The 144,179-nt window shown below is 39.8% G+C and overlaps 3 protein-coding genes, 1 long non-coding RNA gene and 1 pseudogene across 9 annotated transcripts; 2 read left to right on the top strand and 3 right to left on the bottom strand.

The window, feature by feature from the left end:
- Positions 1-33,447: 33,447 nt before the first annotated feature.
- Positions 33,448-45,380, bottom strand: CRYAA (crystallin alpha A). Its single transcript, XM_026674022.2, has 3 exons — positions 45,116-45,380; positions 43,524-43,646; positions 33,448-34,652 (listed from the first exon to the last, which is right to left on the bottom strand). The coding sequence occupies exons 1-3, from the start codon at positions 45,302-45,304 to the stop codon at positions 34,443-34,445; spliced, it is 522 nt and encodes a 173-aa protein (XP_026529807.2). The 5' UTR covers positions 45,305-45,380; the 3' UTR covers positions 33,448-34,442.
- Positions 45,381-59,054: 13,674 nt separating this feature from the next.
- Positions 59,055-62,730, bottom strand: LOC113416252 (uncharacterized). The gene is made up of 2 exons (XR_003371422.2): positions 62,595-62,730; positions 59,055-59,224 (listed from the first exon to the last, which is right to left on the bottom strand). It is a non-coding gene; the product is annotated as an uncharacterized LOC113416252 (long non-coding RNA).
- On the top strand, positions 62,609-85,104 carry U2AF1 (U2 small nuclear RNA auxiliary factor 1). 3 transcript variants are annotated; one of them, XM_087967569.1, is made up of 9 exons: positions 62,686-62,776; positions 66,567-66,654; positions 73,008-73,074; positions 73,759-73,825; positions 76,219-76,268; positions 76,782-76,880; positions 80,721-80,854; positions 80,988-81,080; positions 84,809-85,104. In XM_087967569.1, exons 5-9 carry the CDS (start codon positions 76,239-76,241, stop codon positions 84,981-84,983), a joined length of 531 nt encoding a protein of 176 aa, XP_087823695.1. In that variant the 5' UTR covers positions 62,686-62,776; positions 66,567-66,654; positions 73,008-73,074; positions 73,759-73,825; positions 76,219-76,238; the 3' UTR covers positions 84,984-85,104. The 3 variants fall into 3 exon arrangements, with proteins under 3 accessions (XP_026529805.1, XP_026529803.1, XP_087823695.1); XM_026674020.2 differs by lacking the exon at positions 73,759-73,825 and having other exon boundaries at positions 62,609-62,776; XM_026674018.2 differs by lacking the exon at positions 73,008-73,074 and having other exon boundaries at positions 62,614-62,776.
- Positions 85,105-87,837: 2,733 nt separating this feature from the next.
- LOC113416249 (cystathionine beta-synthase-like protein) lies at positions 87,838-135,338 on the top strand. 4 transcript variants are annotated; one of them, XM_087967553.1, is made up of 17 exons: positions 87,919-87,976; positions 103,203-103,413; positions 103,580-103,686; positions 105,120-105,254; positions 106,086-106,165; positions 106,452-106,586; positions 107,651-107,720; positions 116,166-116,257; positions 121,558-121,683; positions 123,740-123,824; positions 125,465-125,570; positions 128,974-129,051; positions 130,321-130,455; positions 131,695-131,803; positions 132,644-132,728; positions 134,295-134,339; positions 135,162-135,338. In XM_087967553.1, the coding sequence occupies exons 2-17, from the start codon at positions 103,208-103,210 to the stop codon at positions 135,269-135,271; spliced, it is 1,704 nt and encodes a 567-aa protein (XP_087823679.1). In that variant the 5' UTR covers positions 87,919-87,976; positions 103,203-103,207; the 3' UTR covers positions 135,272-135,338. The 4 variants fall into 4 exon arrangements, with proteins under 4 accessions (XP_026529802.1, XP_087823679.1, XP_026529801.1 ...); XM_087967552.1 differs by lacking the exon at positions 87,919-87,976 and adding an exon at positions 89,315-89,404; XM_026674017.2 differs by lacking the exon at positions 134,295-134,339 and having other exon boundaries at positions 87,838-87,976.
- Positions 135,339-138,694: 3,356 nt separating this feature from the next.
- LOC113416219 (protein FAM200A-like) lies at positions 138,695-139,984 on the bottom strand (annotated as a pseudogene).
- Positions 139,985-144,179: the final 4,195 nt, after the last annotated feature.

Here is a 144,179-nt window from a genome sequence, read left to right as displayed (position 1 = left end):
AGTAATTGTTTGTAGTTTATCTTTGACTGCTTGTTCTTTGACTATTGATGGATGATTCCAAAAGGTAGAAGCTGTCTACCACTTCAATATTTCCATTGTTCATTCTAAGACTGGTTATTGTTCTTATCATAAGTTTGATTTGATTTATATTCAATGTTAGTCCCTTTTTCACTATGTGACTTATATTATTAGAACTTGCAGATCAGTGGTGGGATTCAAATTTTTTTACTACTGGTTCTGTGGGTGTGGCTTGGTGGGTGTGGCAGGGGAAGAATATTGTACGTAAAATCTCCAGACAGAGGTGGTATTTGCCGGTTCTCCAAACTACTCAAAATTTCTGCTACCAGTTCTCCAGAACTGGTCAGAACCTGCTGAATACCCCTCTGTTGCAGATGCTTTGCACTTTCAGCTATCAGGCTAATGTCATCTGCACAGGTTAAAAGATCTTGGATTAATAGGTGCTTGCAAGTTAAATATGTATCTCCTGTTGATGTAGGTGCAAAGGGGGCAAATACAAGTTTAGATTACAATCAAGAAAACTCACTTTATCTTGCTTTGGTTAAACCTCATCTTAAATTACTGTAACTTGTTATAGCCACTGTACATTAAGAAACATTTGGATACACCAAATGTTCAGAGAACAATGTAGATGATAAGAAAGTCCCATGAACAGCATTGAAGGAACTGAGCATGTTTAACCTTCAAGAGACTGGGGGGAACTATAATAAAACTCTTCTAATATCTGAAACTATGTCATAAAGACACAAAGAGTTTATGAAACAAAATAATAGATTTAAGTCAATTAACTATAAGAGAGGGTTATTTTTCCGAACAGTAAAAACTGTTCAATAGTGAAACCAATTACCTGGCAAGATTGTGAATTCTCTTTCACTTGATGTATCCAGGAAGAAGGTAGACAGCTACCATCAGGTATAATTGAATTTGAATTTCTATATTGAGCAGATGGTTAAACTTGATAGACTAACCATAAGATTCTATGATATTCCCAGAATTCAACACAATCTGGTTTGCCATATCTTATTTTTAGTACTAGGAAGGACAGACCTTTTCAGTCAGTTTCTGAAACATGGGTCATCTCTAAAATATTCAAAGACATTTCAGTAGGAATCAGCATCAAGGTATATTGACCTCAGTTATACCAATGGATAAATGTAGGCTGTAGTTCACACACCATGCTAACCAGATTTGCTTTGAATATGGTGTGTTAAATAAATCAATTCACACAGCACGTAATAAACTATAGAGCACAAGCCACAATATTTGAGTTCAGATTACATGTTACATATTTGGTTGGAGGCAACTATGAACCCAACTCCTAATCTAATAGTAGAGAAACTATATCTTCTGTCCAGCTGTTTTTCATTGGCTAAACTGAAAATTGGAGATACGTTTTTAATCCACTACCATTCTTCAAAGTTTTCTCTATAGGATGGTATATTTTGTTTAGCTTTTCTAAAAGCTGTTAGAAAAAGGTAGAGGCTTAGTAGATCGAGATATCTTCTAAAATAATTTCAATACATGTACACACCTGCTTGAAGACTTACCACCTGCAACCCCAAAGCAAGCTTTATGGGACAGCACTACAAAATATTTGAATAATGTATCTTACCGTTCCTTTGCTTTTTTCATCTACTCTTCCAGTACCTTCTCCAAAAACCTATGAGTGCTTCCTTAAGCACACAATGAACTTGATTGATTTCTTTAATTTATTTTTACAACTTACATTCCTCAATTACTCCAGGCTGACTAACCAGAACAGTATTTTTAAAAGTTTAGAGATACCTTTGAATATAATAAAGCAGCAATAATGAGCAGAAATACAGGAAAAAATGATAATGTATACTGAATATAAAGTATAAAACTACTCACATGTTGTTATTTAATGACAACATTTAAAACTATTTATATCCCATGAGTCTTCATTTTAAAAAAAGTTTATTTTGTAACTGTTCTACTGGGGATTATTAGAAGGAGTATGATATATATCAATGGATTATCTAACCTCATGAAAGGTTTCCAAATTAATAAGAAATCATTATTGTTGCTCAAATATAGTAACTATACTTCTTGAAGTCTTTTTTATCTTGCGGTGAAGAAATGGAGGCCTCTAGTGCAGTTAAGAAGGGGTGATTTTATATTTTTCTACAAGTAGATTGAGCTGAATGTGTCTATATTTAGGTCATTAAAAATGTTATGGCCTCTCCTGTGGCTATCTTACTGCAAAGATCCCATGAGGTCCAGTCATACTAAATAAGTCATAGCATCCATGACTCATAACACCTGTGGGCTTAGAGAAATGATTCAGATACTAAACATTGTTTGAACTCTGTTCTAATTTGAATCCATAGTAAATGGAAAAATAATATTGTTTTAAAAATACTACTTTTGAGTCTTATTTATTAGAATACCTTTTAACTTGATTGAATATTCTAGATGCATGTCTAACTCCAGGTCCAGGAATGGGACACGGATCATAAAATACCTGAAATAATGGACTTTTGGTGTGTACCTGGAAGGCAGAGTTCAGGACTGATCTGTCCACTTGATCTTTTCATTACTATAGTACGTTGTCCAAGATCTCTCTTCTACATGTTTTATCTGAATGAGGTGGATATATTAAAGGAAATACCATAATAATATCTCATTTGGGCTTGGCAAATAAGGAAATTGATTAATCATTCTTATTAATTTTTAAAATGTCTCAAGTTTATTTTTTTTATTAAAATAATTATTTAACAAACAATACACTACTATATATCACTACTAAGCAGTCTAAAAATGTAAATGTAATATTTGAAACCACACTTAGTCAGTTCACTAGGACTACTTGCATGGAAATTTGCCATCTGGAGAGGATTGGGCCTGCCCATGAATTGGGCTGGGCCTACAATAAAGATAGTAGCATAATGATTAAAAAAAAATTCCAAGTGAGTATAATAATGAAGTTGGGTGAAGTTGCCTATGTTGATTGTAAATAATTTTTAATCTAAGCATTCTTCCCATGAGCAAATATGATTGATTTCAGTGCTAACCTTGTTCAGTTTAACTGTGCTTGCCGGTTACTGTACTAGGAACAATAAAAAGAAAAAGAAAAAAGAATACAATCTGTTTGCAATTTCTTACCTAGGATTCACAGAGCCATGTAGGTCATCTAGTCCAACCCCACCCCAAGCAGGAGACCCTACATCATAGATAGAAATATAGATATATGAAAGATAGATAGGTAGGTAGGTAGGTAGGTAGGTAGGTAGATGATAGATAGATAGATAGATAGATAGATAGATAGATAGATAGATAGATAGATAGATAGATAGATAGATTCATGAATTAATGGAGAGAATGGATGGGATGGATGGATGGATGGATATATAGATGGTAGAAGATAGATAAATGATAGATGATAGATAGATGATAGATAGATAGATAGATAGATAGATAGATAGATAGATAGATAGATAGACAGACAGACAGACAGACAGGGTGGTATTCATCAGGTTCTGACCAGTTCTGGAGAACCTGCAATGGAATCATTTCTGACAAATGGCAGTCCAGTCTCTTCTTGAAAGCTTCCAGTGATGAAGTTCCCCAATTTCTAAAGACAAACTGTTCCATTGGTTGATTGTTTTCAATGTCAGAAAATTTCTCCTTATTTCTAGGTTAAATCTCTCCTTGATCTGTTTCCATTCATTATTCTTTTGTCTGCCCTTCATATATTGTAGATATAGACTGTATTTTTAAAAAATTAATAATCATTAGAGTAAATATGGTACCGCATGAGAAGTTATCCTAATGATGTCTCAATTTAAAACACTAAGTTTATCTACAGTGTTTAACTTTAGATTAACCATGGCTATCAAATTAGATATAAGACTCCCGAGATACTGGAGTTTGAAATGCAAAAGGTAGATTTCTTGGAGATTATGTATGATATATTATAACATAGGAGCCTAGTGAACAAAGCCTAGTGACTCTTACTCAATACAGCCTAATAACATTGCCTCATGTCTCTGATGGACATGAGAATGAATGGAAGAAACATCAGAAATTTGCACTGAGACAAGTGAAAAATAGCCTAGCTCTTGTTTATCCACAAAAATGTATGCCTTCTCCTGACTAATTCAGGAAAGGTAAGAAGAATACCTTTGTCAAGCAAATTATCAGCTCCGCTGTTCATTTGAGATTAAGGTCAGGTAAACTCAGCTCAGTAGCAGAACACAGATTTTATAGGCAGACCTGGTTTTTAAGTCATGGCATCTCCATATAATTCTAAATAGCCTTGTAGATGTGCCAGAAAAAAAAAATGCTGAGCCAAATTGGCGTGTTATAAGACAGCTTCTTCTGATCCTACATTTGAACCAAGATTGTTAGCAGAGAAAAAGATCATGTACAGCATGACTTAAGATAACCAAAGCCTTTCTCCACTACAGAATTGAAATCTTATCTAAACATCCTTCTGTTTGTAGAAAGCTATTGACTGTTATGTGTCATCAAAACAGCATTAACTTTTCAGGATCATTAGCTAGACCTTTTTAAGATGATACTAATATGAAATTTGATGATCTCTACTTGCCTTTATTGTTTTATTCTCAGTCACTGCTGATCCCTTCACTTTCCTCCAAAATGTAACATCTTCAAAAAGGGAGACCCCAGCCTAGTTGAAAATTACAGACCAATCTCCTTATGCTGCGTCACCTGTAAAGTCATGGAATCAATTATTAACCAATCCATTATCCTCCACTTAGAGACAAACAACCTTCTCTCTAATAAACAATTTGGTTTCAGAAAAAAACTATCCTGTAATCTGCAACTCTTACACTGCAAAAAAAAAAAAGGACTACACAACTCGATCAGGGCAAAGCAATAGATGCAATCCACATAGACTTCTGTAAAGCCTTTGATTCAGTGGTACATGACAAACTACTCCTAAAACTAAAATCTTTATGTTATCTCTGGACACCTACATAACTGGATAGAAGCATTCCTGTCAAACAGACAACAAATGGTCAAAATTGGGAGCATCCTATCAAATTCTGTACCTGTCAACAGTGGTGTCCCCCAAGGCAGTGTTTTAGGACCAACTCTCTTCATACTCTACATAAATGATCTCTGTGATCATATTAAGAGCAACTGCGTTCTCTTCACCGATGATGTAAAGCTATTCAACACCACAGACAATACTACTACCCTCCAAAAAGACCTTGACTATGTATCAGAATGGTCAAACAAATAAATGCTCTGTCTTACATATTGGCAAATATCACAAAATAAAATACAAGCTAAATAGTCAAGACCTTGTTGATGATCCAAACTCTGTCAAGGACCTTGGAGTACTCATCTCTAATGATCCAAGTACTAGAGTCCACTGTAACTACATAGACAAAAAGGCATTAAGAGTTGTTAACCTAATTCTACATAGCTTCTTCTCTGGTAATATCACACTACTAACTAGAGCATACAAAACATTTGCAAGACCAATACTTGTATACAGCTCATCAGTCTGGAACCCATATCATGTATCTGATATTAACACACTTGAAAAAGTCCAGAAATATTTCACAAGAAGAGTCCTCCACTCCTCTACTTGTTGCAGAATACCTTATGCCACCAGACTTGAAACTCTAGACCTAGAAAACCTAGAACCACGCCGCCTTCGGTCCGATCTAAATATAGCATATAAAATCATACATTGCAATGTCGTACCTGCAAATGAATACTTCAGCTTCAGTCATAACAATACAAGAGCACACAATAGATACAAACTCAAGGTTAACTGCACCAAACTTGACTGCAGAAAATACAACTTCAGCAACAGAGTGGTCAATGTCTGGAATACTCTACCTGACTCTGTGGTTTCTTCCCCAAACCCCAAAAACTTTAACCTTAGACTGTCTACTATTGACCTCGCCCCTTTCCTAAGAGGCCTGTAGGGGGCGTGCATAAGCGCACCAATCATGCCTACCGTCCCTGTCCTATTGTTTCTTTTTATTTTTCTTATAAGTATCTATCCCATGTATTCAAAACTATATTTATTCTGTATCTTGTAAGCGATTGACAAATCAAACAAATACAAATACATACAAATATAGTTTTAACACCTTGAGAATGCTTTTTTATCAAATTGGAAAAAGTCATAAATACTAACCCTGGTATAGCTAAAAACAACTTAAGCCTATCAACTCATCTGAGGATGAATTGAAAGCAATATCATGTGGATATAGGAAAAAAAGAAAGTTCTAAGGAATGTTTTACTGTAGTTGCCTGCAAATAAGCAAAGGACTTGTAATTATTCTATACTTTTTAATATAGCATCATTTAGACAGTGGTCTTTTCAATAGATCTCTAGATATCATTGATAACTGTGCTTATCAGTGGGTTTATATGGAGCTCCTATTTATAGCAAGAAGCGTACCCCTAGACTGTCTGTTTTCTGCCTTATTTCATAAGTTTCTTTTTTAACTTATAAATAGATCTATAAAATCTATTGATGTTCATTATATAAAGATACAAAAAGAAGATGAAAAGACATTATTTAATATTATGCACTCAGACTACAATGAACGCACCTGTGTTTTGACAAGGAAACTCAGTTTGTGTGACATGAAAATTGCACAAAACAAGCAATGGATCAAAACAAGCAGGATTAGATGCAGCACATTTAACTGAAGCTGTGATATAATAGGCAATGGTCAACTTTTCAGTGCTGTTATGTCATGCTGTTTTCCTTCACAGATAGTGTTTGATAAAAGTGGAGATGGCATAATTTATCCCAGGTGCACCTACGAATAGGATTAAATGAACATTAGTGAACATTACCCTTAAAGCTCATTAATTCTTGAATAAGTGTTCTCATAACAACGGTCTTTAAAGGACTCTGAAAACTTATTGAAAATGAGAAATATGAGTTGTGAACTATAGTCTTCTACTACAGCTATAAATTGGATACATGGTTTAAATTTTCTTGTTTTATAGGAGACAAGGACAATGGTTCATGCAATGAGTTTAATCTGGATCCAATCTAAAGGGCTTAAATTGGTGGGTGCAGTAATTTAGTCCAATATTTCTCAACCTTGGCAACATTGAGGCATGTGGACTTCAACTCCCAGAATTCCCCAGCCAGCTTTCTAGGGGGTTGAAATCCACACAACATAAAGTTACCAAGATTGAGAAACACTGATTTAGTCCACAAAGAGAGAGAATTCCAAACTGGTGAAAGTTTATCTGTAATATAACTGCGACTATTTCGCTCTAAGGTAGGAATGGGATGAGTAACAGTTTCTGTTTAAATATATTTTTGGCTCCTCATTTTCTCTCCCACCCATCTTTAAAGCAGCGGCAAATATGGGTTTTCATAGGATCTTATTTTGAAAAGGTAGCCCTAATTGTCTGCTTTTCAAATCTCTATGCATTAAATTATATGATGTGAAAGTACTCTTTTGACATCTGTCAGTGTTATTAGCTTCTTATTAATATTTACCTACTCTGTTTCTCCAGATTATTCAGTTTCATATGCACATTAAAGTCTATTCTCAAGAAAAGAAATTGAAATTATGTTTATGTCTATTAGCAATGTACTTGAGTAAAATGAACCAAAACCAGAGGTAAAAATTTAATCTAATATATTTTCACTACTTAATCGGCAAGATAATATATATATATAATTAAACTTTTCAGGTACAAAATCAACTGAAGAGACACAAAAAATAAAATATACAAAGTTATCTCTTAATTCTGTAAGATAAAAAATATTTTTCTTTGTAAAGTTTAGAAGGCATTGTCATTTTTAAAACCTTCAATTATTTGTTTTAGTTATCTATTCTTACCCACTTTTCTACCATGAATAGAATTGAGGAAACCCCTTCCATAACCAGAAATTTCCCTACATTTTGTAGCTGATCTACAAGCCATGCTAAAGACATCTGACTCATAGAAGTAGCTCTTATAGGAATGCTGGTAATGACCTGCTACATCAACAAAACTCTGCTGATTGTTCTTAGCTTTATTTTATTTCCCACCACTGATAGATATGGGTCAGATTGACACTTTTTATCAAAACATCTTAACAGATACTGCATTTCTGTGATGAATGGAAAAGCTACATGTAAATGTGTTCAACCATGGAAAAATATACTAATGGAGACTTACATGGCTGCTTTATGGTTGATAAATATTTTCAACTCTCCAGATCATGTCCATATTTTACATGTTTATGAAAACAAAAGTGTAAAGAAGCCTCAAATGTATTATTGTAAGATTCTCCTTATAATGTTCAGCAAAGGTCCTTTAAAGCATTCATCAGATGTAGTCTATTTTAGTTCTCCTTGCAGGGCTCAGATAATAATGTATAATAGTAAAATAGTGTCATTCCATTAAACTGTTATCATTAAGTGGTAAGTACAGTAAAGCTTACCCTCTTTGAAACCATCTCTCATGAAACTACTCATCACAGGACTAAAATTATCTGGTCATGACATTATTTAAATAAAAATAACTAGAAATGATAATTTTAGAGTAACAGCAGTTCACAATTCTTTACAGTGTCCTCCCTTGTTGCAGTAAGGTGCTTTCATATCCCGTACCTATTATTCTCAAGAAACTGATAAAGCAAAATGATTTCTATGTGATTATCCTGGGTTATTTAATGTTACCACAAAACTTTTTTTTAATCTGATGAAAAACTCATTATTCTAGAGCCAAGTGATAGACTTTGCTAAGCATAAGAATTGTTGTATGGTACGGGAGCAGCTCTGTAGCGGACAAAAATGCTCTACAGAAAATCATTAAAACTGCCCAGAATATCATTGGACTCCAGCTACCAGCCCTGGACAACATCTTTGCATCTCGCTGTCTGAGGAAGTCACACAACATTCTCAGAGACTCTTCCCATCCTGCTCACAATCTTTATGAACTGTTGCCTTCTGGAAGAAGATACAGAACAATTAAAACTCGGACCACAGATTTTCTGAATAGTTTTTATCCCAGAGCTATAACTGCACTTAACAATGAACTTAAGGACCACTATCAGTGAGCTGTTGGACAGTATTACTTGGTCTGTTGTGTGGATTCTTGTGTAATTTTAGGAGGTGGGGAATTTTGGTGGGTGAGGAGGTGTTTGGGGATTATCATGTGTGTGTGCGTGTTGAGTCTGGTTTCTGGGTGTTATGTGAATTTCGTTGTATGTATACTGTGTATATACGTACAATGACAATAAAGAATTCAATTCAATATCCTGAAGTGTGTCTAGCAGAGCAAAAGACATGTTAGAACAAGCTAAGGTATGCAGAAGTTTAGGTATTCTGGTGAGCTCAGCTCAAATATGTTATGGAATCTGCCCCATGTGTCTGTATGGTTCTCATTCTTAAAATTCCCCCCTTCTCCAAACAGGAAGTTCTATGTTCCCTCTATATTTTTCATTTTCTAGGACAAAGCAATAGCCAAGGTGTCACTTAGTACACAAACTTGCATACCAGAATGTCCCTCTCCTGGAGGCAATTCAATCCAAGTTCTTGAGGTTATTCTTGGGGTTTCTTGGTAGATTGCCATTGCTGCTTTTCACTTTGAGGCCACAGTTTTTTCAGTAAAGGCACAAATTTTGAAAATTAGGATCTGGCTAACTTTTATATGTGGGAATAAGAGACAAGTTTGGAGCCAAAATAAATAGCTTTAATCTTTAGGTTTTCCCCAAAGTAAACAAAAATATTGCTAACAGGAAATAAGGGACATTGCCTTGCTAGGAGAAAATTATTTTACTTTGAGAAGAGACTCCAAAACAAAGTGTTCACTCCAACTAATTGTCTAGATATTGCAAAATATTACAGGGTTTCATTTTAGCACTCTGCCTTCAGCCTTACTCAAGGAAAATACTGTATTGATCTATTCCTTTGACCTGTCATGCAGAAGCAGTTAAAACAAGGGGTATCAGCTGTTCTCCTGCCAATTTGCCATTGAATTGTGTTGCTTATGTTAATTCCAATTTTAAGTAAATTCCTAGCAGATCAATAGTGATGATGCTACTTTGAAAGTTGCCAAATTCTATTTTATATAGAATTTTATATATTACAAAACAAACAGTGAAACTGTTTTAATCATGTCTGTTTATATGTGTATCTGAGTCCTTTTTATGGTGAAGGACCATAATATAATGTAGCTTATTTTAAGGAAATAACTATTCTGAATAGTTCTGATACTAAAATGCAAGTCATAATTGTCTTAATTTATCATGACTAATAAATAAAATGCAGATTATTGTCCGCCGACTGATGAACTGATGAAACCGAAGATATAGAGTAAATTGACATTTTACTAAAATTCCCCCCTCCCCATTTTTTTTCACTACCTTGCATCAATAATTATGTATATTATATCATTGTATCTCTGCCAAGCTATTTTTTACCTTTATGCCATTTGCATGGTAATTTCCCCAAAAGCTAGGAATGCATTTTGCATGTTTTTCCATCTGATTTGGCATCAGTATCATTTAACACAAATACAACCCTAACAAGGCAACTCAAGTAATCAGGCATAAAAATGGTTGATAGTTTTTCAGTTGCAAGCTCTGAGTAGTAATTTTACTTTGGAGATGATGAAGAGGAAAAAGCTGGGGTATATGGAAATGACAACTTTGAGAGTCAGCATGATATCAAAATGAATCATAAAGCATTTCTTTTTATGTTATCAGCCACAACCTTGTTCTCAATTCACCAATTAAATCTTGTTCGCTGCAGTGAAATGTAGAAGATAATACTAAGTTTATAGTTACTGCCTGTAACCTTTCAAAAATGAAAAAATATATACAGGCACAAGAATCTTTCAAGTACAAAACTACATAACTTTCAGAAAGAAAGTGTTATATATTTGCATACTTACCTATGATAGGTTGGTCCATGGTGGCGGGAGATTTGAAGAGCCACCATTGGCCACGAGCCACGAGCAGCCGACTATAAAAAAGGCTGCCACGGTTTCTCCGCATGCGATTACTAGAAAGAAAATAAAAAGGAAAAAGTCAACTGGGTCTTGAGTCTCTTTTCCCACAACGCAACACTGGTGACAAGGGTGGGATAGTGAGACAAAGGAGCCCAGTTGTGCACATGGCAACGAGGACCGAGCGAGACGAAATGGCTGCGAACAACTCACCACCTGCACCATTCAACCCAACAACCGAAGCCTGGGAATCCTACATCGACCAATTCCTCATGTTTCTACAAGGGAGCAATCTCCATGGAGTATCCGAAAATAGGAAGAGAGCCATCTTCCTCACCCACTGCGGTCCCACAGTATTCAAAATGGCAAAGGGATTGGCAGCACCCAACAATGTAAAGACGATGGTGTGGACGGACCTAGAGAAATTACTGCGAGCCCACTATGCACCAACCGTTTCATGCCTCATCAAAAGACACGAATTTTTTCGGTGCGACCAAAAGGAAGATGAGAGCATCGGAGATTTTGTTGCAGCACTAAGGGACATTGGTGGAGCATGTGAATTTCTAAACATGGATGAGGCCATGAGGGACTGCGTGGTCCTCAGATTAAAGGACCTTACACTACATGGTCGACTACTAACAAGACCTTAGATAACATTGAAGGAGGCAATAGAAGAAGCCACCGCAGCAGAAGCCACACAGAAATCGGCAGCGACCATGCGACAAATGAATAAATTACCAAAAGAAACCCAAGAAGACACTAATCAAACATGCAATAAGACACCAGATGAAACAAAAAAACCCACCACCACAACACACCACGAGGACATTGAATCCCTATCAGAAGACAAAGAGGAAGAAGAAGATGTAAATCAACTCCGGTCGGAAAAAGGTAGACGGGAGCGGAATGAAAGAAAGTCAGAATTCCATTGTGCTGGGTGTGGAGGAAACCATCCACGTTCTGAATGCCATTTCTTCGATGCTATTTGCAGGTATTGTTAATGGCGGGGACACATAGCAAGGGCATGCCAAACTAGAAATAACTATGGCCCTAAACAAAGATGGAATACCCCCCCCCCCCAGAGGGAGGGTAAAGCAAATAGGGAGCTGTTGGAGTCAAGAAAACAGAAACAAGCGATGGAAAGAAGCAAACAGAAAAGAGGAAACACATCAAACAATAACCATTGGGCACTCAAACTCAATCAATGCAAAAAAGGTACATGTGCAAGTCACCATAGAAGGCCAGCCATGCAAGATGGAGGTGGACTCAGGCTCATATTTATCAATGGTATCGTGGAATACCCTAAAAAGACTAATACCTGATATAAACAAGGGAGAGCTCGAAATACAAAAACTCACACTAAAGGACTACCAGGGAAACAGAATTCCTGTAGTAGGTACTGGACATTTCAAAGTTGAATTAAAAAAACACACTAAAGTCCTTCCATTAACAATAGTCGACCGGGATCGACCCAGCCTACTGGGACTCGAATGGTTTGCACTATTAGGAATCGGAGTAACCAGAATAAACAGCATTACTGAGACAGACTGGGAAGCGAACCTGATGAAAGAATTCCAGGACGTCTTCAACGGAGAACTGGGCAAGTACCAAGGGTCCCCTATCTCATTTAATTTAAATCCAAATATAGCCCCTATAAGACTAAAGGCGAGGCAAGTTTCTTTCACGTTAAAACCCAAAATTGATGAACAATTAGATAAACTTATCGCACAAGGGGTATTACAACCAATAGACCACACAAGGTGGGAAACCCCAATTGTTACCCCTATTAAACCAGATGGGTCAGTACGTATCTGCGGGGACTACAAAGCAACCCTTAACCATGCGCTACAGCAAAGCGCATACCCAGTTCCGGTGGTACAGCACCTATTACATTCTTTAGGGGGAGGTAAAATCTTTGCGAAATTGGACCTTGCGCAAGCCTACCAACAATTACCAGTTGACCCAGAAACAGCGGAAGCACAAACAATTGTGACACACAGGGGGGCATTCAACTGCAACAGACTGCAATTCGGAGTTAGCGTGGCCCCAGGAGTATTCCAGAGTTTAATGGAATGCCTATTGCAAGGAATAAAGGGGGTGGTACCATACTTTGATGATGTATTAGTATCAGCCAAGGACAAAGAACAACTGAAAGACCACCTAAGAGAGGTCTTAAAATTTTTTAAAGAGGCGGGACTTAAAGTAAAAAAAGAGAAGTGCCAATTAGCCACCGACAAAGTCGAATTCCTGGGATACCTCATAGACAAAGAAGGGATCCACCCCACTGAAAACAAAATCAGAGCAATAAAGGAAGCTTCCAGACCCAAAAATAAAACAGACTTGCAAGCCTTCTTGGGACTTATTAATTTTTACAATGTATTCTTACCACAGAAAGCAACGATAGTGGAACCACTGCACAGGTTGCTTGATAAGAAAGCTGCCTGGACCTGGGGGCGACGAGAAGAAACAGCATTCCAGGAAATAAAAAACTTACTTGCATCAGACTGTGTGCTAATACAATACAGCGAGACTCTTCCAATAACATTAACATGCGATGCATCACCATTCGGCATTGGTGCCATACTCAGCCATGTATTACCTGATGGAAGAGAAGCACCTATCGCATTCTATTCAAAAACTCTATCTAATCTGGAGAGGAATTACAGCCAACTAGATAGGGAGGCATTGGCCGCAATAACAGAAATAAAACGTTTCCACGAGTATATCTATGGCAGACCCTTTTCACTTGTCACAGACCATAAACCTCTCCTAGGAATCCTCGCAGGAAACAAAGCTACACCTAACATACTGTCACCGTGGATGACGAGGTGGTCTGAATTCCTAGCTGCCTATAACTATAACTTGATCTACCAACCAGGAAAGAACATAACACACACTGACTCCCTGAGCCGTTCCCCCCTACCCGACTTAGATGATGATCCTGCATCAACCACATCAACCCTTCAAATCGAGACGTTGGCAAACCTACCCATAACAGCAACAGACATTGCTATGGAAACCTGGCATGGATTTTAAATTGGGTAGGTAAAGGGTGGCCAGAAACTGCAAGTGACGAGACTGTTAAATCATTTCGGAATAGACAAACGGAACTATCAATCTTCAAGGGATGTATACTATGGGGGGGATAGGGTGGTCATACTGAACATATTAAGGAAACAAATACTTGAATTATTGCATGAGGGTCACCTGGGTATTGTCAGAATGAAGTCCCTGGCTAGGAGTTATGTATGGTGGCCAGGGATGGATAAAGACATAGAAGAATGGATAGCAACTTGCAAACGATGCCAGGAATCTAGACCTACATCCCCTTCTGCACCTATACATGAATGGGAAACACCTAGGGGACCATGGTCTAGAATACACATTGATTTCGCAGGACCAACTAAAGGACACACATTCTTAATAGTGATAGACGCTTACTCAAATTGGCTTACCATCATGCACTCAACCACAACAGAAGCTGTTATTAGACAACTAAGGAAACTTTTTACAACACATGGATTGCCGGATTTAGTTGTATCCGACAACGGACCACAATTCACGGCAATAACATTCGAAAGGTTCCTGGCAGAACAAGGAATAAGGCATGCACTAACAGCGCCGGGACATCCGGCTACAAACGGATGGGTGGAACGCATGGTCTGTTACACTAAGGAAGCACTACACAAATTGGGACCGGGGGATATACAGGAAAAAATAGACAAACTACTAAGTATACAACACATTACACCAAACACCACAACAAATAAAAGCCCAGCAGAATTATTAATGGGAAGGAAACTAAAATCAAACCTAGACAGGCTACACCCCACATATAGCCCAGAAAAGCCAGCAGACTCCTCCAGTAAGTGCCGCACATTCAAAACAGGGGGCCTAGTCTATGCAAAAAGCTCACGGGGGAACCATTGTGGATACCGGCAACAATAACCCAAATAACAGGACCCCGGTCATATAGGGTAGACACAGAGGATGGAAAGAGCTGGAGGAGACACATAGACCAAATCAGATCGAGGATCACACTGAGAAACACTAACAATCAGGATGAGGAAGGGGGAGAACCTACACAAATAAAGGAATTGCCGCAAACATTAAACAAAAATAGCCAAACCAGAGAGGGGGGAGACCCCTCAAACACAAACAAAAAGGGAGGGGGAGACCCCCCACAAGTAAAAGAAGTGACAAAACAAACCCTAACAACGACACAACAACCAATACTAACATTAGTCCCAATCGGAAATCGCAAACACGTACCTGAAACGATAGAAGAAGAAAACAACTTGGGGACGCTGGAGCAGACTTCGAAGAACCATCAGGAAGCCACTCCTGGTGGGAGTGGCCCAGCCGATTCAACCAGCCAGGAAAGGCCTGGTGGGAGCGGCATGACTGAATCTACCTTCCAGTAGGCTCCACGGAAAAGAACGGGAAAAACAGCAACCTCGTCCGAACAGTCCAGAGGCGAACTCACGACTGAATTGCGCAGGTCCAGTCGGAACCATAAGAGCCCCACCTACTTACGTGACTACGTAAGATAGGTGAGGCCCGGATTGGTTAGACTGGACCACATGGGGAGGGGTGTTATATGTTTGCATACTTACCTATGATACGTTGGTCCGTGGTGGCGGGAGATTTGAAGAGCCATCCTTGGCCACGAGCCGTGAGCAGCCAGCTATAAAAAAGGCTGCCGCGGTTTCTCTGCATGCGATTACTAGAAAGAAAATAAAAAGGAAAAAGTAAACTAGGTCTCGAGTCTCTTTTCCCACAACGTAACAGAAAGTATATTTGGAGAAAGAGGAAGTTGGGTTATACACATTTAAAACCCAAGGGTTTTTTAAAATGAAATAGTCAAAATTATGTCTGCTTTTGTGGGCACTTAGCATAAAAGTGAAATATAAGATTGAAATGCTCCTATTTTTTTCTGGAAGGATTTAGAAAATTAATTGCAGTTAGAAAGCTCACTTTTAAAAAACAATTGCGCTTTCTCTGGAATCATATGAAGAATTTGCCAAGTTGGATAGACTGATAGCTTCTAACGTTTCAGGTTGATCCATCTTGTTCTTTAGTTCTGGAGCATAAGAACGCAGTTCTTGGCTGTGATTTTATTACAATGCAGAGAGAAATGAAGGCAGCAGAGATGGTGAGGGAAATCCCTTACCATACTGGCTACATAGCTTAACATGTTGTGTTAACCAAGCCTATACGGTTAGTGGTTAGGTTGCACTTTTTGTTTTTGTTTTATGTTGTTTCCTTATTCAATTTTTAATATTTTGTAAACCATTCTGGGAGTTGGGCAGCATATAAATTCAATAAAAAAATATTAATGCAATAAATAAATTATGGAAGATTAAAACAATATTTCAAATTGGCTAGAAAAAGAATTAAAAGTACATTTCTATTGTTTTAAGTTACTTTCCAAACTTTTGATATGTAATTAAAATGAGCATCTGCCAAAGCCAATGAACATTTCAAAACAAATCTTCTTCATCCTAGTGTTTTCCCACAGGTGCAGGGTCTGCTTTTTGAACTAACAAGTGCAGTTTTATGTGTTCATCTTCCAGAATAAATAAATAGGTGAAATAACTTCCTCCCATAGGGAGTTAGTATAGTGCACAATCACATTTATTTATTTACTATTTTTATTTATTTATCAAATTCCTAATACTGCTTGTATGACTCTGGGCAATTTAAAAATAAAACAATAAAATCATATAAGTCATAATTAAAAAAAAATTAAAAATCAGAATTAAAACAGAGTTTAAAAGAACAATTCAAAAATTAAGTCAGAGAGAAGGGCTTCAATCCACCAACCACCCCCAGGTTTGCATGACACTCTTAGATCCCCTCACTGGTTAGTACTGTAGATCCAAGTGTTGATATTCTTCTTAAAGGCTATATGTTGCATTTTAATCATAATGTCTCCTACTATTAGCTGAACTATCTGTTTCTCCCTAAAAAGTAGCAGAGGTGCAAAATAACAGCTTTTGGGGGAGAATTCATCATAATTCTAGAGTTATACAAATGTAGCATGTCAATGTCAACATGGATTTTCAGATGGATATGCTAGTTCTTTTTTTTTTTTATGCTACTCTATACTTTTGACTATCAAATTTAATATCTTCTAACAACCATTTATAAATCAATATCTGTAAAGAGTTGCCTCATTGGTAAGTTGCCTCATTGTATAAATTTAATAAATATTATAGGCTTTTTAATTTATGAATTATTTAATTATGAGATTCTCAATTATCCCAAATTCTGTCTGTTGAATATTCTAATGAGGAGCGAAACCAAGGAGCAAAGGTTTCCCTTCAGTCTGTCTCTCCGGTGGAAAAAGAATAAGTTTAAACTGATTGCTCTGCCTGTTGGTGGGAAGTTTGAATAGCTGTCATTGGTTGAGCTATCCAACAGCACTCCTTAAAAAGAGAGAGCTTCTGGCAAAGACTCGACTTGATTTTTCCGATCTCCTAATAAAAGAGCTGCAGTCACTATCTAGTGTGTCCTGCCTCTTCAGCCAGCCCCAACATAACATTGTCCTTGCACAATACAAATACATGCAGTCCTAAACAATTACCTGGCTAGTAGCCTGTAGTTCATTGTTAGTGCCTGTAATGGACAAGAGGTAGAAAGGATTTGGAGAAAGATGTATGCATGATCCAACAACGTTAAATAGAGGCCAGCTATCTAGACAAGTTGACATGTTGTCTTGTTTTCTGCATCTGCATTCAAGGCTGAAACCCTAACAGATACTAAGGTAGCTTAAGCTGGTGAAAAGCAAAAATTATTTACTATAAAAATAGCCCGACAACTGCTTTTTTCTTACCTCTCATTCCATTAAAATTCAGGGTAGAATGCTTGTTTATAGCTATGGCCACAATCTGACACTAAGAAAGATAAAGTACGCTGGGGTGAAAGTTGTGCTGTAGGAATTTCCTCTTCATAAATTTGTGGTAGGATCACATTGTAGCAGCAGCATATGCTTATAAAATTCTTGAAAATAGACATTTTGTTTATTTTAACAATTCTCTGAATAATGGAGATGGAATTTAAGGGAATGCTGGACATCTATTACTGCTTGTAAAATGGATGTATATGTATGTTTGGGGAATATTTAAACATATGGCAATGAAGAGCTGTTTTTTTGCTATCGTAAATGAAAAGTCCCATTTTTCCATATAGCAATACTGAGGCATCAAAATCTATTAAAATCTGTCCAAAGTTTGCTGTCACATTAGCTTCCAACCATTTCTGTTTTACGTATGTATATGATGAGTATTTAAGCATTCTTTCTGTCAGACTTCTATTTTTGAAAGTCTGACAGATACTGCACAGAACAGTTCTATAAACAAGATTTCATACAAACATTAAACATTTCTCGGATTAAAGTTGGTGCTTTAATTCTACTTTTTTTCCAATTCTCTCCTATGCTATCTAAGAGGCTGAAAGTCAGTAAACTAAGTTTTTTGTTTATGTATTTCATAGCTGGAATTATAAGGAAAGATGAGTTCCTTTTTTCTTTAAAAACATGAAAGAGAAGATCACATGCATTGAAAAAGCTAGTTTGACAGTTTACGTTTAACAATAAGTATAATTTAATAATACATTCTCTGATATTACAGAGTTGGATCCAGATTTAGCATGAATCCACACCAGCACTAAATATTGACCCTGTAATATCTCTCTTGCAATGCTTCCCCAGGGGTAGGATTCTACCAGTTCACACCTATTCACTAGAACCGGTTGTTAAAATTCTAAGCAGTTCGGAGAACCGGTTGTTATAAGAAATGACTGGCCTAATCCTGTAAGGAAGGCAGGAAGGAAACATTCTGGTGTTGCTTACAGAAATTGCCCCTCCGTTAACCCTTATTACATTCTTGGCAGGACTAGACTTCCTGTCTCTGGAACTTCTCTGGAGTTTTTTTTCCCCTCCTTTGCAGGTACTTTGCTTGTGTGGCGTGACCATTGAAAAAAGTAACTTATGACCATTTTTCACACTTACGACTGTTGCAGCATCCCCACAGTCACGAGAGGCCAGGAGAGGAGTTGCGTGCCTCGATGTGAGTGATGTTGAGTTGGACACGCCCAGCCAGTAACATGACCACCAAGCCATGTCCACCCAGTCACATGACCACCAAGCCACACCCACCACCTAAGCTACACCCACAGAACCGGTTGTTAAAAATTTTAAATCCCACCCCTGCAGATAACTGTTAAAAATAATTATAATGGAAATATATTAGATAGCAGAATTAAGCATGGAAAAGTCAGAACTCAGATATTAATTTTAAATGGCAAATGTTTAGCAAGATCAGCAATTACAGAGAGCCACCTCATTTTTGAAGTGGCATTTTGCCTAATTGGGAGTTTTGATTGAAATGCCCTTTTGAAGTGAAAATTCATAGCAAAGCAGTCATGCTTCTAGTATTTTGTTTTGCTTTGTTTATACTTCTTTCGTATTGCTTCATTAAAAAAGTAAGTAGCTTACAAAAGCAGAATACAATAAACTATACAATATGTACAAAATCACTATAAAAATGACAACATACATCCCTTAGGTTTATATTCTCCACCTTGTCCTAGTCAAATACCTGCCTAAATAGCCAGTTTTTCATTAATTTTCTAAACAGTGGGAGGATTCACACTCTGGTCACTTCCTGGTTGGATTACTGCAGTACATTCTACATGGGACTGGTCTTGAACTAAATCCGGAAATTACAAATGATCACAGAGCACAGTTCTGACTTCATGGTTTGCCCATATTATACTCCTGATATGTGATCTTCATTGGCTTTCAGTTTCTTTCCAGATGTTTTATTTAGTTTTTGGCATACAATGTCAGGAAAATCTACATATACTAAGCACACAATGCAGTCCTGACAGTTTAGACTGCTAGTTCATTCTACTCAGTACTTGTATGCCTATCCTTGGTACACTGTAGGGGGAGAACTAGCTTTAGACTAGGTTCCTGACTCTTCCAGGCTCCTTTGCCAGTTTCGCCTCACCTTGTGTTATAATACCTCACATCCAGACAGGTACAGTGCTGTGACTTCCACTGCCCACACATATAAACGCAGCTAGTTTTTCCCACCAATGTGATGCCCATTTATCTACTCGCAATATTGCATGCTTTCAGACTGCTGGGTGGGCAGGAGCTGGGGATCGAGAGATGGGAGCTGGGCTTGAACTGCTGGAGTGCAGACCATTTCTGGCTGGCAATTCCAGCATCATTAAGCCACTGAGACACCACATCCCCATATTCCAGGTATACACATGCAGACCCTTCAGACTTGGTCCAATGGGCAGATATCCTCCAGGAGAGGTGGTCCCACGAAAAACAACCTGGCCGCATGCCATTCACTCCTCTAAAAGTGATAACCAAATTTGATTTCCAAATGCAATTCGAAGTGTTGATTATCACCTTTAAAAGCCTGAATGGCATGGGGTCAAGTTGTTTTTTGTGGGACCGCCTCCCCCGGACGATATCTACTCATTGTACCAAGTCTGAACAGTTTGTACTGTATGTTCCAGGTCCCTTTCAGTACATACTGATTTTTTAATAACATGCAGTTTATGCCAATCTTAAATAATGCTAAAATAGGAAGCAGGGTTATTATATATGCCTTTGTGAATGTGTGTGTGTGTGTGTGTGTGTGTAAAATAAAAAAAAATATACACACATGTATATTCTGTATATATAAAAAATAAATGATTACATATGTATATGTAAATATTTAATATGTGTGTATATGTATATGTGTATACACACACACAAACATTATTATTGATGGACATTTGAGACACTATGCCATAAGTACACCTAAGCCGTGTTTTTAATGCAAGCATGCCCATTTTTTTCCAATGCAAGCCAGAGTTTTTAATCTAGTACTGCTTGTAGGCAACTTTTTTTGTCACATCCATCATCTAGGATAGGGGTGTCAAACTGGCAGCCTATGGGCTGGATGCATCATGTGCAGGCCACATCCACCCCACATCACGTCATGAAATGTCATGTGATGGCAACGTGATGCGGCAAATTTGAAACCTGTGATCTAGGAGGTTGATGCAACATACCATCACACACTCAAGATACAGATCCCGAGTAAAGGTTTATCAAATTCTCCAGGGAACCTGAGTTTTAGACAGAATAATGTTGTCCAATGAAGCATGCTGGTCTCTGCTAAAAGCAGCACTATTGCCATCCCCACATACACTACTTATGTGGGTAACAATGAATATGGTTGGAACTGCTAAAAAAAATAGCCTTTAAACACAGCTAACTATTTGTATTCGAAGTATGCTACTTTTTATGCAATCCAGTAACTGACCTAGATACCATATTGTTGTGAACTAAAGAAATGTAATTAATAAAGATTCATTTGCCTAGCAGGATCGTAATCCTGCACTTCCTATTGGCCCATATAATGGCAAGTTATGATTGGTTCATTCCGAGCAATCTGACTGGCTGTTGGCGGGCCGCGCCAAGATTCAAATGCTACAACACTATCCATTGGTTATCCGGATAGCAGTTTACTCTATAAAAGAGTGACTGCTAGCCGGGGGTTTTTTGTCTCTGTTATGCTTGAGAATAAAGAGCTGAAGTTCAAGGTTTACAGTCTGGTCTCTGTTCATTAACCCATGCCTCAAACTTAACACTGGCGACGAGGATGGGATGTGGAGACAAAAGAGCTGACTAAATCCTACAGAGCACCAACTGAAGCACGTGGCTAAGAGCGCATCTACATCGACAGGATGTCAGGTGGCACTATACCACCCGCTCCTTTTGACCCGGAAAAAGAAGACTGGGAGTCGTATATGGATCGGTTTCAAATGTTTCTAGAAACCAACAATTTGAAAGACGCCACACCCGGAAAGAAGCGGGCGGTGTTCTTGACCCATTGTGGACCAGCCTTGTTTAGGATGGTGAAAGCGCTCGCGAAACCGGCTGAGGTGAAATCAATGGATTGGGACAACCTCGAACCTATTCTACGGGCTCACTATGTCCCTGCCGTACCAACGTTGGTCCGGAGACACGAATTTTATCAACGGGATCAGCGGAAGGGTGAAAGTATTGCAGACTTCATCGCTGACCTAAGAAACCTGGGAGGCCTCTGTGGTTTTTCAGACCTAGAAGAAGCTATGCGAGACCGCATAGTTCTGAGATTAGATGACCACACAGTACAGAGCAAGATCATGGCAAAAGGGGACATCGATCTTGCAGATGCCATTGCAGACGCTACTGCAGCAGAGGCAACCAAGAAGTCGGCTGCTCGAATGCGCCGCACCAACGCACCGCTCCGTCAATTCGCCTGTGAAGCCTCGCTCAACTAGAAAGACACTCAGCAACAGCGCACCATGAGGACCTCGAGTTCCAGTCCGAGAGTGATGAAGAAGAGGTTAACAGACTTCGGGCCGAACGAGATCAACAAACTCTAAAATTTCAGCGCCTATGTGCGGGCTGTGGGGGAAACCACCCGCGATCCGGTTGCAAATTCCTCGACGCAATCTGCCGTTCCTGTGGGAAAAGAGGCCACATCGCACGGGTCTGCAGGAGTAAGAGGGAATCCAACACAAACAGAAAGGAGAACAACCTCCGCCAAACCACAGGGAACCTCCCTGCAAATCGGGATCGTTTGAATAACCAATGGAACAACCATGCCTACAGCGGCAAAACATCCGCTCTTCCAGCAAGACGAGAAGAGACACACCAGACTATTATTATCGGCCACGCTTCGTCATTAGACAAACAAAAGATCCGAGTGGAAGTGGCCATCGAAAACCGACCTTGCCTGATGGAAGTCGACTCTGGATCGTCCCTCTCGATGGTTTCCTGGAAGACCCTTAAACAGCTGATCCCTGCCATCCGTCGTCAAGACCTCAGGACACAGAAAATCGTCCTCAGGGATTACCAAGGGAACACGATCCCAGTCGTCGGAGTGAGTCAAGTCCAAGTATCTTTTAAAAATCGTGCCGTGTCACTCCCATTAACTGTCGTCGATGGTGATCGGCCCAGTTTACTAGGCCTACAATGGTTCGCCCCACTCGGGATCGAGGTGGCCGGCATTCACCAGGCCGGAAGCGACGATTGGGAAGAGAGCATCGTCCAGGAATTCCACGACGTGTTTTCGGACAAATTAGGCAAGTACAAGGGAACCCCTATATCATTTAGCCTCAATCCAGAAGTAGCCCCTATCCGCCTTAAGCCTCGTCGGGTGCCGTTCGCCCTTAAACCCAAGATTGACGAGCAACTTGATAAGTTAATAGCCCAAGGGGTGTTGGAGCCTATTGACCATGCCCATTGGGAAACCCCAATCGTAACCCCCATCAAACCGGATGGGTCAATCAGAATTTGTGGAGACTACCGCGCCACTCTGAACCACGCACTCCAACAGAGCGCTTATCCGGTGCCGGTGGTTCAACATCTCCTCCATTCCCTGGGCGGCGGGAAGATCTTTGCAAAGTTAGACTTAGTGCAAGCGTATCAACAACTACCCGTTGATGTGGAAACCGCAAAGGCACAGACTATCGTTACACACCGAGGTGCCTTTAAATGCAACAGACTCCAGTTCAGAGTGAGTGTAGCCCCCGGTATATTTCAGAGTCTAATGGAGAGACTTTTACAGGGAATAAAAGGGGTTGTACCGTACTTCGATGACGTATTAATTGCTGCCCCAAATAGAGAAGAGCTTGAAAGGCATCTCAGATTGGTTTTACATAGATTTATGGACGCCGGTCTCAAGGTTAAAAGAAATAAATGTCAACTATGCACAGAAAGGGTAGAGTTTCTCGGATACCTCCTCGATAAACACGGTATTCACCCTACTGAAAACAAACTCAGGGCAATCAAGAACGCCCCAAGACCTAAAAATAAGACTGATCTCCAGGCTTTCCTGGGACTTATTAACTTTTACAACATATTCTTGTCCCAGAAGGCGACCGTAGCTGAGCCCCTACATAGACTTCTCGACAAGAAAGCCACCTGGGTCTGGGGACATCGAGAAGAACGCTCTTTTCAAAAAGTGAAAGACTTATTAACATCCGATGCTGTTCTAATGCAGTACAACGAGACTTTGCCAATAAATATTACGTCCGACGCATCACCGTTTGGGGTTGGAGCCATTTTGAGCCACGTGTTACCAAACGGGAATGAGGCTCCTATTGCGTACTTTTCCCGCACATTATCAAAGGCTGAACGAAACTATAGCCAACTTGACAAAGAGGCTCTTGCTATTGTATCGGCCGTAAAGCGGTTCCACGAATATGTTTATGGGCGGCCCTTTACTCTAGTTACAGACCACAAGCCTTTACTTGGCATTTTAGCAGGTGATAAACCAACGCCGCATATATTGTCGCCTAGAATGACTCGCTGGTCAGAATTCCTAGCAGCCTACAACTACGTACTGCAGCATCGCCCGGGGAAAGCCATTCCCCACGCTGACGCTTTGAGCCGTTCCCCACTTCCGGAAACCGTCAGCGACCCAGCTCCGACCCTCACTACGTTGCAAATTGAAACCCTCAACTCGCCGCCACTAACGGCAAGGGATATCGCCGCCGACACAAAACGGGACGCTATCCTCGCAAGAGTTGTCAGTTGGGTCGAACGCGGGTGGCCAGTCGAAGAAACCCCCGCCATTTTTGCACCGTTCAAACACCGGCCAACGGAACTATTTTCCCAGAAGGGCTGCATCCTATGGGGAGATAGAGTCGTCGTACCAGAGAGACTACAGCGACTCGTGTTGCAAACCCTGCACGAAGGACATCCGGGCATCGTCCGCATGAAGGCTCTCACTCGAAGCTACGCGTGGTGGCCAGGCATCGATAAACAAATTGAAGCCTGGGTAACCACGTGTAGAAACTGCCAAGAAGTCAGCAACGCCCCACCGAGAGCAATTCCCAACGAATGGGAAACTCCTCGAGGCCCGTGGTCCCGCATCCACATTGATTTCGCGGGACCCACTAAAGGACACACTTTTCTCCTAACCGTGGATGCTTACTCCAACTGGCTCGAAATCCACAAGATGAAAAGCACGACTACTGACTCCGTTATTAAAAAACTAGATAGATTATTTGCAACACACGGTTTCCCGGACGTTCTAGTTTCCGACAACGGACCCCAGTTTACTGCTCTCACCTTCGAACAATACTTGGCGGACTGGGGTATCTGCCATGCCTTGACTTCGCCGGCTCACCCTGCGGCAAACGGTAGAGCAGAAAGGATGGTCCAATTTGTTAAAAAGACACTACAAAAAATGGATCCGGGGGACATCGACGCTAGATTGAACAAAATACTCTTACTACAACACATTACCCCCCACAGTGTCACCAACAAGACCCCAGCCGAACTTTTAATGGGGCGGAAGCTTCGCTCCCACCTCGACCGATTACACCCGTCTTATTCACCAGAGAAACCTTGTGGATCCAGCGGAACGTATCGTCAATTCAAGGTAGGCGACCTGGTCTATGCCAAAAACCTTTCCGGCGAACCGCTGTGGGTCCCAGCCACCGTAGTCTACCTCACTGGCCCTAGATCGTACCGCCTTAAGACGACAGACGGCAAGATCTGGAAACGCCACATAGATCAACTTCGCTCTCGTTTACAACCCAATATCCGTGACCCCCCGGACTTCCAAACTCAAGGGGGAGGGAATACCGAGGGGGACGAAGGCCGTATAGACGATGACGCAATCGAGGACAGACGGCCGCTAAACCGAGTACTCGCGCCACCTGAAGAAGGTCCGGGATCGGGAGCATCCTCCCCGCAGAGGAACACCGTAGTGGAAACATGCCCGCCTGATCCAGGAATGGACTTAAGGGACCCTGATAGTGCCGAAAACAGCACCGCGGAATCAACCCCGTGTGAAGACGAGCCTTGCGTTCCACCGGAACCGAACTTTAAACAAAAGCCGGTGGAACAGCGAAAATCAAATAGGCAGGTAAAACGACCTGCATACCTGCGTGATTACGTCACCACGGCCGTCAAACGGAACCCAGGGGGGAGGGGTGTTGTGAACTAAAGAAATGTAATTAATAAAGATTCATTTGCCTAGCAGGATCGTAATCCTGCACTTCCTATTGGCCCATATAATGGCAAGTTATGATTGGTTCATTCCGAGCAATCTGACTGGCTGTTGGCGGGCCGCGCCAAGATTCAAACACTACAACACTATCCATTGGTTATCCGGATAGCAGCTTACTCTATAAAAGAGTGACTGCTAGCCGGGGTTTTTTTGTCTCTGTTATGCTTGAGAATAAAGAGCTGAAGTTCAAGGTTTACAGTCTGGTCTCCGTTCATTAACCCATGCCTCAAACTTAACACATATCATACAATAAACTGCTGCAATAGATCTCTGTCTGAAAAATAGTTAAATTTTAATCATAGATTTGTGCTCAAGGAGGAATCCTAATTTTGTGGTTGCTGCTTTTCACAGCCCTTGCTTCATGGTAGTGTCACTATATCCTCATGTGTTTGGGTAACATAATTAATTTGATTAATGTGTCAGCAGCTCAGTTCTGTCCAAGACGCACATGTAACTTTTTCCACCGCAGGAAAAAAAAAGTTTGTCATTTTCAAGAACAAAGGCAGGAAATCTCCAAAGCACGAGCAAAACATTGGAACAAGGAAGATGGTGATGGTAAACTGAATGACAGTTAATTGTTTAAATAGACTTGTGTTGTTAAGGAAGAAAGAAACTTCATGACTTTATATGGTATTCTGATGGCTAATCATATCATATAAGCTAGGCTAAAAAAATGACATAGATCAGCCTTCCTCAACTTGTGCCCTCCAGATGTCCTGGACAACTCATCTCATCCCGAGTCAGCATAAGATGTGCTGGCTGGCCAAAATGCCAATATAACTGCAGAATACCATATTGGGAAAGCTTGTATGTGAATTGACTGGAACATCTTTTTTCCCTTTACAAATGCAACTTTAAAGTATGTACCTTATTGTTGAATTTCTCCATTTCTTTACAAAAGGATTGTCCAGATGTTTTTAGCTTTAATAAGGATAAGACTATGTAACAAATTAACCAATCCTGATTTGTTTTTGTTTTTTTAACAGTTAAATTTATGCACTATTCAATCTGTTCAAGGAAAAATGAATAATTCCTCAGGATGGCCTTTTGAGGCTATATTTAAATTGTAAGAAAGCGACATTAAATTATCAGGTGTGTTTTATTTTAAATGAAATAGGTACATTTTTAAACTAATGGGATTTCTGACCTGAAGTACATTACAAGACTTTTTGCATTGCAAGCTTCAGTCTAATATCTAGATAATCCCAGTTTCTTTTCAGGGGTTTCATCAATGCTTAAAATAGGATATGATTAGCTTTGACATTAAAACAGGGTTTGAAACATAGCTTTAAGCAGACTTAATGTATTCCATTCTAAAAAGAGTGATTCTAAAGAAAGTACAGAGAAGAGCAACCAGGATGATTAAGGGTCTGGAGACTAAAACATATGAAGAATGGTTGCAGGAACTGGGCATGGCTAGTCTAATGAAGAGAAGGACCAGGGGAGACATGATAGCAGTGTTCCAATATTTGAGGGGCTGCCACAGAGAGGAAGGGGTCAAGCCATTTTCTGAAGCACCCGAAGGCCAGACAAGGAATAATGGATGGAAACTGATCAAGGAGAGATTCAACCTGGAAATAAGGAGATTTTTTTTGATAGTCAGAGCAATCAACCAATGGAAAGCTTGCCTTCAGAAATTGTTGCAGATTCATCACTGGAAGCTTTCAAGAAGAGACTGGACTGTCACCTGTCAAATGGTGTAGGGCAAGGGTGTCAAACTCACGTTGTCACGGCGGCATCACATATCAGGACATTTCCCCCCCCCTTTGCTAAATTGGGTGTGGGTGTGGCCAGCATGTGACGCATTCGGCCCATGGACCATGAGTTTGACCGCCCTGGTGTAGGGTCTGCTTGGGGAGGGGGTTGGACTAGACGACCTACAAGATCCCTTCCAACTCTGTTAATCTGTATCTATATATATGGCATTCACCAACAAATACAATCTCTTTACACAAATAATGAGCCCTACACCATAATGTGCAAAAAGTGTTCTAGCATTGCCAAACTTGACATCAGTGTTTGGCATAGTGGAGAAATTAATGGGTCACATTGACACCAGTTAGCAGCATCTTTTTCTTGTGTTATTTCCATACTTAAAATAATAATTGAGGTCAGTAGCACTGATCCATACCAACTTATGAAGAGCTGGCCACTGCTACTTTTTAGGTTTAAAATGCCCAAAGAATGCAAGGTCTCTTCAATCCACAGCAGATATGTGTGTGTACATTTGTGTTATAACAGCATTACTGCAATTTCCCCTATGCACGAGAAATAGCTGCATGTGTGCCAATATTGAGCTTTATATTGATGGCAGGGGCTTGACTTGGACGAGATAGAAAGATATAGACACCACTCGCCATGATCTACTGCTGATACATTATTTGCACACTTTTCATTGTCCCCTCCCCACCATTTTTAAGATATAATTTTGTATCCAATGGTCAGTTAAATAATATTAATTGCACATGGTAGCAGAGTAAATTAATTGTTTGCTGCCTTTTCATTTGTCCCCAAATCTGTTGCCTGAGAAGGTTGCCTTCCTTCCTTAGTGGTAAGTGGATCCGGATTAAAGCATTTCCACACTATGCTTAATGCTAGTCATAGGTAATTTCACTAAACTTTGGCCACTGGTGAAGAGAAGACAAAGTTTATTTGTCTCTGTCTTCAGAGTTGAGGGTAAGAGTTCTAATTCAAGCTTATTTCAAATATAGAAGGCAATTCACATTTAGATACCAGAGGACTTCTTCAGATTCTTCCGATGTTGAAATAACATATTACAGTTGTTAACTGATAATGTATTTTAAACTGACCTTTGGAGCTTGCATCTGCATTCTCTGATTTCTTCCCCTCATCCCTCCCCCATCCATATTTAAATTCTACATCAGTCTAGTCCATATTTCTCAACCAGAGGAACTTTATTTGTTTAAAATATGTTTATTGTGCTTTTTTCACCTTTACATATCTCAATCACATCTTCAAGTACTGTGGCATCATTGTTACAAATACAGATCTCTATACATTTCTATTCATTTATATACATTTCTATACATTTTTCTTATCTCTACTATTCTTATTCCTACTATTTACCCATTCATACCATTTATTCCACACCACGTGGCTCTTCTTTGCCTTTTAATTCTAGAGTGAGTTTGTCCATTTCGGCACATTCTAATATCTTTTGAATTACTAATCTTTCTGGAGGTATATTATCTCTCTTCCAACCTTGTGCATATGCAATCTTCGTGGTTGTTGATATGTGTAAAATCATATATTTGATCTCCTTACTGTATTTCCCCTTAATTATCCCTAAAAGGAACAGTTCAGGTTTAAACTCTATTTGACAGTTCATTATTTCTTTTAGTTCTGAATTTTAATCCAATATTTGTTAGCTTCAGGGCAAAGCCACCACATATGGAAGAAGGTACCATGCCTCTGTCCACATTTCCAACAATTTGGTTTCAAATTAGGGTATATTTTTGCCAATCTCATTGGAGCCAAATGCCAACGATAAAGCATCTTATATTGATTCTCCTTATATGCCGCAGATCTTGTTATTTTGTAATTCCTGCTCCAAATTCTTTCCCAATCTTCTAATTCTATATTGTGTCCAAAAATTTTGGCCTATGCTATCATGGGCCCTTTAACTACTTCCTCTTCCAATTCGAATCTTAGCAAGTAGTTATATATTCTTGTTATTAATTTCTCCTCCGGACCTACCAAAATTTTATCTAGTTGTTGTGGCTCATTATCAAATCCATATTCTTCTGCGTCCTTTTAATATCTCATTTAGAGATGCAGGTATGGCCACCAATCTGTAAATATTCCTTGATCTTTCAGCTCCTGGTTAATTTTTAATTTCCACATGGTTATCTAGTAGTTCATTATACCTAGCCATTTTACCTACATCTAATGTATTGGGGTGGATCATTGTCTCCATGTGGATAGCCAGCCGGCTATTTTCATATAGCGTTTTTTCCTAATCTTTTCCTAAATCTGTATCAATGAATCCCTCATTTTGTGTCTATAAAAATATGAATGTTTTATTTTCTTCTATCCCACAAGAAGGCATGCCACACCATCTGCAGGTCATTTCTTTCCAAAGTTAAAATTATTTTATTATTTAAATTCACCCACTCCCTAATCCATATCAATGCAGCTGCCTTATAATAAAGTTCCCAATCTGGAAGTCTGAAGCCACCTCTACTTCTACTATTTGTAACGCTATTAGCTTTATTCATGCTTTTTTGCCTGCCCATACAAATTTTGTGGTTATTCTATTTAATTCTATAAAAAAAAACTTTTTGTCTAATTTTATGGGGATTGTTTGAAATAAATAAAGTAATTTAGATAAGATATTCATTTTAATTGTAGCAATTCTTCCTAATAAAGATAATTGTAGTTTTCCCCAAGATTCCAGATCTTTCTTTATTTGTTGGAACAGTTTTATATAATTGTCTTCCTTTATTAAGTTAACAATATTCCTAAGTATTAGACCTTCTTTGTGACTTGCAATCCCATTTCCTTTTCTAATTCTATAACCAGAGGAACTTTAAGATGTGTAGATTTCAATTCCAGAAATTCCCCATCCAGCATGGCTGTCGCAGAATTCTGTGAGATGAAGTCCACATTTCTTAAAGTTGCTCAGGTTGGAAAACATTGTCTAGCCACTCCACTGCATCTGATGAAGTGGACATAACTTACAAAAGCAGATGCCTATTAATAAAATTAATTAATTTGCAAAGATGGGACCAGGCTCCTTCTGTGATGACTTACACAGTTCCTTTCTTTCAGCACAGGTAGGGCATCTCCCCCTCTCCCAATACATTTTAACTTTTTTCCCCTGATAGGGCATATAGTATTATTGATTAAGCCAGCCTGAAATGATTTTTTGCGCCAAGGTGTGGTTTATAAAGGCATAAAATAAATTCAGGAATAGGTTAAATAGTGTTGAAGAGACAGAATGGACAAGAATTTTGAACTTCCTTGAGGACATTCAAGGCAATCCTGCCCTCCAGTGGTCAGTAGAGCATAATGCAGGGGCTTCATTTTCTCTGGCTGTTTGCTGCATGATTCCTAAATACAGTTGCCTTTGCCTTTCCTATTCACATCTTGTCAATCTTTTTCTGAGTGCTGCAAATAACTAAAGGAGCATTGAATATTTGTTGCCCTAAATTGTATAAAATCCAAATGATATTATATGCTCATTTTGTTTGATAAATGCCTCTGGCACCTTTCTTATTAGCACACCGTCCAGAAAAAAAATACTTCTCATTTTAGGTTTACAACACATTGCTCAATTACTTTGCATTACGGTAATTCCTATGTGGTGGTTTTTTTTTGTTTTTGTTTTGCTGTTTAAACAAAGTTGCTCTCAAATCTGGGATTATTCCTCTTTGAAGTGCTGTCCAGGCCAATTCTGGTTTCAAATTTGAATGCCTCAATGGATCTGTGAAACAACTGTCCCATCAAATAAATACACTTGACTTACAACAGTTCATTTAGTGACTGTTCAAAGTTACAACAGCACTGCAAAAAGTGACAAAGTTACAACCATTTTTCACACTTGTGACCATTGCAGCATCCCTAAGGTCACATCAGTGGTGGTATTCACTGGATTGGGCGAATCAGTAGCAAGGATTTGGTGTGGGTTGCCGAACTGGTAATAAGTTCTGTCTGGCCACGCCCTCGACCTGGTCACTCAGTCACCGCTGGCTCGCTTGCCCCGCCCACCCGATGTTCACTCACCCCGCCCGCCTGACACTGGCCCCTTAAGGTATTTCTTTTTTTCCCCTCCGACAATCAGCTGTTCATATGATCAGCTGTGACGGGATTCCTCTTGTTGAGGCCCAGGAAGGCAAAAAATGGAGGGAGGGGCTCAGCCCCCTCCCTCCATTTTTTGCCTTCCTGAGCCTCAGAGGAGTCTTATGGGAGCAAAAACGCCCCCTCCCCGGAGGCTCTTCTGAGGCCTAGAAGGCCCCAATAATGGGTGTGTGGGGGTAACTGCAAAAAAGAAAAAAGCCACGCCCACCCAGTCACATGGCCATGCCCACCAAGCCATGCCCACAGAACCGGTAGTAAAAAAAATTGAATCCCACCATTGGGTCACATGATTTATATTGGGATGCTTGACAAGTGACTAATTTAACAACTGCAGTGATTCACTTAAGAAGGGTAGCAAGAAAAGACGTAACATGGGGCAAAACATATTTCTCATTTAACTACATAAATTTTGGACTCAGTTGTGGTTGTAAGATGAGGACTACCTGTATCCTGTTTGCATGTGGGTTGGGTAATAGTGAGAGAGAACAGGGCACTAATGGGCGCTAGAAAGTAAAAGGTAGGGTTAGGAGCTGAGGTATCCATGCAGGGAAAAAGTGAAGCAATGCGATTTCTGCCCCTTTTGTTCTTGCATGCAATGTCTGCACACATTACAAAAGATCAAGTTACATTGTGATTGTAATACACGTTTTATCATTTTATAATATTAAAAGATAATTTAGACCATCAATACCTGGAGGTCCTTTTACAGATTTTGATATATTTAGTGTTTTTCTAAAGTAAAAAGCTTCAGAATATTTTTTTCAGTTGTTATTCATTAATATATCATTTGTGTCTTGTGCAGAAACAAACCATCATTTTGATTATTTACTGGTGATTATAATGGAGAAATATTTAGTGGCTGTTAAGAGGATATTCTCTAAAGTTAGTTGCATGCAAGCTTTTAGAAAGCATTAATCTGGAAGAAAAGCCCATGCTTACAAAATTATTCAATGAGCCACTTTGAATAGCAACACCCTCAAATGTCTCTTCACTTTGATGGGCATTGCAGAAGCTCTCTAGTCATTGACATGTCCCTTATGTTTTTAGAAACAGACTGATATATGAGAAAGGAGCCACAAGTTTAATGTTACATTGCCACAAACAGCTCCAAATAGACTGATATAAATCCTATTATAACCATTATTTATTTATTTATGTGTTTATATTTATTTATTTATTTATATTTGTCAATCGCTTACAAGATAATAGGTATAAGTAAAAACATAGTTATGAATACATGAAATGGGTACATATAAGAAAAATAAAAGAATCAATAGGACAGGGACGGTAGGCACGTTGGTGCGCTTATGCACGCCCCCTACAGACCTCTTAGGAAAGGGGTGAGGTCAATAGTAGACAGTCTAAGGCTAAAGTTTTTGGGGGTTATATATTTTTGGGGTTTAATATATTTAAGTTGTAAATATTTCTAAATATATATATCTATGCATGTGCATAATAAATACAGAAAATATGCAAGCAAAATGATGACCTTGCATCATTTTGGTGATGTTGTTTCCTCTTTGAGGCAATGTGTATGTGATTTTTGTCACATTTAGTTCACTGAATTCACTGAACCAAAAGTGAATGCGACATTACTAGATTTAAAAAAATATATATATGCTGATATCTTGCTCCTTTGGCCTAGTAAGATAAATGAATATTCTTGGAGTAAACAGAGGAAGTGTACTGCATTTGTCTCATATTTATTTTTAAAATGAAAGCTTCTTAAGGAGAACGGAAAAGAGAACGGAGGAAAAGGAGTTGCTTATTTCGCATTTTCTTTATTGATTGCCACTGGCTGGAATTTCAGGTTGCATGCTAGATATCAGTAAAACAGATGGAACTATATTAGAATTACAGCAAGATTAAGGAAGGTGGCATATACACTGCTGACCAGGGAGAGCTGAATACAGGTTTGAAGCTTCTGAACTGTGATGAATCCTGAAAGGCCTGCAAAGATGCTAATTCTTGCCTTAGTGGCTCTTGCGATGTCACTGCTATGGATGTCACAGAGGGAAAGTTTTTTTTTAAAACACACTTTTAATGAACAAAATTATAAATCCCTCCAAATAGTATGAACTCAATTTTTTTACTTAAAAGTGGGCAGAGCAAATTTGTTGCTACTGTCAACCACTCCCCACTGGTGCCACCACCTTACTTGGCTAAGCTCACCTCTGCTCCTGCCTCTTCAATTACTTTAGAAGGCAACAAATCTGTATTCTTGCTTTCATTGCATCAGCCTTCATATGACTGATTGATGCTTTGCTTTGACAGCTCATGTTGCCAACCTGGCCCTGTGTTTGGGCTTGACAGATGTTATCAGATACAGCCTGACATTTAGAACCCTTTCAGCAAGAATACAGAAGGCTCTGGAAGATACTTCATCTTCCCTGTCATCCTAACAAGGTGTGTGAAAGTGGGGGAAAGTTTAGGCTAAAGCTTCAAATCCTCTAGCTGCACATCCAGTCCCCATTCCTTCCAAGAGAAGAACAAAAACATAAAGAAAGATGTTCACGGATATCTATGTAAAGGGTGCTGTGAATGAAGCCTGAAAGGTGTGGATAGCCTGGATGCTTTAGCAGTAGGAGGTTCAAACTAAGAGGACTGAGCTGAAATTGGCTTCTCTTCATGGGATACAGGAATAGGTCTCCCACTATGGCCAGGCTCTGTGGCAGACAGAACCTTGGGAGCAGAGAAGGTTAGCATGCCATCGGTAGACAGAGAGCAAGTGATGGCTGATTGGTCAACAGTGGAAGGAAGACGGTATCGACGATGGAATTCACGGGAAATGTATCCATGGTCATCCTGAAGTGAGACACCACAAAAACAAAAGGAAAACAAAACTCATTAAAGGGTGTAGTTAACAGGTAAGTCCTTCAGAGTCAATTGCTCTGCCTGGTGCAAAGCAGAGTTACAGAAGCAGAAACAACCCAACATATATCCCTTCCGTATTGCTTTCCTCTTTTCTTTCCCCTCTTCAAAGAGCTGTCCAGAGCAAATTCAAAATGCTAGGTGTGCTTTATAAAGTCATGCATGATATAGCTGGTCATATATTCCATACAAGGCTGTATCTTCATATTGTAATTGGTGCAAAATGCAGTGACCTGCTTCTTGGCTAGTACCAGTCACCAGAGCATATAACACCCATATTGCAGGCCCAGCATTGACTACCTGTATTTTCCCAGGTGCAATCTGAAGTGCTCCTGGATGACTATAAAGCCTTCAATGGCTTGGAACCCAGGTTTTCGAAGTGCCACTTTCCCCAGCCAGAATCAACCCATCCTTGTATGATCACTCCAGGAGAAGTTGAAGTTTCTCCCTTGGACTAGAAGACCTCCAAGATCCCTTCCAACTCTGTTATTCTATTCTATTCTATTCTATTCTATTCTATTCTATTCTATTCTATTCTATTCTATTCTATTCTATTCAGCATCTTGATTTATGACAGCACTCATTTCATTCACAGGATTTCAAAAACAACGTCATTTTTAATAACCACGTTTGTCCTTTCTTCCAGGGAGCACATAACATCTTCTCCTTTTCCTTCTGTACTGTCAGAACACCCTTGTGAGTCAGACTGTCTCATATCTATGGGCGTCATGTAAGAATCCATCCATTACAATGTAACCTACAGAGCAAACATGAAGATAGTGAATATAAATCAACCCTATAGTTCATGGACTTCAATAATTTTAGGGAAAACTAACAAAAAGATGACCCTGAGGAAAATAAACCAAGGAGAGATGCAAAAGGTCATTTAGGTTGCATCTGAAAAGCATGGTGGCTTTCAAACTTTTTAGTTGTGTTTTGAAAGTGTGCAGTTGTTTAGTTCCTTTTCTAGTGCCTAAACTGGGCTTCTGTATCTTTCTGTACTTCCATGATGTGAAGGCCAAGATCATGTTTGTAGCCCTGCTTCTTCTAAGAAAGCAGACCAATCCCTTCTTTAACATCACTCCTGAAGATACAAAGACTCTTCCTGAAAACATTTGGTGGGGAAAAAAATTGGTATTACTATCATTAAACGTATTATAGTGTTGTTTTTGTTTAATTGGAGAAATTCCATTTAAATTATTGGGATCATGTTTAGATTTAGCTTTTTTATTTTTATTTTACTGTGTATGTTTTAACTATACATTTGTACTGCAACTGTTTTAATTGCTAGTTGTAAATTGCCAGGAATCCCTGACAGATTCAGTGATATACAAGTGCAATAAGTAAGTACATAAAATATCGTGCTGTTTTGGACATGTTCAGTTAATGTTAATAAACATAATTTAAGGCTTTGGGTACTTCCACACAAAGGGACATGCAATACTTTGAAAGCAACTGTAGACCTCTATGTAGATCATCTGTCTACCTCTGTGGACTTTTCCACTTGATACTGGTGTGAAGTCTGTAAGTCACATTGAACTTACAATTCCTTCCCAAAGAGCAGGTGGCAACTATGGCCAACATGACATTTGCACAGCTCCAGCTAATGCGCAAGTTGTGGCCATTCCTTCAGGCAGTTGTTCACACCCTCAGTTACTCATTCCCTAGTCACCTCAAAAATGGACTTTATGCTCTACCTGGCACTTGCCTTGAAGACTACTTGAAACAACAGCTTATCCAGAATATGGCACAATATACCAATGGGATGTTGCTGTTCCATAAGCTATACTGACTACAAGTTGGCATCCAGGTGCAGATTCAAAATGCTAGTTATGCTTTATAAAGTCATTCATAATATAGGACCTGCCTATCTAGGGAGATCAGACAAAAGAGTCTCTGTGATTAATCAGGGTGATCCATTAGGATCTCAGAAATTACTTTTTTGTTGTAATGGATGAACATCCTCCAAAAGATCTGCACAGCTCCTATCTGTATAAATATATATTAGAGTTAGCCATGTAGTATCAGCTTGTAAGTGGTATTAAATAAACAGGTTTTCATGATGTGTTGAAAAGCTAACCAATGTAATACTTTATTAGCCACACTGTAGTTGAAAGCTAGAGATTTGAGGAGGATTTGCCACTGTGGGGGAGCTCTTGTTCTCTCCTCCTCCTTCCAACTTCTAAGCTTCAAGTCCTACAAAACAGATATTAGCTTGAGATGTCTATAGTTCCTTTCCCATTCCCATCACAAACCAGACAAAAGGAAGATGGGAAAAACTGGCAACCTGTTTTCTCTTTCCATCTTCCTTTTGGCAGGGAGTTGACTGTGCTGCAAAATGCCAGAACTTCAAAGCAGGGGGCAGTATTTTGGTTTTTTCTTTTCTTTTCCTTCTTTCCATTTTGAAAGTGAGAAAACTGTCATAGTGAAAGCAGCAGTGACCTACAGTAACTCTGCTTACTGCCAGGAGTTCAATCCTGACCAGCTCAAGGTTGACTCAGCCTTCCATCCTTCTGGGGTTGATAAAATGAAGACCTAGATTATTGGGGGCAATATGCTGACTCTGTAAACTGATTAGAGAGGGCTGTAAAGCACTATGGAAATATATATATAAATATATATATATATATATATATATATATATATATATATATATATATATATATATATATATATATATATATATATATATATATATATATATTGTGTGTGTGTGTGTGTGTGTGTTTTCTTAAGTTTTCGGGTATTACATGTATGGTATTCAGCTTGTTGGGTTTTTCAGTCATTGAGTTGTGCTTAGTTGTAGCAAGCCAGCAGACTCATCTGCCATCATCAGGCTTCGTATTGTGTCCGTCTGGATACATAATACAGACGGACACAATACAGAAGCCTGATGATGGCAGATGAGATTCTGCCGAAACGTTGCTACAACTTTAAAAGCACAACTACAATGATGTGGGAAAATACCCGAACAAAGCTGAATACCATACACACATATATATATGTGTGTGTGTGTGTGTGTGTCTAAGTGCTAATTGCTATTGCTATAGCAGCCTGTGGCAAGACAGTGATTTTCACTATTTGTTCTCAACTGGTAGAGGTGGGGTGGGATCACAGAGCAATTTCAAAGTACTTTGGAAGATCTGGTAAGAGAAAACTTTATTTTTTCTTCATAGCATCTTGCCACAACTGCAGGGTACTTTTTTTTCTGGAATAACTAAATTTGACCCAAGCAACAAGCCTGACATTGTCATGAGCTGAGAGAGAGTGACTGACCCAAAGCCACCCAGCTGACTTTCATGGGTAAGGCAGGACTAGAACATATAGTCTCCTGGTTTCTAGTCTGGTACCTTAACCAGTAGACCAAACTGGCTCAACAATTTATCCAACAGTAGTAATGTAGAAATCCCTGTGGTCAATAGAAGTAGCAAACCAAATGAACTGTCAGATTAATTGATAATGAATTGATATAGTTCTGAGATAATATAATAAACTGTTGGGAATTATCTTTCTGCTCTCTACAAAAAAAAAAAACCACAACTTTTTGCAATTAATAAATCAGCAGCACACTGCAAAAGGTAAAACAGAATTTTTGTACCTCATTTTTCTTTTTTTCTCCATTTTTACTTTATGACATACATCACCTCCATACTGCATAAACCAATAGTGTTTAAGATAGGATGTTTAATTTCATAAAGCCATGATTTCAAAAATTAACATATTCCATTATCCTCTTTGCAGGAACCATTATTCTTGTACTGTTTTTTCCCCATCATACAAGCATCAAACTCACATTATTTCATGATTCTTTTTCACAGTTGCAATCTGTCTGAGAGAGAAGTAATTGTTGATCAGAGTTTTAAGTCTAAAAAATGAGATTCTGTGACTTTCCCAAGATTAATCTTTTAAGTATTGGCTCAAAAAGTATTAAGTTCAAGACTAAAATCTTGGGGTATGCATAAATGAAATATCTATTTTACTTCAAGCTTGAAAAAAACTATTCCTTCTGGAATATTACATCACAATATTTCAAGCTGTCTGTACTTTGACAGAGCAAAACCTGAAGCAAATAAAATGTTTTTTAACCTTTTTTTTCACTACAGTTTCACAATAGGAGGGACATGACTTCATGTTGAGGGTTACCAACACGCCAACTTGAGGATGATGATGATGAAGAAGATGATAATAAAATAACTTTCTGCTAGGGGAAAATTTACCAATAGAAGAGAGTGTAAGTAGTTCAGGGTAGTTCAACTGAGTCTTGGTGCTCTCTGTGCTTGACTGTTTTGTTGCAGACATTTCATTACCCAACTAGGTAACATCTTCTGTGCTAGAAGGGAGTGGAGATTGCTTTCTGTTTACCGTATATACAGTAGCTTGTCCAGGGGCCCAGAGGCCAAAAAGTCATATTTGGATCCAGACTTGGCAGTTTTCAGCCCTCTGGCTAGTGCCTGGCAGACTAGTTGAGAAGGATATTGGACTAGTTGAGAAGTTACTGTATATAAACGAAGAACCAATGCACTCCCTTCTAGCACTGAAGATGTTATCTAGTCAGATAATGAAACATCTGCAAGAAAACAACCAAGTTTAGAGAACACCAAAGATGCCATGTGGAAAGATTTGTTTCATCATCCTATGCTGTCTTTCTTCAAGTACAACTATACACATCTTCATTTGCCTTGGGACGGGGAGCTATGCTATTTTTTAAAAAAACTGGTTATTAGCCTGATCAGTTTAAAAAACAATTAACTGACTGATGGACAGACTGACTGATTGTGTGCCCCCAAAACAATGCATAGATCTTAATCTCTTGCACATCCCTTTCAAATCAATTAGGGAAGGAAGGAAGGAAGGAAGGAAGGAAGGAGCATGCACAACTATTGACATGGAAAGCCACCTAATTCTGGAAATACAGCCTTTCCCCACCTATCTGCCAGCATTTACACCCTACATGTAAATTATATTTACATCCCCAGTAGCAAAAAAAAAAAAAAAGAATCACGCACAGACATACACAGGCTGATACCAAAGGCTGAGCAGAGTACACAAAGGCAAAGTTAATTTGCATAGAGTCTGCTGCATTTTTAAATGCACTTGCATCTCTACAAACAAAAGAACTCAAGAAAACACACTGAGTACAGTGGTAAACACCAAAAACTCAGCAAGCCACCCAAAGTTACTTACTTCCCTTTTCAATAGAATTTCAATCAAAAACTCCCAAAGAGCCATTGCCAAAGAATCTGAAGCAAGCCATCACCTTCAAGCAGTTCAGAAAATAAAAGATAGCTATGTGAAATGATGACTGAGCTTAGGTATGCATACACACTTTGCAAATGTGCATTTGTCCTACTGAGGCTGCCTTTGAAGAGCAAGTCTCCCTGCATTTATACAGGTATTCTGAAATACAAATCAGCATGAACATACACAGAACACACCCACACTTTTAAGCTAAGTAGGCCAGACCAATATTGTATTACTTTTTCTCACTGACATTTCACTTGCTTTTCTTTATATACACAAGCACATTCACAAACTGTACAAATATTTTACAAAACAGCAATGGCAGCCTGGAATGGTGTGAAGGATGGGGGAACAATCAGATCCCAAATGGTTTCTTTAAAATGCCAGCAGCATTGCTCCAAAACTCCATTCCCAGATCATACTACCAACCCTAAGCCAGTCGTATTATATACATCAGGGGTCCCCAACCACCGGGCCGCGGACCGGTACCGGGCCGTGGAGCACTCTTTACCGGGCCGCAAAGAAAAAAAAAAAAAAAATGGCGGCTTTCTTCGCTTCGTGAATGCTGCTGGGATCGGGATCAAGGACACAAATGAAAGAAGGGGAGGGAGGAAGCAACCAAGCCTGTCCTGCTCTCTGGCTCAGCTCTCAGTCGCTTCGCTCCTCCACCAGCCCAGGAAGAAACTGCTTCAAAGAAGCCGGGGCTTTTCCTGTCACAGCTTCAGCGCCCGTTCACCCACCCCACCGCCGCCCGCTGCGCGTTCAATCCACAGTGCTCGTTTGCCTGCCTGCCTGTCTGGTTGTTTGGGAGCAGCTTCGCTGAGAATAATAACTATTCGCCTCTTTTTATCAGCCGGCTGCTCCGAAACGAAGAAGGCAGGCAGGCAGGCAGGTAGAACGAGCACTGTGGATTGAACTGCGAGCGGGCGGGCGGGGTGGTGGGGTGAAACGGGCGTCGGGAAGCTGTGGCGACAGGAAAGCCACCCCACCCCCACCCCGGCTTCTTTGAAGCAGTTTCTTCCTGGGCTGCTGTAGGAGCGATAGAGTGACTGAGAGAGGAACGAGGCAGACACCTGAGGGAGGGAGGGAGGGAGACACCTGAGGGATGGGGCTGAGGGAGGCAGGACCAAGGCGCCCTGATCTCAGGAGTTTGCTGGCAGACGCTTATTACCCGACTAGGTAACAACATCAGATGTTACCTAGTCAGGTAATGAAACGCCTGCAAGCAAACTACCAAAGTCGGATTCTCTCTCCTCCTCCCCCCCGGTCCTTGAAAAATGTTTCTGCTTCAAACCGGTCCCTGGTACAAAAAGGTTGGGGACCACTGATATACATGACTGGTCTATCTTGCTATACTGGCCTAGGAAGGAAAATTCTAACAGCAAGAGGCAAGTCAATTTTTAACTGCATCACATAAAACAGTAGAAAACACTAGAAATGTTTTCCCTTGAAATGATCACATTGTGTTTTATGCTTGAACCAAAACTCATGAAGTATATACATTTTGTTTTGAGCATGAACTGCTCAAAGCAGCTGTTTGAATTTAACATGTTTTCAACAACCCTATTAAAATGTATTCAATGTCAGTCCCTGTGTTGTAAGACTTGAGGTAGATATTTCTAACATTCCTGTACTGTATTTGGAAAAAAAAAAGATCAATTTCTAGATTCTCAACCCTAAGGAACCATGTTAACTTGTAAAAGCAGAGTATTTGCAGTTTATTCAGTAGTATTGCCCATCATGGAGTTCATTTTGGCACCGTTTTTTCATAACATGCCCCCTAAAATAAATGTCCAGGAATAATATTTTAAGGACAAAAAATTCACTTGGCCCCAATTTCATAACTCTTTGTATGAAAAAATGTACCTTTCTTTCATCTTTCTCTATCTCACACACATTCACAGATATGCAGCCCTGATACAGACTAGGATCATACTGTGGGAGTATTTGCTTCTAACAATGATTCATATTTAGAATAAGCCAAAAGTGGGATAAAGATTTATTGATTGATTTATGAGGTATATGTGGCAACATAATGTTTAGGTGGGGAACAATGAACCATTAAAATCACAACAACTAGAAATGACAGGCACTTAGGAACCCACAAAACCCTAGACGGTAATTCCGATCAATCTATTTCCAAATACAAGGAAAAAGGCACATTTTAATGCCTTTCCAAAGACCATTAGGATTGGGCCATTCAGATCAAAAACATAATACATGACAAATTTAATTTTTTCATCTACCTACCAGACAGGACATAAAGCTAAATACTTACATAGTTTGATCTTGTTTCTTTTTTATTTCTTCTCTCTAACACCACCGATCTCTAAAATTACTAGATTTTAAGCCCTCTAAGAAAGGGGCTGTCAATCTCACTTGGCACAGTCTTATAACTTTAAGGAAAATGCTGACTTTATAGGTTCATATTTTCACATAGCAAAGTGTGAAATTTTGGATTTCCACATGCAAAGCAATATATTTCTTGGTTTTTTTTTGTTACCTATTGAGTATTTAGGTTACTTATGACAGACAAAGATGGGTAGTGGTTTTTATTTATTGTTTACTTATTTATGATACATGCCTAGGCCACCTGGCTTGCAAATACTGCTTGTCTTCAGTCTGTAAAGTCTGAAGTTTTGGAAAACAGCCATGAAACATCCTCAAACTGGTTCAGAAGAAATGGAAAATATCCATAGTTCTTAAACTTCCTCCAACTAAGTCACCTTTTTCTTCTCACTATACTTCTACCATTTAGATTTTCTTTAACAATCTAATTAAAATTATAAAAGATAAGACAGACCACAAAGACAAATTATCTTATACATTTTGGTGGATTACAGTCTACTTTATCATATATATTTTGTTACATTGTCATCTACTAAAGTTTATATTTTTATTTCTTCATGCTACGAATGACAAAGATACTGTAGCTACTCCTTTAGAACCTATTTAAAGTTCTGAAAACTTTTTAAATGATACCACCATTTTTTAAACTCTACTATACATTTTGATCATTCCCCAATAGACAATGCAGCTATTTTTCCCTGGCATTATTTGAGCACAAGCTTTTTTCTTAGAACTCTAGGCTACATTTTTATGTAGTCAGATCATTCTCTGATTTTGTCTACTGCCTTCTAAATATGATGAGAAAAATATTTTTTTAAAAAAAAAAACAAAACCTGTAATCAGAGTTGGAATGAGACTTAGAAGTATTGTAGTCCAGATTCAAAATTAGTGGAAATATGGCTTCCTTTCATGACAGTCCAGCTCTGTTTTAACACCTCTAGTGCTAAAGTTACTTCCTTTTAAGTCAGTCTATTGGAAAGCTGTTTCCATAGGAAATGTCTATTTAGCTTATAACAAACATTCCAAAAATTTCTACCCATTGGTATTAGTCCTACAGCAACATTATCATCACCATATCTTATCACATGACCTTTCCTGGAGCAGAGGCACAATCAACCTCCTTTACCTAAACTGCAGGTGTTAATATCAGGTGAATGAAAATAATTTCTCTGCATTTGTAATCTAATACTAATTTTCATTACCACTCTTCCTTACCTGTCTCTCATTGTGTTTGCCATGAATTTCCACAAAGTCCTCGATGACTTTCACACTTAAATCTTCAGGGGAGAAATGCTTTACATCCAAAAAGACAAGAAACTTGTCTCGGTCAGATCTCACCTGGAAATGAAATAAAGACCACACAAACACATCCCCCCAAGAATTAAATTTTAAACTATTAGCATGATTAGGTGATTAAGTTACTTTTATTCTCTTCTCTCAGATTACATGATGATGTCCTCTGCAATACCGTTTATAACTTTACAAGAACAAAATACCTGCGCTTTTAAAAAGTAATCTCGGGGCTAGTTGGAGATGAACTGACTGGGGGTGCTAAATACCTACTACTGCAATAAATATTGAGTTGGGGAGCTTTCGTACTAGCCAGATTTTTAAAATAATTTGTATATTAAAAATACGGTAGAAGACTACTGTAACATATTAAACTAAAATGGATGTAAGTTATAGTATTTTTGCCTTTCCTCAATTTATATGAGTCTAGATGATGTTCTCTCTCTCTCTCTCTCTCTCTCTCTCTCTCTGGAAAACTTCTGAAGGTGAGAAAGAGTAACTACACATTTTAAGTACTATTTTAAGATTGATATGTTAAAATGACACCATTGATTTATTCAAAGCAATTCAAAGCAGGATTAATATGATAGATTTGGATGTAAATTTTGGATTTGTATAAGTTCCTACTGAAAAGCTTCTTGCAATGCACTTTCTGTGAAGTCCTTTCACTTCACATTAGGATCACAGCACTTAGTGGTTTGGGCATTCATCTATTTTGTGAATAGATTTTTTTTCCATTTCCATCAAATCATTTAGTACAAGTTGTAATTCACTGACCTTAAAAATATATACATACATAAACATTTTAGTAATCTTAAATTTCTCACTGATTTTTTAAAAGTAATCACTTTGTCATCTGAGTTCTTGCTAGCTTGTTGACTTGTTTTTTACATAAGTTTGCAGAATATGGAACAGAACAAAGAGTAAACAGGTGGCATTTCAAAACTGACTGTTCTGGATACATGGTCTCAATAACGCTTTATCTTTATAAATGGTTGATAGGCTATTCTTTCATATAGGCCACTATATAGCACTCTGATCATAACATGCATAATGTTTTCTGTAAAGAACATATAAGGTAATAGTTGAAGATGAATTTATTTCTAGCTACGAAGAAACCATTTGATTTGAATACAAATGTCATACCCACAAACATGTGCTTTCAGCTAAGCATTCCAGTCCATATTTAGCAAATATTTAACTATATTAAGAACAAATATACTTCTTCCTTTCAAATTATCATCACAAGGCACCTGCATTACAGTTTAAGTATGTGATAACAAGAACAGTCTGCTATTGTTCTTTGGCCATCTAACTTGCCTATAGTATTGATAAGTTTGATTAAATTCTGGAACAATTTCAGATCATATTGTTTGCATTTTTGCAAACTATTGTAAATCCTATCATATTCTAGTCTCTAGTCAGTGTTGCCAGAAATCAAAATCCTGGTGGTTTAGTGTTGCTTTTAGGAGAGATTTTTAAAATAATTTAAATATATTGAGGTATAGGAGTCTTACCTCCGAAACACCTGAGTCCAGCAAAGTACGGAAGAAAGATTGCCTGTAGTATGGGTTGATGGTAGAAGAAAACAAAGGCAGGAGATCATATTCAAAAAAACCATCTCCAAAAAAATGGTCAAAAAAGCGGCTTGGAATTAAAGGTCCAAGAGCTCGTTTGAACCAGGGATGCTGAATGGTAATATCCATGGTTTTTGCTGTGGCTGCAAGCTTAGAAGTGGGGGGAAAGGCAGTACAGTCACTTTGATGAAAGTGAGGTTTAGCTGAACCACACTGTGGGATTATAGAAAATGTCCCTCTTTTTATACCACTTTGGCAGAATGAAGGCATCAGCGGGATTTCTGGAAAGACATGATCTCATTATGAAGGTCAATCTGGTCAGCAGAAATTGTAGGGACTGACCTGGGAGTGACAGTCTCGTTAAAATCAGTGCCAGCGGGCTGGACAGTCTTCAGCATTCTCTGGAGAGAAGAGCTATTGTATTATTTATCAGCCAGCCATAACATGGTCCTTTTGCCTAAGGGAACATTTTACCCACAATATCTCAGATATTTGTAAATCCTACCTACATCTCTCTAATTCTTTTTGCCTGAGATCAAGGAGGAGAAAGGTGATTTCCCCCCCTGAAATGAATATATCACTCAGGATTACAGATGTTTTATTTTAGACTGAAAGGAATTTAAAGAAAGCAGTTGAAAGAACTTGTGATATAATGCATGGAGGAAAATTTAAAAAATGACAGTTTAACCTGTGGACAGTTTCACCTGTGGACATATTGAGCTGGATATAGGAGCTATAAATCAAGAATCCAAAATCTATATACTTTATTAGTCAGTACGAATGTGTAAGTATTCATTTTAAAAATACCCCAAATGTGCTTAAAATAAAATAATGATGAGTTTTTCCTACTTTTGCGTAACTGCTAGAAAAGGATTCTGATTGGGAACGCGAGACATAAATGTTGTATGGTCAGTATTTGTGCATTTATCCTGGCAGTTTGAAATTGCATCAAAATTGTCAAAATAAATCTCCACAGGTTAAACTGTCATTTTTTATTTTCCTCCATGCATTATATCACAAGTTCTTTCAACTGCTTTCTTTCAATTCTTTTCAGTCTAAAATAAAACATCTGTAATCCTAAGTAATATATTCATTTCAGTGGGGATGGGCAACATAAAAATTTAATTAAACAAAGAAAGAAACAAACAAACAAATAAAATACTTATTTTGCGCATCTTATTATTTGAAATATATATATGACTGCCCATATTGCACCAAATGACCCCAGGAAGCTAACAAACTAATATACAAATAATACAATAATTTTTTTTAAAAAGAAAAATTCGCTGACAGATTATTATATGCCATAACATTATCTGCTGAAAAACACACCAATGCTGTGCTTATTCTGGCCCAATACCTGAGGAAAAGCTTTTGTAACACAAGGAAGGTTAAGCAACCTCTGTATCTTATGCGTGAGACTCTACCGTGGACTAGGCACAGCTACAAGAAAGGCTCACTTGCTCAGTCCTCCCAAATGTCAACATTTAACCAAAGGAACCTAGAGTGACTTCATCTTATCCAATGTATTGACATGAATAGATGTTCTAGGGAGAGATACTTGACCCTGTTCCATACAAGTGTTTCAGAATAATATCCAGCACCTTGAATTACACCCCAAAAGAAACTATAAATCAATGCAGCTTGTGCAACAGAGAAATCCTAGAGCACCCAAACTGTGCCCACTGCTGCATTCTGGACCAGTTGAAGTTTCTGAGTGCTCTTGAAAAGCAGCTCCATATATATATTACAGTGGTCCAAGAGGGAAGTGATTACAACATGAGTAATTATGACTGAGCCTGTTTAGTGCAAGAATAAAGCAGTCTACCTCCTCGAAAAGGTTTGACTTTTGTGTGGTCTGCAAATATCTGGTGGATAAAAAGACCTTGTCACCCACTTGATATGGTTTTTGTGGAGTTCTCTTTTTATCTGCAAATTTTTTATGAGCTTGATGAGCATCATCTAATGCTTTACGGGAAACCGGCCAGGTAAGCTGGAGCTGTGTTATCCATTCATCTAATGACTGAATGTTAGGTTTCTCCCATGGAAGCTCGGGTATGGGTACAAAGTCTTGTCCCGAAGCCACTTTAAATGGAGTAAACCCAGTACTACTATGTACCGAATTATTATATGCCACCTCAGCGAATGGCAATAGGTCAGCCCCATTATCTTGCTGATAATTTATATAACATCGAAGATATTGTTCCAATACTGAGTTAGTCCTCTCACAAGCCCCATTAGTTTGTGGGTGGTGGGCGGAGCTTAAGCCCTGGGTGGAGCCCAATAACTTCAGGAACTCCTTCCAAAAGTTTGAGGTAAACTGGACACCCCTGTCTGAGATTATGCATTCAGGAACCCCATGTAACCTGTAGATATGTAAAATAAACAGTTTAGCCAACGTTTTTGCAGATGGGATTTTCGGACAAGGTATGAAATGTACCTGTTTGGAAAACAAATCAGTTACTACCCAAATAACTGTATTCCCCCCACTTTCAGGTAATTCCACTATAAAATCCATAGAGATTTCCTTTCATGGAGCAGTTGGTCTAGCCACATTTTGTAGCAAGCCTGCTGGTTTACCAGGAGGCCGTTTGGCTGAGGCACAGATAGGATAACTAGCTACATAAGTCTCAATGTCCTTTTTCAAGGTAGGCCACCAAAATTGCCTTTTAACCAAGTGTAAGGTTTTCATGAATCCAAAATGACCAGCGACTTTAGAGTCATGAGCTTGCTGTAATATTTGGTTTCTCAGCTTCACTGGCACATATAATTTGGCCCCCACCCATGCCAATCCATCTCTAACCGTACAGTTATTTGAGTGAGCAAGAAACCAATCATCAAGTTTTAAAGCATCTCTTAATTGTGCAGTCAAATCATTTGATAAATCAACCTCCTTCTTTTTCTGTGCTCTGGTAACCACTGGAGCTGCCAACTATTTGGTTGGGACAATCAGCCGTACCACATCTTGGTGAGCACTATTATATTGAGGTAATCTAGATAAAGCATCCGCCATGAAGTTCTTCTCCCCTGGAATGTACTTCAATGAAAAATTAAAGCGCTTAAAGTACTGCGCCCAGCGAACTTGCTTGGGAGACATCTTCCGAGGCATTTTCAAAGCCTCCAAATTTTTATGATCCGTCCACACCTCAAATGGTTGTTTTTTTTGCCCCTTCCAAGAAATGCCTCTAGGTTAACAGAGCCCAGAGAACTACAAAAGCTTCTTTTTCCCAGATGGCCCATCTTCTTTAGGTTTCAGTTAGTTTATGGGAAGTATATGCACACGGTTGCAGAGTCCCCATCTCGTTTGCTTGTAGTAACACCGCCCCGACTGCTACGTCACTCGCATCGGCTTGGATTACAAAAGGAGCGTCCATGTCCGGGTGCTTGAGTACTGGTTCAGCAGCAAACAGTCGTTTCAGCTTTTCAAAAGCAGCTTGACATTCCATGGACCACTCCAGTGGTTTACTCGGCTTTGGTTTCACCTCCCCTTTGGTTTTTAGGAGATTTGTGATAGGCATTGCAATCTTCGCAAAAGCAGGGATAAATTGACGGTAAAAATTAGCAAATTCCAAGAAACTTTGAAGTTGTTTCCTGGTGCGGGGAGTGGCCCATTCCAAAACGGCACGAACCTTCCCCGGATCCATTTCTATGCCATCATATGAGATGCAATAACCTAAATAGTCAATTTTTTCCTGGTGGAATTCACACTTGGACAACTTTGCATACAGCTCAGCAGCTCGAAGTTTTTCCAGAACTGACCGCACTAATTTCACATGTTCATCACGAGTCTCCGTGTAGATAAGAATATCATCAAGATAAACACCCCTTTGTATAGATGTTCATGCAACACCTGATTGATCATTTGCATGAATACTGCAGTGGCCCCCTGTAGGCCAAATGGAAGAACGTTGAATTGGAAACAACCCATTGGGCAGTTAAAAGCAGTTTTCCATTCATCCCCTTCCTTAATTCAAACCCGGTAGTATGCTTCTCTCAAGTCGAGTTTTGTAAAAAATTTCCCTTTGGCCAAATGGGCCAACATATCCTTCATCAAGGGGAGGGGGTACACGTTCCCCACTGAAATAGCGTTCAGGTTTCTGTAGTCAACACATCAACAAAGGGAACCATCTTTCTTTTCATGGAACAATACTGGGGCTGCTACCCGGGGTCTAGCGGGTTGGATGAAACCATGTTCCAAATTCTTATCGATAAATGACCACAGCTCTTCTAGCTCCCACGGTATCATCGAGTAGTTTCGGTTTTGGGAGTTTCACCCCGGGTAAAATTTCAATACTGTAATCTGTTGAACGGGGGGGAGCTCATCTGAGGCCTTTTCACTGAATACTTCCTTTAAGTCCCAATATTCCTCCGAATTTTCTCCTCCCCCTTCAGGTTCTCGGTGCCAGTGGAGGCCAGTTCAGTGGGATTCTTGAGTTTCGGTTGAGATTGCTCCTCCCCTTCTGGGCGCTGGTCAGTACGTATGCGCAATGACCCTCTCTTCCAATCAACATGGGGGTTCCATTTCCGGAGCCAGGGCAACCCCAGTATTAGGGGCCGCTCCATCCCAGGAGCCACAATAAATCACAAAGTCTCTCTATGCTTCCCCATCATCATTTCTATTGGTTCCGTTATGAAATGTGCAGGGCTGCCCCCAGCTACCGATCCATCCAATTGGCAAAAGGCTATGGGTGTTTTTAAAGTCTTTAGCCTTAAGCCCATTTTCTCCACTACCTCCGAGCTGATTACGCACCTTGTGCACCCAGAGTCTAACAAGGCCAGCATTTCCCCTTTGGTTCCCGATGTGGGTACCCTTAATCTCACTGGAATGGTCATAGGGCCCTTGTTTGGACTTACCAGTGAGTCATCTTCCAATTCGGATTCACTCTCTTCAGAAGAGGTTGGAGTTCCCAGCTCCTCTCCTTTCGGAGGGGCGATCTCTACAACCTCCTCTGCTTTAAGCGCCGCTTTGCGAGGCTTTGCTGGGGTTTTTTCAGGTTTTCTTCCTCCTCCTGGTGCCCCCTTTGGTTCTAGCTTGGCACGGCAATCTGCAACCCGGTGACCTTCCTTCCCACATCAGAAGCAAGCAGTGGTCTTGGGTTTTGCCGCCATTCCTCCCTTTTGAGGTTTTAAGGCTTCTCGAGGGCTGGTGGGGGAGGACTTGCTCCAACCAACCCCCCCCCCGGCATCTGTTTCGGGTCAGATCAATTTCCACCTCTGCTGCCAGCACGTATCACAGCTGCAGCTCACTGGGGTCTCTTCTGGCGATACAGCTTTGATATACATGTTCATTTAACCCATCTTTAAAAGCTTCTATCAGGGCTCCCTGGGACCAGCCTCGAATATGACATGCCAGCTCTCTAAATTCCTGGGTGTAGTCGGCCACTGATCTCCGCCCCTGATTTATGGTCTTCATCCTAATTCTGGCCTTACATTCAACAAGTGGGTCTTCAAACCTGGCCCGCAGCGCAGTCATGAACAGGTCATAATTCATCAGCTGAGGGGCATTATCATTATGTAAAGTCACCATCCACTCTGCAGCTGTTCCCTCCAGAGCCCTGGTAACACATCTAACTTCAGCTGCTTCTGAGGAAAAATCCCCTCCGTATTCCTCCATATGGCTCCAGACTTGTGCCAGGAAGAATCCTAACTCCTTGGGATCCCCCCCATATTTTACTTCCAACGGAGGCACCTTTGGAGTTCTACGTCTTTTGGCAATTACTTCTCCCGCTGGGGGCCCCTGGGCTGCCGCTGCCTGTTGCGCTAGCCCGGGTTGATTTATGGGGGTGGCTGCTCTGATTCTTCTGGCTGGGGCTGCCTCCCCCTCCTCTTCCTCATACCTTTGATCAGTTTGAGGTTCCCCGATAGCTTCATTTAGAAGATGCATGGCTTGAGTTAGTAAAAAATTCTTTCTTTCCTTCTCCTGCCATGGCTCCTCTCTTCCACGCCGACGGGTAGTGGTCACTCCTGGAGGAGGCTTTTCCTCAGGATCCTTCCAACCGACTCCCAGGGACCATTTGGGTTTTACAGCTGGTTTTTCCCCAATATTTAGTTCTGCTAACAAGTCGGCTTCCCCTGCTTCCTCTAGCAGCAGAGAATCTTGTTCTCCAGTTGCTCCCAGGTCTTCTTGGTCACTGTCTGGATTTGACATTGTGTTCAGATCCCCTCGGAAGAAAATTTATTAATTCTCCGGGTGGGCTGGTAATGTGTCAGAATAATTCAGAATAATGTCAGCTGGTGCTCCATTCAAAATCCAAGAAAGAAATACTTAGACTTCTTTAATCAGAGAAAAGCTATCTTTTACTGGAAATCAAGTGGTAGCAACAAAAGAATTCCGAATCTGAGAAAATGGGCACGTAAATCACATATACAAAGTAATGGCAACGTTCCCACCCCCAATAGTTCAATTGGCTCATCCAATTAAAAGTTGTGTATATCATCATGTGGGCATCTCCAGGTGGTGATGAGGCTTCTGTCCGTTGACCTTGACATAGTTTGATAAAGGGTTGCAGCTGCGCATAGCATAGGATAGAAACCTAAGCAAGAATGTACCCCCCCCCCCAGTTTATACAGTTCTGGTTTGTAACACCTCCAGCTCACTTCCCATAACCATTCCCCTCTCCTCCCCTCGTTACTTATGACAGCCGAAAGATGCAAAGCAAAGGGAGAGAGTCTTAAAGGCTGACACACACACTCTCTCTCTCTCTCTCTCTCTCTCACACACACACACACATACACACACACACAGAGGTTCCTCACCCCCCATCCAATCCAAGGCAGCCACATTCATAACCTGCTTTTCAGCTCCGTTCTGGGGGGCGGGGAGAGAGAGGATATCCTGCGATTGGTAGGAAAATGGGGTGGGGAATTTTCCTGCAGTTTTTTGGGGATTTTCCCAGGGTCTCTTTAGAAAAAGCAGAAGTAGCAGAGACCTTGGGAAAATCCAAAAAAAAATCTGCATGAAAATTCCCCACCCCATTTTCCTACCGATCAATCTTCTTTACCATCTTCAGCTCTGTTCTCGGGGGGAGAGTCTTTTGGCTTCATAGAAGGAAAGCAGCAGAAGTCTTTGTGAGTCTTTGTGAGACTTGTCGTGCCAGCGCAGCCTCTTGGAGCAAGATGCCTTGCAGGGTTCCAAAGACTCATTTCTGGTGGAGTTTGGTGGAGAGAAAGAAAGACTTTTGCTGCTTTCCTTCCGTGCAGCCAAAAGCAGAAGCAGAAAGAAGCAGCCCGGTGGCCAGGCCAAGCACGTGGGGCGAGTTGCCCCCTGCCCTTTCCCCCTCCCCTCACTACCTCATGTTGTTCGCAATGCAAGCGATGCAAGCCTTGTGTTCCTGTGGGCCATGTGGGCAGCGTAGCCTTGTGTACCTATGCAGCTTGAATTAATTGCTTTGGTGGGTGCTTTGGGGGTGACATTTCTCTGCGGACCACCAAAAGTTTCTTGCGGACCACCACTTGGTGGCCACTAGTTTAAATGCCCTGGTTGAAAAATCATTAAAAGGGAAATAAAGCTATCTCTCAGATCAGTATACAATACAGATGAAAAATATGTGCTCCACTGATTTTACTGATGAGTTAATATAAGGGCAGAATCTTTGTACAAGCGGAACCTTCCTAACAGGACCTCTAAGATGGAAAGGCATTTAATCACAGCTTTATAAAAGTGATCTGATTACTAGGACTTAGATTGGTTCATTGTTTAGATTAACTGAAAAACAGTGAATTAGCTTTACTTAATCAACTCCTGTGAGTTTATACTATTTACATCCAATCTTGTTATTTTATAAGTAACTCCAGGCTGCAAACATATCCAATATGTTTCTTCCTCCTCCTATTTTCCTCATAACCACCCTGTTAGATGGGTTGGGCTGAGAATGTGTGACTGGCCCAAAATCACCTAGTGTCGAGTTTCAACGATGCTGCCATACCTTCCGACGGAGTGAAGTCCGACACGTAGCCATGGTTGGGGACGAATGTCCTGGCGAGCCCGGGATGGGCCAGTGTTGATGAAGATTGACAGCTCCAGGCATACCATCTCTCCCTTTTTCCAGCACGGCCAGCAGGAGCTTCGGACTGGCTGATCAGCTGTTCGGCGTTTTGCGTTTTGAGCAGAGAGGCTTTCGGCTTTGTTGAACTGGGGCTGGCAGTATGGATGACAGGGTGGGGAAGTGTTGTTTGGGGCTCTGCACAGTGGTTGGGATTAGGGACGGTTAGGATTGCGGGGTGGTGGCGGATGTTGGGTGTTTGCTAGGGGTGAATGTTGGGTGATTGATGGGGTGGAAGGGGATTATAAAACACGCTGAGAGGCAGACGCTCTCAGTGCTTGGCTTTGCTCAGAATTGCCAATTGTTGCTGTTGTTGGAGGAAACGGATTATAATAAACACGTCTTGCCACACTGGAACTGTGAGTAGGGTGGTTTAAAGTTTCATCGCATTCCAACGGAAGCTGACACAAAGCCAGCGCTCAGCAACATCTTCCCCATTTGTAAGACAGCTGTTTGAGGAATCATGGCAGAAGGCAAAGACCCAGAATGGTTGGAGAAAGAGGGGTCTGCGGAGGTTGAAGAGAGTGGTGAGAAGAGACAGGAACACAAGTATATGGGGGAGGAGTCTATACCAGTGGCAATGCAGCCAGCATTGAGAGCAAAAACAACCAGAGAAGTTTGTTTGAGTGAACGGAGTCATGTTCCTAAAGGGGATAAGTCTCAATCAATGGAATGAACATTGGGCTGGAAAGTCAAACGGTGGCCTGGAGCAGAAGAAAGTGGTTCCACAAAGTGATATGATGGAACTTTTACATCATCAATTTGGGGAGATGACGTTGAGGGGGCCGACAGATAATGGCTCTTTGGGTCGTAAACCAGCATTGGCTTCTGACAGTAGTTTTCTAAACACATCTAGCCCACTGGGGTTTTGAGAGTCTGATGTTGGGAGAAGATTGGATCACTTGGATTTACATTCTAGGGGATTGGAAGAGAGAAGTGTAGGGGCCGAAAGTTATTCCATGAGATCTAGTTCTATGGAAAGATGAGATATGGAATATGGGCCTTGTTGGGAAGGAAAAACACAAGGAAGGTGGGGACCACCTCCCCTGGCAGCTACTTTTGATGGTTCTGCACATAAGGTAACTGTTTTTGGATCAAATATTGAACCATTTCAAACTATATGGCCAATGTTATCCATCCAATTGGTCTATGATTATTGCTGTCACTGGAGTATTGGTAGGGGAAGCCTATGAATGGGCAGCTGATTTATTTTGTACTAGAGCAGAAGAGTTAGGGGATATAGGACAATTTTTAGCTGCCCTAAGAACTCAATTTGAGGATACAACTGCAGATAAACAAGCAGAAAAAGGTTTGCTGCCTGTGAAACAAAAAGGAAGAACAGCTAGGGAATATGTCAATGAATTTCGATGGGTGGTCAGTAAAACTTCCTTTATTACCGGAAAGTCTGCTGATACATTTTTTCAAAGAAAGGTTGGACCCTAAATTACATCAAGCTTGCCTTATAGTGGCTCGCATGTTACTCTGACTGATTGGTATCGAGTATCCATAGAATTAGACGATGGACTTTGAAAGTGTTATCCAAGCACGTAAGACTATGGATCTGGTTATCAAACCTCAGACTAGAGGGGTCCCAATTCCAAGTGGTAGGGGCATACTGAAATGTTTCCGATATGATAGGCTGGGACACAGGGCTGTGGAATGTCCGATACCATCCTTGACACTGGAAAGAACACCTCACATTGGTCCTGATCGAACCAGATCAGGTACAAGCGAGCGGCGTGGCGGCCTAGCAGTAAAGCGAAATGTCTTGTGCTGGGGAGGCTCATAAGTCCTGTCACGGTGGGTCTTCAACTGCCATCTCGCTTTAAACGAATCCAACCTTTATTCCATATCAATCTACTAAAACCAGCTGATATGATCAGACAAGAACCTAGATTAATTGCGCCAGAGCCAATCCGCAACGACCATTACAAGATCAATAAGATACTCAATTCACATTGAAGACGGGGCATGTTGCAATATCTAGTGAGCTGGAAAGGTTATCCATTATCAGATGCAGCATGGATACCATGCACAGATGTGTCTACCCCCGGTTGTGATGGTGGTTCCATAAAAAAATACCCCACGAAAGAGGGCGGGGAGAGGGAAATTGAATGTACAAAACAATGTCTTTTGTTTAAAAGAGACACATGGTAGAGGGGGCTGCATGTCGGGTTTCCAACGCTGCCATGTCTTCCGACAGAGTGAAGCCCGACATGTAGCCATGGTTAGGGGCGAATGTTCGTCCTGGCAAGCCCGGGATGGGCCAGTGTTGATGAAGTTTGACGGCTCCAGGCATACCACCTCTCCCTTTTTCTGGCACAGCCAGCAGGAGCTTCATACTGGCTGATCAGCTGTTTGGCATTTCGCATTTTGCGCAGAGGGGCTTTTGGCTTTGTTGAACTGGGGCTGGCGATATGGACAATAGGGTGAGGAAATGTTTGGGGCTCTGTACAGTGGTTGGGATTAGGGTCAGTTAGGATCGCGGGGTGGTGGCGGATGTTAGGTGTTTGCTAGGGGCAGATGTTGGGTGATTAATGGGGGTGGAAGTTAGGTGATTGAGTGGAAGGGGATTATAAAACGCGCTGAGAGGCAGACGCTCTCAGCGCTGGTTTTGCTCGGAATTGCTGTTGTTGGAGGAAACGGATTATAATAAACACGTCTTGCCACACTGGAACTGTGAGTAGGGTGATTTATTGTTAAAGTTTCATCGTATTCCAACGGAAGCTGACACCTAGCATGAAATCTAGGGCAGGACTAGAACTCATGGTCTCGTTTCTAGCCAGATGCCTTAATCACTAGGCCAAATTGGCTCGCAAAGCAAATTGCGTAGATTAGATGCAAATATTGCATATAGTTTTTTTATTAAATTTTTATCCTGTCTTTATTATTTTATAAGTAATTCCTATTTCCCCCCACAACAACCCTATGAGGCAGTGGTTGGATTCAATTTTTTTTGAATTTGAATTTGTTCTGTGGGCATGGCTTGGTGGGCGTGGCAGGGGAAGGATACTGTAAAACCTCCAGTCAGAGGCGGTATTTGCTGGTTCTCCGAACTACTCAAAATTTCCGCTACCGGTTCTTCAGAACTGGTCAGAACCTGCTGAATACCATCTCTGCTATGAGGTGAGTTGGGCTGAATGAGTAACTGGCCAGTCACCCAACTGATTTTCATGCCTACATGAGGCTAGAATTCAGTCTCCTGGTTTGTTTGATAGGCCAGCACATTGACTGCTGCTTCAACTGGCTCTCATAGATTTCATATATCCCGGAATATTTGTTCAATTAACAACATACTGAACTGTACCGTTATAAACAGGTGATCTGGAGAGAGGACAAATTGATTATTTTTCTGATGTATAATTTTAAATCAGGAAGTAATACAAGGGTCTTCAATATATGGGGAGAAAGTAATTCCAAAGTGGAATAGAACCCCCCCCCCCCCAAATATTTTTCTATAGAGCCATGGGAACCTTTTGAGTAATGTGGGATAGAGTGCCTCCTCCTATTGCATCATGAGAATATTAGCCAAATTGTTCAGAAGAACCTCCTGTGATCCAGAAAGGGTTTTTTTTGTACAGAAAGGACCAACAGAAACCTCCAGAACTCCTGGACAAACTATGATGGATTCTAATATGTGTTCCCCATTCCCCAGGTAACATAATTTAGTATATTTATAAAGCAAATAATTGAATGCTAACCTAACAAGTTTGGGGAGCATTTGGTTTAATTTTCTGCAGATTGTTTTTACATATCTGAAATTGTTGAGATTCATTTTACTGTATAATTTGCTTCGCATCAAAGTTAAAATTGGCTCTCTTTGTACAAAGGCTGATTTTTTTTCAAAAGAATTTATACAATATCAACAGTCTGCTGGGTGCTGTCAAAGAAGCTTAGAAAGCTATGAGCAAGCCCCTTTTTTCATCTCAGAGCCCAAGTCATGAACATTGAACAAATCCCATCAGTGCTTGGGGTATATAATAGCATTGTTGCTAAATCAATGGTGAATTGTATTGTTAATCCCTGGCATTTATTCAACCAAGCTCAGCAAGTTTCAGCAACATAGCACACCAATACTTCCACCAATGTATTTATAGATGTGATACTCAGCACCTCAAATCCATGAACCTTCAGGACAAATGAACAGAAGAAAACAAAACCAAGATAATGAAGACAGTGCATTGATAGCCATTCTATCTCCTGCTCAAGAACAGCCCAAAAGTCATTTTCCTCTCTTATTGAGTTACTAATTGCTTAAATCCTGTGTTGAAACATGGATTGAAACTGGATCCACTAAGTTTGCATTACGCCAATGTAAGCAGTGTGGCACTCTTGTCTGCCCCTCTGAATCACTCTCCAAATGTGGATTCCAATTTAACCAGCATGGAGGCAAAATAACAATTTATTCTAACATACCTGATGAATAAGTTTGGGTAGAAGTTATCTAATGGGCCAACTTTGATGAAAAATAAACTGTTATGACTTTTGCAAAGTCTTGGCTTTACTGGACTCTATAACATCTGAATTTTCATGGCGTCCTAAGCAGATTGTTTTTTCTAAATTATTTCCAAAGTTATAGATGATTGAATAAAGGAACAAGAGTTGATAAAATGAAATGGAATTATCACATTGTTACTTTTTAAATTTTTATCCGGTGCTTCACAATAATGCCTCTATTAATCTACTTGTGTCTAATTATAAATTATCCACATATAATAATTTTAAGTAATGTAGTACTGAAATTATGCTTGTTTCTTCACCCCCCCCCCCCCATTTTCTGTTCTGTTGGGTGGTTACATATTTCATTTTTGTAGTTTGTCTGTAAGCTGCATGAGAGCCTTTTCAAGTAAGGAATAAGCTAAAATGCTTGTTAACAAACCAATTAAACAAGGTGATTGTTGCTCTCACAAGCCAGCAGTCTTAAGACTAAACAGGCTTGAAGTCCAAAGTAATCCCTCCCTTTGGTGTTCATTTCCACCCATCTCTGAATTAATTACTCTAGTAAAACTATCATGAATGAGAATTGGATAGTGAGTCTCGCCCATCACACTGTAATATTTATAAGAACAAAAACAGAAGGGAAAAAAAACTACACTTCATCATTTATACAGAAAACATGCATGAAGTACTACACGAACAATTTATAGCACTGTGCACTAACAAAAATAGATTTTATATTGCTATAGAGAAGTTTGGATGCTACTCTAAGTTGCTTGCACAGAAAAAAACAACACCAGAAACTTTGATCTTACACATTGGCGACAGCTTGTTAAGATGATGTCTTTCTAATGTCTCTCTAAAGTACCTCATAAATATCTGCTATCCCAAATAAGTGTTGGATAAGCCTTTCAACATCAAGATGTGTGCTTTAACTTAAGAAGCACAAACATAATAAATTCCTCCCCTTTTCAGGAAAGTTCTGAAAAAGCAAACAACCCAGAAAGAGGTGGGGAAGGGGTTTTCTGGTAGCTGCAATAACATTGGATAATTGTGAACTTCCTTTGCTACTTTTAATTTTCTATTAATATTCTCTGCTGCTTATGGCTTATTGGAATGGAGCAGCACCGAAATACCACTGATAAAACAAATACTGTATAATGGAAGGGAAAAGGTGATGTTGAATAAAAGGTTCTAAAAGATGCATCAGTTTTATTCTTTCTCAAAGGACAGAACTTACCTTGAAAATAACATTCTAATACTATCATCTGCTGTAAATGTTGTGGCCAAATGTTTAACACAGCTGCTTCTGTTTACAGAATCAGAGATTTCACATGACACAGCTTTTTTCTCTTTATTTCTACACACCGGAGCTCAGATAATCTTTTTAGTGTATACACAGCACAGCAGAAGTAATGTGCATTCTTCAGCTGAAATCACAACCTGCTTCATGTCCATCCAACCTCTTTTTGTGTGGATTATGGATCGGATGGTGGGGCGGGCTTTCTCTTCTGGGAAACTTTCACAATCCCATAGCAGAGAATTTGTAAATCCTGGTCCTTTCTTTTATCTAAACAGATAGGGGATCTTTGTGTCATATTAGATACAGCTTGCTTTCACGATTCAAAAGATGATTTGGCATTAGGTATTAACGGTAGCACAAATGTACATGGCCCTGAATTGCACTTCCCACATCATTGAAGTCTGCCCGGCTTCCTTTATAGGTTATGAATTTTTACACATTATAATTTTATTTACACTTAAAATTATATCATTATAATGATATTAAGCATGCATACATTTCCTTATTCAATTAAGTAAACTTTCAAGTTTAATTAAAATTGCTAAACATAATTTTAAGTCCTGTGATATAAAACAGCTTATTCATACAACATGCTAATTTACAGTGCAATTTATTTGGCTCTGATTTAGTTGTAGGCACCTAATCAGTCAGCATAACAATGATTTAAGAAATTATAACTTGTGAGAGAAGTATTGCTACGATTCTCCAATTTTTGTTTTTATTTTCATGAGCCTTAGCCATTCATGTAGTCTAGACCAGCGGTCGCCAACTGGTGGGCCGCAGCCCACTGGTGGGCCGTGAGAAAATTTTGGTGGGCCGCAGAGAAATCTCACCCCCAGAGCACTCCCCCAAAGCAATTAATCCAGGCTGTGCAGAAACACAAGAAACACGCCCACATGGCCTGTGGGAACCCTCCTCGCCCACTCACAAACTTGCATGCTGAATTTCTATTTTTCCTTTTTCCGACCATCATCTGTTCTGCTCTGCCAGGATATTTAGATTAGCTAGGAAGAAGGAAATGATTGGATTTCTTGCTTTCTAGCTAGTCTTTAGATCTTTAGCTCAGCACAGCCGAACCTCCCTTAGGACTGAAGGTTTGCTTGCAAGCAAATTCAGTGCAGACTCACAGCAAGCAAATTTGAGAGACTGAGCTAGCCAATGGCAGATAGATAGATCTCTGAATGAATCTGTGATTCTGTGAGCAACTCAATCTGCCTGCTTTGCCTGATTTTAGGTAAAAGTTGCTCTTTTTTATAAAACATTCAATATTTATATAAATATTTATAATATTTACATACAAGCCATGCCCAGCCAGTCACATGATCACCAAGCCACACCCACAAATTAGGCCACACCCACAGAACCGGTTAGTGGTCCCTGGGATCTAAAATTATGAGTTTGATGGTCCCTGAGGTCAAAAAGGTTGGTGACCCCGGTCTAGACATTTTATTCCCTTCTATTAATGGAATGAAGATTAGTAAATAAAGGCAAATTACTGTATAGGAAATAAGTATGAAGACACAAGATCCCTTCTCCATAGGAAACATTTATGAGGACTCCAATGACCCTAGTGAGATTTATGTGCAAATGCCTTCTCGATGGGCTCCCTCTTACAGTAGCAGTATCAGCAGTAGTTTTGCTTCTTCTCTATGAGTTTGTCTTGTATGACTAATATAAGTGGCAACAGCAGCAATTTCATGAAAGCTAACTTCCTTTTTGCATCCTCCATAATGATTCAGACAGAGTAATTCTGTGCATAAAGAGAATGGCAGCTCTATCAATAGTAGAGAAAACAATGTAGTTTTGAAAGAAGGAAAAAGTTAAACAAAAACAAATAATCTTTGCTGATACAAGAGAAGGGAGTGCTGCTTTACTGTTGTGTATTCAGTAATGAACTGATATTTTTCATCTGGCCATTTTTTATATTTCATCTATTCATGATAATAGACATACCTAATACTCTTGACTCCTATTTTCTCCATAACTCTATGAAACGGGTTGGGCCAAGAGAAAGCGACATACAGAATTCATTCTGTTGGTTTTGGGTCAACACCTTAATCACTATACCAAACACAATAAATACCAGCCTATTTGGGAAAATGTGGGAAAAAAATATGGGCAAAAATTATGCTTCTATTTTTAACCCCACCCTGAAGAAAAATGCTTTACTTCATAAAGTGTAGAATAATTTTACTTTAGAGCCAGTTTGGTGTGTGGAAAGACAATCAGGCTAAAAACAGGGGAATTGTGAGTTCTAGTGCTGCCTTGGGCATGAAGCCAGCTGGGGGATCTTGAGCTATTCACTTCTCAGCCTAAGAAACAGATGGTGGCAAATCATTTCTAAAAAACTTGCTAAGAAAATTGCTGTGGTTTGTCCAGGCAGTCTGTGATAATTGGACATGGCTGAATGGAAGTAAAATATATTTTTTACTTTACAATAAAATATGGATTATCCTGAGCATAGTCAATCTGAAGAACAAAGTTGTTGAAGTGGAAAGAGACAGATCTTAGTTGATAATTATTGGGAATTTCATTGTAACAGACATAAAATGATATAGGTATATTCAACAATACAAATGGCAATATGCATGTTTAGTCTTGCAGTTACATTGCATAAATGCTTGTGTTTACCAATGTAAAAGCTATTTTAAGACAATAGCTGAATTTATCTATCTCTACCTCAGATAAATTCAGCTATCAATCATCTCTGCTTAGGTTGTGAATTCACCTAAATGGTTGGATCACTACATCACATTAAGTGAACTATAGGTCATTTTATAAATGGTTTACTTAAGTAGACTGGTTCACACAACATTGTCATAATTTGTACTTTGCAGATAAGAACGGTTGGGTTCACTGTTCTAAAGGACACTAAACCAAAATTGGAAGATGCCTTGCCCTGTTCATTCTGGCTACCTTTCTTGTTAAGAGGAAAAAATAATTGTGAATGAGGGAAAGGCTACACAAGTCATGAAAGAGAATCTCCTATAACAGAAAGGTATACTTCTGTTCATTTGCCATCACTATTATGTGATATTCACATCTGCATTCTCTATTGAGGTCACTGTATCTAAAATACCAAATTTAGAAATATTTTGGCCATATTCCCAAATTTACATTCAACATTTTATTCTAACCGAACCAATTTTGGCAAATATTTTTGTCTTTAAATGGAAATTATGTAAACATATTATCAAATAAAATCCAGCCAATCTTGGCTTACCTCCCCCCAATAAAGGTTACTAGAAGTTTATGTAATTAGTACTTTGATGGGAGACCCAATGTAAATTACTTGTCCTGTCCACGTCGCTCTTTCCAATATTAATAAGCTATTGCAACAATCAGAACCTTTCCACCATTTATCACACTGGCTTAATTCACCGCTTTAAATAATGTAAACATTTTATATGATGGGAAGTAAATGTCTTTCTAAGTGGGATATTTTAAAAAACCAACGGTAGGATAAAGAAGTAATAAATCGAAAAGAACGAGCCCGAAACTAATCCTGTGGAAGTGGGTGCAGGAACCTTCCACTCAGCTGAGCCACCCGGGGTCGAAAGGTAAGGAAGGCGCGCGCTGGGTACTCCGCGATGGTAGCACACAAGCGCATGCGTGAAAGTTTTCCCAGTAGTCCCACCTTTCTGTGCCGATTGGTCGTAGGCGCTCCATCATTTCACGAGTGGTGGGACGGCAGATATTTCCGTCGCGGACTTGTGACGTGTTAGGTGGGTGCCAAGTGATCCGGCGGTCGGCCGGGCCGGGCAGGTTGGGAGAGATGGCGGAGTATCTGGCCTCCATCTTCGGTACTGAAAAAGACAAGTAAGTGCCCCCCCCTCCGAGGTTTTCCCCCCTCCGAAGTCCCCGAAGTGCCTGAGATTTAGCAGGGGGGCCCACGAGGCTTTTGACAGCGCTCTGGCAGATACCATTCATAGCAATGGATTCCCACGAGGAGCTCTTTTTCTTTCTTTCGTTCTGAAATTCGCGCGTGCGCGTTCTTCAGCTCCAGGAACTCCAAGCGCGCGAAACCGCCAGCTCTTTCACAACTTGCTGTTGCTTGAATGCCTCGTGCACACTGAGGGAACGCTCTAGATTGCAATTCGGCAGCGCGCGCGCGCGCGCGCGTGTTTCCTCTTTCTGGAGGAGGAGCGCGTGGCATAATTGCCCGCGCGTTCTTCCGGAAGAGTCACTGATGGCGGGCTGCTGACGGCCAGGGCTTCCTCAATCCGTTTCTCCGCTTTGCTTTCCCATTTTCCCAACGGTTCTTTTTTTTTTTTTTTTTTTTTATGGCGGCGGGAGCGCACGTGAGAAGCCTTTGTCAGAAAGAAGACAAGTCTAAAGGCCTCAGGCGGCTCTTTTCAGTATTTTCACTGGGAATAGTTCGGGCGGGAAGTCTTCCCATACATCAAAAGCCCTGGAGGAAAAAAAACTCTGCTTTTAGCGTTCTTCTGCCCTCAGCTAGGAATCCCCTCTCAGTTCGGCCGAAGACATTTAAGGGAAAGAGGGGTTGAAAAGTTGCGCCTGGCCACCATTTTTAAAATTCTTTATAATGCGAAGTGAACACTTCAAAGTTTTCTCATAGCCTTTTGAGATCCTCTGATATCTATAAGAAATCCTGACTTGTTAAAACTATGTGCTATGCACATTTTATTTATTTGTGGAAGGGTTTCTCTCCTTTACTCCCCCAATATCAAAATATCCCTAAGATAATTGATACTGATACATAGCAACAAATCCACTTACAAAGTTTTATTTGTAATTCAGGCAATGATTATTACAGTTCCAATATATATCTTCCTGACCGCTAGAAAGGGTGCCATAAGAGGTTGGCTATTCCAGAATGATATCCCAGTGATAAAAAATAATAATTATTTTAAATGCACCACATCACACAATGGGCAGAATCTTCAATATTCCCACCTAAGACAAATGGATCAAGTCAGTTTGTTTTACTTGAAAAAGTCTTGGAAAAATGTAGAAGCCAAACAATAAACAGGTTTATAGGTTAAAAGCATCTCTTTAAAGTGTATTTGAAACTTATTGGGAGTCATTTCAGTTCCTGCAAATGAGTACTACCTAGCTGGAATAAATTATCTGCCAGTAGACAGGTTGATCTGCCTTTTGATCAGTTGCATTTTCTGGATAGCTTTAAAAAGCAGTTCCATGGAGAACACATTCAAGTAATATGTTCTGGAAATGGTAAACTGATAAGTTACTGTCACCAGGGCCTCCCATTTTCCATCAAGCAAAGCTGGACAGAGGTTTCTGACAGTGGCTGCCATATCCATACTTGTCCCTGTAATCTTCATCTAAGTAAGGTATTCTGCAGTTACAGCCTCATATTTTCTATAGTCTTCCCTATATGGCAATAGTTGTTGAAAACAGAGATCCAGTAATGCCTCTTCATTACCATTTCCCCATAGAAGAGTTTATTATATACCAGATCAAGTTATTCATCCCCCAGCCCTTGTGGCTTGGAAAAGCCAAGTACGGTATGAATCACCCAGCAAGTGATGGAGCTAATATAACCAAAATGAATCCTAGGCAACATATTGCAAAAATTATCCCAGGTGTTTGTTCAGACCCATCTATGCAAAGTTCAAACCTGAGTGAATGAGCTATTTTATCAGCAAAAAGTGGCAAAACATTCCACAGTGGCCTGTGGAAAGAGCTTTCCTGTTTTTTCCAAAGGGGAACGGTTCAGTAAATAAAGCTAGGGCTGTGATGGTGAACCTATTGCTCCAGTTCAGCTCCAACATGCCTCCCGCCAGCCAGCTGGCCTTCAGGTCTCTGCCGCACATGCACAGGGGGGGTCATGTGTGCATGCGGGATGGTGTGCGTGGGGGGTTGCACGTGCATGCGCGGGGGGGGGGAAGGCATGTGCGGGGACCCGAGCATTGTATTTTGGGGGTTTGGGCATGCGCATTCACGCATGCGCGCATGTGCTTTGGGCACTCGGTCTGGAAAAGGTTATCCATCATTGTTCTAGGGCATATTCTACCAATGCAATAAAGGCAGCATAATATGCTTTTTTATACTTACATTTACAATGTAAGCTGAAACTTCATATGTGTGTTTGGTCAAATTCTAGTCTTCCAGCAGTTTCCATTGATTTATTTCCTACAGCTCCCTGATAAATTAGGACATGGGTAAAAAAGGGAAATGCCTCAGGGCACTTTTATCAAGTGCTATGGCCATCTGGATGTCAGAGCTTAACCACAGGTTCAGCAAGAGGGTGTGGCAATTTATTGGGAAAATTCTCAATGTCCCACTCTTCCTATAGATTGGCAATAGTTATAAGTCTTATCTAGATTAGGAAGTACAGTGTAGGATCATGAAAAATGACTATATAATATTGCCCATTTCCAGATCATTCTTCGGTGAAGACTTGATTAAAAGTATAGCTCCCTCTTAGAGTCTAGCCAAGACTCTGATTACTTGGGACATGTATGAAGTCCTGAGCCTTTGTAGAGTTCTTCCATCTCAATCTTCTAGTGAATTTGAAATTGCCTTGGTGGTTTGCAATATCATGGATTTCTGGCTCCCAGTTGTTTAACATCTAGAGATTTAATAGTAGTTGACAATTCCTGATGTACAACAAGTACTTCTGTTATGAAGTAGCTGTATATGTTCACTATATAACTCTTGAAATTAAGTAACGCTTAACTCGGGCCTAATATGTCAAATACTTGTGCTGGTTTTATATGTCATATAACCAGTCCATGGTTTGCTTTTATGAACTTTGTGCTATGTCAGCTAAAACCTCTAAATGTTTTTTCCCCAAAAGAAATAACTAGTAACATAGTAGTAGTAGGAGTATGGAAGTAGGAGTAGCAGTATGGAAAGGCTTTAACACTACTCTAAAGGAAGATTCCATTTCTTTGTTATACTAAATGAAATTGAAAACAGTGGCTTGAATATTTATATTTCCTAATGTTACCTGGTTTTAATTTACAAGGTATACTATCCATATTTATTGTCCTGAAAATGCTTTATTTGGCTTTCCTGTTATTTTTATTGACAGGAAATAATTTGCATAGGTTCAGGAAATTATCATGAAATATTTCCACATAATGTACTATCAGATTTTTTTCTACTTTATATATTCTGAGAACCTCAAAGTCAAATAAGGTTCTATAGATCTTCACTGATTTAAATTGTTGTATAAAGCATATCTAAATTACATCACAGTTCAACCATATAGTATTTGGGAATAAGCTTAGCTTTTGTGGACTTTTCAAGGAAACCAATTTAAGATTAGATTGTTAAACTAAGACAATAAATTTTGAGAAGTACAGCACAGTTTATAAAGTGTTTTATATGTAAGTTTATATTATATTATTTTTTAAGTAAATCAGTGAATATACTTATATTCCTTCCTCTTTTTTCCCCACCACAACAACTCTGTGAGGTAGGTTGTGCTGAGAAAGAGTGGCTGGTCCAAAGTCATCCAGGCTTTTGTGCCTAAGGCAGGACTAAAACTCATAATCTCCTGGTTTTTAGCCTGAAAATGTCCTGTCTGCTTGATTTATTATTTATTTATTATTTCTATGCATACTGATTTTACTGATCACTAACTTTCAAAAATTTCTTTATTTTTGTTTGATTTCAGAGTCAACTGTTCTTTTTATTTCAAAATTGGAGCATGTCGCCATGGAGATCGATGTTCTCGGTTGCACAATAAACCAACATTTAGTCAGGTTTGTGTATTTTCTTTTTACAGATCCTCAGATCTTTTTATATAGCTGTAACTGTTAAAACTTAAGTTCTGTAAAGTTGTAATTTGTTGAAAGTTTTTTTTAATAAGAAATATTCACAGGTTACCTTTTCTAAAAGCTGCCCTTTTACATTATTTTATTCTGTAGCAGTTAAAAAATAATACTTCTTTGACTGTGATATGTTCGAAGCCAGCCAGTGATAACCTTCTGGGTCATATTTGGCATAGTAAATAAATGCCTTTTTTAATTGAAGAAATATAATTTGACTAAAACCACCTTTGATCATTTTTCTGATAAGTAGTTCTGTGAAATGGCAAATATGTTCAAATTCGTGCACTTCAAAAAAAAGCTGGCATGAAAATGACTGTCTCTTCAAGAGAAATATAGGTGAAATAATAATAGGCCTTGCTAAATGGGTTTTTATGTAGCACAACATAGATTTCAGTTTTTCATTTTATGCTAACAGTCCAGTCATTTTTAATGTCATTAAAATAGACAATATTTTTATATCTCAATAAGTAAAAATCAAATATATCACATTGTAGTTTAGGACTGGAGAGGACCGGTCTGTGGGTAGGCAGTCTGGTGCTCTCCAGGTTCAGTTTAATCAGTTCCACTATAACAAGCCATGATGAGATTGTAGGTATTGTAATCTCCAAACTCTTAAATGTATAACATCTATTCTGAGCTAGTTGTGAACTATCAAGATAACTTTATTAATAGCAGTACACAAATCCTTTAGTGCACACTTTGTCTTATTTTATTAAGTAGCAAACTTTTTAATGTATGAATTTCCATATATTCCAGTTTTTATCTGTTAAAAATGCTGAAGATTAAAATAATAAACATTTGCTATGAAAATAAGATATCAACTATTTGTAATGCAGAATTAACCATACTCAAGCACTGCTTAGTAAAGCTAGCTAGGATAAAAGTTGAGAATGCAATGCTTTTGCCCCCTCCCCCCCCCCCAGCCTGTTGTGAACGAACGACACCAATGATAAAGGGAAAATATTTTACTCATGAAAAGCCTATAGATAACATGACTAGAAAAATCTTTCCTGTTAGTACTGCATTCATTCATTCATTCATTCATGTATATGTATATGTATATATATATATATACACATATATGTATGGTATTCAGCTTTGTTTGGGTATTTTCCCACATCATTATAGTTGTGCTTTTAAAGTTGTAGCACCGTTTCAGCAGAATCTCATCTGCCATCATCAGGCTTCTGTATTGTGTTCTTCTGTGAGTCAGACAGAAACGTTGCTACAGCTTTAAAAGCACAACTATAATGACGTGGGAAAATACCCAAACAAAGCTGAATACCATACATATAAATACCCGCAAAAACTTAAGAAAACAAATACACACACACATATATATACACACACACATATGCACATACAATTAACATACATACAATTAAGTTTACAAAGATGTAGTCATTGCTGTTTACTTTCTTGTATTCTATTTCTAGTGGATTTCTGAGTGGATAACAACATTGTTATCCACTTAGCTTATAACTAAAAAATATAACATTGCTTCAGGATGTTTTTAAATATTCCAGTCTAGTTTGTATTCCCAGTTAGTCTGCTATCCAAATATTAACAAAATCAATCTGCTTAGCTTCCAACTAAGACAAGATTATTAGATGTTGCTAAAACTTGGGTAATCAGACATTTAGCACAATTAATTTAACAGAAATATCTAGCCAAAAGATTCAAATAATGTATATATGATTTTATATATATGGGAGAAGAACTACTTCAGATTACCTGGCAATAAATTGATTAATAAGTGCTAAAATTTTAAATGGTACCTGGAAAAATGGGAGGCTGCTTGCAGATGACACCTTACTGACACAACATTGTCATAATGATTGGTCCTTTTTAATAATCTTGCTGCCTTATTTATACCTTTTCCATCTACCAGTAAGATACTTAAGAACTTTATAGAATGTAAAATAAGATATAAACAACACCAGTAAAAGAGTAATAAATATTAGTACAAATCAAAAGGCTTAGCTAAAGATCTTGATTCCTTTTCTGAAAACTGAAGTAGTTGAGAGGAGGCTACATGGCACTCCAAACAAAACACTGTGTAATCAATTTAGCAAATGTTCTTTGATGGGCCTTTGAAAGCATGGAGATCTTGTAGAACAGGGGTAACAAACTCAACTTTTTGAGGGCCAGATCAGCATTGTGATTGTCCTCAGTGGGCCCGGGGGCATGGCCAGAGAGGGTGCAGCTGACTGGGCATTGCCAGGGGCGTGGTCCACTTGGCGTAGCTAACATGGGTGGTGCCTGTGGGATTGGGCAGGGAATCCAGGGGTCTCCGATGGATGGGGTGGTGGGTAGGAGGTTCATCCTGCAGGGTGAGGTGAGGCGAGGCAGGGGGTGGGGCAGCTACAGCCAAAAAATCGTCGCTCACCACTCTTCATGTGTGTGTGTGGTGGGAAATGGTTTCCAGCTGTAGATGCAGTCTGCCGGTCCTTCAGCTAGTGTACGTTGTTGCTCCAGGGCCCACTACCAGTACTAGGCTGGCTGTTCAAGCAGGAAGCAGAGGCCATGGGAAGGAAAGTGATGCGGACCACTGGACATGCTTACTCTGTCCCACTGTTTTGGCGGTTGGAGAACAGGTTGCCGCTGGTCATCTCCTCAGCCCCCTCGCGGGTCTTGCCCTTGGCCTGCGTGTGGAGTGTGTTGCCCTCGCGCACTCAACTGCAGCAGTGGGTGCATGAGAGGGGTGCTCCACCAGCAATCCCTGCAGGAAGCGGGGGAGGGTGCGGCATTTCCCCGTCAGCTACCAGACCCAACACACGGTGCCCAACCGGGCTTCACCAAAGCGGGGTGGGATAGGAAGTGACGCCTGTCTCAAGTGTGGAGGAAGAGGCCCTTTGAGCCCCAGGTAGCGCCCTGACGACTTGCCTGCTCGCACAAAGGGAAGCCCTGCTATCCCCGAGCCGTGCCTTCCGGGAATGCCAGCTGAGCAGGAAATTTGGCTGCAATCCTCAGCTAGGAACGGAGATACGCCCCCGCAAGACAGAAGGCTGCCTTCAGTCCAGGGAAGGGACCACAACCTGGGGGGCTCTGCCTGAAGGCGCTACGTCGGTCAAGCAGTGCCCCAAAGCTGGAGCTGCTGCTCACAGGGCAGGACGGGGCTCGGGTTTCCTTGATGAGTAGCCCCGGTGAAGGAGGTGCATCACTGAGGGTCTCTACTCCTGGCAGTTCCTGGGTGGCAACTCTGCCACCGCTCTGCAGACCCACCCAGCCTGAAGGAGGGAAAGCGACCAGCTAGAAAGGCTGAGTAGAAGTGGTAAAAGCATGCCCATTCCCAGCAGAAAAAGGCGGCCACTGTGAGTGGGGAAAGCTCAATCTGCATCAGGCGCTATGGCCGCCCAAGCCCAGCTAGGATCGCATGCCTTCACCCCCTCCCAATATCTCTGCTTCCCCTGGGTTACCAGGGCTCCGATGGGAATCTGGCTTTCCCCACTTGCTGTGACCTTTTTTTGCCTGCTGGGCCAGGGCCTCAGCTGCTGGTGGCCGAGGTGCATTGGGTGTGCAAGGGGAACATATCTTTCTAGCTGGCTGTTTTGCCTCCTTTGGGCTGGGTGGGCCTGCCAAGTGGTGGCAGAGTTGCCACCCAGGTGCTGCCAGGAGTGATGCACTTCCTTCACCGGGGCTGCTCGGCAAGGAAAGCTGAGCCCCGCCCTGCCCTGCGAGCAGCAGCTCCAGAGCGCTCTCAGGGCACTGCCTGACTGATGCAGCTACTTCAGACAGAGCCCCCAAGGCTGTGGTTCCTTCCCTGGACTGAAGGCAGACCCCCCCCACAGGCCACATCTTCATTCCAAGCAGAGGATTGCAGCCAAATTCCCTGCTCGGCTGGCATTCCCGGAAGACGCAGCTTGGAGCACCAGGCCTGCCCAGCTTGCAGGAGGCAAAGTGGCCAGCTAGAAAGGCTGAATAGAGGTGGTAGAGCACGCCCAGGCCCAGCAGGCAAAAAAAAACACCTGCCACCACAAGTGGGGAAAGCCAGATCCCCATGGGATCCCTGGTTACCCAGGCCCAGCAGAGATGGGGAGGAGGCATGCGATCACAGCTGGGCTAGGGCGGCCATAGCGCCCGATGCAGATTGAGCTTTCCCCACTCGTGGTGGCCGCCTTTTGCCTGCTGGAAATGGGTATGCTTTTACCACTTCTACTTGGCCTTTCTAGCTGGCCGCTTTGCCTCCTTCAGCCTGGGAGGACCTAGTGCTCCGGGTAGCCTAATGGACCTGCATGAGCAGCTGGCAGCCTCGGTGGTGCAAAAGTGCATTGGGATGGCATGGGCCAGGCATGGCCGCGTGTGTGCCTGCCGCCTCCTGCGTAAATGTGCACCTGCCGGGATGGGTGGGGCCAAGCCAGGCTGAATTGATGCGGGCTAGGCCCTTACTATTTCCAGGAAGGCCATGCGGGCTGGATCTGGCCCATGGACCTTGAGTTTGACACCCCTGTTGTAGAAGGTTTCCCCTATATGTTTAATATCCAGATAGATTCATAACTTCTTTAATTTTGGAGTACTTTACAGAAATATATTATGTTTTCCAACTTTGATCTGCCCTAATACCTTTAAAATCTTTAATAATCATAAAATGTTATTGCTTGATGCAGTGGCCCCCAACCTTTTGAGCACCAGGAATCGGTTCAGTGGAGAGAGTTTTTTCCATGAACTGAAGGGGGAGTGATTTCGCATGTTGCCTGCATCCCACAGATGTGGCTTTGCTTGTTTGTGTGGCCCAGTTGCTGGCATGCTATGGCCCGGTTATGGTCCATGGACCTGGAGTTTGGGATCCCTGGTTTAATGCTCTGCTAATGCAAGGAATGTAAACATACTGTTTAAAATTTAATACCACTGTAGATTATTAAAGATACCAGGTTTCTGTGGCATTACAATTCAGTGACTGTAAATTTAATTTTTAAAAATTGCCTTTTATTGCAGTCTACTTGCAATAGCATTTTGCTAAAAATTGTATTATTACATTTACAGTTTTTAACTTGAATTTTGCAACAGCTTTTAACACCAGTAGTTATTATATGTAGAACAGAGTACTAGTTCTATATATTGTAATCAACTCACTGAATTTTGCTGCGAAAATTTTGTCCCAATACTTATCGTTCATTGGGTATTCAACTCACAAGCTAGAACTTTTTGTGGTTGTCTGCCTTGTGACTCACTACAGTGTTCGTTTTGGAAAAAATTTGGTGGTCATCATTTTTTATCATTGCACCTCCTGAAATTAATTAACGAGTACCAAGGTCAATTAGCCTGAATTGAGAACTATAAAATAAGTAAATTAATTTAATTTGAATTACTGTGTCCTGTGTGTTTTCCAATATTATGTGACAAGTTAGATATGTAACAAGCAATAGCTATAGCTTACATTATTATGGTTAATGCAGAGGTATATTACTAAAGAATATGATTTTTTTAAAAATCATGGAGGTTCATGCCAGCTTGCATTAAAAACAATATTAGCAGTTAGAATCAATCATTAGTGCAGGAATATCAACAATTGATTAAACAATTATTTTACTGTGGCTAAGGGCCACAAGGTTAACACTGGCTGGTTTTATAAAAAGAAATACGCTCTGAAAACAATTTTGTAAATATAGTGGTTTATATCAGCTCAAATAAAAGCTCATGTAAACTAACATTTTTATTAAGTAACATTGAGCAACTTAAACTAATAATGGACAATTCAATTCTGAAATATTAGATTACTAACTTAAACATGGTTTGTTTTTTCAGACAACTTGATATTAAGAAGAACGGTACAAATGTAAGGTTTCAAGTCTGCCTGGGCAAATTCTTCAAGTAGAAAAGTACAAAGGCTGAAAGGAAAATCTTTCTTTAAAGATCTGCAAAAACTGAACATTTAGAAGCTCATATTATTTAAACAGAAACTCCACCAAGAAAAATCTTGATAAGACTGGAGACATGATGGCAATCATCTTGATATATTGACATATATTGTGGACATTAAGCAGTCATTTTATATCTAAACTGAATGGATTTAACTTTAAATGAAAAGATGTTCAGAGATTGGCTAATGAATTACAAAGATACTATAATATTAATTCCACTTCTAGCTGTTGCTTCTTGGTGAAATTAGTAACTGTTTTCATAATATGAATGGATTTTTAAAAACATGGTGCAAATACAAAAAAAATAGCAATACAACTTGAAAAAAAATATTAAGCAATTCACAAAAAGTTGTCTCTTTGCAATTGTCTGTTATATGCACAGCAGCCAGTAGAATTCCCCTTTTTATTTTTTTTTCCCCGCAGACCATCTTGATTCAAAACATCTATCGTAATCCCCAAAACAGTGCACAGACGGCTGACGGCTCACACTGTAAGTCCCACAGTTGGAGAAATTTTTTTTTAAGAATGGTGTTAAAGAGCCCATTCCTAAATATGAGAAAATCATGTTGGCTTCTGAGCTGCTGACATAAAGCTGTTGCAAACAGGACAAGTGATGGAACTCTTAACATAATGATCAAGAATTTGTTAAATGCCTAAGTATATGCAAAAAAGAATGGCCTTTAACAAACAAATTGATTAGAATTTTCTTTTCTTTAGGAGAATGTGAAACATTGTTTTTGTAATTGTTAAGAATAAGCATTAGGCATTTATCAAAAGTCTTGGTCTTTTTGTCTGATTTTTTTTTTTTTTGCCATTAACGGTAAGTGAAACTTAGAATTTGTTTCACCTTAACCTTCTTAGACAATAGAGATTTCAGGACAACATTATTGTGTGTTACGGCAACCAGTTTCAAACATTTTAACATGATTTTTATGGCATCAAGGATCAATTATTAAAATAGAATTGTTGCATTTGAAACTAATACAATAATAAAGTGTTGTGAGATCTCTATTTTTTAATGTTAGGGTGGTTCAAAAGGGACACATTTTTCTCGTGGGAGAAAATAACGTTCTCTCTTTCAGCACTGAGACTCAACTAAAAGTGATCACCAGACGGAAATCAGTTTGTTAAACTTATTTTCCATAATATAAAGTTGTTGCGTTTTGTATTTCAGACCATTGCCCTCTTGAACATTTACCGTAACCCTCAAAACTCTTCCCAGTCTGCTGACGGTTTGCGCTGTAAGTTCATACAAGTTCCTTCACTGGTTCCCTGGGCTTGATTGTCAGAGCTCAGTGTCAACTGAAGCTGGTCTACCATTTTTAGTTTAACAAAGCAAACTGACCACATTTTGTAAAATGTGTCTGAAATTTTTTGTCCTCAAAACCCAGCCTCCCATCCCAAATTTTGGCTACCCACCTATTTTATTTATATATATAGTTTTTTTAAAGGAACAAGTTAAAAGCCTTGAGTCATTGTTCTGCTTCTTGGTCCTTGCCCCTAGCACCAGTTTTTCAGTGTATTTTTGATACTTTGCTGTTATTCAGTGATTAGATCAACAGCATGTTAATTTAATTTAAAATGTTCCATCTTTATTTAGATGCTTAAATCACTTTAATTTGACCTCTCTGTGTGGGTACACTTAAAATTTATTTCTTAATTTGAAAACTGAAATTTAGTAAGTAATGGGAAAATGTGGAAATTAATTTGAACTAACTCTGAATATCTATATAGTTATGAAATATGAAAGTCTTACTTGTCTACTGTACACCAGTAGAAATAAATGATTTAAAAGGGTAAATAATTGAGCCAGTCTATGATTTGCTCTTGAAGCAGTTAAACAATGCAATGATCAAGAATAGTTAAACACAACCTGCTAATTATGGTGCTGTCTCAGTTTCCCACTGCTAAATATGCAGTGATACATCATTATCTGAACATGTGTTAAAATTTCACCTTCAGCCTAAAAATTAATTAATATTTAAGCTACATGGTTTGCTGTGAAGTTGTTACAATTTTATTGGCCCCAAATCTGCTAGCTGAACATTCAGCAGCAGGTATATTTCAAAATAATGTAATAAAAATTCAAATATAGTGTTTTAAATTTAGTGTTATTAGAGTAATAACAGCATTCTGCTGTTAAGGAGTTGCATGGTTTGTTAGAAGACAGTTTGGTTATTAAATGTTTACATTGTTTAACTACTGTGCTCCCCTTTGCTGTAATACAATAGCATCTAGTAATAGTACTCTGATGTTATATTCATTTAGTCCAGAGTACTATTTTGTAATTTGATTTATTTAGGATTATCTTTTACAGGAAAATACTTTTATTAAATTTAGAAAAGTCACATGTGGCAACAATTGATGTACTGAGAGAATCTGAACAAGTAGATAGCCATTAAGTTACATTATATATAAATAGCATATTTCAGAACTTTGCTGCAACTTTTTTGAATGCATTTTAAAACCTCATAAAAGATTTAAATGAGTAGATATATTTATTAGTGTTTAGTATTCAATTTTATATGTTTTAATTTAAGTGTAAATGTAGCCATTAGCCAGTTTTCCTGAATATGCAATACATGCATATTGGACTGTAGTTCCCACACTCAGCATACTGTTAGCAGTTATAGAAGTTATACCGCAATATATCTTGAAGGGACTGGGCTGTTTGTTATACATTGTTGTTATCTTTATTGAAACAGATCTAAAGTTGATCATAGATAATTTTTTAATGAAGTGTTTGGGAAACAACTACTTTAATTTTCCCAAACATTATTATTTCAGACTCTTGTTTGTAAAGCTTGTTATTTGAAAGTATAAAATACTTTCAACTAGAATTTTTTAAGCTATTCCATTGTATTTAATATTGGATTAAATGGATATAAACAGCATTAATATCTGTTTAGTAAAGGACTTTTGTGCCATCAATTTTTGCCATACTCTTTCATTTGAATTAAGTATATTTAAAACATTTGCATTTAATAGGTGGCCTAATTGCCTATAAAGTGGCCTAATTGCCTATAAAGTATTCAATTTAAGGCATGGAGATAACATTGGACGGCTTGCTTTAAAATTGAAATTTGCAAGATACTTGGAACAAAATTCCTCCTCCAATCAGTAAATACAATTAAAATGGAGGGCTTATTGAAGGAATGTCATATCTGTTGTGTTAATAGCTGTATTCAATTGTAGGATTGTGAGCAGTTTTAGTTGTATCACCAAAAAAAATTAATATTTGCTTTTAGGAATAATAATTTTAACATGATATTCCCTTAGAATATTTAATATATTTTCTTATTTTAGTCCTAGAAATTATATTTGAAAGATTCTTACAAAAGCTATAATGTTGGAGTACTTAACATCAGATTAGTTTCCTTAGTTATCACTCATCTATTATGAAAGTGTGCATTTGGGTTGTTGATTGAAACTATAAAAATTGCTGTGTTCTTTTTTAGGGACTTGCAGAATTGCTCATGGTCTACATCTAATTTTTAGCTATATTATATATTTTTTACTCCAGTAGACGGCTTCTACTGTCATTTCACTAAAAATAATAAACAGTATGCCCAAAAAACCTTTGTATTGTTACAGTATAAAACAGGTTCTAATTAATGTGAATTGATATTTACAGGTGCTGTGAGTGATGTTGAAATGCAGGAACATTATGATGAATTCTTTGAGGTATGTTATACTGAATAACGTTTTTGACATTTTTGTAAATGCAAACATCAAGAACTACTTTACTGTAGTTAAAGCTACCCTTTCTGATATTTATAATGGAGTAAAATATTTTAAAAATTAAATTTCTGCCCAGTGCTTTTTAGGCTACATGTTGAATGCAAACCTGAGTGAGTAATTACATTTGAATTTATTATGGTTGATCACATAGTCAGCCAGATGTGTAAACTGGATTTGGCATCTCCATTTAATCATTGATTCATTTCCAAAGACCTGGAATAGGCAGGTATTACTGTTTGATGCTATTAAAGGTATTGCAGGATGTAAACTGTTCCAAGTAAAGATGCCTTTTGAGTTTATTCTTATTATTTGCAAACCACCAAAGCCATTTGGTAACTGGTGAAAAAAAATATAAAGTTTAAATGAAATAATTATTGTGATGGCCCTTTATATTTTTAAGAATTTTTGTGCCATATTAGAAATAATTCAGTGACAGTAAACTTTTTGTCTATCTAGGAGGTCTTCACAGAAATGGAAGAAAAATATGGTGAAGTAGAAGAAATGAATGTCTGTGATAACCTTGGAGATCATTTGGTTGGAAATGTATATGTAAAGGTAAGATGTAGAAATGAATATAGATGTAGATCAGAGAGGCATACTAAATGGAGTATGTGATTTATTTGGAACCTAAACTATGCTTCATTTGCTGGACTATTGCAGATGAGACTGTGATTGGTCAGAAGACAAATATAGGATGCTTTTATTATTAAGACTAGAACAAAACCCAGAAAGATTGCAGGGTGTTTTACAGGAAGTACAAAAAACCTGTTGCTCATTATCCTTTTTCAGCAGCATAGTATATCCCACTACCTTTTCTCCAGTTTCCCAACACTTTCCATTCCTCTAACCCTAACCCATGCCACACAATTTGAGAAGCGAATTGTGATTAAAAAAATATATTTATCAAATAGTCCTGTCCTTCTGATGTGTATTTTTGCTCAACTGTAACATTAATCAATTCATTAATTTTATTCATAGGGAAGGCAGAGGGGTATATAAGTTTATACTTTTCAGAAATTGCTGTACCACAAAGTTTGAGCTACTAACGTAGTACATTTCAGGGCCTGAGTCCTTTATCAAGAATACAAAAAGCTCCATTTCTATCCCTGGATGTTTTCACTGCCCTTTATAAAGAACTTGGAATCTGAAATACATTAGATTAAACAATTAAAAAGCATCATTTTAGTATTTCCAGATCACTTCTCTGTCATAAGTACAGTAAATTTTCTAAGCACATAAATATATGTTTTCACAGTAACATGTCTTAACTATAGGCAAAATCCACTATAAATGACTGATACATTATGCATCTGAAGAGAATGCATACTAAATTCTGATTAGAATACAGAAACGTTCTAGAATCATTAGGTTCATTAGGTTCCAATGAAACTTTGTTGTGGCCATCACACTTCATAGAGCGCTGAGTCATCTGGAGAACAAACAGAGCTATGTGAGGATGCTCTTTGTGGACTACAGCTCTGCGTTTAACACTATCATCCCAGATACACTAGTAACCAAACTGTATAATCTGCAGGTCCCCACCCCCACATGCTCCTGGATTAAGAACTTTTTGACAAACAGACCACAGTCTGTTAGACTTGGTCCCCACCTTTCTTCCACCATTACACCCAGTACTGGTTCCCCCCAGGGTTGTGTCTTGAGCCCCCTGCTATATGCCTTGTACACCTTTGACTGCTCACCAAGCCACGCAACAAACACCATCATAAAGTTTGCGGACGACACGACGTGATTGGTCTCATCTCCAGAGAGGATGAGACAGCATATAGGGCAGAAGTAGAGAACCTGTCTGGTGTTCACAGAACAATCTGTCACTGAATGTCCATAAAACCAAAGAACTGATTATGGACTTCAAGAGACATGGACAGGACCACGCCCCACTCATCATCAACGGAGAACGAGTGGAAACTGTCCCTACGATCAGATTCCTTGGCATCCATATTTCAGCTGATATCTCCTGGTCCCCTAACACCAAGGCCATAGTGAAGAAGGCTCAGCAGCGGCTGCACTTCCTGCGGGTTCTCAGGAAGAACAATCTGGATAAGAAGCTGTTGCTGGCTTTCTATAAAGCCTCTGTGGAGAGCACTCTGACATATTGTCTGGGTGTGTGGTACGCATGCTCCACAGCTGAGGACAGGAAAACTGTACAGAGGGCGATAAACACAGCTCAAAAGATCATTGGTTGCCCTCTGCCCTCCCTGGAAGACTTAGCCAGATCCCGCTGCCAAAGCAGAATCAAGTCCATTATAGAAGACCCCTCACACCCTGGCAATTATTTTTTTGATCTGCTGCCATCTAGACAGCGTTTTAGGTCAATAAAATCCCACACCACTAGACTTAACAAATAGTTTCTTTCCCTGGGCCATCCGAACCGCAAATAAACACGAAGTCACTACCTCATTAAGATGTGAAATCTCAATACCTCATTCAGATGTATAATAACATATTACAGTACAATCCATCTCTTGTGTATTATACTCGGCTAAGCATTACAGTCAGTGTTGGATGTATATTTTGTGTATATTTGTAGATATTGTACTCTCAAATTGCAAATGGAGACGTATCTTTCTTATCTTCATTTTTAAGTGCTTTGGTTTTATTGTATTGCGAACAGTTGCTGGGGTGCATCCACAGTTTCGTTGTACTTGTACAATGACAATAAAGTTCTTCTAATTCTAACTTTGTTTTGGTAACTTTGTTCTTTTTTTTTTTTTTTCAAGACACAACTGGACTTTCTGGTGTTTCTTTGAAGACATTTTGCTTCTCATCCAAGAAGCTTTTTCAGCTCTAACAGGATAGTGAGAAGCAAAACTTCTTCAGAGAAAAACCAGAAAGTTTAATTGCCTCTTGAAAAAGAAAAAAAAGCACCTTTGGGGCAACCATGACCCGGATGACTGAGAATCTCTATAGATATACTTTAGTTCTATTAAAATGCTAGATGCTATTAAAAGATTATATACTTTCTAAATCAGCAATTTCTGACATTAGAGTTTTATTAAAATCTTATTACAGTAGACAATTAGATTAGAAAAAGAATATTTTCCTCTTTCCCTTTTGAAGCTTTAGTTCAGGGGTCTTCAACTTCGGCAACTTTATGACTTGTGGACTTCAACGCCCAGAATTCCTTAGCCAGCCTTCTGGGAGCTCAAGTCCACAAGTTGTCAAGGTTGCTCCAGTTTGAGCTAGTTTTTATGATCCCTTCTCTTATTTGTGTTATTTTAGTATTGTCACAAAATATTGTTAGGTAGCTTACACTTTACATGTATAGAATTAACTGATTTTTATAATGATAAGATGACATTCTTTTTAAATTCATACTAAGGCTAGATTTTCAAAATGTTTTTGAAAACGTCTATTTTGTTCATGGAAAAATTAATATTCTACTATTGATTATTCTATCTTCTCCCCTGTCCCCAACACTGCTTCTCCTTTTCAACCTTCCAAAATATTGCCACTGTAAGTTTGATAAGAGTTTGCTACTCCTCCCACAGGAAGATACCCCCCCCCATAAAACTTGCAATTTATTCCTAATTGGAAAGGGAGACATTTGGAAAAAAATTGGGTGGGGGAGGTGGGACTGATTTCTCAACCAGCCCCCTGAACTGGAGCATACTGCCCAGGCTGCTATTAAGGTATTTTTTCATAAGCCTATTTTCATTTTGGAAAATATTTATGAATTGTTTTATATGATTATGTGGCTAAAACAGGGAGCAGATGAAAATCAGGATAACAAAAGCCATGCCTTAGATTGCAGCAGCAAAATTCTATGTCTAAATGTTTCAGGCATGAAACTTAATAAAACATTTTCGCAAAAAACGTTTTAACATTTTAACATACAATATATGGAGACAACATTGGATAGAAAATCCCCCCCCCCCCCATATGTCGAAGTTTGCCTTGCATCTTGGAAAAGCCAACCCCTGCGATACGAACAACACTGAACTGAATTCGCACTGGCCATGGTAGATGCACAGACAAGTGGGGCCAAATACCATCACCAAATTGTTACTGCGGGCCTGAAAAACAAACTATTCAATGTATAGTGACAGAGTACCAAAATAAAACCTATACTGGAGACTTTGTTGATTTCTTATCTGTGACAAATGAAGCAAAAAATTATTTAATCCAGACTTACATTTATACTATTCTAGATTTTATATTTTGTATATATGTTTTTTATTGAAATGTAATGTGAATGTGCCATGTGATCAGGAAATGGTGACATTGTGGCTTGAAACACTTCTAGAATGTTTGGGAAAGCTCATTTTGTGCTCAAAACATTCTGAAACAAATATTTTGTGCATCTCTATTTTTTGCTTGGAATATTTCCCCTCTGATTCAATTCAATTAAATAGAACCTTTTGTAAAACATTTCAGTTTCGACGTGAAGAAGATGCAGAAAAGGCTGTAATTGATCTGAACAATCGGTGGTTTAATGGACAACCAATTCATGCTGAGCTTTCCCCTGTGACAGATTTCAGAGAAGCTTGTTGCCGTCAGTATGAAATGGGGTAATAAACCTGTCTTTATTATTGCTTTATGTCTCTTAGAAATTATCTTATGTGACTAAAAGTAATTAATAAAATCAGAGAAAAAGCTGTAATGTTCTTCATTAATCAGTTTGATTAATTTCTTTACTCCCAGAGAGTGTACAAGAGGTGGTTTCTGTAACTTTATGCATTTGAAGCCTATTTCTCGAGAATTGCGACGTGAGCTGTACGGCCGCCGCCGCAAGAAGTAAGTATTTCTGTATTGTAAAACTTAAATAAGTATTTTTAAAAAGCATGTTATTTAAAAATAACTGTCAAATTGTGCAAAGAGGCAGAAGAAACAATAGATCATATACTCAGCTTGTACAAGAAGATTGCAGAAACTGATTATAAACAATGACATAACACAGTTGCCAAAATGGGTCACTAGAGTGTCTGTAAAATTATCATGTGTCAGTAATGAAAAATTGAAGGGAACATAAGAGTGGAAAAAGTAGTTGAAATGAGTAGGTTGAAATATTGTGGGATTTCTAGTTAGAAAATAATAACATCGTGGCACATAACATTCCAGATTAATGTAATAAAAAATGTGTATGCCACTCAATTCCCAATGACTGGATGGTTTACAGCTATTAAAATGTAACATTTATTACAGCTATTAAAATGTAAAATGCAACAAACAGTAGAAAACACACACATGGCACAAGACAAGAACAACTGCAAAGAAAATAACCAAGAAGGGAACAGAAACAAAGATTTATCGACTCCAAAACGTAGGCCAAGGGCCAGGTCTTTAAGGCCCATTAAAATACTAGCAGGGTGGGAGCCATTAAAGTCGCAGGAGGAACTTCATTCCAAAGGATAGGTACTGCTGCAGAGAAGGTATGCTTCTAGCCTTGACAGATGGCTAAACAATGCAGTTGGTGGGTGCACTATTAACCCAGAGTAGACCAGTCTTGCCAGATCAAACTGGTCAGGCAAAAACTATGGGCAGTTTCTCAAGTAACCAGGCCCTATGCCAAGTAGGGCTTTATAGTTACCAGCACCTTGAACTGCACCCAGAAATAAACTGACAACCGATGCAAATTGCAATTCACAGGTCAATTGCATATTGCGGGATGCCCATCATTCCCTGCACTGCTGCATTGTGGACTTGCTTCTGGTGGTCTTCAAGGGCTGACCCATGCAGAGCATGTTATAGTTATAAAGCTGTGAGGTGATCATGGCATAACTGAATGTCTCAAAGGGACCCACATTCTTAATGGTGTCTTAAGATATCATGTTACACTACAGTTGATAGCGATCACATTTGTATAGAGATTGAATATCAGTAATTCAAAATCTTTCTTGTTTCAGATTGACTGATTTAATTTTCTGTTCTCACAGGGTGGGGTTTTTTTTTTTAGCATAGGGTGTTGCTGTAACTGGATAACTTACATGTGCCAAAAATAGATGAAATAGGTAATTTTTAATAAGTCTTAAATATAAACAAAGGTTGAAACAAATGGCTTCTAAGGCCATCTTCATGTAGTATATTTGAATATTGTTATTCTTAATCTATTACTGTTTTGTGGTTTCATAAAACTATAATATTAGTAATAATAAATGAATTGTTTGTATATTGACATTAGGTTGAACAGCTTTTTACATATCTATTTCTATAAAATACTGCTGGAAAAAATTAAGGCTTGAATTCTGCCATTTCCTTATCAAAGGAAATATGTGTAGTAAGTGCTGTGATTTGCATGTCCAGCCAGTATCAAATTCCATGCGAACAAAAATAATCTTGTCTATAGAATATTTAGGAAAAAAAAGTCACAACAACTGTCTGGAAGATCTTCAATCTCATCTTTCCCAATAAAGTCCAGGACACTTTACTGTTTTCAAAAAATGTATTAAGTTTATCAGGATATAAAATTAAAAAGAAAATGAAATTAGTAGGAAAATGAAGAGGAAAAGGGGAAGGGAAAAAGTTTAAGCTAAAGGGAGGGAAAGAAAGAAAAACATTGACTTTCAACACTTTTTAATACAGTAGAATAAGGTAACATTGCAGCGTCAACTTTTTATTTTTACATGGAAGTCCAGGATACTTTAAACAATTGCCTCTGGATATAGAATTTGACATGGTGCATGATAACAGATAACAAATAATCAGAGTTGGAAGGGACCTTATAGGTTATCTAGTCCAGGGGTCGCTAACCTTTTGGACCTCAGGGACCACCAAACTCATAATTTTAGACCACTAACTGGTTCTGTGGGTGTGACCTAATTTGTGGGTGTGGCTTGGTGGTCATGTGACTGGCTGGGCATGGCTTGTATGTAAATATTATAAATATTTATATAAATATTGAATTTATAAAAAAAGAAAGTTTTACCCAAAATCGGGCAAAGCAGGCAGGCAGATTGAGTTGCTCACAGAATCACAGATTCATTCAGAAATCTATCTGCCATCGGCTAGCTCAGTCTGTCACATTCTGTCAAAATTTGCTTGCAAGCAAACTCATAAAATTAACTCACAACACACCATGCATGTAAATATTAAATTTTTTATTTAAAAAAGAGCAACTTTTACCCAAAATCAGGCAAAGCAGGCAGGCAGATTGAGTTGCTCACAGAATCATTCAGTGATCTATCTGCCATCCATCGGCTAGCTCAGTCTCAAATTTGCTTGCTGTGAGTCTGCACTGAATTTGCTTGCAAAATTCAGTCCTAAGGGAGGTTTGGCTGTGCTTAGCTAGAAAGCAAGAAATCCAACCATTTCCTGCTTCCTAGCTAATCTAAATCTCCCAGCACAGCAGAACAGATGATGGACTGAAAAAGGAAAAATAGCAACTTAGCAGACAAGTTTGCCAGGTAAGAAGTGAGTGGGCGGGGAGGGTTCTCGTGTGCCATGTGGGCTGAGCAGCCTTGTGTTTCTGCACAGCCTGAATTAATTGCTTTTGGCGGGTGCTCTGGGGGTGAGATTTCTCTGCCACCCACCAAAATTTTCTCACAGCCCACCAGTGGACTGCGGCCCACCGGTTGGCGACTGCTGATCTAGTCCAACCCCCCCCCCCCAAGCAGGAGACCCTACCCCATTTCTGACAAATGGCAGTCCAATTTCTTCTTGAAAGTCTCAAGTGATGGCGCTCCCACAACTTCCTAGGGCAAGCTGATCTGACTGACTGCTAAATTGCTGGAGATTCCTAAAAGTGGCAGCTGAAAATTAGACAAATCCATGAGGAGCAATGTCCTAATGGCTCCTACTTCCCTAGGGAGGGTTATTGTGGCAACTAAAAAGTGGCTTGATATAATACTTTATAATTACAGATCACATTGCATAAATACCAGATCAAGAATATGACCACTTCATTATTTGGCCCCATGCTGACATGGGACAAGTCCATAATATTTATGAAATACCAAGTCAACTCTGACCTCAACCCCAGGGAAGAAAGGCTAACATCTTCTGACACAAACAACCCTGGAGAATCAACCATAAATCTTTTAGTAAGATCAAGCAGTTCATAAAAAAAAGATGACGTTGAGCAACCAGATAAGCAATTCAACAATACTCCTGTTGAGCTTACTTTAATAAACAAGGCTTCATATCTTGTTAACCTGTGGTACAGTGTGTCTGATACCAATCAGACTCTCCCAAAGTATTGCCAGGATCTTTCTCCTACTTAGTACTCATGGAGAATATAGCAATGGAAGCCAGGGCCAATTTCAGATGGGGAAAGTCTTTTTCCTTGACCTATCTGCAAAGAGCTGAATAAGAGGATAATCATTTCCCAGAAAAAGGTCATTCATCTCTGCACATTATTAAGAATACAGGTAAACAGCCTTCAATATTTATGTAGTTATGTAATGATGCAAATTATGTCATGTGGAATCCTTAAATTATATTTAATATTTTGCACTTATTCCTTGTATATTAGTATTGTGCATAGGCCAAAGTGAAGTAGTTACACATTGCTTATTTTTATTTTATAGGCATAGATCCAGGTCAAGGTCTCGTGAACGTCGCTCTAGATCCAGAGATCGTGGTCGTGGAGGAGGAGGAGGTGGTGGTGGTGGTGGAGGAGGAGGAGGAGGAGGAGGAGGAGGAGGGGGCCGAGAACGTGATAGAAGGCGGTCAAGAGATCGTGAAAGATCTGGACGATTCTGAGCCATGCCATTTCTACCTTCTCTGTTAGAAAGTGTTGTAGTTGATTGACCAAACAAGTTCATAATGAAACTTTTTTTAAAAAAAGATGGGCTTCTGAATAAAAATTTGTAGTGATACAGTTTTCTTTGTGTAACTGATTTCTTATAGAAAAACTCTTTTATCAGTTTTGACCCTGATGAATGATTTGGGTAATTGCAATGTACTGCAGATACCTGATTTTTACATTTAGATATGGATGAAACTATTAATGTGTATAATAAAGTATTATATACATTAAAATACAGTTAAGCAGTTTAATTTGTTCCTCTTCTGTTTCTGCTTATTTAGGTTAGCCTAGGCACATTAAACTAAAGCTGTGCAAGGAGCATTTCTTTACTCCGTCAAATGCTTAGTTACATTAATCTGTATGTTTCTTTGTTACTAAGAAAATTGTGCTCTGTGGATGTGGCATTTACAATAAATCCAATTTTTGACTTAAAAATTTAAAGCCTATTCTCTAAGCATTCCTGAGTAGTTGCAACTCCCAAGTATGCCTCCCCAGACAATCCAATAAAATCATTTTTAGTTACCATACTCTGTTTTATCATAAGTGCCATAGTAAAGCTAAACTTGTTGGGGTAGGGTTATCTCATAAAAGGATAGCAAGAAGTTCTGTGTTGCAGTTTGGTTGTAGGAAAATTGATGGGCAAAAGTGACTTGCATTAGATTCATAATTCAGATTTTTACGAACTCCATAATCAGAGTTACTAGTTCACCCACAATTGATAATCATATTTGTATGCTTTTACTTAGTAATTTATACAGTATACCTTCCTACAATTGATTCCAAAAACAGTTAACATGATGAATAAATTATGCAGAACAGTAGCAACATAAATATTGACAATTCCTGGCCATCATTAAAAACAATTTTTGAAAATGTAACATTTAATGGCAGAAAATTTATCTTCATCATTAGAAACTGAACATCAGTGAGACACATCAAATCTTGAATGCTGTTTTTGGCAACTATCTCATTTTAGCTAGTTCTGGAATGAATGGAACAAAATAATCCTTCCAAATTATCAGTTTGCCTAAACTTTGTTAGTTGCTGATGAAAGATAAGCTGCCAAAGAGGCAGATTCCTACAGAAAGAAATATACAGTTGGTTGCTTCCAGTTCAGAGTCTTGCTTTTCTGTAAGTCTTGCTTTTCATTTGTTACGTTTATATATTTCCTATAGGACTCCTAAGGCAGCATACTAAAAATCTTGTTTTCCTGTATCTCACAAACACCTTTGGGAGATAGATTGGATTGAAACAAAAGAACGTCTTTCCTAGATTTTAGAGAATTTTCTAAAAATAAGATTAAGACACTTATAAACCTGGGCTACTTTATTGGGAGTGCAAAAATCTGAGATAAGACTGCTGCAGCAACGAGAAGTCTGTTTTTCCTTGTTGCCATCTGGTGGTAATTCACAAACCGTGGAAATTTTCAGCAGATTGCCTATTCTATCGTTTGTAAAATGGAGCACAGGGGAAGGTGGGAACAGTACAGTGTTACCGACGTACGTTTGAAGAAACGGTTGCTTGAATTACGGCCGAGGATGAATCAGCAAAGGAAGAAACAGGTCAGGCGTTCGCGTAGAAATTAAAGAACCCGTCATGAGTCAGCACAGACTAGCGAATCGCCGGACGGGAAGGGTGATTCCGCGTGTAAACGTAACTAGACGGATGTCACACTTCGCTCTTGCGCAAAAGCTCCGCTTCCTTCTTCGAAAAACGAGCCGGAGGCGTAGCCAGTCTGACGCCTTAAAATAAATCCTATGGGGCGTCTTCTGATTGGAAGACGACAACCAAAAACTACAACCTGCGTTCCTCGCTGCTGGTGGAGATTTAAAAAAAAAAAAGTATAGCGGAACAGTCTGAAAATGTTAACAAGCAAGCTTGACGCTCTGATGTTTAAGAAACAAGCCTCTTTCGCTAAGCAGACCTCTGAGGCTACTGCACTGGAGACTTAATAAAATATACTAAAATTGCTATATCTGCAAAAAAATGGCAAATAGGTGGAACATGGTAAATGATGGAATTTGCTACCTCAAGATGAGGTAAAGATTGTCAGCTTGGATGACTTTAAAAGGAGAATTAGATCAACTTCTTAAATCAATGGCTACTAATCATAATAGGTTCATATTAGGTACATAAGATCTTGAATATTAGTTGCTTTAACATCCAAACTGGAGGGTGCCAAAGCATTTGATTAGATGGGTTCTTTGATCCGGCAGAGGTGAGCTCTCCTAATATTTTTATGCTTGTATATAGCATTTAACCGAATATTTAACGAAGCGTTTAAAATGCCTTCCAAATATTTCTCCAAATTTTTTAAATATTATTTAAATTTTTATCTTGTCTCTCAAGGTTCTCAAAATGTCCAGCAATAGCACACAGAAATAATTAAACAGGTAAAGGAGTGCATCAACCATAAATCAAATATCAGATGGTGCTGTAGCTGTCTCCTAAGCCCCTGCATTAATAAAGGAAAGAATGAGGCAAGACATTGTGAATTCCAACATTCAAGTTCAATCGGGAACTTCTGAACAGGGCACCGGAGAAAAATCTCCCCATTAGCTTTCTTACGGGAAGCATATGTAGTTATTGAAACATTGTTTGCCTGTTGTTTGGCTTGGAGAAGGCGTGGAAATATGGCGTAAACCCAGAGTAACCACAAAATTCTGAGCTCTATCCTAACTCAGCGTTGTCTCGTTTTAACGCCCTGACGAGAAAGCTATATAATCCCACCCACCCCCAACAGAAAATCCAATCGTCGTCAATCGCTGGGCAAGACGAACAAGCAATGCGCGCACGTTGCTGCACTGAGGCAGTACCTTCTCATTGGTTATTCTCATTGGCTATTGCCCCTCACGCCCTCCTTCCAGCCAATCACGGCTTACTCTTTCCCTAAAAGATAAGGTGGGTTGGGAAAGAGCTTCGCACACGCTGCGCTCCGGGTTGCCCGGTGAGTATCTTCTGCGGAGAGCGGTTTCCATCTACCCGCGTGAAATTTGTTGCCCCTTTTCTCATTTTAATAAAGCAAGTAAGAATTAGTGGTGCAGTAGTAGTAGAAGGAAACACACTTATTTCTGTAATAATTGAGTTTATGATACGGTTCCTGTGTTTATCAGGGCACTAATAAAGTGCAATCCCTATCCCGAATTCGGCTGCTAATTCCTATTGCCGGTGCCGCCTAAGCCTGGTAGAAATGGGGAGTATATTAACAGCTGGAAGGCCAGTTTCCCTACCTCGCAGTAAAGTACCACCTCAGGAGCTTATTTCATCTAATAAGGGGAGGGAGGAGACAAATAGTGAGATGGGGCAACTGCAGCTCTAAATTTACAGAGCTGGTGAGGAGGGTTCTTTGTTCATGAAATGCTTGGCGAGAGACCTCTATTTCTTCTCCCCCACCTTGTGGTTGCATCATCCTGTAGTAGGACAGATGAGGTGGAGGCAGAATCTTGAGGAAAACGTAGTGGCATTCAATAATTGTTTTAATTCTCCTTTTTAATATGTTCCCCAAACATTCTTAATGAGTAGTGAAGAATAGCATATTGGAAGATAAAGTTCTACTTTTCTTGACGGCTCCTATACTTCCGCTTCTTCTTTTAACATAAAATAGACATGTACATTGAGAGCTAGAGCTGTGTAATGATACATAACTCAAATGCCCTGTTTGCATTTCCCAGGTGTGTTTGAGGGACCCCTAGCTGTGAAAGAGTTTTCTTAGGTTGATACAACATGGTTATGTTTACTCAGCACTAAGTTCTGAGTTTATTGAGTTAATTCTTAATTAGCTGTATGTAACTTGGGGTAGTTTAACAATTGATGAGACTTTATTTCAGATTTAAAATATGTGAGATTAAGTTATAGTCACCTGTCTCTATTGTCTTAGCTCACCCTACTCAAACCAACAATGTTAGTGCACTCCGGGTGCCCTTTATTAGGCAGGATCATCTTGTGGGACCTAAGAATCATGCCTTTGTCATAGGGTCCTCTTATGGAACAGGCATTATCTTGTTTTTCCCCATATATTTATAAAGAAAATGAGATCTGCCTTTTTTAATAATATGAAAGTTGAAGCAGATGCAGAATTTAATGGTGGTATTGAGTTATATCAACCTAATATTAATTTGGATATATAGTACTTGTAAAGTTGGGGGCATATTCTGGGATTCTTAATCTACAAACATTACCAAAACACAATATGATGGAATTTTTTGTCAAGTGGAGCCAGAGCATATATGTATAAAACAATATGACTTACCTATACTTGACATGTGCTGAGTACATTTCTTTCTCTTTTTTTAATTCCTGTGAAGCAAAATAAAAACAGATCCCTCCTTGGATTCCTTTTGAACCAAAAGAGCAAATCCCAACATGAGTGGAACTGGTAATAGAGATGTTGCATGGAATTGCAGGGACTTGTTTTAAAATGATTAAGATGATTTTGGAATGTAATTTACAAAATGTTTAATATGAAGGGATTTAATAGCCCAATTTAAAAGTATCTACCAATTTGGTGTTGCAAGGGGTTGCATGCCATACCCACCCTTCAGGCTAAATGTCAGTCTTTCTCAGTTAATATGCCAATGGTGGTGTTCTGGTTTTGTTCTCTGCAAACTACTTTCTGCCAAGAATTTAACTGCTGTCCCTCTGCCAAGGAATAATAAAGTGTAGAAGCTAGTATAATACAACCCTTTCAAGTTATAAAGATAACATAATTATGCATAGTCCATCTATTTGTATATAAAATGTCATAAAGATATTGTACATAATTGGTTTCTTTTCAGTAATTGGGAATCTTGAATAAGCATAGTATTATCCATAGTATTCTTTACAGCTTATTTATTTTTATTAGTTGGATAAAGTGATACAGATCAATGAAATCCATTTTCTGCTCTTTGATAAATAGTAACATGATGCTGTTGCATGATCTGTTCATATTAAATTTATGAGCATGTTACATGTATTTGTTTGTTTTATCCTGCCTTGTTATTAACTTATGGAAGCATGCATGCCAAATACTTCTGTCTTCTATTTTTCCCACAACAATAAACCAGTAAGGTGAATTGGGCTGAGGAAAACTGAGAATAGATCCAAAGTCTCCCTGTTGGCTTTCATATCTAAGGGAAGACTAAAGAGCTTCTAGTTTCTAGCCCAACAGCTTAACCATCGCACCCAACTGACTATCTCTTTTAAACCTTTTTACAGTTAAAGCAACTTTGGGTTGAATTATAGTAGTTTTAATTTTAGGATGAATGAAAGTATATTATAGATACCAGAATTCTTTTTTACTCCAATCTCTCTATTTAAAAGCGGATAACAGCAAATACTGTTTCAGTTTCCAAACAGCCCTCAACTCTCTCACTGACAGGATGCTAGCCAGATTAATAACATCAAGTACAGTGTTTTTCAAACGTAGCAACTTTAAATTGCATGGACTTCCCATATATTGACATGCTGATTGGAAAATTTTGGAAGTCCCCACATCTTAATGTTGTCAAGTTTGATAAGCACTGATTTAGTGGTTTTCCTGGTTTAATAATAATTTCTATGATTTTAATCTTTTTTTGTTTTAGTGTATTTGAATGGTTTAAAATTCTGTATAAAACTGCCTGATAGGTTTAGAAAGAGTGATATGAAATGAAAAAAATATAATATTACAGTAATATAATAATTATGGAATTTATCATAATAATGTAATAGAACAGAGCTTTCCAACCTTGGCAGCTTTAAGTCTTGCGGACTTCAACTCCCAGAGTTCCTTAGCCAGCTTAAAGTTGCCAAGGTTGGAGATCCCTGTAATAGAATATGGAAAGATAACAGTATGTCTTATCTTCTGATACGGCATCAGATAATTGAGGCCGCCGCCTCAAAATCTTTTTGGCACTTGACTTCAGTTTCTCTTTTCATCTCCAGAGCTCACTAGTTCAGAGCTCTTTTGCCCTCTAGATAAAACAGTCCCATCTTCTACCAGATAATAATTTCTCCTTGCATACAAATAAGCTGTTTTACCCACTGAGTGCCTTAAGCTTTTTTTTTTTTTGGGGGGGGGGGTGTTGATGTGTTATTTATAATTGGAAATTAGTCACTGAATTAGAAAAATATATAAAAGAAACATGAAGTATCATTTACACTATATACACTGACCAATGATTTCTGGTTATTTACAAAATTGAATAATTGTGTTGTTCATATGTCTGCTTTTGCCCCCATCTGCCTATGGATGACTGTATCTACCATAATCCTGTTCCTGAAGCTATGCTAGTTTTTTTCTAATTACCAATATGCTTGTAGTTAACTGTTTATCCCATAGATCCATCACTTCATCATAAAAATGCTACGTTACTTGGGGCGGGGAGAGGAGGGAGGAGATACTCTAGATATAGGCTTTTGATTTTCTGTAACTTAAAAAAACGTAAAATTACCGAACCGGTAGTAATGCCAGTTGAATCCCACCCCTGCCTACTACCACCTCCCATCCTATATCATAAGCCAACAGCCCATTATAGTTAACTTATTCGGAAACTGTAACTACAGAAATATATGTAGACCCGTGATCTGGTGACACCATTCAAATTGAGACTCCATGTAGTTTACTACCGCTATGCAACCAGTATCCTGAAAGCCTTTGGGCAGCCTCTTTATCTCAGATCGGGAGAGTCTGTTCTTCATACTCCATATGGCTATCTATTAGCTCACCACCACACATCCGTCTGATCTTGATGATAGGAAAAACTTTCCATTAGGAAGAGTGTGGCTAATAATCCATGTCAGCCCCACTAGACAGTGCAAATCAGAAAATCAATTCCACTGGAATGCTAGAACTATGCTTTATTAACATAGGCTACATAACAATCTTCTAAGTCTAATTCAATCATTTATCTCCCCTCAGTGAATCAGAGAGGTGTATGCCTGAGCTGCTCTGAATGTCATTTTACTTTTCTGGTCTTAAGAGAGTTTCAATCCTCTTTGCCTAAGTAACAGTTCTTGAATACTTCTGAGAATATCATCTTCCTTAGTTTGTAGAACGGGGATAGCCATAAGAGCCATAATCTTGAACTGGTTATTTGTAGCGCTTCAAATATATAGACTCTCATGTAACCTGAGTGGAAAGAAATATAAGCCACCCTAATTTTTGAACCATCTTCCCTCTGTTTGGTGCAAGCATGTGGTATAGTGCCACATAGTCCCTAGCTTTGCCTTCCTTGTTTTGAATCTTCTGGAAAGAAGAAATAATTTTTAAAATCCCCACAGATTCAACCAATTTAAATGTCTCCTATCACCACTTCTGATCACTGAGTCAGCAAAATCAGTTCTGTTGGTGATGGGTCTTCTAGTTGGTAGATCAATACTCAGAATTCACTGTCCATGTTGTAGTGGATCCCTCCATGTTAATCACTTCATAAGAATTTTGTGGTCTTTGTAGTAATAAATTATTTAAACTTGCTTCCAATCATAAATTTGCAGCCTCATTTGGTCCATAACCTGCCCAAAAACTTTGTACATGTCCTAATCTTACAACTAAATATCTTTCTTAATAACAACAGATAAGCTTATTCTGATTATACCTCCGCCAAAACCTTACATCCTTAACTAAACTGACCAGTCACCAAACAATATGGGAAAATATTGTACATAACATTTGATGACCTAAATGGCCCATTCCAATTTTATGATTGTTACATAGGCTTTGAACATTGTACGCTGAACTAAAATCAGAATTTTTGGTATATTTATTAATCTGCAATAGAAAGGCAATTCATCTAAATAATTAACTGGACTCAAGTAGTCAGTTTTACAGTTAATATGTGAAAGGTACAAATAATTTCAAACTTCCGGCCTTGAGAAAAGTCTGACTGTGGATATTCACCCACTTTGTAATAGAAAAGCAGAACTTTTTTAACTTCCCTTCTTGCATCATTCATGTCCATCCTGTTTATTTTTCAAATTTTCTTTTCTTCCTTGCCTACACCTCTTTTTCCCCATATTCCTATGGTGGGATTCGGTTTTTTTTACTACCAGTTCTGTGGGCGTGGCAGGGGAAGGATATTGTAAAATCTCCAGTCAGAAGTGGTATTTGCCGGTTCTCGGAACTACTCAAAATTTCCGCTACAGGTTCTCCAAAACCGGTCAGAACCTGCTGAATACCACCTCTGCCTTATTCCCCTTATCCTAACAGACAGGAAGCAGCAGGTGAAGCTAAGCAATATCACATCTGATACCTGTACAATTAGCACAGCCCCTCCCCCAAAGGCTGTGTGCTCTTTCCACTTCTCCCTATATACCAATGACTGTATCTCAAACGATCCATCTGTTAAACTACTGAAGTTTGCAGATGATACAACAGTGATTGGTCTCATAAGAGACAATGATGAATCCGCATACAGACAGGAGGTTGAACAACTTGCCTCGTGGTGCGACCGGAACAATCTGGAACTGAACACACTCAAAACTGTAGAAATGGTGGTAGACTTTAGGAGAAACCCTCCCATACTACCACCTCTTACAATACTAGACAACACAGTATCAACAGTAGAGACCTTCAAATTTCTAGGTTCTATCATAGCTCAAGACCTAAAATGGAAACCTAACATCAAAAACGTCATCAAAAAAGCACAACAAAGAATGTTCTTTCTGCGCCAACTCAGAAAGCTCAAACTGCCCAAGGAGCGGTTGAGACAGTTCTACAGAGGAATGATTGAGTCTATCATCTGCACCTCTATAACTGTCTGGTTTGGCTCTGCAACCTAACAGGACAGACAGAGACCTCGGGATAATTAGGGCTGCAGAAAAAACAATTACTACCAACCTGCCTTCAGTCGAGGACCTGTATACTGCACGAGTCAAAGAGGGCTGTGAAAATATTTACAGACCCTTCACACCCTTCACATAAACTGTTTCAACTCTTTTGGCATGTGGCTTCTGATATATGTGTATTTGTGCATTATACTTGCTTGTATGCACACATGTGTCAGATGCATATAATTATGCAAAGGAGAAGATCTCCAAGATTTGTTTCTCCTTAGAGCTGCTAGGAACATCCAGAGAGTGGGTGGTGCTTCAGTCTTCTGCTCTTGTAGGCTGAGCTAATTCTTGAGGAACGCTCCTCCCTCCGTCACGTGCCTCCATTGGAGCGTTCCCCCAGTTTATGCTCAGCCTCTAGCAGAGTAGGCAGTGTTTTTTTTTTCTCTCTCTTGGCCGTTTCAAGACTGCAGTACTTTGGATTGTTTTCTCCTCTCAGGTTGTATTTTATTTATGTTAATTCCTTAGCCCTGCGCAGTAGTTGTTTGGGATCCTAAATTCCCCTGGGAGCCTTTAGCCCCAGGGGTGGGGGCAGGGAGAAGGCTAGCCAGTTTTCCAGGCTACCTCCCCCATCCTTTCTCCATTGCCTTCTGCCGGTTTTTCTCTGTTGATTTTTTATTGCCTGCATTGTTCCGCTCCTTTCCCCCCCCCACCCGAACGCCGTTTTCCTTCTCTGTCCGAAGGTTGCTGGCTCTCCTTGCTTGCCTTCCCCCTGGGGACCTTTGCCTTGTCCTGGAGAGCCGTTTTCTTGCCGCTGCTGGAGCCTGTAAGCCGACGTAGCAGGCGGACGCCATTTTAAGCGCCGCCTCGTGGCCGGGTGCCATTTTGAATTTCTCTTATCTTTCCGATCGCTGCAGCGTGCTCGGAATCAGGCAGCAGGACCGGCTGGCCTGCTCAGATTTCGATTATAGACATTTTGCCTGGTTCTTTCGTTGGAGGCCAGTTCTCTGCCTCCCTTGTTGGCTTCTTCCGCGGCCTGCCTTAGCTGGCGCGGTTTGACTCATACCACTCCTGCCCAGTGCTGCCTGGGAAGGTAGTCTGGTTAGGCCCTGCTTTTGCCTTAGGGCCCGTGGCGTTCCTTGGTTGTCTGGACTAGCTTCCTCTTCCTCTAATCACCTTCGGACAGAGAGTTTTTCTAAAGAATCATTTATAACAAGTTTAAGACTAGAGGAATTTAAAAGACAGAGGAAGCTCTCATAGATATATACATATAAATAATAATAATAATAATAATAATAATAAGAATAAGAATTATTTATATATATATATATATATATATATATATATATATATATATATATATATATATATATATATATATATATATACACACACACACACACACACACACACACACACACATTAGATGCATATATAATTAAACAAATATATATATAAATAAGTAGGGGGCATATAAGATTTTCAAGGGCACCCGGCCTTGTAGGTCGACCCCTAGGCACGCCAACCGCCACTTATTGGTCCCTTTTTTTTTCTTCTCCCTCAATTATCAAAAAATGGCAGAAGGCAATCCCTCCACTGGCTCTTCCTTGAAGGCCAAATCTAAGACCCACTATCTGTGCAGGCAGACTAAGGAGCCCTCTAAAGCTTCCCAGAGGGATGCCTTAAGACGCCATAAGGCGCTGGAAAAAGAGATCAATAAACGCACCAGGCAGACAGGCTCAGTGCCTCCCACACTACCTCTTCTCAACCCCCTCCTCCTGTAGTTCATTCCTCCCTATCCAGGCGCAGCTCGCCCTCTCAGGGTCACCAGGCTCCTGCAACACCGGCCAGACGAACTCCAGAGGCTACCTTCACGCCCACGGCCGCCGGCCTACGCCAGGAAGAACCTCTCATCCAGGTGGCTCTGGAGCAACTGAGATCCTGGATGGAGCAGGCTATCCGCCAAGGGATTGCGGAAGGGCTCCAACAGATGGGCAGGCCTGGTCTACCACCGCTGGCCACCGAATCCGAGTCTCATTCAGTAAGATCACTCCCACTCAGATCGGAACCGCCACAGGATCAGGTATACCCCATCAGGGGAAGGGTTCCCCCTCAGTCAGGGAGGAGGAAGAGTAGGCGGTAGGGGAATAGATCCTTACAGGGAGGAGGAGGACTTTGATTTGGGGTCCCTTCAATATAACGAACCCCCTTATGACATAGAACCATCAGAGGCAGAGATGTCAGAGGACGAGGGCCTCGCTCCCGACCAACCCGCCTTTGTGGGGCTTTTTAAGCCCCAACTATTCAAATCCCTCCTGTTCAAGGCCAGAAACATTTCGGGCCTAAAGACTCAGATCCCCTCTGACCCCCTCTCCCCACCCCGGAAGGTCAGAGGATTCCATTTTCAGTAGCCTGTCGTGGAAGCTGAGGTCATACCAAACCCCCCATCTTCCTTGACCTGGTGTCCAAGCAACTTGCCTCCTCGGCGGCCCCTCCCGCCCCCTCAGCTCATGATAAAAGGTTCTTCAATTCAGACCCAGAGCTTTCTAACCTATTGGGCACTCCGGAGGTGGATGAGCCCATAGTGGGCCTGGCCTCTTCCTCCTCCCTCAGCGACCCCCTAGAGGCCCTGAGACCGGAGGAGAAACGATCGGAGCTGGCTTTACGCCGTGCCCACCAGTCAGACGCTTGGGCAATCAGATCGGTCACGGCCGCCTCATTCTTCATCAGGTCATCCATTCGCTGGCTTCGCCAGCTTAAGCAACATGTCCCAGCCTCCAATGTCTGAGCTCATCAGGACATTGCCAAGATTACGGCCGCGGCCGAGTTCTCGGCCAATGCTACCTACCACTTGGTCAAATTCTCCACCCGTGCCATTTCCTCCCATGTCTCTGCTCGCCGTCTGCTCTGGCTAAAACACTGGCAGGCAGACCTCAAGAACAAAGTTAAATTGGCTTCCGCTCCCCTCGTGGGAACCAAATTGTTTGGACCATCTCTGGATCCCCTTTTAGTAGAAGGAAGGAACAAGAAAAAGTTCCTTCCATCCCTCACCCGCAAGTCAGAGCCAAGATCCCTGCAGCCCTTTCGGAGAGCGCCCTTTCGCCCCTATTTCCAGGCCCCCTTTCCTCCCAGGTACCAGAGGTACCCTTTGGCTCGGGTCAGCCTCAGGACAGGACCGACTCCTCTGACAGGCATAGGAGGGGCGGAGGCTTCAAAAGGCCCTTTCGGGGTGCGGGCAACAGGCCGTTCAGGCGCTCCAGATAAGCCACCTGATTTGATTCCCATTGGGCGTCTCAAGACCTTCGCCAACCAGTGGGACTCCTCAACCTCCGACGCCTGGGTCAGGGACACTATCAGGTTTGGCCTTGCCCTCGAATTTCAGTCTCCTCCCCCCGATTTTTTCATGCCATGCCCCCTATCCAAGGACTACTCCAAGCACAGCCTCATGCCCCCCCTCCCCGGAGGATCCCAGCAGACAAAATCTCCCTGTTCCAAGGTCCCCTCCTCCACCCGAACCCCCAGTGGCTTCAACTAGCCGTCTGGAGGTTGAGCGGGAACGTTTGAAGAGGGAAAACCTCTCAAACAAAGTCATCGATACCATTTTAGCAGCCAGGCGACCCTCAACTACAAGGATTTACGACGCCACCTGGACCATCTTTCGTAAATGGTGTATCAAGCTTCTTATTGACCCAACTAACCCCTCCATTGCCCAAGTGCTTGATTTCCTTCAGGAGGGTCTCAGTAAAGGGCTGTCCCCCAACACGCTAAGACGGCAGGTAGCTGCCTTGTCTACAGTCATCTCCGGTGGAGAAGGCAGTTCCCTCTCTCACCATCCCCGTATTCGAGCCTTTTTGAAGGGGGCCACAAACTTGCGTCCCCCGGCCCTTCACCGATACCCGACCTGGGACCTCAACAGGGTACTTACCTCCCTCACAAAGCCACCTTTCGAACCCTTAAGAGAGGTTTCGCTTCAGTTTCTATCCTATAAAGTAGTTTTCCTGGTAGCGATCACGTCAGCCCGTAGGATATCAGAGATCGCTGCCCTGTCTGTTAGGAAAGACCTTTGCGTCTCCCACCCCGACCGGGTGGTCCTCCACCTTGACCCTTCCTTCTTGCCCAAGATTAATTCGGTCTTCCATAGGGCTCAAGAACTTATACTCCCCAACTTTTGCCCCAGGCCAACTCATGAAAGGGAGAGACTCTGGCACACTCTGGACGTCAGACGTGCCTTGCGGATTTACATTAAATGTACTGAGACCTTCCGCAAGTCTGAGGCCCTGTTTGTATCGTTCCAACCAAAGTCACGGGCTCAAGGCTCCTCCAACCACCATAGGTCGTTGGATAAGGGCGGCCATCGCCAAGACATATCAGACTCAGGCGCTCCAGGTGCCCAGGGGTATCATGGCTCACTCCACTAGGAGCACGGCTACGTCAGCTGCCTGGGCTATCCAGGCTCCAATAATCGACATTTGCCGGGCAGCGACGTGGGCCTCCCCGTCACCCTTTATTAGGCATTACAGAATCGACAGATACGCCTCAGCTGAGGCTTCCTTCGGTAGGAGGGTTCTTCAGAGGGTTCTCAGGGAACCCGAAGGGACTGCAGACCAGACGGCGCCCCTCCCGTAGGACAGGCCCAGCTTTGGTATGTCCCACTCTCTGGATGCTCCGAGCAGCTCTAAGGAGAATGGGCGTTGGTTCTTACCTGACACGCCATTTCTCTTCAAGCTGCGAGGAGCATCCAGCCCCTCCCTTTTTCTTTCACCGTCTGGTGGGGTCTTGTTTCGGCCAATGAACCTTTAAGTTTAGTCAGATGAGAGCACGGATTCCTGTTTCCTCTCGTCTTCGCATAAACTGGGGGGAACGCTCCAATGGAGGCACGTGACGGAGGGAGGAGCGTTCCTCAAGAATTAGCTCAGCCTACAAGAGCAGAAGACTGAAGCACCACCCACTCTCTGGATGCTCCTCGCAGCTCGAAGAGAAATGGCGTGTCAGGTAAGAACCAACGCCCATTCACCTGAAATTGGCAACCAAGGTTGACATGTTATAGAAGTTGAGTATTGTAAAGCTTTCTATCAAAATTTAAAAATGTATTTGGGATGAGATCATTTTCAACAAATGGTAAACACAGGTAAACAGGAACAGTCAGATTTCTTTTAGTTTAATCCATGAACAGTATTTAGTAAATTAAGTTGCTTTATAACTGATATAGTATGTGTTTATAGCTAGTATTTGAAGAAGAGCAACAAAAAGCTTGTTCAGACATTTGCTAACATCATGGAACTGAAATGGTTCATTTAAGTCATCAAGCTCTGCCTTTATTTACTGTAGAATACAAACACAAATCTAACCCCTGCTTGAATATATTTAACAAAGGAACTAAAGAACTCTGTGTTTAATTACTTCCTCTTCCTGCCCTCTCATATCATGATGGTTTTCGGTGGAAATGTTTTTCTGAGCATTCCATTGCAATTTCCTTGTAAGACAAGTTATGGCTTGCTTCTCTGGCAAGATTGTCAGAACTGGGGTGGAAGTACTGATTTAAACCCATTAAACAAGGACCACTTGTCTAGGTATTATAAGCACTCTGCAATTACACCTGCAAGCAAACTGTTAACCAGTGCATCTTAATGATATCCAGTTATAAATCTCTAGGCTATCAGGTGATGCTATGCAGATTATTATTATTTTTAGTGTCTGGAGGCAGTGTGGGTCTGGATAGAGAAAAATAGGCTTTGGTTCAATCCGAGCAAGATCAAGTGGTTGTGGACTTTGATTCCCTGATACTGGATGGGATTATATTCCCCTAGACAGATTTGCTGTGTAATTTGGTGGTCCTCTTGGACTCTCAGGTCCTATAGGAAAAGCAAATGGTAGCCATGACCAGGATAATCTTTGCACAAATCCATATTATGCATCAATTTGCTAATTCCTAAATTGGGTGGTGCTATGCATACTCATGTTCTGTTCACCTCCTGTATGGACTAGTACAATATGATGCCTATGGGGTTGTCCTCCAAAACCACCTGGAAACTGCATTTGGTTCAGAATATACTACAAGGGTACAAGTGGTTATAAGTCCACTTTGGTATCACCCTGCAACACCGCTGCTTTACAAGCTGAATTGGTTAGTTTCAGCACCTGCACTCGATATTTTTGACAGATATATTAATCAAAGGGGATTTGATATAATCCCTTTGTTCTTATCTAAAACAACAGTTGGTATCCAATATAGCAGTCAGATTCCCAGCAATGAAAGTATGACAAGGTCATTTTGTTACTCAACCACCCCTCCCACAAAAAAGGATCACAGTGCATTTCCCCTCTCAATTGCCTTGGATTCTGATTGGCAAGAATTCTGGTGCAAAACTCATCACTCATCTAGATCCTTCAGAGGAAAATCCACATGGATCATGGTGCTGCAGCTCATCCCTCCCAATTTGAGTCTCTTCAGATGTATTGGGGCTACAGTTCCTGAAAGCAAGTATGTGTGTGATCAAAGGCCGTATAACTCTAAATAGCATCTACTTTGCTATAATATACTTTATACACCAGCTACTGTTTTAATACTTGCATTTACCTAGATGTATAAAAGTAAGAATGGAATTATCAAGCAGAAGTAACTGACAAAACCCTTACAATGCTCATAGAAGTCCTAAGAAGCCTGCATCAATGTTTACATTTAGCCTGAGAAATAGACAACCCCACAAATACAGGAAAGTCTCTTTCAATAAGCAGTTAGAAGAAATAAATCGATGACTTTCAAACGTCCAATTCCTCTTTCTCACCCTGCTCTACCCCCCCCCCCCAATTTCCATATGATATGTTATAAAACTAGGACTGGTACTGTGTGATGTGCGTGGTAGGAAAAATTAGAGATTATTTACCAGCCTGGGATTATTTACCAGCCTTCTGACACTGGCAAGCATCCTGCTGGGGTGGGAGTTGCAGGCTTCAAAGAGATTGGACCAGATGAAAAGACTTTTGGGCCAAATTTTTCCATGGAGAGCTAACAAAGAAAAAAAACTGATTTTGTTCACAAATAAGCAGCTGAGGGGGAGGAAGCTTTTATGCTGGATTGTGTTCCCTTAGCTTAGTTGGTTTTTCTTCACCACTAATCCCCCAAAACGTGGCCAAATAAATCATGTGTTGTTGTTTTTTAAAAAAGACATGCATATATAGTATGTGTTTGACCAGCAGATACATTTCTGTATGAAAAAGTGTGAGTGCGTGCGTGTGTTTCTTCTTAGATGTCTTTTTTGGAATGCCAATGTACAAAGTTAAGCTGTTCCCCTTAAATTTATTTTATTTATTTGATTTGTCAGTTGCTTACAAGATAATAAGTATAAGGATAAACATAATTATGAATACATATAAGAAAAATAAAAGAAACAATAGGATGGTAGGCACGCTGGTGTGCTTATGCACGCCCCCTACAGGCCTCTTAGGAAAGGGGTGAGGTCAATAGTAGACAGTCTAAGGTTAAAGTTTTGGGGGTTTGGGGAAGAAACCACAGAGTCAGGTAGAGTATTCCAGACATTGACCACTCTGTTGCTGAAGTCGTATTTCCTGCAATCAAGTTTGGTGCGGTTAACCTTGAGTTTGTATCTATTGTGTGCTCTTGTATTGTTATGGTTGAAACTGAAGTATTCATTAATAATAGTCTGGAAGGCCTCCAGCAGGTATAAGGAAAACAGAGGGAAGAAGGGTAGCATTATTATTAGCATAGACCTCAGCAGTCTACAGTATCCTTCATAGATCTTTCTACTGTTTAGCTGTTGATTAAAACATTGCTTGCAACAGGCTTCCCTATGCTGGAATCCCTCAGAATCATGCTTGGCACTACCTTGTCTTTTTGAATCAAAGTAATGTTACTTTTATCCTTCTGAAACTTTTAATAAACCCTGTTTATGCCACAAAGGGATTTTTAAATTAATCCCATTTCTGATATTATAGTTTCTACTAAACTTTGGTTGTTTAATTATTTATCCAACCTATTAAAGTTTTACCGGATAAGACTTGAGACTGATCTGAAAGTGGATTTAAAAGTGACAGGTTACAAGAATGGGAAAAGATGCTACACTGGACATACAAACTGGCTGATGTTTTAATATTTAAAAAAGATGTACAAATAACAAACCAAAAGAGTGACCTGCATAACTTTCCTATATTGGATTTACAAATGAGACTTGTCAAAGCCTTGAAGAGTTATATGGGAAGAGATCAATAAACATAGAAATCAACAGGGCATTAAAGAGACTAAAAATAAGGTTTATTAAAAGTAAAAGGAAGGAATGTAAAATTGGTTTATTTTTTTAAGGTTAAGAGTAGATACGATGTTATCTCTGATAACCCTTTAAGGACTTTTGTTGATTAGGACTGAACAATGAGGCTTCAAGGATTTCTTTACACGGGTAACCCTTGACATGCAATCTTTTGTTTAGTGATTGAAGTTACAACAGCACTGAGAAAAGTGACTGACAAACCCTGTTCCCACTTACCACCATTACAACATCTCCACAGCGACATGATCAAAAGACAGGAACTTAGCAACTGGCATGTATTTTGGATGGTTGTAACCTCCCGAAGTCACACAGTTGCCATTTGTGACTTTCCCAAGATCAGTAGTTGTATTTTAAGAGAAGTTATTAAATTTGTTTATATTTTGATGAAGGAGAAAGTCACACACACACACACACAATATTCTTATTTTTCTTTGTAGTTTTTCTTTTTCCACATTCTATTTTTAGTTTATATTTGTATCTTTTTAATTATAATTTTTAATAAAATTACTATTTTAAAAAGCGCCCACATGGTTACCACAGTTCTGAGATGTCAGCTCTTTCCATTCAAGTGAAGTATAACGAGTAAGAAATAGATGTGTTTTGTGTGCCTGTAAATTTATCTGCTAAATTTTTGACATATCTCAAATACCAACAGTTTTATGTCTTTCCCTCCCAGATGTTATCACAATAATTCTGTATCGATACCCTTGCTTTTATTTTGGAACCTGCATGAATTCTGAAACAAGTTGTACCCTACAGGTTATAGGATTATGGAATGTGAAATCAAGTAGGCTCAGAGTCAGCAGTCTGAGGAATATTGCTTTCTTAAATTTGTCTGGTTTAGAATTACCTGAAACATTATCCACATAGCTCAGCATCTTGGAAATAATGAGACAGTAGCAAAGCTATTTTTAAATAATTTATTTTGTAGTAGTATATGGGTGTAATCTGCCTGACTCAAAATAGTTTGGTCTACTTATTTTATTTAGCTTTCCAAAGGCCAAACCGTTGGATAGTTACAGACAAAACAGAATTATAATTTATTGCCATGTTTTTTAAATTAATTTTTTGATTGTCCATGCTTATGTGCTTTAGTCATAATGACTGTTGTTAGTCCTGTATCGTAATGCAATTGATCTCTTGTTTCCCCCTCTGGTGCAGATACAATGCCATCAATCCCTGCTGAAACTGAAATGGATAAAATGACTTGCACTCATGTTTCGGTTGACTGCATACCCAATGGAATCTTGGAGAAGGAATCTTATAGTTCGCCAGAAAAGGAGAGGAAGTGGATCAGGCCTGATGCCATCAGCAAGTGTACCTGGGAGCTTGGAAAATCTCCTTCTGAATCACCCCATCACCATGCTACATTGTAAGTGGTTGTTTGGTCAATAGACAGGTGGAGGAAAGGCCTGTTTGGAAGGTGGCTTTTATTGCAGGATGGCCATTCAGTTTCATCCATTCTGATTTTAGTTGGGGGTAATGAACTTTAGGATTATTTTCCAATAATATTGTATAACTTTTTCTTTCTGGTGTAGAACAAAGACTTCAAAAATTATGCCGGATATCCTGAAAAACATTGGAGATACTCCCATGGTGCGTATCAACAAGGTTGGAAAGTTATGCGGCCTCAAATGTGAACTCTGTAAGTATTTGTTATAGTGATGCTTACTTGGAATTGTAAACATAAACATGTAATGGGGCTCTTAATTTCAAAGGACCAAATCAGTCAGGAATTTAGTAGACTTTGTGATTTCATTATTTTTGAACAATGATGCTGTTTATGATATTATTTTGCTTTCAGTGCAGCAGTTGGAAACTGACATACAATCACCTGATTCTCCAGTCTGTATATTGCTAGTGAGGCTTAAAACCCTAAATTGTATAAGAACAATTTAAGACGTTGCATGAGGAACGTGATGGGTAGAAAGAAAACTTCTTGGGAAAGAAGAGAAATAGCAATAACACTTATACTTATATATCGTTTTACAATGCTTTTCAGCCCTCTCTAAGCGGTTTACAGAGTCAGCCTATTGCCCCCAACAATCCGGGTCCTCATTTTACCCACCTCAGAAAGAGGGAAGGCTGGGTCAACCTTGAGCCTGGTGAGATTCGAACTGCCAAATTGCAGGCAGGCAGCAGGCAGCAGAAGTAGGCTGCAGTACTGCACTCTTAACCACTGTGCCACCATGGCTCACATAATGCCTTGGTAAGACCACATTGGGAATACTGCATCCAGTTTTGGTTGCCACAATATAAAAAAAGATGTTGAGACTCTAGAGAGCGTGCAGAGGAGAGCAGCAAAGATGATTAGGGGACTGAAGGCTAAAACATGAAAAGAACGGTTGCTGGAATTGGGCATGTCTGGTTTAATGAAAAGAAGGATTGAAGGTGACATGATAGCAGTGTTCCAATATTTGAGGAGCTGCCACAAAGAAGAGGGAGTCAAGCTATTCTCCAAAGCACCTGAGGGCAGGACAAGAAGCAATGGGTGGAAACTAATCAAGGAGAGAAACACCCTAGAACTAAGAAATTTCCTGACAGAACAATTAACCAGTGGAACCACTTGCCTCCAGAAGTTGTGAATGCTCCCACACTGGAAGTTTTTAAGAAAAGATTGGACAACCACTTGTCTGACATGGTATAGGGCTTCCTGCTTGAGCAGGGGGTTGGATTACAAGGTCCCTTCCAGCTCTATTACTCTGTTCTCAGAACAAAAAAAGGTTCTGTATATGTCTGGTTTTGGGATCTGAGCTTATGGAAGAGGATTGTCAGACTACGTGGTTGCTTATGGAAGGTACAGGATACTGGGCTAATCCAAAACCAGCTTCAGAATTGATTCATCAGAGGCTGTTTGTTTAGTCCAATATTCAATTCGTATATGCTATCTATCATAGCTATAAATATAATACTTATAGATATCTACGTATATGTAGATATCTGTGCACATATTCAGATATGCCTTTTCTTAGAATACGGATAGATGAAATGGCATTTGCCAAATCCCTTGCAGAAGGTTGGTGGGCGTCACTTTCTTGCTTCATCTGAAACATATTCTACTTTAATTGTGGTATTCAGTGGCCAAATGCGAGTTTTTCAATGCTGGAGGCAGTGTGAAAGACCGAATCAGCTTACGAATGGTGGAAGATGCTGAAAGGGATGGGATTCTTAAGCCAGGAGATACCATTATTGAACCAACTTCAGGAAATACAGGTAAATAAATCCATTTGAAGTGTGGTATCGAGAAGTGAGTGGAATGGGATGCTGAATAGGGTCTCTCTCCTACCCCTGGTCTTGTCAGAAAATAAGACTAATAACAGATTTTAAAATTGTAAGGAAGTGACTGGATACTGAAGTGAGCAGGCATTAATTAAAAATGAGTAATGCAAGTCTTAGTTCTAACTGAATACTAAACACTGTTGGAACAAGTTTTACAAACTCGGGGGGGGGGGGGGAAATAACTGTTTTGCTTACCGTTTTTTTAAACAGTATACATTTCCTGTCTGCTATATGATTAAGGTAATGATTTGACTGAGCAAATCAAATCATCCCTTTATGAAAGGATGAGGGAATGTTAAAGTGGTGTATACACAGTTTGGGACTATAATCTCATTCAGCCATGTAGGTGGTAGGTCAAGAGAAAAACATATGCATGGATAGAGATGTATGAAAAGTCTGTCTTACAGCTCAGCCATCTTTTTCTCCTGTTATCATTATGGGATCTAGCTGGTTCATAATGGCAGGACATAAAACAACTCTGGAATACAGGCTCTTGGGCAGCATTATCATATCTTGTTAGGATGGTCATTTTATAGATTAGTCTTTCTCCCTACAATACCATATTTAGCTCAAACACTGAGAACTGCTACCAATGTGTAACAGAGATCAAGTAGAATGATATATTTCCAGAAGTTTTATACCACATATCCCATTAGTATCAGCCAGAAGGATTAACAGGGAGACTGGGAAATATCTGGAGGATGCCAGGTTGTTTATTCTTGGTATATGTATGGCTTTTTTTAGTGACATTTTTTTGGGTTGCAGGAATTGGACTGGCCTTGGCAGCTGCAGTGAAAGGATACCGTTGTATTATTGTAATGCCAGAGAAAATGAGCATGGAAAAGGTCAGAGCTGTTTATCACTGAGTGATCCACACATGGTTGCATAACTTTACTGAGGCACCTTAAGTCAGCAGTGGTGGGTGTGAGAAAGCTGGACTCAACTTGCCATCTTAACATTTAACAAGGTTCTGCATGGGTTTTGTTAACGGAGCTAAAATAGCTGGTCTGGAACCACATTTGGTTTTGAATTGGCTCCATACCTGTAACTACTTTAATATTCTAGTTGCATAAGCATTGCCTATGCACAGACATAGACATTTTGGCTAATTTGATTATTGTTCTTAAACAGGTGGATGTACTACGTGCTCTTGGGGCTGAAATTGTGAGGACTCCAACAACTGCTAGATTTGATTCTCCAGAATCACATGTTGGAGTGGCATGGAGATTGAAAAATGAAATTCCCAACTCCCATATCCTGGATCAGGTAACTTATTGAACAAGAAAAATGGCTTCACTCTGGAAAATAGTTTCTTTTCATTTATTCCTGCACTGCCAATATAAAGCAGAAAAAATGCTTACATATTAAGAAATAGAATGAGAGGAAAAGTGGATGATGGAAACATGCTTATCTTCTACTATTCATTGATTCATTGTGACTCTCCCTGCAGATCATTGTAGGCCAATCACTGCTTAGATCATAACAAATTAATAGGGTGAAACATTGCTGTTCTCCTGTTCGACTGGTTTCAAGTGAACTTTTGTACAATCTCTCTCTGATGGACCTTCTTTATAGGATTTTAGCTATTAAAAAGGAGACATTCTTGGCACATAAGGATCAGCACAATACAATTTTTCCCCAATATAATATAACAATGCAATTACTCTACATACAAAGGAAGGGGAGGGGTGGAAGGTAAAAAAGGAGAGGGAGGGAGGGAGGAAATTTGTGCTCTATGTTTGAGTTTAGAATGGTTTTCTTTGTGATCCTTAGTAAATTAATGTTAAAAGCATTACTTTATTTTCTGTTTTCTATACACACACACACACACACATAATTTACATATAGAAATATCTAACACAATGTGACCATCCTGGCATTTCCTCCACCATATACACTAAAATAAAAGACAAATAACATATATGCTGTTTATACATTGCTAGTCTTGTACAGTTGTTTTTGACCAATATACTCATTTTGACGTATATATAGTCTTACATTCCGGGTCTGCTTAGCCTAGTTATTTCATGTTCCAACTCCCACCTCTCAATTCCAGCCATTGGTATTTTATTTGATTTTTCTGTTTTCTGATGCACTTTATAGCAAAAATAAAAATAGCATTGATATTAAAAAAAGCCAAAGGAAATAAAACAGCAACTCAAGCCATTTAAAATTCACTCTATTGGGGTGGGGGATGTCTGTTTGTGTCTTTGTAGGTGTAGTATATCTTGCATCTGCATTATTTCGGAATCTCACCTGCAGTGCTACTGAACAGATCAACCTGTTGTTGATCTTACATTTTCTCCATTCTCTCCCATTTTTTTACACAGTACCGCAATGCCAGCAACCCCTTGTCTCATTATGACACAACAGCAGAGGAGATTCTTCAACAGTGTGAAGGTACGTTTTATGCTTTACAAACAACTCTGTCATGGAAATGGGAGCTTCTTAGGAAACTGAAGCTATGTTAGGAGAGATTGATTAATGAGAACATGAGAGCATTCAGTCCAACAGACAACTAACTTTGCAGATAATTTGTAGGACTCGGCCAGTGGCCAAGTTACTTCCACACAAAATTTGTTTTAAGAGGTGGAATGAATAAAGATGTAAAAAAAAAAAATGCACAAATCTTAGATCTGAATGAACAATTGTTGAATTCGTAGATTGTTTAAAACAGATTTAAGAACCATAGATTTTTCAAGGTAGAATATGTTCCACAATCACAATAGCCCAAACCTGCAAAATAGTTGTCTAAAGCCTATACTGCAAGTTCCCTGTAATGTGTGTATATATGTTCATGTGAGTATAAGTCAACCCAAATCTATTTCAAAGCAGCAGCTTCCACACACATACACAATTCCCAAATCAAAGTTTTACCATCCTCCTTTCTCTGCTAAATGTTGTGAGTATACCATGAAGAGAGGGCTTTCTTAAACCTCACCTGACCTTGTTGGGCAATATTCAATTGAATACCTGCTTTGAACCTCAAACTGAGTACTCCCATGGTACAGGTGACATTTTTCTATAACTGGTAGCATTTGTTTATGATCTTGCTTTGGAGCAAAGGGGAAGGCTAATATTCCCATATTGGCATAGCCACTAGACTGGATTGGTTTTGTGGGTGGAGATGCCCCATTCATGCTAAAGCTTTGAGGTCATGAGATCTTTCCATTCTTGACTCATTTATTCTTAAAATAGTATTTGTGTGCAACAGGTTCAGTTGAAGCCTACTTAATGAGATAGTTGCAACGAGTGTACATGCTAACCATATTTGTATACAGAAGTATCTATGATACCCCTATTGCATGATCCAGACTGAAGAGATGGCAGAATACCAAAGAGTGCTGTAGAACCTTTATAGCGAAACAATAATTTTGATTTGGTTTACATGAGATACTAAACCCCATACAAATGATATAGCTTGGTATGTTGTATGAACAGGAGTCTGACTTTCCCATTAACAGTGACCAATTTAGAAAATACATCAGTCATTTTCTTTAGACATTACTAAAAATAGCCTGAGGACAAGTTAGGGGAAGCCATGCATACCTTGAAATATGTGAATTTGGGTGGAGGCTCAATGTATTTTGGAAAAAATAATCCAGTTACAGCTGCTACTCATTTAATAACTATCTTGGTTAGTGGTTATTCACAAGTCAACAATAATAAACAGTAATAAAAAATAAATCCTGGCCAATGCCTGCTAATAATTCTGTTACTAACTGGAAACCAGCAGAGGGAGCTCTTACATAAAAAGTCCCTTTTTGCTTCTGTGTAAGACAGAGCAGAACAAGCTTTGAAAATAAGTCAGAAGAAGCACTAAGGACTTTACACAGGCCCAGAGACCCTTTTCAAGTTTCCATGTAAACCCAAAGGAAGGTGTTGCTGTTTTAAAATTTGTCTTAGTGTTACTGAATGAATTCTTCAAGCAACAGCACCTGTTTCTTTGAGTCACCGAGCTTGAAAAATATTGGGCTCTTTTCATGACCAGCAGAAAGTGCTGCCTTCATGCAAGATCCAAAGCACTTCTTCCAAATAAGTTTTAAAGTGTGACCACCTCTAATGTAAAGCAATTCTTCTTAGATTTTTTAATACTTACCTTAATTTTAGGATGTATTGGGAAGTATTGGGAAATTGCTTTAAACTTCATGTTGCAATTTAAATTAAATATGGAGATGTTTAATAGATGAAATTGATAAGAGGACAGAGACTCAAGTATTTTGGAAGAAATCCAAAATAAATTTAGTCATGTCAGGGAAATGAGATAAATACAGGCTTCTTTTGCAAAAAAAAATTGACCAAGAAATTAGAAGATGGATCTTTGCATCTTATGTTAGCAACTGCAGGAACTTTCCAGTTGCAGCCTAAGAGTTTTGTACCTAAAAATGAAGACACCTTAAACATAACCTATTATTACATAAACTTTTGTGGATCATTATTTCATATGAGATGCAGAGAATGCAGTTCTTAGAAAGGAATATTATATAACCCCAAGCTGTAGCTTGGACAGGAGGAGATAAAAGGCAGAAATCATATAAGGAGAGGGTAGAGTTTTGAGAGAGCTAACTATTCATTCTTGCATTCAAGCTGATTATAAAAAATGTGATACAATAAGAACTGATTGCTTTATCAATCAATGTTAATATACAGGTAGTCTTCAACTTACAGTAGTTCATTTGATGACTATTTAAAGTTACAATGGTGCTGAAAAAAGTGACTTATGACCATTTTTCACACTCCTGACCATTGCAGCATCCCTATGGTCATGTGATTTACATTATGATACTTGACAACAGACTCACATTTATGACGGTTGCAGCATCCTAGATCAAGTAATCACCTTCTGCGCCTGTGATGACCCGTAGTCTCTCAAAATAACCCAAAACCCAAAACATACATTAAAGTCCGGTAAGGCCTTCAACTTAACTTCACTGTTTTATTAGGCACAGTTTAAAGTCACAAAAGTAAATAATGAGGCTAACAGAAAACCAAAACAAACCGCATTGATGAGAGTTCTGAAGCAAGCCGAGATAACTAATCATAAACTCCAGGAAAATAACCGAGAAAAATCCATGGGAAGAACGCCAGCAAAGATAAACCTCTTTCAAGGTAAACACTAATTGACTCCAGCAATTCTAACTACATAGTTGTAAACTTATATACGTAGCTCCCACCTGCAAGCCACGAGCAGGAGCATGGTAATCTCCTCTTGAGTAGACCTCGCTTTTCCCTGATCCTCTCCTCCCTGCGTGACCTAGGATGGATAGGGGATGGGCCTGGATCCTCTTCTGATTGCTCAGCCAGCCTCTGCCCTTCCCCAGCCTCCTCCACCACCTCTGGAGCCAAACTCCCACTCCCTGTTGGCCGTTCCTCGTCTTCCTCAGAGTCAGACTCTATCAGGGGCATGACACTATCCCCCACCGCAGGGCCCCCTCCCCCAGGACCAGGTGGACGAGGACGTTGAGGAAACCGAGCGTGAAAGTCCTGGACCAAACGAGGAGCATGAACATCAGTGGCATCGACCCAGGTGAAGTCCTCTGGTCCATAACCTTTCCATGCCACCAAATACTGAGATCGGCCCCGCAACTGGCGTGAATCTCGGATGCTATCCACTTCGTACTCCTTCTCTCCCAGAGGGGCTACTGGGGCCGGCTGTGATGGAGCCGGTCTATGTGGACTGTCAGGCGAGACAGGGACTAACAGGGAACAATGAAAAACAGGATGGATACTCATGGTCCGTGGCAGGGAGAGATGATAAGCCACAGGATTGATCACTGCCTCGACCGGAAAAGGTCCCAAGTAACGGTGATCGAGCTTTTTTGATGGTTGCGTCGTTGGTAAATATTGAGTAGGGAGCCAAACCTGATCGCCGACCGCTAAAGGTGAAAAATCGCGACGATGTCGGTCTGCAAACCATTTATAGTCTTCCTTGGCTCTCTCTAGTTGATTGCGGACCATGTGGTGCACAGCTTTTAACTCCTGCAAAAATGTATCCACTGCCGGAACTGAGGAATCAGACGGGGCTAAAGGGAAAAGTCATGGATGAAACCCATAGTTAGCAAAGAAAGGGGACACACGAGTGGATGCATGTTGAGCATTGTTATAAGCAAATTCTGCCACCGGCAGCACTTCCACCCAATTGTCTTGTTGAGTATTGCTGAAACAGCGGAGGTACTGCTCCAAAATAGCATTCACTCTCTCTGTCCCCCCATCAGTTTTGGGGTGATGAGCAGACGACAGACGCCTGAACCTGCAGTTTCGCGAGTAGGGTCTGCCAGAAGCGTGCCGTAAATTGTACACCCCCCGATTTGATACCATGCGGTCTGGTAACCCATGCAACTGGAAAACGTGGGAGATAAACAATTGAGCTGTTATCTTGGCCGATGGAAGACCTGCACATGGAATAAAGTGGGCCATTTTAATCAACATATCCACCACCACCAAAATGGTTGTGGCACCATTCGATTGTGGTAACTCAACAATGAAATCCAATGAAACTGCCCCCCACGGTCGTTCTGGCGTGGACAAGGGCTGCAAGAGACCAGGGGGCGCACCAGAAGCATACTTGGCTTGGCGACAGATCCCACAGGACACCACATATCCCGACACATCATGCTTAAGTCTCGGCCACCAAAATGTTCTAGAGATGAGCTGCAGTATTTTGAACACCCCAAAGTGTCCTGCTGCCGGACTATCATGACATTGATGTAGGATAAGGCCACGAAGAGGACCTCCAGGCACATAAATGCGATCACGGAACCGCAACAGTTCCCCAATATAAGCCCAAGGAGTTGTCTTCCATTCTCATCCAATTCTCAATGTTGAGCTGCCACAAATGGGTCCTGCCGCTGTGCCTCCTAAATCCTCACTCAAAGGTCCACAGGTTCCTCAGTGGCTGCAAACCACTCCAACGAAATCACCGTCCGGGGCAAGATTTTATCCTCCCTTCGGGTATACTCGGGCTTCCGAGATAGGGCATGGGTTTCGTTGATTCCCTCCACTCGGAACATAGGTCACTCGGAAATCGAATCGAGCAAAGAATAAGGACCATCTCACCTGACGCTGGTTCAATGTCCGAGCTGTATGGAGGTGTTCCAAATTGCGATGATCCCTCCAAACCTCGATTTGGTGATGAGCCTCCTCCAGGTGGTGCCACCATGTCTCAAAAGCAACTTTAACTGCCAATAGCTCCTTGTCCCAAATTGTATAGTTGCGCTCTGGAGCCGACAACTTCTGGGAATAATAAGCGCACGAGAACAAGGTGCCTGCAGGAGCATAGGCCTGGAGGAGCACTGCACCAACAGCCACATCGGAAGCATCTGTTTCCATCACAAATGGCTGACCTGGATCAGGGTGTTTGAGGATAGGCTCAGAAGCAAAGGCGACTTTCAACGCCTCAAAAGCTGCCTGCTCCTCAGCACCCCAATGGAACTTCTCCTTCTTGAGCAGATTAGAAAGGGGAGCAGTCAATGCAGCAAAGCGGGGAACAAATGTGCGGTAGTAGTTTGCAAACCCGAACAGTCGTTGCACATCCTTAACCCGCTGTGGAGGTTCCCACCCCTGCAACGATCAAATTTTTTCCGGGTCCATTTCCACCCCAGCAGGTAAAATACGATGTCTCAAGAAGTCAATCATGGTTTGTGCAAACTGACACTTCTCACGTTTAGCAAACAGATGGTTATCACACAAACGTTGCAACACCAGCCGCACATGCTGCCAATGTTCCTGCAGGGAGTCTGAGTAAATCAAAATGCCATCTAAATAAATGACCACGAATTGATCCAACAAATCACAGAAAACATTGTGCATGAAATGCATGAACACAGCTGGGGCATTGGTTAATCCAAAAGGCATCACGGTACCTACTCAAAATGCCCGTTACCTCATCCGGAAAGCTGTTTTCCACTCGTCCCCTGCACGAATGTGAACCAGATTGTAAGCCCCACGCAAGTCCAACTTGGTAAAGATCTTAGCTTGACGAAGCCGCTCAATCAGTTCAGGGATGAGGGGAAGCGGGTACCGATTCCTCACTGTGATTGCATTCAGCTTGCAGTAATCACAACACAAACGTAGCTCCCCCGATTTCTTTTTTTACAAAAAGCACCGGTGCAGCCAATGGGGAGGTAGAAGGCTGGATAAACCGTTTCCGGAGGTTCTTCTCAATAAAATCCCACAACGCAGGCAACTCCGGTTCTGACGGAATATATCCGACCCACCGGCAATTTTGCATTGGGCAACAAGTCGATTGGACAGTCATACGCCCAATGCGGAGGCAACTGATCCACCTTCTTTTCCCCAAACACATCAGCAAAGTCCACAAACTCTGCAGGTAGATCCAGGTCCACGGGCGTAGCCACACTCCCTGCACAGGAGAGCAAGCAATGGTTGGCACACCTATCAAGGAACTGCACAGCTCCAGAGACCAGACAATCTGTGGATCGTGGGCCTGTAACCACTCCAAACCCAGCACCACCGGAAAATGAGGCACTGCTGCAACGTAAAACACAGTTTCCTCCACATGCTGTCCAATACGCATGCAAAGGGGTTTGGTTGCTGCAACCACAGGTCCCGAACGAAGGGGCCAACCATCAATCGTCTCCACCGTTACTGGTGGAGATACCTGTTGCTGAAGAATGAACCACTGCTTGACAAAATGAGCATCCATGAAATTGGCTGTGGCCCCTGAGTCGACCAAAGCTGGGATCTCCACCGCTCCCACACCAGGCACAAACACTTGCTGGCAGCACAAGATGCTTCACCAATGGCGACTGTGGTGGAGATGTCAAAGGTGGCGAGGATGGCAAGGTTGGTGAAGATGGCGGGCCTATGGACTTTACACCCCGACCTGCAGACCCCCGTAGGCCGAGCGATGCTCGTTTCCCGCCACCGCAGGTGTCACTGCTGTGGATGACTTAACAGGACACTTAGCCGCAAAATGGCCTCGATTGCCAAAATAGAGGCATAAACCATCACCACGACATCTATTCTTTTCTACTTGAGTCAGGCGAGGGCAGCCAGCCCCCAACTGCATGGGTTCCTCCAAAGGCATTTCCACCAAGGGCGCCATCTTGCTGGAAACAGATACGGTCTTTGTCCGTCATCTCACCCGTCACTGCTGAAGTCTAGCATCGATACGAAGACACAAATGCATGAGCTCCTAAAGGGTGTGAGGGATTCAGTGCACGCCAACTCATCCAGGAGTTCCGACGACAAACCCTCCTGGAACTGGTCTAAGTGCTGCCTCATTCCATTGTACATCCTGAGCAACCACCCGAAAACTAGCAATATAATCCATGAGTGAGCCACGCCCCTGCTTCAACTCTCAAATGTCTGTTTGCTGTTTGGCTTCGAACAGGGTCCTCAAACATGGCCCGAAACTGACGGCAAAACTCAGCATAATTGTCCAACACGTGGTTGGGCTGGGTCAGCAGAGGCGTCGCCCAACGTGCGAGCCTGACAACAAACTAATCAAAAACCCCACCTTATCCCAGTCAGTGGGAAAGTCCTCAGGCCGAAGGCTCATGTAAAGCTTAGCACTGCCCCCAAAATGCTGGAAATTGGGCCAGCGAACCATCAAATTTATCTGACACTGCCACTGGGCAATTTCGGCGTGGCCGGGGAGCTTGCATTTGTGCCACCTGTGCAGTCAAAAGAGCCACTTGCTGAGTTAACTGGGCAATCTCTGCTCTGAGCTGGTCCATGGTCACCCCACAAAAAGCAAAAATAAGTTGAAGAGGTGGCTAGAGTCAAAATATGATGACCTGTAGTCTCTCAAAATAACCCAAAACATATATTAAAGCCCGGTAAGGCCTTCAACTTAACTTCACTGTTTTATTAGGCACAGTTTAAAGTCACAAAAGTAAATAATGAGGCAAAAAGAAAACCAAAACAAACTGCATTGACGAGAGTTCCGAAGGAAGCCAAGATAATTAATCATACACTCCAGGAAGATAACAGGGAGAGTCCATGGGAAGAACGCCAGCAAAGATAAACCTCTTTCACAGGAAACATTAAATTTTGACTCCAGCAATTCTGACTACGCAGTTACAAACTTATATACATAGCTCCAAGCTGCAAGCCACGAGGAAGATCATGGCAATCTCCTCTTGAGTAGACCTTGCTTTTCCCTGATCCTCTCCTCCCTGCGTCACCTAGGATGGATAGGGGATGGGCCTGGATCCTCCTCTGATTGCTCAGCCGGCCTCTGCCCTTCCCCAGCCTCCTCCACCACCTCTGGAGCCACATTCCCACTCCCTGTTGGCTGTTCTTGCTCTTCCTCAGAGTCAGTCTCCACCAGGGGCATGACAGCACCCTTCTGACAAGCAAACTCAATGGGGAAACCAGATTCACTTATCACCCGTGTTACCAATTTAAGAACTGCAGTGATTCACTTCACAAATGTGGCAAGAAACGTTGAAGAATGGAACAAAACTCAACCAATTTCTCACCATAAATTTCTGGCTCAGTTGTGGTTGTAAGTTGAGGACTACCTGTAATTGCCACAATTTATATAAGCCATATTGAGTAAAGTATGAATGGAAAAAGAAGTAGGTCAGTATGTTCTTATACATAAAATACCTAAAATATGAAATGCTCATCAACATTTGATAGGCTGATAAAAGTAGGGATTGTACTAAAATGACAAATACATAGAGCTACTTTTTTTCCAATGACAGCTTTCAGAATGTATAATAGGAACGTGAGACATCCCATTATTGTATCCTCTTTTTCAGAGTTACTAATAAGAAACCATCTTGACTTAAGTAAAAGCATAATAAATGTTTGTTATAGCTCATCTAGATACAGCTTTTTAATATTGGTAAAATATTTCTGCCTCTTCAATAGGTCAAGTAGACATGATTGTGGCTGGAGCTGGCACAGGAGGCACCATCAGTGGTATTGCCCGAAAAATCAAGGAAAAGTGCCCTGGATGCACAGTAAGTCCCAAAGAAGAACATCAGGTTCACTTCTGAAGTTACTGATAGGGGTTTCTCTGTGTGTGTAAACACATGTACACATGCTTTGTAGATTACAGACACTGTTACAAATGGCAGGTGATTCAAAAACGGTATTTCCTTCTCCATGCAAACTGTACAAGAGACAAATAAAATGTTTTATCTTGCTGATTACAAAGGTGATTTACAGTCATTCCTTTATGACTGAAATCTTGTTTGTTGAAATGGCTATTTTTTATAAACCTGATTGCTCTTGGGTTCATTTGCTACATTTAGCCATGGGAACATGTCTGCATGTCCAGAATTTGGACTCCTTGTATGCTCAGTTCATTCCTATAATGATTACACTTATTTTTCAAGCACCAAAGAAATACTATGACATGTTACCACATGGCAGAACCTAGTGGCTTTACAATCGTATTAAATGAGTGAACAGACATTCTTGGTGTATCTTATGTATTATTACATATGTTTTTTGGTAATTTCTTCCCTTTGTCTCAACATTAGCTGCTGGCATAGCACTATCCAATATGAACTTTCCCATTTATTGAGAACACTACAGATGTTATGTTCAGTTTCTGAGAAATAAAATCAATGCAGAGAAATTGTTATTAGTTGTGAAGTCGTGTCCGGCCCATTGTGACCCCATGGACAATGTTCCTCCAGACCTTTCTGTCCTCTACCATCTTCTGGAGTCCATTTAAGCTCACGCCGACTGCTTCAGTGACTCCATCCAGCCACCTCATTTTCTGTCATCCCCTTCTTCTACTGCCCTCAATCTTTCCCAGCATTATGCTCTTCTCCAGTGAGTCCTTCCTTCTCCTTAGGTGGCCAAAGTATTTGAGTTTCATCTTCAGGATCTGGCCTTCTAAAGAGCAGTCAGGGTTGATCTCCTCTACGACTGACCGGTTTGATCGCCTTGCAGTCCAAGGGACTCACAGGAATCTTCTCCAGCACCATAGTTCAAAGGCCTCAATTCTTTGGCGCTCAGCCTTTCTTATGGTCCAACTTTCACAGCTATACATTGCAACTGGGAAAACCATTGTCTTGACTATACACACTTTTGTTGGCAGGGTGATGTCTGCTTTTTAGTATGCTATCTGGATTTGCCATAGCTTTCCTCCCCAGGAACAAGCGTCTTTTAATTTCTTGGCTGCAGTCCCCGTCTGCGGTGATCTTGGAGCCCAGGAAAATAAAATGTGTCACTACCTCCATTTCTTCCCCATCTATTTGTCAGGAATTGAGAGGGCCGGATGCCATGATCTTAGTTTTCTTATTTAAACAAGTTTTATTAATTTTTAAAACACACAAATTGTCATTATTCATTACATGTTTAAACCTTTTTCCATTGTCAATTTAACAAGTCAGATAAATTATAATTCTGTTTTAAACCATTTCCATACAACATACCAAAACCTCTTATTCAATTTCTCTTTACTTCTCTTTACTCTTATTCAATATCATTATTATTATTTCATCTGTTTCTTTCTGACTTAGTTACCATTATTCTCAATCTATATTTCTACAATTTTAACTAATTCTCCCCCAAAAGACATATACACACAACACACAAAACATAAAAAAATCTTTTTGGAAAGTAACTTGGACCCAGTGTCTCTCTCTTCATGGACTTCAATTATATTCATGCTCATCTTACATATCATTACTTATTTTATTTACCATTCTAAGCCTTCTATATTAACTTCCCCACATATTTCACACTTCTTACTTCTATCTTAATTAATCATCTTAATTTGAATCATTATATTTATATCTTTTGTCCATTTTTATCATCCCTTTGTCTCATTCCTTATAAAAAAAAAGAAAATAAGTTTCTCCTGAAATCATTAATCAGAGTATGATGCCTTTCTATCTCCCCTAAGTTAATCAAATTAATCTTTAAAATAATATCTAATACCCAATCCGATTTTGCTTGGTACATTCTATCTAACTAATACATCCAACATAATTAAGTACATAATTAGACAATAAATCCAAATATTAAAAAAGATACTATAATAAAAATTTTATAATAACATCAATACCATAGTCTTATTAAACTCTTTAATTAAAACAATATTCTAAACCTCCCTATTATTAAGTTTTAAAGCCAATCATTTTTAAACATTTTAACATTTTTAATCTCTTATCAACTCTTAAATCATTACAATACTACCATCTCATCTTATGTACCTTGCAAAATCTTTTTAAAAAAAAAAAAATTATACTTTATCCATTATCCAAAAAAAGCTTCTTTTTTTCATTTAATTTCAAGACATTGTAGCTTTTCTCCACCTTTTCCCTTTCTTTCTTCTCCCAACAAACCTTTCTACCCCCTTCTTCTAGCCTCTGCCTTGCCAGCTTCCCTTCTCTGTCGTATTCCTTTTCCCTTTTGTTTACTATCATCATATTGGTTTTGCACCTTATTTTTCCCTTTCTTAAATGTTTTTTTAGATCTTAAGTCCTTAAGTCCTTTAATTTTCTTCTTTTCTCTTCTTTTCTTTTCTTTTCTCTTCCTTCTTTCTGGATCAAGTTCTGAGATTCATTAAAGATGGCTCCTTTCTTTCTTTCTTGTTCCTCTGCTGTCTTCATCTGTTGTAATGTTTGTTGATAATTAATAAGCGCCATTTCTAAGAAAAGGAAAGCTTCTTCCACACCATCTTTACCATTTTTTTTTTGCTTGTTCATATTCTTTTCTTAGTTCCTCAACAGAAAGAGCCATTATAAATCTTTTCTTTTCTTTTCCCCTTCTTTCTTCTTACAACAACCAGAATATTCAAAAGAAAATAAAAAAATAAAACAGTCCCAAAGTTATCAGTCAGTCCAAACCAAGGCAGAATTCTCACTTTCTCCTTCTGGGGCAATATCAATCCAAGAGAAAGAAAGTCCAAATCTGTTTAAAATCTTATTGCAATATATTCTAGTCTTTAAATCCTTAAGGCATCTGCTCCAACAAATCTTAGCATACAAATATTTTCTTTTTAATCCTCTCTCTTCCCACTCATCGCTTAAAACCAATTTTCACCTAAAAAAATAGGTTTCTTAATATCCAGTTATTTATTCCGTAGGAAAAGAGGGAAAGCTATCCTTTCAGCACCTTCACAGCCGCTTTTTCCTCTTCTGGCAGGTATTATTCAGAAAGTCATACTTTTCAGGAATTTTATTAGATATGTCTTAGAGTCCTAGGAGCCAAGAAAAACTTTCTCCTCTCAATCACTTTCTCCACTTCCTCCTGCGCATTCTTACCCGGCTGCCAGCTTCTTTGTGGCGGCCATTACAGACCGCCGCTGCACCGTCCTGGGAAAAGGGAGTTCTGCCGGCCAGGGAGGAGTCTGCAGCACCCCCAAACCCTTCTCCGGATCCCCCTACCTTCAGCTGCCCCTGCAGGTGGCTAGCTCCGAACCCGGCTGGGTCGGAGCCCCAAAAACTGCTAGCGCGGCAGGGATCGCGCAGCTCGCAAATCCCTGCCGCTCGGCTGAAGCCGACAAACCGGAAGTCCCGATCTTAGTTTTCTTAATGTTGAGTTTCAAGCCAACTTTTACATTTTCCTTCTTCACCCGCATCAAGAGGCTCTTTAGTTCCTCTTCACTTTCTGCCATTTAGAGTGGTATCATCTGCATATCTGAGGTTGTTGATATTTCTCCCGGCAATCTTAATTCCAACTTTTGATTCATCTAGCCTGCCTTTCTCATGATGTGCTCTGCATATAAGTTAAATAGGCAGGGTGACAGTATACAGCCTTGCCGGACTCCTTTCCCAATTTTGAACCATCAGTGGTTTTGTGTCCAGTTTTCACTGTTGCTTTTTTACTCGCATATAGGTTTCTCGAGACAAATAAGATGGTCTGGTACTCCCATCTCTTTAAGAACTTGCCACAATTTGTTGTGATCCACACAATCAAAGGCTTTAGCATAGTCAATGAAGCAGAAGTAGATGTTTTTCTGGAACTCCCTAGTTTTCTCCATGATCTAGTGTATGTTGGCAATTTGATCTCTAGTTTCTCTGCCTCTTTGAAATCCTGCCTGTAGTTCTGGTAGTTCTCAATCCACATACTGCTGGAGTCTAGCTTGTAGGATTTTAAGCATAACTTTACTAGCATGTGAAATGAGTGTAGTGGTGCAATAGTTTGAACATTCTTTGGCATTGCCTGTCTTTGGAATTGGAATGTAAACTGAACTTTTCCAATCTTGTGGCCACTGTTGAGTTTTCCAAATTTGCTGGCAAATTGAGTGTAGCAATTTTATTGCATCGTCTTTTAAGATTTTGAATAGCTCAGCTGGAATACTGTCACCCTCCACTAGCTCTGTTGTTGCTCAGATTTCCTAAGGGCCATTTCACTTCACATTCTAGGATGTCTGGCTCAAGGTCAGTGACCACCTCATGGTGGTTATCAGGGACGTTAAGCTCATTCTTGTATAGTTCTTCTGTGTAATTTTGCCACCTCTACTTAATCTCTTCTGTCTCTATTAGGTCCCTGCCATTTTGGTCTTTTATCATGCCCATCTCTGCATGAAACTTTTCCTTTATATCTCCAATTTTTCTTGAAGAGATCTCTGGTCCTCCATATTCTATTGTTTTCTTCTATTTCTTTGCACAATCCTTCTGTTTGTTATTATACCTAATGCTTTTGGAAATAAGGTTTTGGCTGCTAGTGTTGTATTGATAAGAGTGGAGTGGGTTAACATATTTCTGGATAAACTACTGCTCTTACATTCCAGGTAAACATTTAGAAAGGAAAAAAATGAATCAGAGTTCCATAAAGAGTGGGAAAAATAAGCATCTAGGAAAACTTTTGATTAAAAAAAACTGAGAAAAGTAAGGTGCTCCATCCCCACTGTCCATCTATATTAAAACTCATTATCTCTCAGGATAATTTTCTGTTTTGGAAGCAAACCCAAGAAGTTGTACTTTCTTTATATACGCTTGCATGATTTGCTGTCTTAAGATGAGTACATATACATTCTACTTTAATTTCTTTTCTTAAATTAAGAAAAACTATGCTAAATTTGGTGGGAAATCAAAATTTACCCAAGTAGGAAATTTTTTCCATAGGACAATTATTTTAAAATTGTCCCAGATCATGGAATTACACAAATACCAAATTAATAAGGGCAAATGATTTTTATTTATTTATGGTTCCAGACTGAAAAATGGAATACCTACACAATACTTAACTTTTAAATGGAAGTACCAAAAGTTCCATTATTCAGTTTAGACATTGTCTTTTTAATTTCTGTGTATTTAACATCAAAATACTATTTCAATAACAAATTGCTCTGCAGATTGTAGGTGTTGATCCTGAAGGATCTATTCTAGCGGAGCCTGAAAAATTAAACATAACTGACAAGACAACTTATGAAGTGGAAGGTATTGGATATGATTTCATACCCACAGTTCTGGATAGATCGGTAAGGAAGGTTTTTATATATACATACTTATATATATATTTGCTTTATTGCTGTGATTTTTAACCTTGGCAACTTTAAGACTTTGGACTTCTATTCCCAGAATTCCACACCTCTTAAAATTGTCACAGTTGAGAAATACTGCTTTAGTGTGAACCTCATTGAAATCTCTTTCGTTCTTAAGTGCAAGACTAATCTTTTTTTTTCTTACTTCTCTGATCCAAACTTAGCCTTTAATCTTTGTGATATTCAGGTTTTATTTTGATTCCTGATCTTTAACAGGTCTGATCCTACTTTTGTCAATTTCTGAATTTTGGAAGACAAATTATTATTACATGGATTTTCCAATATTTATAACAGGACTTATTCACAGTAAAACATGACTTAGGTGCTCTTTCTTAAAAGCAGTCTGCTTGCTTTATATAGCTTGTATAGATTAGCTAGACTTTTGAGCAGTGAACAGCACAGAAAAAATGGAAGATTCAGAAAGGTATTGTAAGGTACTTAAATGGGAACATTTGAGGATTGATGAGATGCCCTGTTGACAAAAGGGAAAAACCCTGGACTACTGTATTTTAATTGTACTGTAATTTAATTGTATTATTGGATCCAGATAATATTTTTTCCTGACATTTGTATCAGTGGACCTAAAAATCCACTGCTAAATCCATTCCTCCTTTCCATACAATTTCTGACATATCTAATCAATTCTGGTCATCCCAAATGAGATTGAAGCAATAGCAACCAGCAGGTTTTCAACAGAATAGCTTGCCTCCTAGGGTTGTGGGTGCTTCATCACTAGAGGTTTTCAAAAAATAGACTGGACAACCACTTGACCAGGATGGTATAAGATTGCCTGCCTGGAGCAGGGCGTTGGATTACAACAGTGGTCGGCAACCTGTAGTCCGCAGCCCGCTGGTGGTCCACGAGAAAATGTTGGTGATCCACAGAGAAATGTCACCCCCAGAGCAACCCCCCAAAGCAATTAATCCAGGCTGCATGGGAACACAAGGCTGCGCCACCCACATGGCCCGCGGGAACCCTCCCCACCCACTCACTCCTTACCTGGCAAACTTGCCTGCTAAGTTGCTATTTTTCCTTTCCCCCCCCCCAACCATCAGCTGTTCTGTGCCGGGAGATTTAGATTAGCTAAATTAGGAAATCGTTGCATTTCTTGTTTTCTAGCTAATCTTTAGATCTTTGGCTGTGCTTTTAAGCAGAGCTGAACCTTAGGACTGAAGGTTCTATTATTCAGTGCAGGCAGCTGATGGCAGAATCGTAGTTCTCTGAGTGAATCTTTGATTCTGTGAGCAATTCAATCTGCCTGCCTGCTTTGCCTGATTTTGGGTAAAAGTTGCTCTTTTTTATAAAAAAAAAAATCAATATTTACATACATGGTGCTTTGTGAGTTAATTTTATGAGTTTGCTTGCAAGCACATTTTATGTGACAGACACAGATAGCCAATGGCAGAAAGATAGATCTCTTAATCTGTGATTCTGTGAGCAACTCAATCTGCCTCTTGCCTGATTTTGGGTAAAAGTTGCTCTTGTTTATAAAAAAAAATCAATATTTACATAAATATTTATAATATTTATATACAAGCCATGCCCAGCCAGTCACATGGCCACCAAACCACACCCACAAACTAGGCCCTGCTCAAGAACCGGTTGTTAAGAAATTTGAATCCCACCCTGTTAAGAAATTTGAATCCCACCCTTGTGTGTGTGAGAGAGAGGGAAAGAGAGAGGTTAGATCTCTCTCTCTCTCTCTCTCTCTCTCTCTCTCTCTCCCTCTCCCTCTCCCTCTCCCTCCCTCCCCCCCCTCCCCACCACCACCACCAACGTCAGCAAACCACATCAATCAAAATTCATATTAGTGGTCCCCGGGATTTAAAATTATGAGTTTGGTGGTCCCTGAGGTCGAAAAGGTTGGCAACCCTGGATTGGAAGAGCTCTGAGATCTCTTTCAGCCTTATGAATCTAAGTTCTAGTACCAGTGGATGACTTGTATGAAACAACAGGTCTAGAATAATGTTTTTGTGTCCTTTCTTCCTTCTAGGTGGTAGACAAATGGTATAAGTGTAACGATAAGGAATCTTTTACCTTCTCACGCATGCTAATCAGAGAAGAAGGACTGCTATGTGGTAAGCATAGTATAATTTGTAGTCAAGACAATAATAGGATTGTGGACACCTTTTTACTCTTGATATCAATTGCTGCATTTTACTTCCACACCTGACAGTTTTTATGAAAAATACAAACAGTGAATTTGGATCTCATGGATTCTACTGAAGTCTAGTTCTGCGAATCATCCAATATGCATCACTTAAAGCAGTTCTTATAAGCAGAGAGCTATAAAGTATGTAAAATGCTGCTTTCACCATTAGATTTCTTTTTTTTTAGAGTTTTTAAATAAACTTTATTTACAAGAATTAAAAACATACAAATTTAAAAAATACAAAAACAATAGTATGTAAATAACACATTCCTCTTTACATTTGATGTCGAATTTGAAAAGTCCTAATAGTCAGTACTAACTGATACTTATCGTATTTTCATTTACTATGACATCTTAATCACTGAGTAACTCACAATACTCTACTAATCTTCTCGTTGGTTTATAACTATTATGTAATTAATAATACATTCATATTATTTAAATAATGAATTAAAAAATGTAGTAAATATATAATTATAATAATATAAGAGAAAAGAGGATTTAAAACCTTTATTATACATTTCATATAGACAGCTGAATATAATTTGTTTCTTGGGTTCATTTACATGTTTTTCCCTTGTAATCTACCCAATTGTACCATTTATCCCATATCCTGTAGTAATCTGTATCCTCCTTCCCATTGATTTTGAGCGTGAGCCTCTCCAATTGGGCACACTCATACGTTTTTTGAATCGTAACATGTATCGGTGGTACATTTAGTTTCTTCCAGTATTGTGCTAATGAAATCCGCGCCGCTGTTAATAAGTGGATGGTCAGATATCTTACTTTAGAGGTATAATCCCCTTTGATCATTCCCAACAGGAACAGTTCCGGTTTCCACTCCAGCCCACGCTCTATGATTTCTTCTATCCACTCTTTTATTTTTAACCAATATTTCTTTGTCTCAGGACAAGTCCACCATAAGTGAAAATAATTTATCATGCCATTGTTTACAGTCTGTGTGATTTTCTTGTAGCAACTAACTAGATGTTCCAACTGTTTCTTCATCTTGTTTGCAGGGACGGCATTTGCTATCTCTTGCATATTGTTACCATACAACCATGTGAAACCACAGCTGCCAGTTCTTTAGGTGGTATTGTCCTTCATTCACATCAAGGCCTTTCCAAGTCCTAGGATGTCATAATATACTGGCATAGAATTTGTGTGGATCCAAGTGGTGTGGCCTTTTCAATTGACAAAATGGAAATGCTGTCAAAGAACATTTCCTAAGTGCTGTCCAAGATTTGCAGGAGGACAATATAGCTCTGCTTCCAACTTAAAGCACTTCAGAGGCATCTTCGTGGCCAGTGTGAGAAACAAAATGCTGGACTAAGATGGCCCGCGCAATTATATTCCTATGTTATTGAATAGTACCTGCCATTAAAAGAATATATTTTTATTATGACAGAAGTTTTCTAAGAAACTATTACAGTGCTTTAAACAAATTTTCAAAGTGTGTTTAAGTTACTAATTAAGAGGCTTTGCCCCACTTTCCTTTTTCTTTCCTATTCATACTGTGGATTCCAATATACTTGAATTTTGAGAATCTCCTGTGTCTTTTGACAGGTGGCAGCTCAGGAAGTGCCATGTCTGTTGCCGTCAAGGCAGCCCAAGAGCTAAAAAAAGGCCAGCGTTGTGTTGTCATCCTTCCTGACTCTGTCAGGAACTACATGTAGGTACCCTGCCTTATATGTCTCTTCCTTCCCTACACTGATTGAGGTATGGCTGTCCAGCGATCCAAAGTCAAAGGGGAAAAGATTATTTGTAACTCCTTAGATATATACACTGCTCAAAAAAATAAAGGGAACACTTAAACAACACAATGGAACTCCAAGTCAATCACACTTCTGTGAAATCAAACTGTCCACTTAGGTAGCAACACTGATTGACAATCAATTTCACATGCTGTTGTGCAAATGGAATAGACAACAGGTGGAAAGCATAGGTAGTTAGCAAGACATCCCCAATAAAGGAGTGGTTCTGCAGGTGGTGACCACAGACCACTTCTCAGTTCCTATGCTTTCTGGCTGATGGTTTGGTAACTTTTGAATGCTGGCGGTGCTTTCACTCTAGTGGTAGCATGAGACGGAGTCTACAACCCACACAAGTGGCTCAGGTAGTGCAGCTCATCCAGGATGACAAATCAATGCGAGCTCTGGCAAGAAGGTTTGCTGTGTCTGTCAGCGTTGTGTCCAGGGCATGGAGGCGCTACCAGGAGACAGGCCAGTACATCAGGAGACGTGGAGGAGGCCATAGGAGGGCAACAACCCAGCATCAGGACCGTTACCTCCGCCTTTGTGCAAGGAGGGACAGGAGGCAGAGCCCTGCAAAATGACCTCCAGTGGGCCACAAATGTGCATGTGGCTGCTCAAACAGAAATAGGCTCCATGAAGGTGGTATGAGGGCCCGACGTCCACAGGTGGGGGTTGTGCTTATAGCCCAACACCATGCAGGATGTTTGGCATTTGCCAGAGAACACCAAGATTGGCAAATTCACCACTGGCACCCTGTGCTCTTCACAGATGAAAGCAGGTTCACACTGAGCACATGTGACAGACGTGACAGGGTCTGGAGACACCGTGGAGAACGTTCTGCTGCCTGCAACATCCTCCAGCATGACCGGTTTGGCAGTGGGTCAGTAATGGTGTGGGGTGGCATTTCTTTAGGGGGCCACACAGCCCTCCATGTGCTCGCCAGAGGTAGCCTGACTGCCATTAGGTACTGAGATGAGATCCTCAGACCCCTTGTGAGACCATATGCTGGTGCGGTTGGCCCTTGGTTCCTCCTAATGTACGACAATGCTAGACCTCATGTAGCTGGAGTGTGTCAGCAGTTCCTGCAAGATGAAGGCATTGATGCTATGGACTGGCCCGCCCGTTCCCCAGACCTGAATCCAATTGAGTACATCTGGGACATCATGTCTCGCTCCATCCACCAATGCCACGTTGCACCACAGACTGTCCAGGGGTTGGTGGATGCTTTAGTCCAGATGTGGGAGGAGATCCCTCAGGAGACCATCCGTCACCTCATCAGGAGCATGCCCAGGCGTTGTAGGGAGGTCATACAGGCACGTGGAGGCCACACACTACTGAGCCTCATTTTGACTTGTTTTAAGGACATTACATCAAAGTTGGATCAGCCTGTAGTGTTTTTTTCCACTTTAATTTTGAGTGTAACTCCAAATCCAGACCTCCATGGGTTGCTAAATTTGATTTCCATTGATAATTTTTGTGTGATTTTGTTGTCAGCACATTCAACTATGTAATGAACAAAGTATTTAATGAGAATATTTCATTCATTCAGATCTAGGATGTCTTATTTTTGTGTTCCCTTTATTTTTTTGAGCAGTGTATATCTCACCTGTCTGCAACTCCTTAAAGTAGCTGTACCTTTTTCTGGGCTCATAGGCATAATGCCAGGAAAACAGATTTGGTTTCAGGAGGTATGATGTGCAGGAATGAAATGCTCACATACGCATGCTCCAGATGACCCTTTTGATTTTGAATTCAAATTGTTTTACGGGCCAACCCTACTCTAAAGGAAAGGTTCTTATTCTGCTCGTTGTTTTTTGAGATCTCTAAAAACCTATTTTACTAGAACTTGGGGATTCATTCATAACTTGGATGGGTGAGTAGATTGGTTGGTTTTGGCCTATCATCTATAATCCACTGCTAAAAACACATGAATAGTTTGTTTGAAATCTGGCTCTCCTACGTGCTTTCTTAAAAGATATTTTATTTCACATACTGAAATAGCCTGCAGGTAGTCCTCAGCTTACATCCACTAATTCAGTGACAAAGTTATGCCAGAGCTTTAAAGATGGACATACAGTATATAAAGTCGTTGAAGTTCCAGCTGTTGCAGCACCGCTGCAATTACATGGTCGTAATCTAGGTGCTTGGGAGCCCAACTCACAATTACGACATAGCAGAGAACAATGGTCATGTGCTTACCATTTGTGATCTTCCCTGCCAGCGGTAAACTGGTGGGGACAACCTACATTGGGCTTCCCAAGCTGTCCCCAGCCTCCCTTGATTCACAGGTGGCCTGCACGGCACCTCCCAAACCTTCCAGCCTCTCCCCCCACACATTACACTCCCCCCGCTCCACTGCATGCACTTGCCTGGGGTTCCCATCAGATAGATTATGATGTCTGCTAGAATTTCTGTTGCTAAGCGATGCAGTCATATGACTGCATCGCTTAGCAATGGCAGTCCCAATCCCATTTGCTATCATAATTGAAGGACTACCTATATTTATATTTAGGGTAAGCCTTGAGACAAGGACATTCATGAAGAGGAGTCAACTTTTAAATGGCAACTGACTGAAGTCCTGTTCCTTTTTTCCCCATGCATCACACATTAAAAATTACTAGTTTTTGATTGCAGTCACAGATACTGTTGTGGAGCGGCGGTTACAGAAGGAGACAAAGCCAGGGCTAGGCTAACAATACTTTATTCAGTGAATAAAGGGTCGCCGCGGCTTCAGAGGCAATCTGACAGCCAGCTGGCGGCGACAGCTGATGCCGTTTGACAGCTCCCTTTTATAGCGGCTGTCAAACGGCATCAGCCAATGGGAGCGATCGGCGCTCCCGCTCGGATGGCGGACCAGAAGGGGAACTTCAGGCAGGTTCTTAATACACAACAGATACTATCTTGACTTTTTAAATCCCCATGTGAGAGCTGTGGGCAAGTGAGACCAGCTGCTTGTGCATTCCAGTGTGGCTGTTGCTTCTCTCAGTTATGGCAACAAGAGGTTGCTACTGCTCCATTCTACTTTGCAGTCTAAAATCAAGTTTTTCAACATCTCAGCCTACCCTTCCCATTGCTGCTGCTTTAGATGCTTTTGACTATCAGAAAGAAGTAATAGTAAAGGAAATAGTCCTGTAAAAAGCTTGTTCGATCTGTGGAAGAATAAATCAATAAAGCTTTTCTGCTAGCTACATGTTTAAAATAAAAATACTTTTATCATTTTCTATGACATTGTATCTCACATTATCCTTATTGGTTGTTTACATTTAAAGTAGATGTCACCTAAATTGATGTTTATGACTTAACTATCTTGGTGATTTTTAGGTCTAAGTTTTTAAGTGACAAATGGATGATCCAAAGAGGATTCATGAAAGAAGAGGATGATGATATTAAGAAGCCTTGGTGAGATGATAAGATCTATCATAATTTAATAAAATGCAGCACGTTTCCCCAAGTTTTAAACCTAATGGAACCATCTTGTTGGCTTCTTTTCTTGTTTTCTCCGAGTATATGGGTATAGTTTAATTTTTCTTTTCGCTCAGCCTGGATCTGTGCATGCTAACTGAAGGCAATACTTCATGTGTCTGAGAAAGTAGACACTAATAAAGTTGTTAGTTTTTAAGCCAGAAGGAGCCTTTTGAACATATTGATAGTTAATCCTTTCAAACAAGATTTAAAATCCAAGCCAATAATTCATTCATAGATTGAAGATTCTTGATGGCGGCTAGTTCATTCGTGTCTCCATTCCAGTTGCTAGAGAACATGAACAGGAAAGTGCTGTTGTGAAAGTTCTCGATTGTGAACTTCCCACAGCATCTAAATGGCAATGGTGAGAGGCAGATAGGTCTTTGATCTGAACCAGGGTTTAACTTATCTTTGATTGATAGAAGGAAACATGCTTTTTCTGCCTTGGTACCCACCTTGTGGTACATCCTTCCCTCCAAAGTTAGATTAGTTCCATTCCTTTTGATATTCTGAAAGGCCCTCAAGTCCTGGTAACGTTATCAGGTCTGAAGCTCCCGGGATGCTGGAAACCTGCTGAGATGGATTTTGTTGTTGAGATGGCCATTTTTATTCCTCTAATTACCTACAGTTTGTATCATTGGCTTTTTATATTTATTAGTATGGAAGGCTTACACTTTATATCTGCAACTTTTTGTATTGTTTTATTTTATGGTTGTGCACCTTCCCTAGTCACTTTTGGTGAGATGATAGCTATATAAATTTGATAAATAAATACATAAATAAAATTAAGTTTAACAGCATTTATATTTATTCCTTATTTAAAGAATAATCTATAGCTAAGGACACATCTGAGAATGTAGGAAATGTTGTAAAAATATATCATTTTTATTTCTCTTTCTTTCTTCCTTTGATGTCAGCAACAATAAGCTGTCTATACAAACTGTGCAACTTCCTGTTTGGCTCACAGCAGCACTGCTCTCAGTGATATGGTGATGGTATACACAAATGCAAATAGAAGGGGTATCTGAATCATACATTCAGTTTAAATGACCTTTCCTGGAAGTGAGTCAGGGATTAGCTGCTGTATTTACTCTTGAATACAATATAACACCATATAGTCTTTTCAGAAAAGCTTAAGTATAAAAAAATGCAATACAGTTTGTTCTTCTGTGCCTGAACTGTTAACGATATTTGCTCATTTCCTAGGTGGTGGCATGTGAAAATTCAGGAACTATGCCTGTCCGCCCCCCTAACTGTACTGCCAAGTGTTACCTGCGAAAAGACTATTGAAATACTCAAAGAGAAGGGATTTGACCAAGTACCAGTTGTGGATGAATCTGGGTATGTACAGTCTTCAATATTTTCTTCCTTTGTTCCAAATAAATCCATTTTCTGAAGAGTATAATGCCTATCTCTGTCCCATTGGGAAGTTATTTGTCTTTTTTGATTTTTTTCAAGCAACATCATGTCAGTCATGCTGTGGGTTTTCTGGTACAAATTGCTGCAATGTGATTGAATGGCAAAAGGATACCATATAATGTTGCTCCTTTGGCTCTCTGCTAATTGAACTTGCATTCAGTTAGCAGAACCTAAGAGGCCGATATGGGTAAAGGTTAGAGCCTGATGCAGGCACTTGGCATAAATGAAATGGGCTAATCAGCTGAAGCAACAGATTCTCCAACCTTATTTGTGTCAAGTCACAAGGACTGCATGATAGAATGGTACTTCCTTAAGTTTAAGGAGAAAGTGGAGCTAAGGTTGCTGCTTTTAAAATCTGCTTTTAAGGTTGTGACATGTTTATTATCTTTTAGTAGAACTGTCAAGAGAACTAAAAATGGCCCATAAAATTATTAACCGAGTTCTTATTGCATAGCCAGGTAAATAAAAAGTCAGTGGGATGACCAACCTGTCCAGGACAAATTGTGATCTGAGCAGGGTTGTTCCCAAAGTTCACCCCAGTTTAATAAACAAGGTTTGTTTAGTAAGTCTCTCATATAATCGGTACTAACAGTAGCTCAGATGTAAAAAGTCCTAGACACTGTCTGACCCAGACAGTGTAAATTATAGTGAAAGGTAAACAATGAGGAAGATGTAACAAAGAAAGAAATATCATTGTACTCTCACCTAGTCTGGCAGATCTATTTCAAATTATCAAAAGCTAACTCCAAAGTTTTAGGAGCTATGCAGACACAGTCATAAACTTTGGTTTAAAACAGGGATGCCCAACCTTGGCAACTTTAAGACTTGTGGACTTTAACCCCCAGAATTCCTCAGCCAGGTTTGTTTGCTACCGTTTTCATCCTGAAAAAATTCAAAATAGATATTTATTTTTAGAGGGCAGTAATGTAAGTGGAGCAGGTCAAGGTGGGGAAGGATCAACCTCCAGCAAATTGGGAATTTCAAAATTCTCTCCTCCCCTCTGAAAATGGTGGTTGGGTTGATAAAAGAAAGTAACAGTGTGAGATCAGTGTACTTGTCATCTGAATTTGTGGAAATGTTGATGTGAAGCTTCTAAGTTTTTTTTTAAAAAAGCATTGATACTACTCATTCAGTGCTCTGCTTGGGGTGTCCTTTTTTTAGACTGATTCTGGGGATGGTTACTCTCGGCAATATGCTCTCTTCAGTGCTTGCTGGTAAAGTACAGCCTTTGGATAAAGTCAGCAAAGTCATCTACAAGCAGTTCCAAACGGTATTGTGCCTTCTGTATATGTGTTTGTTTCTATTTCCTCCCCCACCCCCATGGTATGTAGAAAAGTTTCTGAAAATCTCACACATTGATGCAGGTTAAGGAAAGTATACACACTTATCTCACTCAGAGCAACATTCAGAAAAGATGTTTACATGCTTCAAATATTGGGTTCTAAAAAGAAGTTTTAGTGGTACCAGTGAACACAGTGTTGAGTATTCAGCTTCTAAAGCCTGACAAAAGCGACCTTTCAGTCTGGAATACTCTTTCTGTACACTGAAAATGCCTTTTGACAGAGGTTTTAAAATTATTAACAATACTATGGCAAATATATAGAAGCAAAATACATGTAAATTTAAGGGACAGAAACGGTAGTAGGAATCATTGTTTTTGTTGTACATAATAAATTGAAATTACGTGAAATAAAAAATGTATCTCTGTACTTTTTAATGTGCAAGTGTTAAGAACTTCCATGTATAGTCTCATCCTGCCTTCACTATGAAGCTACAACACAAATGCTGGAATGATAGTTGGTTGATGCTATAAGTTTGTTATTGTGGAGGTCTGTGCAGTGTCTCTAGTAGACAAAATGCTTAAATTGCAACCCCACACAGGGTTGATGGTATCAATTCACGTATATCCTGATTTGCACAGAAAAAACACCCCATAAACATATAGTACCTGTGATTTTTTTTAAAAATAGCTCATGAATACATACTCTTTTTTTTTAGTCTTGTTGGAAAACTACTAGGTAGAATGAGGATCAGAGTTCTTATCTAAATGTGAATGGCATGTAAGAAGTAATAGCAATGTCTTTTAAAATCATGCAACTTTCTGTTACAGATTCATTTGCAGGACAACTTAGGAAAGCTCTCTCATATTTTGGAAATAGATCATTTTGCTCTGGTGGTACACGAACAGATTCAATGTGAGTATAAGGTTATTATTTATAGACTGTTCCAAATCAGATTTTGTCTTTTAAACTAGCATGTTTAGGACTGTAAGTTACTGAATTTCTAGTAACTTACAATGATTTAACATTTTCCATTAAATAAATTCAAATAAACCCATAGCCATGAAATAATGTTACTTCCAGCTTCTCCAATCCAGTGGGTTGAGCTGTTTTAAATCTTGGGTTGGACTGAAAAGAGTAGTCTATAAAATATAACATCTATATTAATAGTGGTACAACCAAAACTTTAACTGAAAGGTGTTTTTTAACTTGAGCAATGGTATTGATTCTAGTCCTGCCCTCATTACAATGCTATGCCTGCCTGTCATATATTTTTTAGAGAAAATGGATTGTGCACTGATTTTTACCCCAATCTTCCATAACAGAACATAATTTCTAGAATCATCTATTATATATATGTTCTGGAGTATGAAAAGCCTCTAAGCTCCCAATTTAAATCCTGGGATGAATCTGGATTTCTTCCAGCTGCTTTCCATGATTAATACATAGCATCAGAAATTAATGGGTGAGCAACTCAAGACAAGGAAGATTAGAATCTCATGACTGATGTATATATAAAGGAATAATAGCATTAGAAGTAGCCTGCTCTTTCTTCAAAGTAACCCATATAGTTACTAAGTGACTGTGTCTTCAAGGTCATTGTTAATGTATAACTATCTATTCAATACATTTTTCCTAAGAACTCATAACTGCAATTAATTAATTAATATCTTTAATTGATATCTTTCAAATTTAGTAGCATATGCTGGAACTAAATGATTTCTTTTGCTATTCATGGTTTGCTGAAATTTTCTAGAAATGTTGCAGTGAAAATAACATAATTCTTAAGAATAACTAATTTATTATCCTTTAAACTTCATTGTAAAAGCTTGTATGATAATAAACTGATTATTCCTTAAGAACTCAGAAAATTCTCTATTATGGCACTTTTTGCCACTGTTGATCCTTGATTTATTTATTAGTTTACTTTAATTTTTATTAATTTATATAAAATAAAAATGCTTTCATGCAGTTAATCACCTGAGATTCAGAAACTCCATCTATCTCCATGTATTTACTATCCTTTTGGCAGAGTTAGGCAGAAAGCCTATCTTTAAAATATATGTCAGCTGCGTATCTTCATGTGTGTTGGGAGTCCATTGTCCTTGTTCATTTAACCTACACTTCCTAAAAGGTTTTTGCCGTCCAATGGAAGGACACAATCTTTTCATTAGATAAAAGAAATTTTTTGAATCAACTGTTAGATTATGAAGCTGCTTCAAATGTTCAATCGGAAGGTCCAACTTTGTTAACAGGGTTGCACTTAATGTTTATTTTTTGAGGGAGGAGGATTGAGGTCTACAATGAATGGAGCAATATGAACATTGGGCTGATGTACTGCCATGTACGTGGGCAGAGCCAGGGTTTTCTGCATTCCCTTTCCCAGTGTTTTATGTTAAATCTTGTCTTTTGTCATTGTTGTTTTTAAGTATGCTCTAAACTTAATATTAAAACATTTCTGTATCTTCCTCAACAAAATAGCAGGAAACCAGAACCTGGGGTGGAGAGGGGAGACTATTTGGAAAGGTATGCAGAAAATCATAGGTCACGTGTAGTCTTCTATCATAACTTGTGGAGCCTGGTTTTACAGTGACAAACAAGTCACAAATATAAAATTCACAGAATAGACAATATTTCTCAACCTCAACAACTTTAAGACATGTGGACTTCAGCTTCCAGAATTCCCCAGTTGAAGTCCACCAAATTTAAAGTTGCTGGGTACTGGAAACATGAGAATAAAAAACTCACCACAGAAAATCCCCCACTTTAAATCCTAAGTTTTACAGTTTTCTCACCCACTGTTAACAATATGTTCTTTATTATTTTTAAGTGGCTTTTATCTTTCAAATTATGGCTGTGGCTACCACAGAAAATAAACCAAAACTGGCTATTCTAAACCCAAAAGAATGCCCAGTTTATCCTCAGAAAGACCTTTATTGCACCTTGTGCAGAATATGGAAATGAAATCAATACAAGGTCATTCTGTTTTCAAAAAAAATGTGCATAAGTTGAGCCAGTGGCATCACAGAGATGCTAGCAGACACCTATCAATAGCATAAATAGACCCAGTTTCCAACAGCAGAACAAGGAACAAGGCAATTCCTTAGTTGCTATCATCTTGGAGTACTTTCTTTGTTTCTCTACACGGGACGTTCTGACTAGGAGCTCTGGTAGATACTCATCTAAGACATTAGGAAGGCATCTGTTTAGGAAAATCTAATGTTAGATAACTGTGTGCATGTATAATTTATTGGTCTGTAAATGTAAGATAGGAATTTTATGTTTTAAAGTGCTCATTGGAAACAGTTTCACAAAATCAGACTTACAGTGTTCTCTTGTGTCTTCTAGATCACAGTGATGGTGAATCTAGTAAAAAGCAAATGGTGTTTGGTATTGTTACGGCAATTGACTTGCTGAACTTTGTGACTGCTGAGGAACAGAAGAGAAAGACAACCTAAGTTCAAGAAACACATCAATGGGGCTCGTTTCATTGGCTTTTCACATTAAAAAAATCTCTCTCTTCTTCTTCTTTGCTTCTTTTGTTAGAACAATCTAGAAAAAAATCCTTTTGGACAAAATGAGAGTCATTATAAACCATTGTTAGCTTTTAAAAGGTAATTTCTGGAATGTAGCAAGCACACTGAAATATAAGGACACTGGGAAGTTTTAGGATGAATAGTTTCAGTGAAGAATTGCTTTGTTTGCACATACAGGTTGTGAAGGCACAGCTGAGTTGGAGAGGACTAAGGCCTGAATGATCAAGCCATCATAATAGGATGGCTATGTGACAGCTTCCCAAAGCCCACTGCTAATCCTGCTTCCACATTATGGTGTGGTCTAGAAAGTCTTCCATTTCTTACACTGTACTGTTTTGCAGCCTAGAATGGTAGATAACCTTAATCTTTTAGAACTTGACCACTGTCAAACATATTGGCTGTCTTCTAGTGCACGAAAGAAAACACAACCACTTCCTAACCCAATATTCATAAAGGAATTGTCTTCGTGTGTATCAAGAGGTTGAAATATAAAATTACATGAGCGATAGGGAATGTGGTATGAAAACATCTTCTCCATTATGATTATTTTAAGCTCTTTTTACAGATGCTAGTTTATCCAGATGTTTCTGCTGAATTCGATATTCCAACCCTCAACATTAAGATGACAAAACATCCTTTATTCTCCCTATTTACTTTCTGAATTCTTAATAGCAATGCCCTTCCTTATTCTGGTTAAATTATTGGTGCAAGGGGAAGTAAGTAATTGCTTTGACAGTTAGTAAAAAATGAGGGGGGAAATTCTTTAACTGGTACATGCTGTTTCTTCTCTGTATACATTGTGTATAATCAAAGATAATTTTGTGTACTTGAAATACTACCAGCTCATAGCCCAGCCTCTGGCAGCATCAGAAAACACTGTATTTTCTCTACTGTTAAATATTCTAATGTTCTATTAAATCTATTGTTGGCTAACTTGATTACTAATATATTTGTTCCACAAAGACCAAATCAGAATATTTAATATTAAAGTATTATATCGGCACATTATTTTAACTGTCCAGCATCACATTGGCCAATAATTGTTATCTCTGCTTTGTTTATGGGTATGCTATGTTACTTTAAATGAAACTTGTTTAGCTGGTCTTAATAGTCTTAATAGGGAATAACTGCAAACAAATTTAGCTGTTTTCTGATTCTTTTGGTAGTCTCCTTTAATGCAGGATTTTTTTTCTTTTCTGGCTTACTTTAACCTCTACTGGAAGTTTTAAAGAAGTGTGCTACCTGTATTAATACTGTACTTTCTCTAGTCTCTTGTTTCATTGCAGAAAAATCTTGACACAAATCAAGGACCCAGTTATCTGTACAGAAGTTTCCTGCATGTGTATGGAATTCACATTATGATATAAAACCACTAAAAGGCTACTGTAATATTATAAATGATGAATTACTATTTGGTCTCAAAAATATTGCTCAGCATTCAGCATTCCAGTAAGCATTTCTGGTTCTTTAGGACCATGAAAGGGTCTTCTGTCTGTTTTTAAAGTTTGGATTCTGTGTCATGTTTATTCCAAATTTACTACAAATAATTAAATAAATGTTTTGATAAGCTAGTAAAGCTGGAGTCTATCTAGTTTGTCTTAGAAATAATTCTGATGTGTTGGGGGTGAGGGACATGTTGGTTTATGTGTGAGTGTTTGTATAACAGTATTAGTTAATAACTATTAAATTGTTTTAAAGGAAGATAGTGATATAAAATAAGAACAGAAAAAGTGAAAGCTAAAACTGCAAAAACAGGAAAAACAAGAATAGGTAAAAAGATAATCTTTACAGCAGCTTTATTCTGTTTAGAACATAACTCTTCTTTCTATAACCTTGTCTGTTCATGAAAACTATACGTTCATTTTTTTTCTAACAAAATTCATGAGGGGTTTCCAGTCAGTAATAAACAGAAATTGTAGATACTGGTTTTTTTATCAAAGAACCCAATCTTTCATACACAATATCTTATTGCAGTTATCATATACAAAAATGAAGTCCCATGACTTTTTTTCAGCTATTTGTCCATCAGTCCTAAAGATAAACCTTTAGTTTTAATTGTTTAAAATCCTCTGAATCTGAGTGTATTTGGATAAAAAAATAGCTTTTTTACATGTCCACAAAACAAAATAAATGTCCTTTCTTGTTCACATTTTCAGTATGAATTTGAAATGCCTGTATTCTGAACCATTTTTCTAATGGTATATAGCAATGGTAAATCATTTTCTTCTCAAATTCTTTTGAGATTATAACATAAAATATATATTTATATAGACATTCCCTCAACTTCTGGCAAAATTCAGTTGAAACCTCTGCTGTTTAAAAGTAAAAAAGTAAAGTAAAATCACATCTTCCCGGTTTGAAATGGGATCTTTTTTTTTTTTTGCTTTAATCTTTCAGTCAAAAAAAAATTCTCCTTTTTGCAAGATACTAATATGAATCTAAGAATAATTACATCTACAGGTGAAACTCGAAAAATTAGAATATCATGCAAAAATTCATTGATTTCAGTAATGCAACTTAAAAGGTGAACCTAATATATGAGATAGACTCATTACATGCAAAGCAAGATAGTTCAAGCTGTGATGTGTCATAATTGAGTTGATTATGGCTTACAGCCATAATCATGAAAACCCCAAATCCACAATCTCAGAAAATTAGAACATTGTGAAAAGGTTCAATATTCTAGGCCAGTGGTTCCCAAACTTTCTCAGTCCACCGCCCCCTTGGTGCTACAAACTCATCCTCAGTGCCCCCCACCCAGGGGTGGGATTCAAATTTCTGTGGGCGTGGCTTAATTTGAGGACATGGCCTGCTGGTCATGTGACTGGGTGGGCGTGGTTTGGTGACTGGCAAATCAAATACAAGTGGTCCTCATTTAATGGCAGGTTGCTTAGCAAGTGTTCTAATTTATGACTGGCCTCCCCAGATCTACTTGACCTATTTTTGGAGTTTTGACAGCCATGCACACACACACACACACACCCTTCTAACCCAGCTGGTTGGACTAGATATCTCATTCACTTTCTCCTCCCTCCCTTTCTCTTTCTTTTCTTTTCAGTCTACCTCCTCCTTGGTGCTACGAACTCATCCTCAGTGCTCCCCACCCCCACCCCCTATAAACAGCATTATTCGGAATAGCGGTTTGCACGACCCACCAAAGAAGATAGTAACAGTAAAATTCAAAATTGTAACAATTAATTGCACATTTATTCAAAATCCAATTTAAAAATCTTTTAAGTTAATGTTAATTCAACAAAATGGTTGCACATGATCCAGTGATACCAGGTTTTTAAAGTCTGATAGTCATTTATCAGTTTAAGAATTTACTGAACAGTGAAGCAGTTACTAATGCGATGGATGTGCTTGATGAATTGATACCAGTTTCCTAATGTCTTGTTTTAAGTCACTTAGCAGGAGTCTTAAATCACCATGTTCAGTAATCTGGAGTCGATTTCTTGCTTGGAGAGAAGTTGGATGACCACACTGAAACCACGTTCCACCAAATATGATGTTGGAAATGCAACAAGGAGCTTCTTTTAGTGCAGGATAGCAATCAGAAATTTCCTTCTGTAACCAAAACTCTTGGTACGATTTCTTAAACTTTGGCTTCAGCTCAATGTCATTTTTCAGTTCTATTAGTTGTTCCTCCACTACCCCATCTTCCTCAGTATCTAAAAATGGATTTATCACCCAATCTGGAATTTCCATCAAAAGATCCTGATACCGCTCAGACATATCTTTATGCAGCATGTCCAAATGGTCACAAAAAACATGCAGATCATCACCTTGTATCCCACCTTTCTTTTCTAGCTCAGACAAGCTTGGAAATTGGTATAGCTCACAACGGCCTATATTGCGCTTGCATAGAGCTAACTTTGAAATAAATGTAGAGATGACAGATTTGGCCTTAATAAGATTGACTTCATTTCCTTGCAACTGCAAATTCACTTCATTGAGCTTTGTAAACAGTTCTGATAAATAAGCAATGCCGTGCCTGATCTCTTTGAGTTCATCACTGAGCAAAGCATTCTTGCCTTCAAAAAACTCCACAACAGTGTCAAAAAGATTGTAAAAGCGTCTCTAAACAGTTGCTTTTGATAGCCAACGAACTTCTGTATGAAGCAGCAAACGATCCAAATCTTCATCATTCTCAACACAGAGCTCTCAGAATAGTCAATCATTGAGAGCATGTACTTTAATTTTGTTCACTGCAGTAATGACAGTGTGTAATGACTTGTTGAAGCAATCACTGAGGTTTTTTGCAACCAGATGTTGGCGATGAATGACACAGTGAATGGTAAAGACATTTGGCACTGCTTTTTTCAAGTAAGCAACACACCCACGGTAGCGACCAGTCTTTGATGGTGCTCCATCAATTGCACAAGCAAGTATGTTGGTTAGTGGAATTTCCTTGTCTTTGAAGAACTGCTCAACAACATGAAATATTGACTCCCCTTTAGTATATTTATTTAGTTGCCTTGCAAATAACTCTTGAGTCAAACTTTCGTCTTTAATAAAGTGCACATAAGCAAGAAGCAAAGATTCATTGCCTGGCAAAGTTGATTCATCCAGCTGTAATGCAAAGTCTGTTGCCCATAGTATACTGCACAATACATCTTCCACATTCTCAGCCATTTCATCTATGCGTCTTTGAACTGAATTGTTACTGAGAGGAATCGGCAAAGCATCTCTGATTAGATTCTAGTAGTGAATAGAATCAGAGATGCTTTGCTGATTTTTGTTCATTTGTTTTATGTCCAAGTGGAGTGGTGCACCAAATCAATGGAGTGAGCCTGAGAGAAGGAAAGAAAAGAGGTAGAGAGGGAGAGAGAAAAGAAAGAAGGAAGAAAAGGGAAAAGGGAAAGAAAGAAAAGGGACAAAGTGGGGAAGGGAGGGGGAGAGAGAGAGACAGAGAAAGAGACAGAGAGAGCTGATGTATCAGATTGAAATGAGGTCTAGTTTAGAGACCCTTTCCCATATTGAAACATCTTTGCCAGCACATTGAAACATCTTTGGCTTCTATTAATTAAAGGTTTTGTGGACGAAACATGGCCAAGACTATCAGGAAGCTCTCACATTTTGTTGAGGCTTTAAACAGGATCCATTGGACCAGATCTCCACCCTAAAAATTACTTTTCCCCAATGTATTACAGTGCCAATTCTGAAGAAGGCAAAACCAAAATGTATTGGTAAATTACAAGGAGAACAGACACACACACACACACACACACTCCCTTCTAACCCTGCTGGAGCAGGTGATTGGACTAGAATAGATATCTCATTATCTTTCACTCCCCCTCCCTCCCTCCTTTATTTCTTTTTCTTTCTGTCCCTTCCACACACCCCTTTCTTTGTCCCTTTTTTTTCTTTCCCTTTTTCTTTCTCTTTCCCTCTCTCAGGTTCACCCCACTGACTGCTGCACACTCCGGTGCAAGGGGCCTAATGGGGTGAGCTTGTGGGGCCTCACCTTGAATACAGCTGTGATGGGACGTTTGAAAAGGAGAGCAAAGCCACTCTGGCTTTCCTCCCCTTTTCAAACATCCCGCTGCCGCTGCGTTCAAGGCAGGCATATCGGGAAAGCGGAGGAAAGCCAGAGTGGCTTTGCTTCCCTTTTCAAACATCCTGCTGCCCTTGCATTCGAGGCGAGGCCCTGCACATTCACCCAATTGACTGCTGTACACTCCAATGCAAGGGGCTCAATGGGGTGACCTGCGGGGCTTTGTCTTGAACGCAGCAGTGGCGGGACATTTGAAAAGGAGAGCAAACCCACTCTGGCTTTCCTCCACTCCCGCCACCACTGCGTTCAAGGCAGGCACGTCAGGAAAGTGGAGGAAAGATGGAGTGGGCTTGCAGAGTATAACTCACCTAGATCAGATGGTGGTAGAAAGGTAGGGCGGGCGGGCTGGTGCTGGCAGCGATGGGCAGGAAAATGGGAAACGAGCGCACATGTGCTACATGAGTGACTGGGCGGGGTGGGTGGGAAATGCTGTCAGTGATTGTTGCGCATGCGCAATAAGGACTGACAGCAGAAAATGGAGGAGTGGGCAGGGCCAGACAGGGGCTCTTTTTGTCGGTTCTTCAACCTACTGGAATGTTAACAGTTCTTGCGAACTGTAAAATCTCACCCCTGAATTGTGCCCTGTGAGTGGCCCACCTCCAGCGCCCCCCTGCCACCTCTTAGTGCCCCCCTGCTGGCCCCCTTGCCTCTTACCACCCCCCTAAGGCATCCCACCGCCCACTTTGGGAACCACTGTTCTAGGCTCGAAGTGTCTAATCAGCTAATTAAGCCATAACACCTGCAAAGGGTTCCCGAGACTTTAAATGGTCTCTCAGTCTGGTTCAGTAGGAAGCACAATCATGGGAAAGACTGCTGACCTGACAGTCGTGCAGAAAACCATCACTGACACCCTCCATAAGGAGGGAAAGCCTCAAAAGGTAATTGCAAAAGAAGTTGGATGTTCCCAACGTGCTGTATCAAAGCACATTAATAGAAAGTTATGTGGAAGGGAAAAGTATGGAAGAAAAATGTGCACAAGCAGCAGGGATGACTGCAGCCTGGAGGGGATTGTCAGGAAAAGACCATTCAAAAGTGTTGGGGACTTTCACAAGGAGTGGACTGAGGCTGGAGTCAGTGCATCAAGAGCCACCACACACAGATGGATCCTGGACATGGGCTTCAAATGTCGTATTCCTCTTGTCAAGCCGCTCCTGAACAACAAACAACATCAGAAGAGTCTTACCTGGGCTAAAGAAAAACAGACCTGGTCTGTTGCTCGGTGGTCCAAAGTTCTCTTTTCTGATGAGAACAACTTTTGCATCTCATTTGGAAACCAAGGACCCAGAGTCTGGAGGAAGAATGGAGAGGCACATACTTCAAGATGCTTGAAGTCCAGTGTGAAGTTTCCACACTCTGTTGATTTGGGGAGCCATGACATCTACTGGTGTTGGTCCATTGTGCTTCATTAAGTCCAGGGTCAACACAGCTGCCTACCAGGAAATTTTGGAGCACTTCATGCTTCCTTCCACAGATGAGCTTTATGGGGATGCTGACTTCATTTTCCAGCAGGACTTGGCACCTGCCCACACTGCCAAAAGCACCAAAACCTGGTTCAATGACCGTGGGATTACTGTGCTTGATTGGCCAGCAAACTCGCCTGACCTGAACCCCATAGAGAATCTATGTGGCATTGCCAAGAGAAAGATGAGAGACATGAGACCAAACAATGCAGAAGAGCTGAAGGCCGCTATTGAAGCATCCTGGTCTTTATTTATTTATTTATTTGATTTGCCAATTGTTTACAAGATAATAAGTATAAGTGTATACATAGTTGTGAATAAATGAAATGGGTACATATAAGAAAAATAAAAGAATAAGAGAAACAATAGGACAGGGACGGTAGGCACGTTGGTGCGCTTATGCACGCCCCCTACAGACCTCTTAGGAAAGGGGTGAGGTCAATAGTAGACAGTCTAAGGTTAAAGTTTTTGGGGTTTGGGGAAGAAACTACAGAGTCGGGTAGAGTATTCCAGACATTGACCACTCTATTGCTGAAGTCGTATTTCCTGCAATCAAGTTTGGTGCGGTTTACTTTGAGTTTGTATCTATTGTGTGCTCTTGTGTTGTTATGGTTGAAGCTGAAGTATTCATTGACAGGTAGGACATTGCAATGTATGATTTTATATACCATGCTTAAGTCAGACCGAAGACGGTGTAATTCAAGGTTTTCTAGTTCTAGAATTTCAAGTCTGGTGGGATAAGGTATTCTGCAACGAGTAGAGGAGTGGAGAACTCTTCTTGTGAAATATTTCTGGACTTTCTCAATTGTGCTAATATCAGATACGTAATGTGGGTTCCAGACTGATGAACTGTATTCGAGTATTGGTCTAGCAAATGTTTTGTATGCTCTGGTTAGTAGTGTGATATTACCAGAGAAAAAGCTACGTAGGATTAGGTTAACAACTCTTAATGCCTTTTTGGCTATGTAGTTGCAGTGGGCTCTAGCACTTAGATCATTAGAGGTGAGTATTCCAAGGTCCTTTACAGAGCTTGGGTCATCAACAAGATCTTGACTATTCAGCTTGTATTTTATTTTCTGATTTTTTTTGCCAATATGTAAGACAGACCATTTATTTGTTGATATTTGAAGTTGCCATTTGTTTGACCATTCTGATACATAGTCAAGATCTTTTTGTAGGGTAGCAGTATTGTCTGTGGTATTGAACAGCTTTACATCATCAGCGAAGAGAACGCAATTGCTCTTAATATGATCACAGAGGTCGTTTATGTAGAGTATGAAGAGAGTTGGTCCTAGAACACTGCCTTGGGGGACACCACTATTGACAGGTACTGGATTTGATAGGACGCTCCCGATTTTGACCATTTGTTGTCTGTTTGACAGGAATGCTTCTATCCAGTTATTCAGTTGTCCAGAGATACCATAGGATTTTATTTTTAGGAGTAGTTTGTCATGTACCACTGAATCAAAGGCTTTACAGAAGTCTATGTAGATTGCGTCTATTGCTTTGCCCTGGTCGAGTTGTGTCGTCCATATGTTTTTGCAGTGTAAGAGTTGCAGATTACAGGATAGTTTTTTTCTGAAACCAAATTGTTTATTGGAGAGTAGGTTGTTTGTCTCTAAGTGGAGGATGATGGATTGGTTAATAATTGATTCCATGACTTTACAGGTGACGCAGCATAAGGAGATTGGCCTGTAATTTTCAACTAGGCTTGGGTCTCCCTTTTTGAAGATGGGGATGACTGTGGCTTGTGACCATAGGTTAGGCAAGGAGCTGGTCCTGAAAGATTTCATAACACCTCAGCAGTGCCACA

Source organism: Notechis scutatus, chromosome 5, assembly GCF_049901735.1.
Source record: "Notechis scutatus isolate UNSWTSFEM ecotype Mainland chromosome 5, rNotScu1.2, whole genome shotgun sequence".
Classification (NCBI taxonomy): Eukaryota; Metazoa; Chordata; class Lepidosauria; order Squamata; family Elapidae; genus Notechis; species Notechis scutatus.
The sequence above is the reverse complement of the archived record's forward strand: the minus strand, read 5'-3'. Positions and strand labels throughout refer to the sequence as shown.

Excerpts from the sequence above, each read along its gene's own strand:
- CRYAA (XM_026674022.2), bottom strand. The coding sequence starts at position 45,304 with ATGGATATTACCATTCAGCATCCCTGGTTCAAACGAGCTCTTGGACCT. Across the intron at positions 43,647-45,115 it reads TGGACTCAGGTGTTTCGGAG|GTGAGATCTGACCGAGACAA; the intron begins GTAAGACTCCTA and ends TTTCATTTCCAG. Across the intron at positions 34,653-43,523 it reads GCAAACACAATGAGAGACAG|GATGACCATGGATACATTTC; the intron begins GTAAGGAAGAGT and ends GTCTCACTTCAG.
- U2AF1 (XM_026674020.2), top strand. The coding sequence starts at position 62,733 with ATGGCGGAGTATCTGGCCTCCATCTTCGGTACTGAAAAAGACAA. Across the intron at positions 62,777-66,566 it reads TTCGGTACTGAAAAAGACAA|AGTCAACTGTTCTTTTTATT; the intron begins GTAAGTGCCCCC and ends GTTTGATTTCAG. Across the intron at positions 80,855-80,987 it reads TGCCGTCAGTATGAAATGGG|AGAGTGTACAAGAGGTGGTT; the intron begins GTAATAAACCTG and ends CTTTACTCCCAG.
- LOC113416249 (XM_087967552.1), top strand. Across the intron at positions 105,255-106,085 it reads ACCAACTTCAGGAAATACAG|GAATTGGACTGGCCTTGGCA; the intron begins GTAAATAAATCC and ends TTTGGGTTGCAG. Across the intron at positions 125,571-128,973 it reads GACTCTGTCAGGAACTACAT|GTCTAAGTTTTTAAGTGACA; the intron begins GTAGGTACCCTG and ends GGTGATTTTTAG.